The sequence below is a fragment of the Haematobia irritans genome, chromosome 3 (genome assembly GCF_050003625.1).
Source record: "Haematobia irritans isolate KBUSLIRL chromosome 3, ASM5000362v1, whole genome shotgun sequence".
NCBI classification, from domain to species: domain Eukaryota; kingdom Metazoa; phylum Arthropoda; class Insecta; order Diptera; family Muscidae; genus Haematobia; species Haematobia irritans.
Window position 1 is genome coordinate 53,106,511 of NC_134399.1, and position 144,179 is coordinate 53,250,689.

The 144,179-nt window shown below is 32.4% G+C and overlaps 2 protein-coding genes and 1 long non-coding RNA gene across 7 annotated transcripts; 2 read left to right on the forward strand and 1 right to left on the reverse strand.

Annotated features, from left to right (window-relative positions):
* Window positions 1–8,782: 8,782 nt before the first annotated feature.
* On the reverse strand, window positions 8,783–108,319 carry Tob (Transducer of ERBB2). Of its 5 annotated transcripts, XM_075302689.1 has the most exons (6): window positions 108,301–108,319; window positions 107,618–107,844; window positions 20,541–21,209; window positions 17,764–17,940; window positions 17,349–17,704; window positions 8,783–12,514 (listed from the first exon to the last, which is right to left on the reverse strand). In XM_075302689.1, exons 3-6 carry the CDS (start codon window positions 20,691–20,693, stop codon window positions 11,569–11,571), a joined length of 1,632 nt encoding a protein of 543 aa, XP_075158804.1. In that variant the 5' UTR covers window positions 20,694–21,209; window positions 107,618–107,844; window positions 108,301–108,319; the 3' UTR covers window positions 8,783–11,568. The 5 variants fall into 5 exon arrangements, with proteins under 5 accessions (XP_075158804.1, XP_075158803.1, XP_075158802.1 ...); XM_075302688.1 differs by lacking the exons at window positions 107,618–107,844; window positions 108,301–108,319 and adding an exon at window positions 29,761–29,912; XM_075302687.1 differs by lacking the exons at window positions 107,618–107,844; window positions 108,301–108,319 and adding an exon at window positions 24,432–24,571.
* Window positions 74,465–75,012, forward strand: LOC142230531 (uncharacterized). Its single transcript, XR_012720727.1, has 2 exons — window positions 74,465–74,717; window positions 74,781–75,012. It is a non-coding gene; the product is annotated as an uncharacterized LOC142230531 (long non-coding RNA).
* Window positions 108,320–119,300: 10,981 nt separating the features above from the next.
* Window positions 119,301–129,416, forward strand: LOC142230928 (uncharacterized). Its single transcript, XM_075301545.1, has 3 exons — window positions 119,301–119,426; window positions 127,625–127,930; window positions 127,995–129,416. The coding sequence occupies exons 1-3, from the start codon at window positions 119,301–119,303 to the stop codon at window positions 129,414–129,416; spliced, it is 1,854 nt and encodes a 617-aa protein (XP_075157660.1).
* The last annotated feature ends 14,763 nt before the right edge of the window (window positions 129,417–144,179 follow it).

Genomic DNA, 144,179 nt, shown 5'->3' on the forward strand with positions numbered 1-144,179 from the left:
ACGATACGTGTGGTAGCCATTCACGCACATTCACGAAATGAAAACCAGTACACACGCACGAACTACTTTTAAAGACTCACGCACGATTCACGACAATTCACGTGACTCACGACAAATTCACGAGACTCTCGACATTTTCCAACCGGAAATGAGAAAAGGTAACAAAATTCATGGATAGAATATAGTTCGACAGCTAAATTAATTTCAGTTAACATACGAGTAAGAATTTAATCTTGATTTTTTCGTGAGCGTGATTTTGCAGAAATTTTATTCACGCACATTCGCGAACCGATTTTATTTCTCACGCGCACATTCACAATAGTTGCTTTAGATTTTGTTCACGACTCACGTGATTCACGCGTGTCACGACAATTTCGTGCCACGCGCACACCTCTAGTCACTATTGAGATCAATGATAACTTCATTGAACGAATATAGAATTTATAGACAAATAATACCTGCGGGTATTAGAAGTTTTACCTGCTATGATATCGTTTCGTTATCTTTTTTCCTTTGAAAATTTGTCAAAAAAATGGAGTTGGTGAATTTTGCTATTGAGAGTTCACTAAACTCATTTGAAAATAAAACGGTGGCGTGAATTGGGCTTGAACATGTAGCCAATTCCTTTGGATACATCTGCTTAATGTTTTCCATTAGACAATGAAGTTTTGGTTTGTCATGTATATATTCAACGGATCATCTTAAATAATATCTGCAATAGAAAAAAATTCATGATATAACACCTTTCTTTCAAACGTAGAACACAATAATGTATTCATACGAAACTATCTTAAGTTACTATCATATATTTACATGTATTACAGTTTATCTCATTCATAGTTTAGGCTAATTTACTATGTCGGTATAAGAATATGCTTTGCAATGCCTCTGTTTATTTGCTGTATCCTATCAATCCTTTAGCGTAATGCTTTTGTTTGCTTCTTTAGGTTATGCTACAGCTGATACTTAAAATCAAATCATAATTTTGTGATGGTTGATTTAAATTTTCTTCTTCTAAATAATTTACATTGAGATTGTTTATATATTTTTTTTTGTAAAAAAAGTGTTAATGCTTTGCTTTGTTCTCGTGTTATGTTTGACCACAATGTTATATAAATGTTAAAAAATGTTCAAGCCAATTTTTTTGTTTGTTATAAAAATAATTTGATTAATTTAATTTAGGTTTAACATTATTTGCTTTTTGGTATTTTTCTGTAGTTTTTTTTTGTTTTTGAATAAGTAGAAAAACATTTATCATAAGTATGAAAAATTCGTTATTAAAAATTTATTAAAATAAATACGGTTTTTCCTTCTACATCTTCATTCGATTTTTTGTTGTTGATGTTGAATATTTATATAGAGGGTTTTAAGCATTATATAAGGTATATAAATGTATAATGATGTATCAATGTCTACATAAGTTCTCTATAATGTTTTACACTTTTCGGTTTTACTTTACTTTTAAAGTTTAGTTTTTGTTTCTATAAAAATATTCCGTTTTTTTTTAATATTTTAATTTCGAAGTAACACCGATTATATGATTCAAAATCACATATAGATGAGACAAATAACAAAGTAAAGAAAATATCGAAAATATAATTTACATAAATGCACAATTCATTGTTATGTGTCAACCTCGAATACCCAGCAAAATAGGAATGAAAATGTTTTGGATCCGGAAGTACTACAAATCGGTTCAGAAATAATTAACTTTACCGCTGCAGCGATTTCTCATTAATTCTTCACAACTATAAAAGCACTACCAAAAATGTCCTCCAAAGATGTTCTTTTTTTAACTACACAGGAAGTTCTCTTAATTCAATTTTTTATAACTCGAATTTTTGTAATATTTTTAATGATTTATTTTGACTTTTTTTTTAATATGGGTTAAAAATAGATTAAAAATTATTAAAATGGTACAAATTTTTAAAATTTTGTTGAAAACAAAAATGGCGAATTTTTGAAAATATTTGAGGTCAAACGTTTCTGATAAGCGTAAGAATGCATTAAAAATCATAAAATATTTTAAAAAATATTTATTTAGCAAAATATTACAAATCTGGGATATTAAAACGATCAATGAATATTTTTCAACGCATATTGGCTAGTTAGAAACAAGCAGTTAAAAACGTTTACACATACAAATACATTTTGAAAAAAGTCGTACATTTGTGATCTAATCGGTTAGGAAACGGTTGTCAAGCAATAAAGGCCGTTAGTATGTGTCACATATGAATATAAAACAATTTTCCTATTTTTTTTAATTTTAAAAATTTCCTTCTGCTACGAATTATTTGAAACCTATTAAAATTGTCTCGAGAAACAATTTAAATTAAATGAATTCAACCTAAGTTTAAATTAAACTTCACAGAACCAGAATTTAAATTTTAAATAATATATTTAATAAAATTCCAATCTGCTAAAATTCATATAGCGTTGGTTGTGTTTCTTTATCTACTACGAGTTACTACTTTTACACTGAAAAACTATTTACATGATATTAAAACCAAAACATTAGGATGCGCAAAAATATTAAGGACACATTTCCTTAAAATAACGAAATTTTATTTAAAAAAGTTTATAATAATAAATTTAGGATATAAATTGTGGAAATTTGCTTCCCTCCGTTAAAGTCGTATGTCTTTGAGCTAAGGCAAATTTTCCTTAAAGTAGAGAAACACATTTTTGATTTAAAGAAATCGTCCCTAAATTCGCTAAAATATGGAATCTTTAGATTTAAGATAAAAACACTTCAAATATAGGCTAAGACTATTTGAGTATCTTTGATTTAAACTTTTTTTGAAATTAACTCTTTGACGACGAAGAACTAACCACTCGATAAAAGTAAGTTTTTTCTTACGAATTCATATTCAAAATACACCTATTTACTAATAAAGTGTCGTCAAAATTAAAAAACAATATTTCCGTCTACGAGAAATTTTATGCGCAATATAGTCATAACAATTGTTTAAAATACTTTATATAATTCACTGTAAAATACAAGATACGCACAAATACTCCAATTTAAATTTACTACTTCATAGTTATGTGTGTTCTGCGTCGATAGAATCTATTTTTTTTAATTGGTTGATGAATGCATATTTGTTAACGATAACATACATTTCCAAAATCAGACCTTAGGTTAGGTTAGGTGGCAGCCCGATGTAACAGGCTCACTTAGACTATTCAGTCCATCGTGATACCACATTGGTGAGCTTCTCTCTTATCACTGAGTGCTGCCCGATTCCATGTTAAGCTCAATGACAATGGACCTCCTTTATATAGCCGAGTCCGAACGGCGTAAACAAAATGTGTTTCGGCCACAATTTTAAAACACAATATATTTAAGTGCAAACATGTAATGTTCCTAAACTAACACTAAATGTTTGGGACATCTATGTTAATATGTTAGAATATATTATGTTTGGGGCATGAATGTTTCATAAAAATCATACGTGTGGATGCAAACATATATAAATTTACAAATTTCGACTAAACATACATATGTTGTGATATTTTATTCAAAGCGACAGAGAGAGTATAGAGAAAGAAATAGAGATGGAAACCGGGAGAGTTGACAAAAGATATCAACATAACACAGCGAAAGAATCAAAAGAGAACAATTTCTGTGAAACCGCTTGTTTGTTGTTTCGGAAATCTGTTTTATGATAAGGCCAAAAATTTGATATGCTTAAGTCTAAATATTATTTAATTTGAATAAAGAGAATAGACATTCGGAACCAAGAGAATAGACATTTGAAAAACAAACAGCATATGTTTTCGCCTTGAGAGCAGCATTTTATGTATGTGTGGACATGTGTTTTGTTTATCATTTTGGCATTATGGGCAGAGAGAAGTTCACCAATGTGGTATCACAATGAATAGTCTAAGTGAGCCTGCTACACCGGGCTGCCACCTAACCTAACCTAACCATTATGGGCACAATTTTGTTCTTGGTTCGTTAAAAGAAATCAGGGTCTTCATAAAAATAACGAAAGGGCACTATACTCTTTTTAGAGTTAGGTTAGGTTAGGTTAGGTTATGTGGCAGCCCGATGTATCAGGCTCACTTAGACTATTCAGTCCATTGTGATACCACAGTGGTGAACTTCTCTCTTATCACTGAGTGCAGCCCGATTCCATGTTAAGCTCAATGACAAGGGACCTCCTTTTTATAGCCGAGTCCGAACGGCGTTCCACATTGGAGTGAAACCACTTAGAGAAGCTTTGAAACCCTCAGAAATGTCACCAGCATTACTGAGGTGGGATAATCCACCGCTGAAAAACTTTTTGGTGTTCGGTCGTAGCAGGAATCGAACCCACGACCTTGTGTATGCAAGGCGGGCATGCTAACCATTGCACCACGGTGGCTCCCGTGGTGCAATGGTTAGTGGCTTTTTAGAGTTGGGACAGTAAAATGAAATAAGGAGGAAATAGTGAAAAATTACACAGTAAAATGTATAAAAACAAAGTTTAATTCCTCTTTATTAACAAGTAGTCCACGAGGAGTTGACGGACACCTTTAAATATTAAAGCGGGCATTAAGTTCGAGTTTTGCAGCTAAAACAATTTAAAAAGTTTATTTTCTTTAAAATGAATTATTAAAGAAAAATAAAAGGCATTTTAGAGCGATGGAGTTAAATGCTAGTAAAAAACTGTTCACGCATGCAAGGCAGACATACTAACCACTGTTACACGTGGCAAACAAATGTATGTTTCTGTTAAATAATGTTATGTTTGCATGTGCTCGTGGGCGCTGCAAACTATGCTATATAAATGTAACTTATAACGATAATTATGTACTGGTGACTATAACAGCTACGCAGCCCAGTGGATAGTGTGTTGTCCTACAAACTGTATGGTCCTCGGTTCGATTCTCCCTGCAGGCGAAAGGTAAAATTTAAAAAATTTATAAAAGTGAATAATTTCTTCAACATTATTTGTATTACAGAAAAAGGTGCCAAGAACTAAAAAATTTCGTGGAAGTGAAAATTACGAGTATGTTAGGGAATGAGCACAATCGTCTTTGGGAAAAATTCTTCCAAGCATATAATATTTTTGGGCTCAAAATGCTTCCAAACATATAATATGTTCACATAAAACAAACATAATAATGTTTCAGCAGTATCCAATAATATATGTGCTTCCTGCAAAATATGTTTGGAACATTTGTTAAAGAAGCGATTTTTTTTGAGGGTGTGAGGTGGGATAATCCACCGCTGAAAAACTTTTTGGTGTTCGGTGGAAGCAGGAAATCAGACCTTTATCTAATAAAAATTTCTTTTATCTAAAGATACCCAACTTTAAGTCAAGTAACTTAACTATAAGGACAAAATGACTTCATTGGAAAGATTATCGAGTTTCGGAAAAATGAAACTTTATATCATGCTTTCGTTGTTAGATTGACATCGTTTGTTCTCATATATCGCTACATTCATGAACTGGTGATCTATGGGTGTAAGACTAATTGCCAAGTCCTTAATATAAGACAAGTGTCTTGAAAGAGATTTTAAACCTTTGAATTAAAGATTAAATTAAAGTTTAAAAAAGCTGAAATATTCTTCTACTTTTTCCAATACATTTAGAAAATACATTATGATAAATCAATTAAAATATATAGAAAAACTTAACTTTGGTTTCCTAATGTATGAATATCAAATTCCCAAAGTCTAATTTTGATTGAGTGCAGTAAGACATAAATTGCATACTTACTGCTGCCTGTAACAAAAACATAAATAATGAACTCAGTTGTATAGTTTCTTTTAAATTGTCCCAAACCAAGAAAATGATTCATGTCTCAGATATATTTTCAAGAAACGGGTTTCTGCAATCAAATTCATTTTCTTCATACTGATCAATCCAATCTGATAATCTTTAAAATACTATTTTTGATGTTTTCATACATGGAACACTTAGTAAACGACGAAAACAAAAAATGAATAAAGGAAATGGAAGTGAATGAATGTCTTCTTGAACTGGAAGTTCTTGGACTGTGTTCGATTGATTATTTTCATTTGAAATTAATGGTCAAATAAAAAAGTGAGTTGTTTTGTATATATTTTTGGTTTATTTTAGAACAATGAACTTTTTATTTACTATTTTTTGCTTCTTTCGATTACACAGAGACATACATAGAAAATGTATAAAAGTAGATACCAAGTGGTTTCTCAGTTGCTTTTTACGATTTCATAGGTGTGGTTTAGTTTAATAAAACAATTGAATTTTGCACAGTTTTAAGGGAATGAAGTTTCCTCATTTATATTTTCGAAATTTCCTTTGCTTTGATTTAAGGTTTTTTTTTCTAATAATAGTGTATATAACTTTGTTTGTTTTTTCGAATAAGTATAGTAAATGTTAAGTATAAATATTATTGTATCCATTGATATGCAAATATGTCTTTTATTTAATTTTCTTTTCGCTTTTCTTCGGGTTCTTTTTGCCTTTGTTTTGGAGTTTTCTAAACAAAGATGTGTTTTTGTGTACAAAAAATGTGTTTGGGTATAAAAAATTATAATAATGAATAATCAGACTACGTTTTGTTGTATTGTTAGTTAGTTTTTTTTGTCAAATATATTTACATTAAACTGATAAATACCAAGGGCGCACTTGATTATTCTTGTTTTTGATTTTCTATAAGGAAATTAAAAAATTTAAAACCCCAATACGTCTAGTTTTGTGTTTGTTTATGTTTTGTTGTTATAAAAATATAAATTCTAATATATTTTATAATTAAAATATACTTTTCAAATTGCTTATCAGGTTTTTGTTGTTGTTTATTGGAAGTTTTAATGTAAAAAATATTCTTGTTTTCGACATTTTTTCATGGACTATTTTCAATTAATTATTCATTTTATCAGATCCTTCCATTTTCAATTATGCTTTACAAAATATTAGTGTGTTGTTTTGTATAACTTTACTTTGTATTTTAATTCCAACCGTTATTTTGAATAGAATTTTATCTCATTTATCCGCTTTTTTTTTGTAACAGAATAACGTTATTGTTTTTTTTTTAATATATATATTTTTTTTTTCAAAACTACAAATGAATGAAGTATAAAAGTACAAAATTTGTTTTTTTGTTTATAATATTTTCTACATGAATTGTTGACTTGTCTGTATTTGGTTTCATTATAGATATATAAATATATATAAATGTTTGTTTATCTTGTTAAAAGGTACATAAATGTTTTTTTGTCATTACATAAAAAATTAAATATATTTTCATTGGAATAAAAAATGTTGTTTTTGCATGCAATAATTAAAGTTTTCTTTTTATTGTTTTTTTTTTTTTTAAGAATATTTGGTTTCTTTTTTCAAGTTTTAATGTTTTAACAATAGCACATTTGATTCATTATTTAGATGTTTAGTTTTGTCTAATTTTTAATCTCTAAACTAATGTCAAGAATTTCACTTATATATATATATATATATATATATATATATATATATATATATATATATATATATATATATATATATATATATATATATATATATATATATATATATATATATATATATATATATATATATATATATATATATATATATATATATATATATATATATATATATATATATATATACAAAGTATCTTAGCGTTTAGAAAATTTATGGGAATTTTTGGGAAATCTGAAAATAAAGGCGATTCTAACTATATTTTAAAAATTGATGGTGGGTATTTCACTGTAATAAGTTGAGGCTGTTGCAAGAGGTTTTTTCATTTGTATAAACAAAGATAACAAGCATAAAATTAACTACAATTTAAAGAGTGTGAAAGGTGAAAAACGTATACGTGTGGAACAATAATTGAGGATATTGGAGGAAATGGTGTGGTGACCAAGAAACGTCCAAAGGCAAATTTATAACAAGCGTTCTCAAACATAGACATACTTAGTAAAGTAGAATAAATAATTATATATTGCCCTGTCCCACGGAGTGGTGTAGTTTTTAATGAGGTACCTGCTCTGAAATAATATATTTGGGCTTGAATTTAAAGACTGATAAATAAATGTTTATTGATATGCCATACACATGCATTCGCAAAATTGTTCGTATTTTGATACTTTTTCATTGCTGACAGATTTTTGATACCTACGCATTATTTTCTTTTTCCCCATTATTCCTTCTATTTTTGACTTCTCAAATATTCTTCCGTTTCTCAAATCTGCTAACGATTAGCTCAAAACATTGGTTATGCATTAACAAGAATTTTAACATATTAGAATTTTACTAGGCATATTTTATGGGAGAAACCGTAGTGGTACAGTGCAATTTTCATAATTAATCTATGAATACACATAATAAGAGCAAAGCTTCTGAAAGGTTGTATTTCACTCTTATATTTCATAATTTTGACCGATGTCCTAATGTCACTAAATTTGACAATGTGATCAATTTGAATTTTAAATGCGTAAATTTCCTTAAATTATCGGATAATTCACAATAATTTCGTATTTAGGAGAACTCACAAAGTGAGCCCACATGCTGAATAACGTCAGGTTCTAAAAACCAAAAAGGATCGATTTCATTCTCGGGTACCACAACTACACTTTTATCATGTTACAATAACAGCCAATGCATGAAAGAGATCCACAGTTTTGCCGCAGTAGCAGCGGATTTTTCGAATGAGGAAGAGTTAGTCATCTAGTGAGCTTAAATCTTTTAAATTTTCCTCAAAATCCAAACCTGTCTTCGTTCCATATCTAAGATAATGATCTGCGACATGCATTTTGGAACAAAAGTGAACATAAAAAGCATTTAAAAAGAAATAAAGACATTCATTCATTGTCTATATTTTATTTATTAAAAAAAAATAATAATAAAAACACATTTGCTTTATGCAGTTATTATCGATAAAAATGTATAAAAAGTATAAAAATTTTTCTACATAAAAATGATTTTTAATACAAAATATAAATGTATGTAACAAATAATGAAATTAAAATAATTTTATATTAAAAAAATATTTGTATGTCTGTATGTGTACTACGATTAGCATAATAAACAATTAACAATGTTTCAACCTAATTAAATACAATGTTGCAAATTCGTATGCACACAATAGGCTTATGTAAAAAATGGTAAGTTTAGTTTACAAACAAGATTTGACTATCAAAATGAGAAATAAACAATTGCAACTACTTAGTAATTTATTAAAAAAAAAAAACTATTTATAAACAAAAAAAAATTAAAATAAAAAACTTAATACTTAGCTAATAAGGCTATTAAGGGGTTTAGTAAGGGAGGCAGAGCCAAATAGTCTATTTGTAGGAGTTGGTTAAGGAGGAGCTACTTTATAATAACACACATTACAAAATGTAACAAGGTAAATAATATTATTTAACAATAAACAAATTTATGGATAATATTTGTTGTTGTTTTTTGTTATTTTTGATATTAGATTGTACATTTAATAAAAACTGTTTTTATAACTATAATTTATTCATAGTTTTATATTAAAGACTAAGTAAAAAAATTTTAAGAAGGACAAGGATTTTGGGTTAGAATTTGGATTGTGGGACCGGGGCAATTGTACAATTCTATAATTTAGGACGAACATTAACATTTGCTGTAGGTGGAAATATTACTATAGTGAAACTTAACAAACAATTTTTGGTATTGTTCAATAAATTAGTTTTGAGGTTGAAACATTATGCAAGATGTGTTCTAAAAATCCTTCTGTGTATAAATGACCAAATCAGGTGAAGAATATTGCACCAAAAAGACACTTCAATGCTTCCTAACCAGAGTTGCCAACAGCTACATGTAAATTCAAATGAAGTCTAAATAGAGGTTTAAATTGAACAGAAATTTTAGTTCAATTCACAAAAACCTATATAGTATTATTGGCTCAATTATTTTTAATCAAGGGGCATTAATTAATTGTGAAATGAATTAAATGTGGTTTTATTTAAACTTTTGATATAAGGGCTACCACCGAAAGATAGGTGTTTTTCGTATTTATTGATATTTCGAAAATAAAAGAATCCAAATTGATTCGCATTCTAGCGATTGCGTACGAAAGTACGATTTACAGGAACAGGACATTAGTCGCTTTTCTGATATGAATTTTTTTATTCCTACAACACAATGTTATTTAACGTCCTATCCAGTTAAAACTTGCGAGAGAGTTAAAGTGAGGAGTAAGGCATCTAAAAATGTAACGTTGTCGCAACGCACCGGCAACGTATGTTTTTTTTTGGCGATTAGCCTAATTGAAAAAACGTACTCCATTATCGTTGAACTTGTAAAACACTATCAAGAAGAGTAGGAATTAGGTTGATTTTTTAAAGTTAATATGAGTTGGTGTGATATAGCACCTATTTCTTCTTCATTCATTCGATGATAATTGTTTTTTGATCAGCGAAATGAGGCGTATTGTTTTTTTGTTCTGAATCTTTCAATACATTTACGTTTTGTATATCAAAAACAAAAATCTGAAGCACAATGGGTACGCTTAGCAGCCGTTGTTTGATGCATAACTGCTTCTCTAGCAGCCAACTTTCAAAATTGTTTTTCTTCGGCTCTCTTTTGTTGGATCGACTTTAATTAAATTTTGTGAAATGTTGTTATCAGATATAGAGAATACGAAGCCTACAGACTGTTGTATTCAAGATCTTACATTGCGGTTTTGTTGGACTATTGGTTAAACCGCTACAATTTATAATTTATTTGAAGTTTGTAAGGCATTACCTTCTGCTACTATTCTTCAAACCGAAAAATATATCTGAGTTACGAACAGAGTTTTATCTAAAAAAATTACTTCTCATGAATTTAAAAATTGGAAAAGTTGCTTCATTTGGTATAAAAATCGAATGGCCATTTTTACAGATACTTTTAAGGATTACAAACACAGGGTTGCATTTTGTATAAACATTTCGTTTCGTGTCTCACAATATCTTCTTTTGCGTCTTTGTCTTCAATTTAGGGTTGGGGATTTTTAGTTTAGGGATCTTTAGTTTAGATAGTTTTTATATTTGTTTTTAATATTAAATAGTATTTCTTAAAATGTGTATAAAAAATTAACAGTGAAAAAATATATATGTGTACATTTTATAACTTTTTTCTCTAGCATTCTTCTTCTTGGATTTCTCTTATTATTGTATGCTACTATATTGTTATCTCTAATAAAAATTACAGCTAATTAAAAAAAATAATAAAATTGGAAAACAAATAAAAAAGTTTTATATAGATGTCGTTTTTCATTTTCTTTCAGTTTTACATAAATTTTGTTTATATTAATTTTTGTTTGCTGAATTAAGTCCTTGATGAAACTAGTGTATCGTTTTCTTTTGTTTTTAAGTTTAAGCAGTTAAAAAAATATATATGTATATGTATATAGTTGTATGCTGCTGTTTTTTGTGTTTCTCTCTATCAATTACAAAATAATTATACATAGAAATATTAAATTATACTCGCACGACAATTGTCATCAGTAGGTTTGTTTTGTTTATTTTGAGGGTACAGATAGAGATTGCAGATGACGATGAAAGGTCATAGGTTTAGGACTACGGGTTGTCTATAATTAAAGGACTCTTTGTTTTTGTGAGTTTTGTAGTGTTGAACTCTAATTGGCAACTAAAAGTTGTTGATATGACCCTGTGGCATTGGAATAGAATGAATTAAGACCATCGATTATTTTCGAATTAGCTGCAGCATTGGAAGTTGAAGCTGCTGTTGATGACTCTTGAGGAGTGCTGTTGTTGCTGCTGCTACTGTTGCTATTGTTAGCAGCAGCAGAAGCTGTTACAGCAGCTACAGCTACAGCAGCGACTGCATTAGCGGTATTTTGACGATCAGTGTTTGGTGATGTTGTCACGGCAGCATCACGGGGTACTGGGCTAACAGCAGTACTGTCATTAGTAGTGCCATTGGTAACGGTTACGGTGATGTTGGCAGCATTGTTGTTGTTCGAGTTGGAGTTGACTGTGACGCTAACATTACCAGAGCCAGCGGAATCCTTGCCAGAGGTTGTAATATTTTCATTTGAATTCTTCACATTGCCAATTACATGATGGCCAGGACCACCAATCACTCCTCCACCACCTCCGTTTATGGCAATGGGTGACTGGGGTTGTTGATGTTGCTGGGCCATATGAAGGTTACCGCTCATATTATAGAAGCTGTGTGGTTCCAGATAGTTGTTAAATTTACCATGTCCTACACCATTGTTAGTTGGAGCAAAGAGACCATTGCTTTCAGTCCCATGAAAATGTGTGGCATCGAATAGATTTCGATGATGATTGTTGAATTGTGGATACATGCCTATGGTCATGTTGGGGAAATAGAATGGATCGCCACCACCATTCTGTCCCAAGCCCAATGATAGCGGATTCGGTGAAAGAGATCTTGCTGGCGATACAGGACCAATAGGCCCAAAATGGCTGCCTGGTTGAACCGGACCCCCAGCACCATTAGGTGAATGGCCATGACCATGGTGTATTTGTTGTTGTTGCATGGCACGTTGTTTTATATAATTGGAGAATTCTGTGGGCGACATACGGTATGAAGTGCTGCAAAGGTAAGGGGATGAGATAATTTGTAATTAAAATAATGCACAGAAAAAATTTAACGAACATTTTTCCAAATAAAGTCTTAATTGAGTTTTAAAAAATATTCAATTAAAAATTAATAGTACCATTTAATTTTTTAATTGGATCAATTTATTTTTTAATTGATACTACCATTTCTGTGATTGAGGACATTTCAATTAATTTTGTGATTGAATTAGAAAAAAATGTGTGTACGTTAATGTACTATTTTAAAATGGAAACATTTTACAGTCTAATGCTAATTACTTAACATAAAAGTATCGTTTTCTCGCCATAGTAGCGATATATAGAACTTTAATTATATCTTCCCACTGACGCATAGTGGCAAAAGAAAAACCGATGGCAGTCAATGATATACACATATCATTGACTGCCATCGGTTTTTTAAAGGTCCGAGGGTCGATTCTATTTAGTTTTAATCTAAATAAAACCCAAAAAATATGTTTTATGCGCATGTAAAAATTTACATGCACCTTTATTAGCTATGAGTATATAATTAAATACATTCGTATTTTAATTAGAAACTCAGAGAAAAAATATGATCAATGATCAAGTGGGTAAATCAGAATTCATTAGAAAAATGGAAACAACAATGGCAAAACAGAAGCAATGAACCATCATTGGATTCAAGAGGAAGAAAGTTAATTTATTGATTTTTGTATGATATATACTTAAATTAAATTAAACTGTCAAGGAGTCTCCATCGTTACTTCCGGTATGCTCTGATGGTTCCGTTTGTGTCGTATTTCAGATCACTCTCCCATCAGTTGTCTCCGTTACCTCGTTGCATTGATTTGTTTCCTATTCAGTATCGCGTTCCTGTATACGAGATGGGGATCAGAGAACTGTGCAAAACTTCACAACTTCAATATTCATTACTTTTATATCGAATATGAAAGCAATGAATATAGACTCTCATCCTATTCATATAAAACTCTAGCCAATTCTTCCCATATTAGATAACGGATAGATAAGCTGTCACTTGTACTCACTATGAGTTGCTAACAACAGAGAGAGAGAGAGAGAGAGAGAGAGAGAGAGAGAGAGAGTAAAGGTAAATCTACATTAAGTAGCAGAGCAAATTCATGTGCAAATCAAAAATACTCCACTGTATTTTCTAAATACTCTTCCCTGCACATCAATAATATATACCCAGTGTTGCCAACTCCCCAAGGCCAAAAAGCACCAAAAAAAATATTATAAATTCCAACATACCACCTTCCACCACAAAATCGAAAATTAAATGCTCTACTAAAAAAAAAAAAAACAAGTATATACGGCCGTAAGTTCGGCCAGGCCGAAGCTTATGTACCCTCCACCATGGATTGCGTAGAAACTCTACTGAAAACTGTCATCCACAATCGAATTACTTGGGTTGCGGTAACTTTTGCCGATGACAAGGTATCTTAAAACTTCCTAATACCGTAATATATACCAAGTAGTCCATATGTGGTATATATTACACTTAAAATGGCCCATTAAATACGTATATAATTAAGTTAAAAATAAAAATTTTGACAAAATAAAACTTTGAAACATTTTCTATAGAAGTAAAATTTGGACAAAATTTTCAATAGAAATACGATTTTAACAAAATTTTCTATAGAAATAACACTTTGACAAAATTTTCCATAGAAATAAAATTTTTACAAAATTTTCAAAAGATTTAAAATTTTGACAACATTTTCTATAGAAATAAAATTTTGCCAAAATTTTCTATAGAAATAAAATTTGACAAAATTTTCTATAGGAATAAAATTTCGACAAAATTTTCTATAGAAATAAATTTTTGACAAAATTTTCTATAGAAATAAAATTTTGCTAGATTATTTTTGCTCGAGTGGCAAGCATGATTATGAACCGATATGGACCAATTTTTGTGTGATTGGGGATCGGCTATATATAACTATAGACCGATATGGACCAATTTTGGCATGGTTATTAGCGGCCATATATTATCACCACGTTGCAAATTTCAACCGGATAGGATGAATTTTGCTCGTCCAAGTTGCTCCGGAGTTCAAATCTGGGGATCGGTTTATATAGGGGCTATATATAATTATGGACTGATATGGACCAATTTTTGAAAGGTTCTTAGAGACTATATACTAATACCATGTACCAAATTTCAGCCGGATCGGATAAAATTTGCTTCTCTTAGAGGATTCGCAAACCAAATCTGGGAATCGGTTTATATGGGGGCTATATATAATTATGGACCGATATGGACCATTTTTGAAAGGTTCTTAGAGACTATATACTAATACCATGTACCAAATTTCAGCCGAATCGGATGAAATTTGCTTCTCTTAGAGGATCCGCAAACCAAATCTGGGAATCGGTTTATATGGGGGCTATATATAATTATGGACCGATATGGACCATTTTTGCATGGTTGTTAGAGAGCATATACTACCCACGTACCAAATTTCAACCGGATCGAATGAATTTTGATCCTATAAGAGGCTCCGGAGTTCAAATCTGGGGATCGGTTTATATGGGGGCTATATATAATTATGGACCGATATGGACCAATTTTTGCATGGTTGTTAGAGACCATATACTAACACCATGTACCAAATTTCAGCCGGATCGGATGAAATTTCCTTCTCGTAGAGCAATCGGAAGCCAAATTTGGGGGTCCGTTTATATGGGGGCTATACGTAAAAGTGGACCGATATGGACCAATTTTTGCATGGTAGTTAGAGACCATATACTTACACCATGTACCAAATTTCAGCCTGATCGGATGAAATTTGTTTCTTTTAGAGCAATCGCAAGCCAAATTTGGGGGTCCGTTTATATGGGGGCTATACGTAAAAGTGGACCGATATGGCCCATTTGCAATACCATCCGACCTACATCAATAACAACTACTTGTGCCAAGTTTCACGTCGATACCTTGTTTAGTTCGGAAGTTAGCGTGATTTCAACAGACGGACGGACGGACGGACATGCTCAGATCGACTCAGAATTTAACCACGACCCAGAATATATATACTTTATGGGGTCTTAGAGCAATATTTCGATGTGTTACAAACGGAATGACAAAGTTAATATACCCCCATCCTATGGTGGAGGGTATAAAAAAAAAATTCCGAAGATGGATTATAGAACTTTTGTGAATTGAATTTCAATGAATGAATTTTGAGTTTAGCCGCTAAAATAGTCATTTTTTTCACAATTACTTTTCATTAATTAATCATTTTAAGGAATACAAACTTTGTGAAAATTAGCTTTTGGCTATTCCCCATCAAGTTATAATTTTTACTGATATAGTTTTCACTTTAGCGGCAAAACTCTAACTTAGTACTCACCATTATGAACCGCTATTCAAGTATACACCTTGATCAGTTTTAATGCTTTCGTCCAATTCATTTTGATCAGTGATATTGTTCATCTTTCAAAATATTAATATATGGAAGGAGTCTATTGCTTATTTCAGTTGTGCGTGCTTTTGTGGATTTAATACAAACGTTTTTAATGACATCTTTACCAAATTAAAGATGTCATTAAACTTTCCTACAGAATACCCTAAATAACAATATTAATTAAAAAATACTCAATACCAACTTCATAACAATCAAATTCTATATATGGCAATAAATTTGAGTTTCTTCGGCTCTTGAAAGTCTAATCAAAATTTTTGTATCAATTAAACTTAATACTGTTCAAAATAAAAAAAGCACCAAAAGCACCAAAAGCACTAAATGAAAATGCCAGAAAGCACCAAGTTGGTGCTTTTTTTGAAAAGGCACCAAAAAGGCAATTTGGTGCTTTTTAGAAATCAAAAAGCACTAAATTTGGTGCTAAAAGCACCAAATTGGCAACACTGTATATACCACTCAGTAATATATACCACTTAATAATATATACCACTCAGTAACGTATAGACTTTGAACAACTAACAGAATGTAGGAGAGAGAGTATGTAATGAGGTATGGTGGTGGAATATGTTAGGTTTTGTGTAAGCGGATGGATAGGGACACAAAAGCTGAAAAGCTATTTTATGTCCAAAATATCGACGTAGACTTTGTGTCTCTCCTAATTCGACTAAACGACTTTTAATTTTTATAAATTTAAGTCAAATTGATAATCGACTTTTAATGATTGAATTTTTTTAAAATATACTGTTATTTCTATTTATTTAAGAGAATTGCCTCAAACGAATCGATGAAAATTGAATTTGAATTGAAAGAGAAATGCTATGTAGATCATTATAGGCTGATAATTCAAGTTAAAAGTTAAATGTCGACTTTTCAAAAGTTGACATTTTCATAATTTTGAAAAGTCGACTTTTCCAACTTCCACTTTTCCGACTTTTTGACCCAAAGAAGATCAAAGTAAAATTACAACTTCCATCTTGTGAACATCAAATAGGCGGAAGATAAATCGATTTTGAATCGATCACTATACTAGTGATCTGCACGATATTATCGTGCAGACAAAATTCGTTAAATCCTGAGATCCATATTGGTACATAATATAAAACTATACCTGAAGAAGAGTAAGTTAAGCTAGGTTCGGTAGATTAACTGTTAAAGACACACCTAGTCTACCAAATCCATAGTGATGGTACAGGTTCTACACGTATTGCATATGTGTGATACCTCTTGGAGTTAAGAGAAAAAACAATAAAAACATATTTGTTTTTCGGGCAAAACTAGGATCAAATCCCTGACTCTATGTGTTCAAGGAGGATAAGCTAACCATTGCATAAGGATACTTTTCGTACGAGAGTAGTTACACTTCTAGCTAGAAAATCAGTAATATTTGTGTATATATTTTTACTTACTTATTCGATCTTTTCGAGTTGGTTTTCAATTTAGTTGAACCAAATTTCGTTTGAGCAAAGGTAGCAGTAGTGAATGTCAACGGTGCTTGAGAGCGCTGTAGAAATGGAACGTTATTAACACCGGCAGCGGTCATAGGATTCGGACTCCCCTTGTAGGTCGGTGAATTAGATGTGGCCGAGAGAGGTGACGAACCAGCCATGGGTGATGTCTTGGGACTCAAGCTCAAATTATTCATGCTTGTATTGACGGCATCGATGGGTCGGAAGCATTGGGCTTCGGGATTGAATGTTTTATTAACTTCACCATCAGCAGATGAATTATCTTCTTGATTGTCACTGTTCTCTGAATAAAGAATCTTAAGGAAAAACGTCCATGCATAAGTTTAATTTTAGACCTACAAAATAACTAACTCACCTTTACGGCACCCTTTTCACCAATACGATAGGATACCTCACCTGGATCGACCCAAACTGATAGTTCATGTGGAAGATTTTCTAAAATATCGCTTATAGGAACACCACTTTCACGGGCAGCACGTTCCAATACAGCATCAATTGGATCGCCCGTTTTCAGACAACGAAATGCAGAACCCTGAAATAACAAAAGAAAAGCAGCCATTAAAAGGATTATTTAACGAAATCTAAAATACGTGAATAATAAAATGTTGTAGTGTTAGAAATAGACCCAGGTATAAGAACAGATATATATAAATATATAAATATGTACAATTAATATTAAAGGGAGACAGCAATTTTTGTTCTGAAATAAACAAGAAAGGGCTACTGAAATAGGGTTTTACTAAAAAGAAGGCTCCATAGCGTGATTACAGCAGACAGACAGATGAACATGGTAAATCGTCTTAGAGTTTATCCCTGATCAGGAATAAATATATTTTATATAGTTGGAAATTGATATTTCGATGTGTTACAAACGGAATAGCAAACTTATCATCACCATTCTATGATGGTAAAAGAACAACACTAGACAGACGAGCTTACCAATACCCAGATACAGATCAATTCTGGAGCAGAATTTAGAACCCAAAATATACATTTTTTATCTCTCACACATAGATTATATCTCTTGATGCGACAAAATCTTTGATAATGCGAGTTCTCAGATCAGAGTTAATAGCAGAATTCTCATGAAATATCGATCGTACGACGGGATGACAAAATTCCTTTTGGTAGAATAATGCTCAATTGCGTTGTTGGAATTGTTGGACGGGAAACCTGAGGAAACTTTTCTCAACTTTAAATGAGATGACCGATATTAAATTTAACTCACTTGTTATAGGCGAGTAAGAAAGAAGTGAAATTGTTTGAAATATTTGAAATTGTATTACATAGTTGCGTTAACGAAAAATTAATATGGAATTTTGAAGTTTTCGTCCACAGACGTTCATGATTGTTTGGTAATGAAAAGTATTGAAATTGTTATTATGGCAACTTCGTCAATGGTGCGATGTGTACAAAACCAGGTTCGAAAGCGGCAATAATTTTAGTTATATAAAAAGCGAGCCGTTTGTAAGGTAAATTAAATGTAAAAATGAGCTGGGTAAATTAACATTCAGAACTACGAGGGCAGTTCGGAAACTTCTTAGCCTAGCACAAAAAGCGCGGTATAAACAGTTAGGTGTTTTGGAAACTTCCATCTCTGTATGAGCATATGTTAAATTTTGTTTCGATCTAGCAACTCCTTCATATAGAAACAGGTGTTCAAAAAAGACGCATCCGCAATTTTTTTACAATGGAAAAATTAGAAATGCGTGCTGTCATTAAATATTTACATAAAAAAGGTTTATCGGGACAAGAAATTCATAATGATGTGGTGAATGTGTTAGGTGAAAGTGCTCCTTCATATGCAACAGTAAAAAATGGGGTTGCTGAATTTAAACATAGCCGTACAAGCATTGAAGATGAACCACGTAGTGGACGTCCAAAAACAGCAACAACAACAGAAATTGTAGCCAAAGTGCATGATATGGTATTAAATGATCGACGAATAAAAGTGCGTAAAATTGATAATATCATGGGCATCTCAAATGATCGAGTCCATTTAATTTGGCATGAAGAACTACAGATGAAAAAGCTTTCTGCAAGATGGGTGCCGCATTTGTTAACAGTCGATCAAAAACGCATAAAAATGAACATTTCTCAAGCTTGTTTGGATCATTTTAAGCGAAATAAAATGGATTTTAAGCGTCGTTTCATAACTGTTGATGAGACAGGGATCCACCACTACACTCCAGAGACAAAAGAACAATCCAAACAATGGACTGAAGCTGCAGGAAGTGCCCCAAAGAAGGCAAAAACAACTCAATCGGCTGGTAAGGTTATGGCATCGGTTTTTTTGGGACTTCAAACGTATTTTATTGATTGACTATCTGCAAAATGGTAAAACAATAAATTCAGAGTACTTTTGCAACCTTTTGGATCAATTAAATGTACAAATTCGAGAAAAACGTCCTGGCTTACAACAAAAAAAAAAAAAAATATTTTTCATCAAGACAACGCACCAGCGCACAAGAGTGTTTTAACAATGGCTAAAATCAACGAATTAAAGTACGAGTTGCTTGACCACCTTATTCTCCTTATTTAGCTCCCACACACACAAAAAAAAAAAATTCTGATTCAATCACGAAATTAATTGATCCAATTAATTTTTAATTGAAATGTCTTCAATCACAGAAATGATAGTATCAATAAAAAAAATTAATTGAAGGTCAATTAAAAAGTTAATTGATCCAATTAAAAAATTAATTGATACTATTATTTTTATGATTGATTTTTGTTTCAATTAAAAAATTTGTTGAATCAATTAAATTTTTAATTGAATATTTTTTAAAACTCAATTAAAATTTTAATTGGAAATTTTTTCGTGAAATTTTTTTGTGTGCAGTGACTTTTACTTTTTCCCAAATCTAAAAAAATTCTTTGCTGGCAAGCGTTTTACCTCAAATGAAGATGCAATTACGGTTGTAAACCACTATTTTGAAGACCTTGAGGAAAACGATTTTAATCAATGGATAGAATTGCTAGAAAAGCGTTGGACTAAGTGTATTGAAGTTTCAGGAGATTATATTGAAAAATAAAAATATTTTTGAAAAACTAACTATTCTCTTTCATTGATAGGCGAAGAAGTTTCCGAACCGCCCTCGTAATGAAAGAAGTGTCACTGTCAAAACATACCTTAAATGGTTTCTCAGGATACCAGTGCCCTTGAAATTTATCCTTCAACGCCTTTTCCAACTCCTCACCAAATATATTCACTCGCCGTCGGGGCAATTTGTTGTACAAATATGAGATAACAAAATTTAATGCCACTTGTATTTCAATATGCATTTTTGTTCTTTCGTTGTTTCGTTTTGTTTTGCTTCTGAAGTTGGTTGCTTTGTAGAGCTGTTGAAAATCTTCGTTTCTGGGCTTTAAGGTCTAAAATATCTGGTGGCTATTTGAATGTGACTTTAGCTTCATAGGTCCATTCGTTTGTTCAATGATGACACTGCTTCTGTTGTTGTAAGCGTATTATTTTAGCAGTTGGTGCAATTGTTGAGGGTTTTAAGTTTGAGGAGGTTGTGTTTACTTCTAGTTGTTTTTTATGCAGTTTCTGGTGTTATAATTTTATGGATTTTCTTTGGCAACGTTTCTGTTTAAGTATTATCTAACAACTTTGAAGCGTGGCTGTCTATTTGTATTTGTTTCTATATCTTTTGTTTTTGTTCTTGGGAATCATGAGTCTATTGTTATCATTAGGGGTCGAATATACAATTTTGCTTTCAGTTTGCTTTGTTAGATAAATTCCTTGACGTTGGCCTTTGTTTCGTTGAATTTCCACTGCTATTGTTCAAAACTAACGATCTGTAAGAAGAGCAAGAAAATTTGCAAAAAAAGGACCATTAGTAAAATGTCATAAAACATTGATGCTGAATAAATAACGCAGCACAGATTCTTAAAAGGTTTAAGGTTCATGCTGTTTATAATCTAGTACCACAATTAGAATATTCTCATATTTCAATTTTACGCCCATTTTCATGAAGCTCCGTTAGTGCTACGTTAGCTAACGGACTTTTAAACCGTACTTGGGCATATCTGCCATCTTGCCTATATATTCCATAAGCAAGTTAGGAATTTAATTGCTGAAAAATTTTCAGTTAAAGTTAACCGGAGAGAAGATATTTGCAATTTATTTTCTGTTAACTGGCAGTTAAAGCCTAACGGAGCTACATGAGAATGGCCGTTAGTAAGATAGAAATACAGAAAATTATCAATGGGGTATCTAGTACTAAAAAATAGAACCTGTTTATGATTGTTTAATTCGAATATTGAGTCATTCTAGGTTAGGTTAGGTTATGTGGCAGCCCGATGTATCAGACTCACTTAGACTATTCAGTCCATTGTGATACCACATTGGTGAACTTCTCTCTTATCACTGAGTGCTGCCCGATTCCATGTTAAGCTCAATGACAAGGGACTTACTTTTTAATGCCGAGTCCGAACGGCGTTCCACATTGTAGTCATTCTAATATTAACCCCCATTATTATGAAGCTCCGTTATTGCAACGTTAACTAACGAACTTTTAAATCGTACTAAGTACATATGCCAGTTAATAAATTAACTGCTGAATATTGTTCAGTTAAAGTTAACTGGGAGAAGATATATCCACTTTTCTTTCTGTTTAGTGGCAATTAGAACCTAATGGAGCTATATGAAAATGGCCGTAAGATAAATTTTGAAACGGTCATCGGTGCGTATGATTATTTTAATCAAGTAAACGCGGAGGTGACCATGTAAGTGCTAGCCTAGTACAAAGATAGCGTTTTTGCATGAAAACCTGTTATATTCCATACAAAAACCGTTTGAAAGAATAACTGCGATTTTTTTGATCACATTTTGTTAAGGGGTGATACGGTCAAAATTTGGTCAAGGGAAAACGCGTGTAAATCGGTGAAATCGCTTATTTAAAAAATCAAATTAAATTTCTTTTTCAAGTTCAATTAGTATAAAATTCAGGAAAAATATTCAGTTAGGCTTTCGCTTTTCCAAATCCGAATTGCCGGGCCTCACGCTTGACACCTGCCATCAGATTTTGTACAGACACCTTGTCCACCATCTTCGCCGCAGAAAGCCAGTTTGCCTTGAACTGCTGCTCGTCCTTAGCAGTTTTTTTGGTCTTCTTTAGGTTCCGCTTGACAATAGCCCAGTATTTCTCAATTGGGCGGAGCTCTGGCGGGTTGGGAGGGTTCTTGTCCTTGGGAACCTCCTGCACGTTGTTGGCGGCGTACCACTCCATGGCCTTTTTACCGTAATGGCAAGATGCCAAATCCGACCAAAACAGTACGGAACAACCGTGTTTCTTCAGGAAAGGCAGCAGACGTTTATTCAAACACTCTTTCACGTAAATTTCTTGGTTGACAGTCCCGGAAGCTATGAAAATGCTGCTTTTCAAGCCACATGTACAGATGGCTTGCCAAACCAGATATTTCTTTGCGAACTTTGACAGTTTTATGTGCTTGAAAATATCTGCTACCTTTCCCCTTCCTTTTGCCGTATAAAACTCCTGTCCCGGAAGCTGCTTGTAGTCGGCTTTGACGTAGGTTTCGTCGTCCATTACCACGCAGTCAAACTTCGTCAGCATCGTCGTGTACAACCTCCGGGATCGCGCTTTGGCCGTCGTATATTGTTTATCATCGCGATTTGGAGTCACTACCTTCTTGTAAGTCGATAGTCCGGCTCGTTTTTTGGCTTGATGCACGGTTGTAGACGATACACCCAGCTTATTTGCGGCATCTCGGAGAGAGAGGTTAGGGTTTCGCTTGAAACTACCGGCAACTCTCTTTGTCGTCTCAGCGGCTTCCGGTTTTCGATTTCCCCCCGATCCAGACTTCCTGGCTGTCGACAAACGTTCCCCAAACACTTTAATTACATTTGTAACGGTTGATTTGGCAACTTTTAGCGATTTTGCCAGCTTTTCGTGCGAGTAGCTCGGATTTTCGCGATGCGCGAGCAAAGATTTGATACGCTGCTCTTCTTGCTTGGACGGCATTTTGACAACTGAAGACTGAATTCCAAAATCAAAATAAGAGCAACATTCTACACACACACACACCTTCAAAATGAGGGGTGTTCAGGTTTTTTAAATGCAAAATTGAAAGAAATGCGTCAAGTTTATATTGACCAAATTTTGACCGTATCACCCTTTACACGGTGATAGCATTAGACACATTAGAGCCCAACCGAAGGCCAAATTTTCGGCCGAAGCAGAGTTAATACTGGTCCAAAATGTTCGGACGATGTCGAAGCCGAATCTGAAAATTTTAATGTGACTCTCATAAACCCATCAATACAATCAGATAAGGAATGTGATCACCTCCTAGAGCAAAATATTATTTTTGAATGGGGAACATTTTTGCCGCGAAAATTTTGTTTTCTCACCAAATATATAATGATTATCGAAATCATAACATGGTTGCGACATACGTGTCACAGAAAATATAATATAATTTTTCTCTAGACGATGATCATATTCCTTCTCTGCGTGTATTGATGGGTTCTTGACAGACTCTGTGTCCAACATTTAGGTTAAGATATGCACATTAGTGGCCAGGAATTAAACCGCTTTTGCCCGTTTAAAAAAGGCTGGCTACAAAAAGGTCTTCAATGTTTGGCTAGCATCCTCTTTAACTGCATCAGGCCCATCAACGTTGGTGACTCAGCAAAAATTTGGCTGGAACGTTTTGATGCAATGTCTGAGCTTGTGTCATCGACCAAGATCATTGTTTGAAAACACTATAAATTCCTTAAAAATACAAATAAATAAATTAATTCATTAACTTTAGATAATTTTATCGAGCATTTTATCGGTTAGGGAAGGAAAAATTGCGATAGATACACTCATATGTATATGATTTTATATGAGGAAAATTTAGCTAAACGGGGTTTTTTTATTATGAGGAAATGAGTTATCAATTCACAAATCGTTTTTCTAATTAATTTCTTTTACTGAACCCAATTGGAATATAGGTGACGATGTTTATAACCTCGGGACACTTTATTAACTATGGATACAGAATTGACAGTACCACTCAAAACGAAATTCGAAAATCAATTTTGTTGAACTTCCGCACGATTGAACGAACTAACTTTGGATGAATATTCAAATCCGAGAGTGTGCTTTATCCTGCTAATTGAAAATTTGCTTGAAATTCTCTTTTCACATTTGTTTATAACAAAGTTTGCATAGAATTTATTGTATGTGTCATTACAAACATATATGTGTGTGTGCTTGTATATGTATTTCAATAGACATTTTCGCTTAAACGATTTTCACTTTTCATGATTTGATTTTGAATTCAATTTTGTTAAATTGTCACAAGTTAAGAGCAGTGTTGATGCAACTGCCAACAAACAAATCCATTACAGTTGGCAAATCGTTATATATAATGAATGGCAAAGCGGATGCCGCCATGGCACCATAGACTCAAAAGTAGCATCACCAATTCAAACATTATAATGATGTAATTGGCGGCGATTACAATGAGCCCCAACCCAATAAATAAAGCATCAGCAATGCAGACTAAAAATATCGCAATAAATAAAAAATTCACTTTCTTCGGTGGATGTTTGTCGCTATTCGCCTATGCCATTATGTTTTAGTTAGCAAATGACGTTTGCTAGTACCAAAACCAAAGATTCAAGCCAATAAGCAAAAACTGATCTATAGAAGGCGCATGCATGGGGACAATAGTATCTGTTTTTTTTTTTCATTTTCACATTTATGAGGAAATTTTTGGCATTGAATTTTACTTTCGAATGATTTAGGTGTAACAGAGACATAAATACATGAAATATGTAAGCAAAGAATATTAATTAGAACATCTGTTTGTAGTATGTATTTGATGTCAGCTGTTTTAGACATGTGAGACAGCAAGACCTGGCGGCCAACAAGTCGACTTTCAAAATTAATGAAACTAAAAAAATCAACAAGGTTCTGGTAACAATGTCCGTTTTGATGATCGAAATTGTTCATACAAGGTTTGGACACAGTTAACTACCATATTATTTTATTGTAGGTATTTTTGGTTAATATGGTATTAATAGTCCAAGGAAAAATGTAGTCCAAAAAAAAAAAATATAAGGCCTCCAGTTTGTTTAGTACTGAATAGGTAAGCAGTGACAACTAAACGAGCTAAACTGGTTCGAGCAAACGTCATTTTATCCAAATTTGATGTGTCCATACCGGAGACAGATCTAGGGTTGAGAAAAATAGATTTTCGTCAAGGTCAGCAGTAAATTGGTTATTATTTAATTTCAAGTTCGCATATTTTAGAGTATGACAATTTCATGCGCTATAGTATTTGTTTAAAATTTATTACGATTGACGGTGTGTTTGTTAATTTTGAGTTTTTGTTGACACCTATTTTGTAAATCGTGTGTCAAATGCATTTGCTGCATTTCCTTCACACATTTCATTTACACTGGAATAAAAGTGAAGAACGAAATAATTAAAGCATTTACAATGCATTGCATATTAGTGCTATAAATCACATGGTTATATTTGTTTTTATACTTTTCATCTATTTAGTTATTACAAGTCGCTTTAGTTCATTTTTACAGTTTGTTATTTTTATTAGTGCGAAAACATGGAATGATTTGTACACAGCGAATAAATACAAAATAAAACAAGAGTAATATCTTAAAAATGGGGTGTATTTATTTTTTGCACTGGATGACAAATTTTCGAAGGTATCCAGGGCAGTTCGCCTAGCGAAAGTTATTGTGTTTTTGAAAAGAGTGCTAGAAACGTTAGTAATATGACAACGGTCCAAAAACTCCAAATTTTCCAATTGTCAGTGTTGTCAACATATGATAGTATCCGAATCGCAAAACTCAATGCATGACAACACAAAATATTTCAGAAGCTTACGACGTTGTTGTCATAAGATAGAGGTGATTGTCATTGCTTGTTTCTTTCCCTGTCAAAGGTTAAATTGAAATGCATTTCAGCTGTTCTAGTTTTTAATAATCTGACTTGTATTTCCTTTTTCTTGCGAGTGGTTGGCACGTTTCTTCTGACGTCGTTTAGGTTGATATGTTGAAATACGACATTTTATATACTAAAGCAATATAATAACGTATGTACATGCAGACATATAGTACGTTTGACTTAGGATTATAAGTATGGTAGATGTGGCATAAGACATTTTCGGAGAAGAGGAAATATATTGTCTTAAAGGGCGGTACTCTTGTAAAAGCAAAATGAAACGCTTAAAATTAGAAAGAATTGATAAGAAAAAGTTTTATTGTAATTCAAATAATATTTTTTCAAAGACTGACAAATAAAAGCTTTGAATTAGCTATTTTAATAAAGTAACCGCCAAAATTTCAATGCGAAAAGGGAACATAGTACCGGCCTTAATGTGGCTATTCTTATTAATTTTATTATTCTTTTAATCATTTCAGTTTCCATTAATTCAATTACATTGTATTAATTCAATTTATCTATATGTAGTAATTTTATTCAATTTAAAAGTTATTTTGCACAGTAAAAAATAACTACTTCGTGCGAAAATTAAACTAAAATGTACTCCACATTTTGAGGTTTACACAATGCGTTGTTAAAACAGGCAAATGCAATGACGTAGTATACTTTTTAGCGTAGTATTAGAAAGAATTGATAAGAAAAAGTTTTATTGTAATTCAAATAATATTTTTTCAAAGACTGACAAATAAAAGCTTTGAATTAGCTATTTTAATAAAGTAACCGCCAAAATTTCAATGCGAAAAGGGAACATAGTACCGGCCTTAATGTGGCTATTCTTATTAATTTTATTATTCTTTTAATCATTTCAGTTTCCATTAATTCAATTACATTGTATTAATTCAATTTATCTATATGTAGTAATTTTGTTGAATTTAAAAGTTATTTTGCACAGTAAAAAATAACTACTTCGTGCGCAAAATTAAACTAAAATGTACTCCACATTTTGAGGTTTACACAATGCATTGTTAAAACAGGCAAATGCAATGACGTAGTATACTTTTTAGCTGTCATTTACAAAATTACAACATCATAATAGAAAAATGAAACAAATGTAAAAAAAACTATCATTGGCACCATATATTTATTTATATATATATATATATATATATATATATATATATATATATATATATATATATATATATATATATATATATATATATATATATATATATATATATATATATATATATATATATATATATATATATATATATATATATATATATATATATATATATATATATATATATATATATATATATATATATATATATATATATATATATATATATATATATATATATATATATATATATATATATATATATATATATATATTAAAATATTTAATATTTCAATTATTTCTAGAATTTGAAATAGTTGGCAATGTCAAAAGACTTTCTTGACATACTGTATATATATATATATATATATATATATATATATATATATATATATATATATATATATATATATATATATATATATATATATATATATATATATATATATATATATATATATATATATATATATATATATATATATATATATATATATATATATATATATATATATATATATATATATATATATATATATATATATATATATATATATATATATATATATATATATATATATATATATATATATATATATATATATATATATATATATATATATATATATATATATATATATATATATATATAGATATATATATATATATATATATATATATATATATATATATATATATATATATATATATATATATATATATATATATATATAATACAAATAATACAAATTCATCCATCTTCTTGTCAATCAGCTTACAAAAAATATTATTTTAATAATGTTTAGACAAAAAACAAAAACAGCTTTGATATCAGGCCAACTTAAAAAATAAGTATAATTATGCATCAGTTTTTCTATGTATTTGAATTCAAACGAGTTTACTTTAAATTAAATTTAAATTAAATTATTTTTAATTTAATTTGTTTTGAAAGTCGAGAAACCAATATTGTTCAAACATTCTCGTGGTCTTCGAAATGACCTGGGTTTTACAGCAGTTTTAATTATAAGAACAATTGTTTAGGGTAAATATACCCACACAATTTAATTATTTCTATTGTCGACCTCTGCCAATTTTACCCCACTCATTATTCGATGAATTTTGAAATGCCCTACCGCCTGTACAAAGGCGTTTCCGAGTTGGTAATATTGAAGCTTTAGTTGATTGTTATAGTTTGGCCTGAAAACACTGTCGTTCCATCTGTCTGGTCATCTATTTATTTTCAATCTTTATAGAATTTGGTATGGCAGTAAAAATCAGATCCAAATATGTCACCCAAATAATAAGCCGTAGCGATTGAGATATATTTCACATGGCTACAATGAGGTATTATGGCACTCAGTAAGAGACATCATTATTACCCAGTTTGTTAATGCATATAAAAGTTATTAACAATTTACTAAAATAATCAATGTCTGTTTTTTTCTTGCCTTCCTTTAGTTTTGCATATCCATGTCGTTTTCTCTAAAAGGTTACCTCTTTTCAATTTGGTAGCCTTGAACGTGATGATCCAATTTGTGATGATATAAATGTGGTTGTTTTAAGTCATAGAATTCACAAGAAGACCCCTTTCAGAGGTACATTGATACACATATTAGCCAACAAAGGCATTCAAGTTGCCGCCAGTACCATCCCCATCATTGGAATGACCACATTAGGTAAAAGAAAGCCATATAAAATAAATTCAAAGAAACGGTGTCTATACGTCAGAGATACCACCTTACTGCCACTAATGGTATACAAAGAGGAATATGGCAAACAAAAAAATCGATATTTTAAAGGGGAAATTAAAGTCATGTCTGCCATTGTCAGGCACTGATATGTTGCAAACAAAGACTGCTGGCACGTTGGGGAAACGTCGATAAAGAATACGATGTAAATTTGTATGCGGCAAATCTCTCAACAAGACGGCAGAGCAGTTCAATATGGGTGAAGAGCCTGGAACTACTTGCGTTTAGCACGTGGGATTGCATTTCTAACAGGGGAAATATAATAGAGTGCAAATCAAATTGAATGCGGGCTTACCCACTCCATATTTTATGTAAATATAACCTCACCGTGTTGTGAAACATTGTGAAAATTTTCTGATGTCTATATTCAAATCAATAGTATCGAGATGTATTCCAATGTTTCGCCTCAATAATAAAGTTAAGTTTAACAGCCATGTAGAGTAATTAGGATACATCGGTAGTATAATTTAGAGATGTTAAATCAGTCGAAAATTAATTTTGATGATTTGTCAGAGAATTGTTTTGGACTTAGAATATAAAATTTAATGCTTTACCCTTGATCCGTGGAAGATTAATTTGCGAATTTGAATTTGTTCACAAGCATTCCTTTTTTAAGAGCATCCCGGGATCCTCCATCAATTTTTTCCATTTCCGATGGACTTCTTTCGGACCAGTAAATACGCTATTTGGCCATTGAAAGTCAAAATACAAAAAGAACAGAAAATCTATAAAAAGTAAAAAAAGAAACAATAAAAATGAAACTAAAAATTTTATTTTTTTGAATCTATGCCAATTGATTTTTTCACTTCTTTGGAAGTTCTTTGAGAGAGCTTTGAGCATTTGTTTTATTGACTTTTAATAGGAAAATATGTTTATACAAAAATATACGCCGAAAATAACAAAACAAAATCGACGTACAACATAAAAACAATCTTTTGAAAAATTATGTGATCTGGTAAGATTTGAACCTGTGTTCTTTAATTTTTGACTCATACTACTAAAGAACATCTCGAGAAGTAGTTAGAATGCTATGACTATGATCATATCATAAACATTTGAATTGAAAACATTTGTTTTTTATTTTTTAAAATGTCTTCATTCAAATGAACTTCCAAGGTACAACTTCTAAAGCAATGTAAAGGATCCAAAAAGTAGTACTTCTGTCCTATGATAAGCCCATGTACTGACATATACTGACTGACTGAATACCAGACTTATCAATATGTTGTTATCTTCTTTACCACCGATATTTGGTCACAATGACAAATGTTTGTAGATAAGGCAACGAAGATATGGGCATGAAATGACAGTATACTAATTATATTAAACAATTCAAGTCTCCATGTTTTATAATAGATTTTTAATGATTTAATATTTTCATTGATTACTATTTAATTAACTGCTACAAATGCTACACAAAAAAATCTATGTACCAGAAGTTTGTAGTAGGTCATGCATCGAAGCAAATCGTAAGGGAAATAAGTCCTGTGAATATTTTCACATCACGTTTCCACTGTCTATAATATTTTAATTTATTTTAATGGAATAAACAAAAAACACGAAGCCAAATAGTGGATGTGGTGTATGTACCTAACAATATAGACATTATACCCCATATTCATCACACCAGTCCCTTAGTTTGAGATACCCTTGACCTAATTCAGTTCTCATTTTGAAGATATTGGCCATGGTGATGGTAATGCTGATGAGAATGATGAAAATGGCTGTGATGAAACCACTTACAATTTTTTGGTTTATTGGGTTCAGCGCAATTTATTTTTAGTACAGCTTCCAAAGAGGGGAGGAAAACGCAACAACAACAAAAAGCATTAAAGTCCTTATCAAATTATCATGGTACCCTTAGGACTCATACACTATTTTGTGGCAGTAACAGCCCCTTCCCATGATCTTAGATTCCCTTCACACAGCCTTTGGCAAATCAAATACTCCTTCATGCAATCTAATTCATAGAATATTCCAAATAAGCCCCAAAGTAACGTGGTGATTACTGGTGAAAAGCTAAAGTCTACAAAGTTGATAAACTCCACCAAAGAGTGTCTATGTGTTTCAGGGTTCTTTGTAAAGCAGCAATATTCCAAAGAAAGTCTTGAAAATGTATCGCTTTGTATGTCTCCCTCATTTTGCCATTGGCATTAGCTCCATAAAAAAACGTTGCCACCCTCGGTCTTATTAAAATGTTTTACTCTGGATAAAATACCATAAATTCCAATTGGTCCATTTCATCTGAAGCCACAACGAGGAGAGACGGCGGGCGAATGTAAAAGAAAGGAATTGTGTCAAGATGGATGGTCGGAAGGGTGACATTGACCAAAAAGGTTGATATACGGTGAATGGCATCCATGAATGAAATGTAGTATCCGGAAATGTTGGGTTTGGCAGAGACTCGAAAAGGTTGTTAGGAGTGATGTGTTGATTACATTTTGCAGAATTGTGTAATAAGTTTGAAACAAAAGGAGGTTTAATAAGTGAGGTCTAATGAAATTGGTAACCAATTGGGGACACATTTGTAAAAAATATATATATGTAATTAAATTTTATGGAATAAAAAAAAATAAATTATGTATAATTAAAACGATTTCATAGTAATTCTACTGTATGTTTCTGTTGCAAACTATTGGAAAACTTTAGAATGATATATATGATTATTTTTAATTATATAAATTTTCCAAAGAAACGCATCATTTCTAGAACTTATTGATGATCCCTTTATTTTCATAGTCTTAAGTTTCAAATGCGATTATGTTATATTCCAAAAATCCTTATACATAGGAAATATAACTTTAATATGCCTGAAATCTACAACATAGAGTCAGTCATGTCTGGACATAAATCAAATGGAACTCCCGTGGATTCGATTGTTTTAAGAAATATTTCTGAATATACCATTCGCAAAATTGGTATCAAAAATCACCAAAGTGGGGACATATATTGGAAAAATTTTATGTGGTCAAAATTTGATATTTTTTGAAATTCAAATTTGTGGACATTACAACTTTTAATCTAAAGCACATATGTGCTACACTGTTAGAAAAATATGTTTTTCATATGTTTCAATATAAACAAAATGTGTTTCGGGCACAATTTTTAAACACAATATATTTAAGTGCAAACATGTAATGTTCCTAAACTAACACTAAATGTTTGGGACATCTATGTTAATATGTTAGAATGTATTATGTTTGGGAATGTAAACATATATAAATTTACAAATTTCGAGTAAACATATATATGTTGTGATATTTTATTCAGAGAGCGACAGAGAGAGTATAGAGAAAGAAATATCAACTTAACACAGCGAGACAATCAAAAGAGAGCAATTTCTGTGAATCCGCTTGTGTGTTGTTTCGGAAAACAGTTTTATGATAAGGCCAAAAATTTGATATGCTTAAGTCTAAATATTATTTAATTTGGATATTAGAATGAGTATTCGGAGTAGAGAGAATAGACATTCGGAAACACGGTGGAAAATATACAAAAATTACAAAGGGATCTTAATAAAATAACGAAAGGGCACTATACTCTTTTTAGAGTTGGGACAGTAAAATGAAAAAAGGAGGAAATAGTGAAAAATTAAACAGTAAAATGTATAAAAACAAAGTTTAGTTCCTCTTTATTAATAAGTAGTCCAAGAGGAGTTGACGGATACCTTCAAATATAAAAGCGGGCATTAAGTTCGAGTTTTGCAGCCAATTGAAAAAGGTTATTTTCTTTAAAATGAATTATTAAAGAAAAGTAAAAGGCAAACCCAAGGCCAAAATTAAGTACAAAACACGATAAGTTTGAAATGTATTTAAAATGGTGTTAAATGCTAGTAAAAAACTGTTCACGCCTAAATAAATGTATGTGTATATTATAAAATTATTTATGTATGTTTATACTCGACTCCGCGTTCTTTTTCTGTTACACCCAAAAAAAAGTGCCTTCCAAACTAAAGGGAAACATGTTTATCAATTTAGTTCAGCCATTTTATTTTTGTGTGAAATAACAAAATTTACTTGTTTCAGTAAAAAAATCCTAAACTGAAAGCAGTTAGGAATAGTTCATTAACTAGAATAAGGCATGGAATTTTGCTAATACTGTTTTCTTTGCTGGGTATAAGAATTTTCTACTGAACAAGAAAATTTTATTCACAAAGCATTCGTAAAAATAAACAAAAAACGAACTAAAACCAAGTTTCTTCAAATTTAGTAAAATTTCTTACAAAACGATAACACTTAATTCCTTTATTATAGAAAGCTTATCATACATACGAATAACACTTGGCATAGAAAAATATTTAGTTCATTCGTACTAAGAAGTGTTCAATCCTTTCAAAACTTAAGGAAACACACTTGTTAGAATATAGGAAATTTTCCTATATTTCTTTTATCTACCTGTAATCGATACCTGTCATCGATGTAATCGATATGTTTGAGCGTAGGTTGTTTTTTAGTTGGAATCGCGTTGTTATGTTATACGGAGAGATTGTTAAAAAATAGTATAGTAAAATAATATAATAAATAACAAATAAAATATTTGTTATTTTAAATTTTCGTTTTTTTTTTTTTATCAAAATTATTGAACATAAATAACAAACAATAACTCTATCAATGTTCGTGATGGTGTACAAAGAAAGAAAACAGGAACAGAATAACAACCCATCCATTGGTCTTCATTTTGGAATCTTCAATTATCAGGTAACATTCATACAGTGACGCTAACGTTTTGTGAAAAAATTGCCCAGAAAAAAAAATTTGGAAGTTCTTCCAAAGGCACAACTTTAAAAGCACTTCCAGAAGATGCACGCCCAATGATGTTGTTTATTTTAACTACACAGGAAGTTCTTTTAATTCAATTTTTTAGAATTTGTTTTTTTCATACTTTTAATGGATAATTTTAACTTTTTTTCAAATGGGTTAAAAACAGAGAAAGAATTCATAAAATGGTACAAATCATTTAAATTTTGTCGACAAAAATGCTAAATCCAATCTGCAAAAAATTGTGCATTTTTTATAATATTTGAGGTCACACGTTTCCGACAAGCGTTAGAATCCATTAAAAATTATAAAAAAGTATACACATTATTTATTTGAGAAAATATCACAGAATTTTTTAATTTACATCCAAAACATTGAATTCGGATCACACCTAAAGAAGTGATGCAAATTCTGTGCAACGGCTGTTGAAATGGAGGACTTCGGTCCTATGACAAGCCCATGTTAAATTCATCGCTTCTGCGTCAATTTTGCACCACTTCCGGATCCAAAAAGAACATTTTCATTACTTTTTTGGCGACGCTTTTTTTCTGGTTGGTTTATGATTTTTTATATTTGTAGGTATTGAAATTGCAAAAGAAGGACAAAATCGTTACCCAGCATCTTATTACAAGTGAAAGGAACAAGAAGAAGAAAATCATTACGTTTTACAGTTGGTAACTTTACACGCAGAGAAGAAACATGATTGTCACAATCATATTCGAAGAGCAAAATAATATGATAGGAGCTATTTTTGCGGCGACCATGTAACATTTTAACCTGCAACCATGTTGGCTCAGTGAACATGGTTCTAAGAAAAATGTAATTGTCCTCATCTAAAATGTTATTATATTGATAAAAAGAATTTTGTTTGAATGAAAAAACAATGGTCACGATTTAAAATGTTATGGTATTCATTAAAAATGTTTTTCTCCTAGTTAAAAGAACATGGTCACAACCTAAAATGTTTTGATCTTTATGAAAAAACTTTTTTCATCGTCGAAAAAAGGACGCCACTTGAGAAAAGAAAACACAAAATTAACTTTATTTGTTTGTTTTTATTTATTTATAAACTAATTCATTGTTTATTTGTATTTATAATGTCGTTCAAGCAAACATCATATATTTTTACACACTCTATTTTATTTCAATTTCAACAATAAGTAATTATTCCATATTTACTTCGTGCCCATCAAATGTACAAACGCAGACATCATGTAACTGAAAATAAAAATAAATGATACCATATAGCAAAATGCAGAACAAAAAACAGGTACATTTTTTCATTTACACTTTCCTTTTTTGTCTTCACATAAAACCACGTGCCACTTCTGAATAAATAAATTAACACAAAACACAGTAAATCCGTATTCTCCATCCATTCCAAGAAACAATCAACACACGACTGACGCGCAAAATGAAAATCGTGTGTACCTACTCAATGTTTTTATAAAATTATTTTCGCTGCAAACAAGTTAAAAAATTGAATGGTCACGAAAAAAATGTAAATGGTCTTTATGGCCATGTAATGGTTCTAGACATGTCTACACTTAACCTATAAAAATACTTTTTTCCCTGTAAAAAAGTAAAAAAATTGAATGGTCAGGTACATGATTTTCCCGACCATTTAATGGTCTCAAATTTTATCATTTAAATGATAGAACATGTTTGCGGTATTTGAGAACCATTCAAATGCTTATTGCCACCATACATTTTTCTCCGCTCGAAAACTATTTTTACAAAGACAAAATACATGGTTTTCGCGGCAATTACATGCTCTAGATAAGCATTAAATGGATGCGGCAACCATGTTCAAACATGATTTTTCTGTGCGTGTAAATGGAACTTGGAAATAGTGGAATAATAAATTAATGTTTCAAGGCCAGTCGATGCTGCTAATTCTTAATAAATATATTAAACATGTCTTTTATTGAAGAAAAAATGCCTATATAAATAAATAAAACTGTATTTAAAAACGAAGGTAAGCAGTTCTAATTTTGAAGTAAAAGGTTTACCACAAATATGTAAGATTTGTCCAAATGAATGGAAAAAATTCAATAAAATCTTTCCATATATGAATTCAATTCAGTTAAATTTTTTCATTCTGTAGTATAGGAAAATGTTAATGTTATGGAATGCATTCTACCTAATTTCTACGAAAATTACATCGTTCAAACAAATAAAAATGTCTTTGGCGCTATACGAAGTTCAACATTCTTCACAATGAGTTCATTTTAATTTAAAGAAGGGGTCACTTTTTTCTGGGTGTAGAGTTTTTGAATTCCTTCCAAAATTTCAAACTTTTATACTAAAACAGTTTTTTGTTACAAAAATTTTGCAATAAAAAAACAAGTAAGTAAAGTAGAAAGTCGGGCGGGGCCGACTATATCATACCCTAAACCACCATTACAGAATTAGTAATCATAAGCATTTGTGGGATAACATGTAGGTCTGGGAGATAAACCGCAGTTGCATATTTAAGAAAATTAAGGGGTACATGTCTATGGGTGCTTTGTGTCAATCTGACTATAGCTCATAGTCAATGTTGCCGGGGAAAATGTTCGGTTTACCCTACAAGGACAAAGAAAGTTCCCTACTTTCCTATACATTCCCAAACAATTTTCCCTACTATATTTTTCGTTAAATTTAAAAAAATTTACAAAACGAAAATGGTTCTAAGTACTTTATTATCTTACAACATGAATATGCAACGTATATAACTTAGAATATAAATTTGTATTACGACCACGGTTGCCACAGTTGGTAGAATTCTACCCAAATTTGTAATCTTTTTTGTTAAATCTTTATAAAAATAAAATTTTGGAAAAAGTTTCTATAAACAAATTTTTGTGAGAAATTTTTCTATAGAAATAAAATTTTGAGACAAAATTCCACAGAAATAAAATTTTGAGAAAATTTTTTATAGAAATAATATTTTGAAAAAAATTTCTATAGAAATACAATTTTGACAAAATGTTCTATAGAAATAAAATGTTGACAAAATTTTCTACAGGAATAAAGTTTACCACACATTGTTAAAGATCAAGCCTTGCCGGCTTCTAATTTCCTCCTCTAGAGCCACCAAAATGTAAAAATTATTACAAATTGTGTTGAGTGAAAATGTCCTACATTGTGGCCCTACGTCCATACAAGACGCTAAATATTAGAAAACCCCTACATATAGGGAATTTGCCCTACTTCTAGCAACACTGGCTGTGTTGATATTGCGCCTACGGAGCTAGTATGCCACTAATATTGAGCCCATTATTAAAAAAGAGAAAATCGTTAAATTAGTGTGGGTAATAAATACAAATTTGTAAAAATCTAGCAATATTCTTATGTAAGAGCTACAAGTACGTATAAGTACGATCGGCTAGTATATCAAAATTTGAAATTTGAGTAACATTGGTTAATAAATAAGAATACTATGGCCAAATTTGGGAAAATCGAGCGATGCATATATATGGAAGCTATATCTAAATCTGAACCAATTTGCATAATATTTTGCGGGTTTGATTAATACCACAAAAAGTTACCTTGTGCAAGATTTGAGTAAGATCAGTTACGAAATGAGGCCTGTATGGTCAAACATAAGGTTATAAGGGCGAATTTTTCAAAATCGGGCGATACATATATGGGAGCTATATCTAAATTTGAACCGATTTCGATGAAATTTTACACATATAGTTAGTACTATAGAGGACTGGATCTAGCCAACTTTTAGTAAGATCGGTTGATAAATAAAGGTTTTGTGGCCAAATTTGGGAAAATCGGGCGATACATATATATGAGAGCTATATCTAACTCTGAACCGATTTGGATGAAATTTTGCAGACTTGAAGGGCGATGGAAAAGATTACCTTTTGCCAAATTTGGTGACGATACGTTTGAAAAAAGGCGCAACGTGACCCCATTTGTCGAAATCGGGCGATACATATATATGGGAGCTATATCTAAATTTGATCCGATTTCTTCCAAATTCAATAGCGTTCGTCCTTGTGCCCAAAAAACTCCCTGTACCAAATTTCATCAAAATCGGTTAGTAATTGCGACCGGAATCCTGTGAACAACAAATACATGGACATACAGACGGACGGACGGACGGACGGACACCAAGCGCTAGATCGACTCAGGAGGTGATTCTGAGTCGATCGGTATATATTTTATGGGGTCTAAAATCAATATTTCTGGTAGGCACATTTTTTGACCGATCAAACTTATTATACCCTGACCACTATGTGGTTTAGGGTATAATAACGGATTGACTGTTTCCGTTGCTTGTACATTGATGGCTACACGGAGGAAAAAGTGTGTTTTTTATATGTTTGGATACAAAAATAAGATATTTGGGAAATTTGGGATATTGGGGAAATTTAACACAATATGTGTGGGTACAAGAATATTGTGTTTGAAAACTAGTATATTATGTTTGCAACCGATATGTTAATATGTTACAACATAATATGTTTACGTGAATACATTTTTGAATACAAAAAATGTTTGCACAGAAGCATATAATTCTTACAACGAACGTCCAAACACGATGTTTTTGGGAAAGTTACACTAACAATAGAAATAATACTTACCGCGTTAAAATATAATTTTACGACATTTAAAATATACATTTTATGTTTTCAGTAAAACTAAACTTAATACCCTACTCGAATTATAAATTATTATTTCCAATTTAGTGGTTAGTGGCACAGAAAATTATTATTTTTCATTTCGAAGATAATAAGCTACAATATGCATTTTTCCCCTATTTTTATTATTAACATCGTCTTTGCATCTTCAAGACTTGGCCAAAAATTTGATATGCTTAAGTGAAAATATTATTTAGTTTGAATATTAAAATGAGTATTCGGAGAGAATACTCATTCGGAACCAAGAGAAAAGACATTTAAAACAAGAGCACGGGTTTTGTTTATCATTTTCGCATTATGGGCACAATTTTTTTGTGTTTCGTCAAAACAGATCGGAACGTAGGACGAGTAAGTCAAAATGTTTAAACAAAGTAAATTAAAAAAAAAAAAAAAAAAAAACAGTGGAAAATATAAAAATTACAAAGGGATCTTCATAAAACTAACGAAAGGACACTATACACTGAAAAAAGCATGCCCTGTTCCAAAGATTTTGTCTCTACTTTAACAATTTTGGTGTTGATTCCGAGCCAAAGAAGCGGAGAATTCAAGTAAGGATACTTTTAAGACACAATTCTCTTTTATATTTGTTTTTTTTGTACTTGAATCTACGAAGCAAATTTTAATTTTTCGCTTTTTCAGCTTTTAAAGTCCGTTAAAAACAAGACTTCCAGTATAAATTACGCTTTGTTTCAAGTAAAAGATGTCTTTAAAATAAAGTGTTGAAAAACATGTCTTATTTTTGAACGATTTTTTGCTTTGTAGTCAAGATGCAAAAATGCAACAAATGTCAGACAATTTCATTAATTTAAAAATTTTTTTCTGAATTATTAAAGTCAAAAATTTTTTCTTTCATGTTATGATACTCATTTTTAAGTCAAATCACATAATTATAAGGACAACACGACTTCATTGATAAGTTTATCGACTTTTGAACAAGGAAAAAACTTTATATTAGAGAAATGCGTCTTCTAAGCTAAGCAAAATTTGTATTCTTATTTTAAGGACATGAAATCTTTGGCCTCACGACAATATTTTTTTCAGTGTTCTCTTTTTAGAGTTGTGACAGTAAAATGAAAACAGGGGGAAACAGTGAAAAATTAAACAGTAAGATCTATAAGTTTAAAGTTTAGTTCCTCTTTATTAATAAGTAGTCCAAGAGGACTAGACGGATACTTTCGAAAATAAAAGCGGGCATTGAGTTCGAGTATTGCCGTTAAATTATTTCTCATTTTGGCTCGACTTCACGTTCTTCTTTTGTAACAGTTTTTGATTGTCTTCGTATTTTAAATTTCAAACTTGGTACAAAAATTTTATTTTTGAATAAAAAAATAATATTTGATTTGATTATTGATATGTTACAGAAGCGATTTTTTTGAGGGTGTATAGCGATAATTGTCTGCTGATGACAATAACAGACGTAGTCCAGTGGATAGTGTGTTGGCTTACAAACTGTATGGTCCGCGGTTCGATTTCCGTTCAGGCGAAAGGTAACATTTAAAAAAAATATATAAAATCGAGTAATTTCTTCTACATTGTTTGTATTACAGAAAAAGGTGCTAAGAGGAAGTGGGAAGATCTGAGGGAGATGCAATTAACAAGAAAAGATTTTTTTGCGTCTTTTTGAAATTGTTTTTACACCTTGTAAAATAATAAACGTTTATCATAAAAAGTATATACTTTTCTTCCAAATAAACTGCCTTACAGCGAAAATCAAATAGGAAACGATATTTCTTTGTCTAAAATTTCGTTTGGGAGGAAATAATTATTTTTTGCGTGTGTGTAATGTACCTATTTGAAAAAGGTTGCTCAACACTTGGACTTTGTGTCTGTGTCCAAATATACTTTAACTTTTTTCTTTTGAGTTTTCTTTACTATTATATTACTTTTATATACATAATTGATGTCTTAACTTTGAAGCACTTGGCACAATTAAATGATAGGTATGCTTGTAAGGAACAATTGATTTGACATTTTCAGAACTAAAATTAATGATTTCATAGACAATAAAAACTTTGAGCATTCAAACAAGACATAAAGAAATGTAAGTGCAAACTTTTTAAAAGCAATCCCTATTATAATTGGGCAAGATATCGATAATGGAAATTGGCGCCTGAATGCCTTTATGTATGTACATTTGCAACTTTATATTCTCTATATCTCCAAAAATCCATTATAAACTTTTTCCATTAATATGTGTATGTGTTCATGAGAATTCCAACGATTTTGTTGTCTTTTGAAAATTTAAATGTTTCTATGTAGCCATTTAAAATTTAATTTGGTTTAGAGATGATATTTAGTTTAGGGTGATTTTTTAGCTATTATGTTTTTGGCAACACTGGAACATAGCTTCTCAGATCATCGCTACATCAGTTTCAGATTGGCTGTTCGTACTTCAAAGACCATATTTCCGCCAAATGTTAGGAAAGCTGATTGGAATAGGTATAGGGAATCGTTCAATTTGATGATACCGGAAGTGCCGGAGACAAATATGAGCACTGTGCAAGATATCGAACACGCAGTGGAGCGGATTACTAAGGCCTTCAACATTTCACTGAAAGCTGCATGCCCTAGAGGAAAGCCAAGTGGAAAAAATCGGCCGCCATGGTGGACTACGAAGTTAAGTAATATGAGGAAATCCTGCAGGAAGCTCTTTAACAAAGCAAAGTCCACAAGAGCTCCGGAGGATTGGGACACTTACAAGATGAATCTGAGAGAATATAAACGAGAACTGAGAAGGTCTCAACAAAACTCTTGGGATGATTACTGTAGCAGTATTGAGAATACGTCAGAGGCTTCCAGACTACGGAAGGTACTAGCATCCACTAACACCGCTCCAGGTTTCATTAAAACATCGGAGGGAAATTGGACAACGTCCAGTGAGGAGACGTTGGAGGTACTTTTGGACACACACTTCCCTGGAAATCAGACGGTTGAACCATGTTCCGGCGGTGTAACAGAGGCTTAGCGATCATTTCCTATCGAGGAAATTGTGTCGGAATCTAGAATAAAATGGGCTTTAAATAGCTTTGGACCATTCAAATCCTCCGGACCTGATGGAATTACTCCGGCGGAGTTACAGGCAGTGGCTGAAAGAATTATCCCCTGGTTGACGGTGATATATAAAAAATGTGTAAACTTAGCATATATTCCAGAAAAGTGGAGGGAAACAAAAGTCGTCTTCATACCTAAAGCAGGAAAAACCTCTCACTCGAGTGCGAAGGATTTCCGACCAATCAGCTTATCCTCATTCCTACTTAAGACCCTGGAGAGGATGATAGACATGTATCTTAGAACTAGCGTGGATTCAGGTTTGCTCTCGAAACGACAGCATGCATACTCGAAGGGCAGGTCTACTGAGACCGCATTGCATGAACTGGTCAGCTTTATTGAAAGCTCACTACACACAATCATGGCGTTTCTAGACATCGAAGGGGCGTTCAATAATTTCCATCTGAGCTCGATATTAAATGGACTGACAACTCTGAATGTTGATCCAGGTATACTTAGGCTGTTAGACGAACTTCTAATGAAGAGACGTATTTCAGCCACACTAGGGCAAGCAAACATACAATTGTATGTGAACAGAGGCACTCCCCAAGGAGGAGTTCTATCACCTCTTCTTTGGAATGTTGCTATAAACAACCTTCTGGTTTCTCTAGAAAAAGAAAGGATAAAAGTGGTGGCATACGCAGATGATGTGGCGCTAGCAGTCAGGGGAAAATTCCCATCCACAATCAGAGATATTATACAGATAGCTCTCCGGATGACTGAGAAATGGGCGAAAGATAATGGTCTTGGTGTAAATCCAGCAAAGACAGAAATAGTCATGTACTGCAAAGATCGCAAAACTCCCACGGTTAGGCCCATTTCCTTAGGGGGTACTGAAATTCCCTTTGGTGAGTGTGCAAAATACCTTGGCGTTATTTTGGACAGGAAGCTGAATTTTAGGCTTAATATTGAAGAGAGGGCGAGAAAAGCCACGGTAGCTTTGTACTCGTGCAAAAAGGCAATAGGGAAAAAGTGGGGACTAAGACCAAAAATTGTGCATTGGCTATACACGGCAGTGGTTAGACCTATAATGCTATATGGTGTTGTAGTCTGGTGGCCGGCACTTCAGAAACCGACTTGTTTAGATAAAGTTCAGCGTATGGCGAGCTTATGTATCTCAGGCGCATTTAGTAAGACAGGAACAGACTCCCTTAATGTCATGCTACATCTATTGCCTTTAGACATTTTGGCCAAACAGTCAGCTGCAACAACGGCTGTGCGGTTGCGCGAGCTATCGCTGTGGTCGGAAAAAATGTACGGTCATAGTTCGGTCCTCAAAGTAATGCCAGATGTGCCTAACGTAGTGGATTACACCCTGGCAAAACCACTTTTCGACAAAAAGTTTGAAACTCTAATTCCCAACAGTGAGGCGTGGTGTACACAGACCCCGGGGAATAAAAGATATATAGATTTCTATACTGATGGCTCCAAATTGAATGGACAAGTGGGATTCGGAGTATATTCTAAAGATCTGGAAATTCGAATAGCGAAAAGATTACCTAATCACTGTAGTGTTTTTCAAGCTGAAATATTGGCAATAAGAGAGGTGGTGAATTGGCTGAGAAGTAATGTTCCAACAAATATTGGCATTAATATATACTCAGACAGTCAACCTGCAATAAAATCCTTGGACTCTGTGTTCCTTAACTCAAAAACGGCCATAGACTGCCGCAAATCTCTCAACGAGATGGCTGAGCAGTACAATATTCACCTAATATGGGTGCCTGGTCATAGGAACATACCGGGGAACTGTGAAGCAGATGTGTTAGCAAGGCTAGGAACTACCTTACATATTCCAGGGGAACTAGAATCTGTTGGTATGCCTCTGGCCACCTGCAAGCTCTTACTGCGTGAGAAGGCTGTTATGATGGCCAATATTCGATGGGAAAATTGCAAGGGTTGTAACGAAACCAAACAAATATGGCCCCATTTAAACTTAAACCGCACACTAGATATGCTAGTGTTCTCAAGGCGTCAGATAGCACTCCTAATATCTGCTATAACGGGTCGCTGCCTGATAGGCGAATTTGCAAAAACGATAGGTGGAAGTGTAATGACTATTGTATAAGCTGTCATGACGTGGAGGAAAAGGAATCAATTAAACACCTCTTGTGTGAGTGTCCTGCTTTTTGTGTAAGGCGTAAGCGAATTTTAGGAGCATATAGCTTTAGATTACTGGCTGACCTGGAAAACGTTAACTTAAGCAGTTTGTTAATGTTTTTGGAGCAATCTGGTTGGTTCCACAAAAGTAAATAATAGAGAAGGTTCAGTGGTTAAGACTAGAAGTGCCCATATGTAATAGGTACTTTTAGTTAAATGTGGTATCACAATGGACTGAATAGTCTAAGTGAGCCTGAAATTTAATCGGGCTGCCACTTAAACCTAACCTAACCTAACCTAACACTGGTTTAAACGTGTTTTGTTTCACTGTGAAACATCTTCAGTTTGGTCTGTAATTTAACCATGAATCGTTCTTTCTTAACTTCATTTAATTTGGTATAATGTAATTGAAATGTAGAATATTATATTTCATTTATATTTTTAATTTTATTATTTACTTTTTTAACGTTGAATTTTATTTATCTATATAAGGTCTGCTGTCCTCATTTCCATTTTAGTCAACTCAATTGAAAATATTTGGTTATAAGATGAAGAAGGTATACTAACTTAATATGCATTGAAATATCGAAAAATAGACAAATATTTGAAAACCTTTAGCCAAAACATTTTTAGTATTACTCTCATAAATATTTCCAGATTGCATTTACATGCCAGTTAGTGTGGGAATTAAGCTATATCAATGACCCAGCTACATTGTAATCCATTACATAGCCTTGATTGGACAACGTAAATGGCATTTTTTTCTTCTAAATAGTCCTCTTCACTGCTTACAAAAAAAAAATAATTTTGATTTCTTTGATCTCATCACAACCGCCATTTACGAGCTAACCTAAAAAATCAGTTCTTCATATTTAATTAGAATTTCAAAATAAATAAAATCTCAGGGCTGTATAAATAAATGTCTGCTGGTTCCGTAAACATTTCTGTGCATGTGAGCATCTTGTTTTGCCATAATGACACCATCGCAGCTCTGTTACACCGATACTTGCACAATTCGAATAAACGATTGCAACGGGAAATGGATTTTGATGCTTTCGCCTTCCCCTTTTATTTTTCAAATAAATATTACAATTGACATTTACGACCATTGTAATTGTATACAAAGAGATAAATGCATATAAATGATAGTTGTATGTGGGGGGATGAGAGGAAATAACATTTAAGTGGTCTAGATCAAAATGTAAATGGGGACAAATTTTACGTCTTTATTGGAGCTTATAATATGAAAACATTGCCAATGATGAAAATATCAACATTCAGTCGCGTTTTTAAAAAATAGAAAAAACGAAAATTCAAGCAGATGGTACCCTCCACTCAAAAGCGTCAGATTAAACGAACCACCAGTTCGAAACGAAATACGTTATGAAGTTCTCAATCTATCAAGTGCGGAAAAATCAATTTTCAGATCCAGTTAAACATATCAGGAAACAGTAAAGCGGATGGGTTGAAAACTACCCCATAGATTTCGGGAAATCTAGAAACTTTAGGTTGACATACAGATCAGATGGGTACTGAAACGGCTTCGAATGGAACAAATATACATGATTATTCCATATGTCCATACACTGAAAAAAGCGTGTCCGGAACCATTTAACTTATCACATATCCGATTCGATTATTCGTCATCTTGATACCTTTCATTTAAGTACCAATAACGATACAATCGGATATTTCTAACTCGAGATATAATTTGTTTAGTGAAAAAAAGAGGGAAAAACTAAAAATAACGGGATATCTCAAATACTGTTCCATAAAAAATTTTTTTAAATTTTTTTCGAAGTCAGTTGCCTCTCATCAAGTGTACATGAAAAAATGTAAACTAGTGTTTTTGGTCGTAAATTAAAGCTTTTTATTTTTATATTATTTTGATTTTTTTTTTGAGTTTCATGTAAACTGTGATCTAAACAAGTTGTAATTTTTCGGAACAACGTAATACACACATTTGATTGGGTAAAAACATCTGCCTGCTATTGACTGTTATTGGTACATCTTTACTTGTTTGGAGATCTCCGTGTTCTGAGTCTGGAAATTTAAGTGGAAAATAAATGCCAATTGCACGTACATTCGAGTACTAAATATTTGTTTAACTAAATTAAAACAATTTCATTTTAGACTTATTTACATGCCAAACAAAATCAGCTGATGAAATCAACGTTTATGGAAATGTTTTCAAAAACTGATGGTGGAAGAGTGATAGCAAAAAATCTTGTGTGAGTTTGTTACACAGTGTCTCGAAAACGATAATATTGTATTTTATTAATTGCTAGTCATTATGTCAGGTCTGTCCATGAATGAATTTAAAATGTACAGATTTTTTTCCCGCTATAGTCGAACATAGAGACAACGAACATCCAGTGGTCGTTATTACCATAGTAAAGATCAGTGATAGTCGTCAGAAATAACACGGACGGATTATGTAATCCGTGAATGAGTGAATCGGAAAATATCCATTACTATAAGGGAAGATGGCCAATGTAGAAAAGTTTAAGAGTGTATTTTTTTTTTGGTACGCAGTCCCTCACGAAAATATGAGGTGAGGTGAGATATAACATATTAAGTGTCTCGAATATAAATTCACTATATAATTATAACGAAGACATGGAATATTTTTGTCGTAAAATCTCCTTGCTGATTTTTGCTCAAGTAAAACATCTTTGTATCGGAGAAATGTGTCTCCTATGCTACGCAAAATGGCATTCGTATTTTAAGGACATCAAACTTTTAGGCTCACGACAATATTTTTTCAATGAAAATTTTGTGTTGCTATGGGCGTTTGTTATAAAAATATTTGTGTGTATTTACTATTTGGTCCCCTTGAAAAGTTCTACAACCATTGCGAATGTAAAAAAAAATGTATAAAGGGTTGAAATTCCATAGTATCATTGGCCTTCTCTAAAGAGCCCGTGGACAATATCCTTGAAAGAATATTATTTTATTTGGCTTTCTATACGCTGCGATGCAGGTTGCTAAATAATTGTGGCAATTGTTCTGCCCTTTGTTTTCGCAAAATCTTTACAAAGAGTATTGTGGTAAATGCCACCACCCACTGTGCTCATCATCATAGTGAAATGAACAACAGTTTGTGAAAATAAAAAAAAAAAAAAAAACGAAAACCACAAATAGAAAAATTGAATTGAATGTAACGAATTGAAGAGTAACTGCTTCTACTCATACCCCAAGACAATGAAATGGCTTTGGAAGATGACTGCGACCGACTGTGAGGTTGTCTGGTTTGGGGGGACGAAATCAGTTTTATATAATGCCAGACACACTGGCGGTCGTTTGAAATTCTATTTAACCTTCACATTTTCTTCTAAAATGCTCGACGGTTGTTTTGTGTCTTCAACATACAAATTTTTCTATGACTGTGAGTTGTTGTCTCTTATTTTTAGAGCAGTAAAATAAACAAAAAAAAAAAAAAAAAAAAAAAACAAGAATAAAATCAAATGTATTTATGTCAAAAGTTGTTTGACTCATGCAGCAACTGTAGCCAAGAAATGCGAAATGCCTTTGAACACCAGATTAATTGGCTAAATAGAGGATATATTTTTTGTAACAATTTGCAGGGCTTGTAGGTTAAACTAATTAGATTAGGGAAATAATTGCTAATCCCCTCTCGCCAAAATAGGTTCTGTTCTCAATGAGCCTAGTTTTGTTTTGCTGGCATTTAAACAACAACATATTTTAAAATTCATTTTTTGAATTGGATGAAACAACAACATACTTTTAATGAATGCTATTATATAGAAGACCATTCAGAATCTACAGACTTCTTTGTCCCTGTACAATTGGGCCGCCAGATCCCACCACTGCTATAATATCGTACTTTTTTGCAAGTTCGGCTTTAACATAAAGATCCAAACCGATAACAGATAATTATAATGGACAGTGATAATTATGGCATTATTGCGCACATCAATATTTATTGCCAATGGTTGAAATCCCTTAGTTCTAAGCGTACAATATATTATGGATCGCTCTGGGCCATTTCAATTAAGACATTAAAGTCAACATGTTTTTTCAATTTTGAAAAATTACAATGTATTTCAGTGTTAAAGATTTCATGGATTTATATTACAGCGAAACAGAGGACATAGATTAGTGTATTTAATATATTGTTGGTAGAGTATAAAATAAAATGCGATGGGGACGAAACCAATTCATGTCCAATGGGTTACGAGGGCGGTTCGGAAGCTTCTTAGCCTATCAATGAAAGGGAATAGTTAGCTTTTAAAAAATATTTTTATTTTACAATATAATCTCCTGAAACTTCAATACACTTAGTCCAACGCTGTTTTAGCAATTCTATCCCTCGATTAAAATAGTTTTCCTCAAGGTCTTCAAAATAGTGGTTTACAACTGTAATTGCGTCTTCATTTGAGGTAAAACGCTTGCCAGCAAGGATTTTTGTTTAGATTTGGGAACAAGTAAAAGTCACTGGGAGCTAAATCAGGAGAATAAGGTGGGTGGTCAAGCAACTCGTATTTTAATTCGTTGATTTTAGCCATTGTTAAAACACTCTTGTGCGCTGGTGCGTTGTCTTGATGAAAAATTATTTTTTTTTGTGTTGTAAGCCAGGACGTTTTTCTCGAATTTGTACATTTAATTGATCTAAAAGGTTGCAATAGTAATCTGAATTTATTGTTTCACCCTTTTGCAGATAGTCAATCAATAAAATACCTTTGAAGTCCCAAAAAACCGTTGCCATAACCTTACCAGCCGATTGAATTGTTTTTGCCTTCTTTGGGGCACTTCCTCCAGTTTCAGTCCATTTTTTGGATTGTTCTTTTGTCTCTGGAGTATAGTGGTGGATCCATGTCTCATCAACAGTTATGAAACGACGTTTAAAATCCATTTTATTTCACTTAAAACGATTCAAACAAGCTTGAGAAATGTTCTTTTTATGTTAACAAATGCAGCACCCATCTTGCAGAAAGCTTTTTCATCTGTAGTTCTTCATGCAAAATTAAATGGACTCGATCATTTGAGATGCCCATGATATTCGCAATTTTACGCACTTTTATTCGTCGATCATTTAATACCATATCATGAACTTTGGCCACAATTTCTGTTGTTGTTGCTGTTTTCGGACGTCCACTACGTGGTTCATCTTCAATGCTTGTACGACTACGTTTAAATTCAGCAACCCAATTTTTTAACTAACTATCAACTAATTATCAGAATTAATTCGGGTAATTCACTAAACCCAAAGTGAATTACACTTGAGCCTCCCGAAAAAAGGTTTTTGATAGTCGGCTTTGCCTAAACAAATTTAAGCTGATATCAAAACAACAATAATGATTGAAGACTAAACCAACAATAACAAACAAAACGAATGAAAATTCTTTCTGATAGGAATATATTTTGCAAAGATCTCTTTGAATAAGAAGTAACAAAATGTTTTAAAATGCGTTTATTAGAAAATGTTAAAATTAAAAATTTAAGAACTTCAATCTGAACAATTAGAATATAATAGACAAAACTTAAAAAATTCAGTCAGTATGTACTTTTTAAATGTGCTTAATTTTATAGCATTTTGTGATACTACTAGTTCGCTATTTGCTTAGCTATGATTTAAAGTAATCTTAAAATAAAAAAGTAAAGTAAACTAAATAACTTCATTATAAAAAATAATAAAACTAACAAATTCCACATATAAAAAGTTTCTTATAGGAAACTTTTCCTATAAATAAGAAACTTTTTATAATGGGATTTTGATCCTGTGTTCCAGATTGTTCTTATGTCAGCTTTTTCTTATATTAAACATTTTCGCACCAAAGCACAGCAAAAAGACATGGTGTTTTTGTTACATTTTTTATATGCCTTTTTTTCTTATATGAGATGTGCCTATATCCGTTACCTATTTACCAAGTTTCAAAAACGTTGAAATACTGACGATAGAAGAGAATACTACGAGGAGATATACATTGGAGATGCTGCATATAATAAATACTCCCACTGACGAACGCATGAACTACGTTAGATTAGGTTAGGTGTAGTGGCAGCCCGATATTTCAGGCTCAGTTAGACTACTCAGTCCATTGTGATACCACAGTGATGAACTTCTCCCTTATCGTTGAGTGCTGCCCGATTCTATGTTAAGCTCAATGACAAGGGAACTCCTTTTTGTAGCCGATTCCGAACGACGTTCCACATTGCAATTAAACCATTTAGAGAAGCCTTGAAACACTCAGAAATGTCACTAGCATTACTGAGGTGGCATAAACCCCCGCTGAAAAACTTTTTGGTTCGAAACTGGGTTTGAACCCACGACCATATGTATGCAAGGCGGGCATGCTAACCATTGCACCACTGTGGCTTCCAACGCATGAACTAACATACAAAACCGACACAGATCAGTTTGCACAGATTTATAGAAATCCAATACAAAATCCCAAACACAATTAAGAGAATCAATTAGTCAATGTCAAACATTGTGAAAGTTAATACTGTTAAATGTTTAAATGATCACCATCTATAGATGATAAAAACTCCTTGAAGATGATCACCGAAGGTGCATCGAAATATCCGAGAATATCAATATTTGAAGAATGAAATAATGAAAAACAATTACACCAGCATTTTTCATTACTTCATGACCTCAAGCCAAAATAAGAATTCCAAAATTGTAGTTTTTTAATTATCTTAAAGAGAAATTAGAAAACCCATTTTATTTAATAGTTAAGTCAACAAATAAACATAAAAGTCAACAATAAAAGGAATTAAAATTCAATGAAAAATACAAAATTACTTTTGAATAAAAATTTCAAAATATTATAAAAATTCTAAAATTCTTCAATATTAAAATAGTTTGAAATCAGATAAAAGTAAGTAATTTTGACATTTATTGGGGTTTTTACTTTTTATATAGGTATATGACGTTTTCGACGTTTACAACATTTTGACTGTAGAAAACCCAAAAAATTGTTATTCGGATCATCTCTGTGTATGTTACACATCCCTTGTCGAATAAATAAAATTTACAAAATATTTCTCAAAAAAAATTATTTGGTTTTTATTGTATGAATACATTCGCAAAGTTTACTATCCCCTGTACTGTTTTTCACAATCGAATTAAAATAATTGACATTTATCTGAGATATAGGTACTCAAAATGCATTATTCTTTCATTATATATAGAGATATTTGTGGTTTGTGGCGAATCGTAATGAGATATTGAAAAAAATAACAAAAAAAAAAACTAAAAAACAATATATCGTATTTAAACAAAGGAAAATAATTATCTCACTCGCTGCGAAAAAAGAAAATTAACAAACTAGAACATTTATATTAGAGGTGTGTAAGTGCGTAATATTTTAGTCATGCTCACGCACACTCACGAATAATTTTATGAGTAATCAAGAGCGTTATTAAACCTTTAACATCTTAGGTGTCACTAAACTTGTAAGTGAATTCAACTCATAAGCGTTATTATGTTCGTGAGCGTATCTTTTCGAAAATCGTTACTCACGTACACTCACGGAGAGATTATTGTCGTGACTCAAGATCTCGCACGACATTTGGTTGGTTAAACACGCTCACGATGTTGCCATCAGCGTGACTTACAACTGTCACGTGCACATCACTAATTTATATATTGGGGACGCCTATTAAATATCAAATTTAAAACAGATGCATAAATGTATCCACGGGACACATATATTAGCCATAATCGACTTAGTATTGCTTACTATAAATGCATATTTGCTATCGAACCCACGTTTCTGCTATTAGTACTGATGTGTGGTATTTACAGTGTATCGAAAATAATCGAACCATATGTTTTTTTATCTATCGAATAAGAATTTGTATACAATGTTACGTAAGCACCTAATCACTTGAAATATGCTACAAATTGTCTCTTATAATTTCTGATGTAATATAATTGAAACACATATTCTACACTACAAAAAAAAAATTTGTTTGAATTTTTGTTTAATGATTGAAACAATTATAAGGGTCCAGAGGCACTACTTCTTTGTATAGAGGTAGTTTAGGTTAGGTTAGGTTATGTGGCAGCCCGATTTATCAGGCTCACTTAGACTATTCAGTCCATTGTGATACCACAGTGGTGAACTTCTCTCTTATCACTGAGTGCTGCCCGATTCCATGTTAAGCTCAATGACAAGGGACCTCCTTTTTATAGCCGAGTCCGAACGGCGTTCCACATTCCAGTGAAACCACTTAGAGAAGCTTTGAAACCCTCAGAAATGTCACCAGCATTACTGAGGTGGGATAATCCACCGCTGAAAAACTTTTTGGTGTTCGGTCGTAGCAGGAATCGAACCCACGACCTTGTGTATGCAAGGCGGGCATGCTAACCATTGCACCACGGTGGCTCCAATAAATTGTATAGAGGTAACAAAGAAATTACCTGTGGATTATAGTTGAATTGGAAACAGAAAAAGGCAAAACTGATCCGAAAAGATGCGAGAGGTATTTTAGCCGACAGTTTATTGAGCATCCCGAGAGTGACAGGGCGAAAGGAGCGCATTCCAGCGACATGCCATAATTAACCTTAGCCGAAGTAACCGCACAACAAAACCATCCGAGGCACTGAGCCCCGACTGAATTTTAATGCTATTGCTAAAGAATCTGGGAATACTTGGAATTTAGAGATAACAAGTATATACGGCCGTAAGTTCGGCCAGGCCGAAGCTTATGTACCCTCCACCATGGATTGCGTAAAAACTTCTACTGAAGACTGTCATCCACAATCGAATTACTTGGGTTGCGGTAACATTTGCCGATGGCAAGGTATCTTAAAACTTCCTAATACTGTAATATATCCACGTAGTCCATACGTGGTATATATTAAACTTAAAATGGCCGATTAAATAAGTATATAATTAAGTTTGACAAAATTTTCTATAGAAATAAAATTTTGACAAAAGAGTCTATAGAAATAAAATTTTTACAATATTTTTAAAAGATTTACAATTTTGACAACATTCTCTATAGAATTAAAATTTTGACAACATTTTCTATAGAAATAAAAGTTTGCAAAAATTTTCTATAGAAATAAAATTTGACAAATTTTCTATAGGAATAAAATTTTGACAAAATTTTCTATAGAAATAAAATTTTGACAAAATTTTCTATAGGAATAAAATTTTGACAAAATTTTCTATAGAAATAAAATTTTGACAAAATTTTCTATAGAAATAAAATATTGCTAGATTATTTTTGGCTCGAGTGGCAACCATGATTATGAACCTATATGGACCAGTTTTTTTTGTGTGATTGGGGATCGGCTATATATAACTATAGACCGATATGGACAAATTTTTGCATGGTTGTTAGGTATCATATACTAACACCACGTACCAAATTTCAACCGGATCGGATGAATTTTGCTCCTCCAAGAGGCTCCGGAGTTCAAATCTGGGGATCGGTTTATATGGGGGCTATATACAATTATGAACCGATATGGAACAATTTTTGCACGGTTGTTAGAGACCATATACTAATACCATATACCAAATTTCAGCCGTATAGGATGAAATTTGCTTCTCTTTGAGGCTCCGCAAGCCAAATCTGGGGATCGGTTTATATGGGGGCTATATATAATTATGGACCGATGTGGACCAATTTTTGCAAGGTTGTTAAGGACCATATACCAACACCATGTGCCAAATTTCATCCGTTAAAAGAACTACTTGTGCCAAGTTTCAAGTCGATAGCTTGTTTCGTTCGGAAGATAGCGTGATTTCAACAGACGGACATGCTCAGATCGACTCAGAATTTCACCACGACCCACACTGGTAGAAAAATGTTTCGTACTATTAACGAAGGGGCTTCGTTGATTATTTTTCGGTAATATTACGAAACTTTTCGTTAAAAGAACGAAAGTGATCGTTAATACAACGAAATCAATCGTTAAAAGACAATTTTGTGTTTTGGTTTTTCGTTATATTAATGAAACCTGTTTCGTTAATATTACGAATATTAACTTTGTAATTTTTTCAAAAATTAGAATAAAATTTATTTCCAAGATGAAATTATTATAATCATTGGCACATAGAGAGTAACTTTTGGAAACTTTTAGCCCTTAAAACAGTCGTTTTATATACTTCGAAACTGGAATTGAAAATTTCACTTATAAAACGAAAGCGATCGTTAATATAATGATATGAATCGTTAAAAAATAAATTTTAAATTGTTATATTTCGTCATATTAATGAAATATATTCATTATTAATATGAATGGGAGTTTGAGTATTTCTGCCTCTCCGTACTCTCTCTCTAAAACGTCTCTCCATACTCTCTCTAATACGTCTGTAGCGTCTATGTAATTTGTACATACACATCTAAGCATGGCAATAAGGATGTTTGCGTGTGCGTCTTGAAAAACAAACGGTAAACAGTTCAACAGAAAACTAGTCTGATGGGCAAACCTTAACAACATTTACGTTCTTTTCGCTGAAGAGTGCACAGGCTTATTACAGTTTCGTTGTGAATAATAAACATAGTTAAATTGGTGTTTTTTGTATATTCGCAAGAAATTTAGTTTAAATTTTAAATCTTTAGTGAAAATGCCAGGGGGAAGTGAACTTTCAGATGAAGAAGGCGGAACAATTGCCGTAATGAACCTTGATTGCAAAAATAAATTGGATATATGGACACGGCGATACGATTATCATTTTTTGGTCTTAGAAATTAGAGGCTTTTTTTCTTAAGTGAAAGTCACACTATATGATTATCAAATTACTTAATTTATCAATAAATATTATTTCCTACTGTACGAGTATATAAATCCTATTTCAAAGATCTTAACAAAAAATAATACACAACCAATGACTACACTCAAATGCAATAATTGGTTGGGTTTCATTAATACAATGAATGATTTTCGTTCATACAACGTATAAGCTGCATCCATACAATGAATAAATTTCATTCATACAACGAATAATATTCGTTAATGCAACGAAAAGGCTATTCCATAAAGGGTTTCGTAAATATAACGTAAAATTACGTTGTTATAACGAAATGCTACGTTGGCTGACTTTTAATTAAGAATTTCGTTAATACAACGTAGAAATTCATCGTATTAACGAAACTTTTTCCACCAGTGCAGAATATATATACCTTATGGGGTCTTAGAGCAATATTTCGATGTGTTACAAACAGAATGACAAAGTTAATATACCCCCCATCCTATGGTGGAGGGTATAAAAATTTGAATCCTCGTAGAGTGAAACAGAGGGTTCTGCAAGGTGGGATGATATCTGCGGCACAGTTCAACCTCTACTTATCGTCTATTTCGTTGAGATTTCATAGTGTCATTCATGTACCTTTTTGGTGACATCCCTAGATCATCTTTAGTGGAGACCATAATTATGCGTAGACATAATTACAGGTTACGCAACCTAAATTTTATGACATAATAATAATATTTGCTTTAACTACTTTTTTCATTAAATTTAGGACACAAATCATTGAAATTTGAGTCCATTATTGAGTAGTATCTCTATGAAGAGTTAAATGTTTTAATGAAGATATGAAAACCATTTTTACTTTGGAGTATCTGTTATAAATAGGATTTTTAAACTGGCATTTATTTATTTGTGTGAATAGCTTTCTAAATTTATCACAAAAAGAGAATGAAAATTCGACAAAAATTCTGTATACTAATTTTAATTTGATAAAGCCTGGATTTAATGCTACATATCAACTTAAAATATATCAATTTTTAAAGAAGCCGCATGTTTGATTCGAAATCAACACCAAAATCCATAAAAAATCTTTGGATCCAAGTAAACTTATTTTAATTGTAACATACATATTGTCAAAGCAGTAACTCCTAGGATGTTATCGCAGTAACCAACTAATTCGCAATTTTGTGGATAGACAACCACCACACAGGAATGTAAGGGTTGATATTCACTTTCTGGAGATCTAGTGTTACAAAAGAGAACCTGTTTTTAGGCACCATAACAGGCAGTTTTGGCCAGTATTCATGATACTGTAACTGAGGCGGTGAGAAGCTACCTGTTATTGTAGTGCGAACACCTCCCATAGCACCAGAAGAGAGATACCTTCCATGGCAAACCAGGATAATAGTCTCAATTCCTACTTTTCAGAGATTTACAGTAGCATATCTGACCTATCTGTATTTAAGGGTCAAACATCCCAGATCACTCTGGATGCATCCCATTTCTATCTCGATTTGGACATATATGATAAAACAACACAATGTTACAATAACAACTACTACGGTTCCCAGCAAAAAAATTTGCAAGTTCTTCTCAAGGCACAACTTTAAAAGAACTTCCCAAATATGTTCTTTATTTTAACTGTACAGGAAGTTCATTCGAGTCAATTTTTTATAGCTCGCTTTTTTCATATTTTTAATGGGAAACTTATTTTTCTGTTTCGAATAGGTTAAAAACAGATTAAGAATTAACAAAATGGTACAAATTATTTAAATTTTGCCGAAAAAAAATGCTAAATCCTTTCAAGAAAAATTGCGAATTTTTTTAAATATTTGATGACAAACGTTCCAAGCAAGCATTATAATGCATTCCAAGCAAGCGTTATAATGCAAATCATAAAAATTTTTAAAAATTATTTATTTGTCAAAATATTACAACATTTCTTAATTATCTTCCAAAACACTGAATTCGCCTCACACCTTAAGAAGTGATGCAAATTCAGTGCAGCGGCTGTTGAAATGGTTGACATCCGTCATATGACAAGCCCATCCCAGCAAAAAAAGCGTTGCCAAAAAAGTAATGAAAATGTTCTTTTTGGATCCGGAAGTGGTGCAAAATTGACGCAGAAGCGATGAATTTAACATAAGCTTGTCATAGGACGGAAGTCCTACATTTCAACAGCCGTTGCACTGAATTTGCATCACTTCTTTAGGTGTGATCCGAATTCAATGTTTTGGATGTAAATTAAAAAATTCTGTGATATTTTCTCAAATAAATAATTTGTATACTTTTTTATAATTTTTAATGGATTCTAACGCTTGTCGGAAACGTTTGACCTCAAATATTTTCAAAAATTCACAATTTTTTCAGATTGGATTTAGCATTTTTTTTCGACAAAATTTAAATGGTTTGTACCATTTTATGAATTCTTAACCTATTTGAAATAAAAAAAGTTAAAATTACCCATTAAAAGTATGAAAACCCCAAGTTATAAATAATTGAATTAAAAGAACTTCCTGGGTAGTTAAAATAAAGAACATCATTGGGAGTGCATCTTCTGGAAGTGCTTTTAAAGTTGTGCCTTTGGAAGAGCTTCCAAATTTTTATGCTGGGCAGAGATGGTCTGGTATCAAACATTTTTAGGTTTGCGACTGTCGCAAAGTTGTAAACGTCGTAAACGTCACATACGCGTCGTAAATGTAGAAAAAGTAACAAAAGTCGCAAACTCAAAGTACTTTAGTCGCGTCAGCTAGGCAGCGAATTCGATGATAGCCAAGACGATGGTATGTGCGAAGAAGTTGCAGTTCTTAGGAATGTTAACAATTTTCGGTTTTAGTCCTCACATTTTCCCTATTGCCTTTTGCACGAGTACAGGGTAACCGTGGATTTTCTCGTCCTTTCTTAGCTTTAAGTTCAGTCTCCAGTCCAATATAACCCCAAGGTATTTTGCACACTCACCAACGGGAATTTCGATACCACCTAAGAAAATAGGCTTGACCATGGGAAAACTTTCACAAATTTCTGCAGAAACTCACAGCGAATGCTGTTAATCTAAATTAAAAAATTTCAGGATTTCTTCTATTCAAAATTTGGTTTTCTACAGTAGGTTTACGACTTTTGCGACATACGTATTATACCGTCGCAAATGTATGTCGCAAAAGTCACAGTTTGTGACAGGCCAACCCTGATGCTGGGATGTTAAATTAATCGCTTCTACATCAATTTGGCACCACCTCCGGATCCAAAACTAACATTTTCACTACTTTTGTGGCGTCAAATAAACCATTCTATTTATTTTCCTAACAAATCATTTATAGCCTAATTAAATTATTTGGTACAAAACAATCCGCTTTTTTCTCTGTGTATATATTCCCATAATATATTTCGAAAAGTTAAGCAATATGAAAAAAATTTATTTATTTTTATTTAAAAAATGGCAAAAATATACATATGCACATTTTCACATCTATATGTATTTACACATTGTCGAAGAGATTTATGTGGCTAGCTATTAGTATAAAGATATTTTTAAATATTTATAAAAAACATATATATTTGTTGGGGGTTTAAAGAACTTAAATGTACATAATTTTAAAAATATGTAAGATGAAAAAATAGACGTATGCGAAGTATACACGGTAGAAAGATCTGTAGAGATGAATCTTAACTATCATCAGTGAGGACTACAGATCCATTATTGTTATCTGCGATATGATTATTTACTCTCATTAAAAATATATAGTTAATTATAGGTTCGGATATCGATCGATGTGGATCAAACACAATGGTAAAGTGGCACAATTAGCTTACCCTTTTGTTTCAATTATCTTATAATGAACGGTATAGATATGAATGGGATTCTTAAAATTTTATAACTTGCCATAGCAGAGTGGATTCGAAAATTTCATGTTGTCAGTCTTACCGTAATATCTGCAATGGGGGAAAAAATGTCATATTAATAAATGTTTAAATAGTGCTAAGAATTATTGTATAAACAAATAACTAAGTAAGATGATACATGATTTGACACATCAATGCCACTACTTCAACTGAATAAATACGATTTGTAGTTGAAAGTCATGAGGAGTTTGCATTGCGTAATGTGTGAGACTTTTTACGCGTGTTGACAATATATTGCTTTTTGAAGAAGGATTTTTGATAAAATGGATATCACAGACAGCGTTTTGTTTTTGAAGGAAATATTTTGTAACACATTATATACCTGCAACTCTGTGATTTAGGACAAGCTATTGGTTTTCGGCGTTATGGGGAGTATGGGAGTCTTCATCGCTTCGAATTTTCAAAGCCTCATCACATTTTTTATTTATAAGAAATATTTGTTAAGTCAAGTTCTAATATTTGTATCGAACTTCAACAATTCACACAGTCTTATATAAGGATAATCTAACCTGACGGTCGCTACAGTAGCTGACTGGCCAAAGAGCAACCTTTGCAATATTTCCTCATTTGTAAAATACATATAATTTCTGGTATGCAAATTGAAGGGAACAAGGATATTTATATCCATGTACTCATTGTGAAAATATTCAACATTTAAACAAATAGGGTCGATGTTTAAAAACACAAATAGTGTATGTTTCACCAATAGTCAATATAGTTAAAAATAACTAATACCAAAACAATAAATTTATTTAAAATGTTTGTTTTTGGGATGGAAAATGTCGAAACTTAAATCGTATGGAAGCTAAATGACTAAATTAATTTGTGAGTATTTGTTTGTAATGATTCTGGGCCCTGTCCTAAATGTACAATGTGTGTGGCTACGTTTATGGTGGAGGTATGGACAATGGTTGGGCTATCTGTCAATAAATAAGAATATGATGGATATTTGTTTTTTTTTGTTTTTGTTTTAATAGACTCAATAACCTAAGTGGGAAGTAAAATTTAGCGTTGGCTAATAGGGTGGCCCATATTCCACATTAGTAGTGTGAGAAGGACGGCATGCCTCTTCAGTTAATTTATAACATATTGTGTGGTTGTATAGCCAAGACGGCCATAGATTATTTTGCATTTAAAGAATTTATGAGCCAAGAACCCTAGAACGAACTGTACTCTTCACATTTATTATTGATATGGTTTATTGATTTTTTCCTGGGCGGCATTCTTTATATAGATACTCGTAGATACAGTGGCGAACACATGTGCATACATAATTATCAATTTCAACTTTAAAAGACTGTAAGATCTATAAAAATAGCCAAAATGCAAACTTTTCTACTTTTAGGATTATAAACTTTCATTTAATTAAAATGTAATTATTTTAAAGAATTTTGTCTTTAACTTTGGGTAAATTTCGATTCCTAAAATTTAAGTTGCATAATCTTCCATATTAGGTCAATATTTTTTTTTTTTTTGTGTAGAAGTGCATTAGAAAATATGAATATATTTCGTTTTAAGTGGTTTAAAACTGCTGAATTAACGATAAATTCGTGAACGTGTACACTTCTTCTAATTTTACCCAAGAGAATAAAACCCCATTCTTACTGTCTTGCAAGTTTATACTGAATAACTTTTATTGGAAAATTACCCAAACAAACCTATTGTTGTCCAATTTTCGTAAATGTAAATCCATTCCATTAATAAATAACAGATTTGTTTTTATCGCACGTTTAAACATGTTTTGATTCTATCAATACGATTTTATTTATTGTATTTTTTATGTTAAAAAAATAATACCACATTCAAAACTTTATTTCCTTTATTATTTCTTATATACACTGAAAAAAGCATGTCCGGTTCCAAAGATATTGTACACTAATGATTTTGGTATTGATTCCGAGTCATTCGTTTTTTTCTTCATGAATGAAATGTAATAAAGTGTTGAAAAACATCTTCTATTTTTGAACGCTTTTTTGGTTTTTGGTCAAGATACAAAAAATCCACAAATTTAAAGACTATTTCATTAATTTTAAGAATTTTTTAGAATTGACCCTAGGCTTCTTTCTTATAAAGATAACCATTTTTAAGTTGAATCACTTAACTATAAGGACAAAACGACTTTATCGGCTTTTGGACAAGGAAAACAGTTTATATAAGAGAAATTCACAACCAAAATTGGCGTTCGTATTTTTTTTTTTATTATATTTCAATTTATTACAACTGAGTAAAAAACCCATCTAGTAATTTTAGATTATCATTACATATAGCTTATCACTAAAATTTAACATTAGCAAGCACATGGTTGAGGAATAATTCAATAATTACACTCTACTTTTACAATTTTCTGAATTAGTTGGCTAGGTCCATGGGGACAGTCCTTAAAAGTCTTCTTGACGTTACATAGCCGTTGAAAATATCCTTCAGGTCAGAGTTCACATGCGTGTGTAGATTAGCTGCATGCTTCTGGGCGGTGAGGCATATTTCTTCAATAATTGTTTTTATATTGAGATCTCTGTGCAGATCACTATTTCTAACGTACCACGGTGCATTCACTATAGTGCGAAGAATTTGATTCTGCGTCTTTTGTATTTTTTCAATGTCGTTTTGTGCAGCGCAGCCCCAAAGCTGTATACCATAAGTCCATATTGGCTTTATAGTTTGGTTGTAGAGCAATATTTTATTTTCAGTAGATACTCTATTGTCGGTGAGAATCCAAAATATTTGGCCAAATTTTATTTTCATATCTTTATTTTTTTTCTTCACGTGCTCTTTCCATCTAAGTTTTGTATCCAGAGTCATTCCTAGATACTTCGCGTTGTTTGCAAATGGGACAATTGTTTTATTGATGTACAGCGGAGTATGACTTGTGTTTTTGTTTGTAAATATCATATGAATTGATTTGCTTTCGTTTAATTTCATTCGCCATTTTTTATCCAGTTTTCTATAGCAGAAAGTACGAATTGCAACTTGCTTGTGGCCTCAGTTTCTGTTTTTGCTGTTGTTAAAATGGCAGTGTCATCTGCAAACGTAGCTATTTTGGCAATTTGTGGATTTGGTATATCTTTCGTGTATAAAAGATACAACACTGGCCCAAGGACACTACCTTGTGGAACTCCTGCTTCAATTGGATTTAGATCTGAATATTGATTCTCTATTTTGACTCGAAAGTGTCTATTCTCAAGATATGATTTCAAAATTTCATAATATTCTTTTGGAAAATCATTGTAGAGTTTGAATAGCAGGCCTTTGTGCCATACTTTATCAAAAGCTTGACCTATGTCTAGAAAGACAGCCGAACAAACGTTTTTGCTTTCAATTGCCTTTTCTGCAACATCAATTATACGATGGACTTGTAGAATGTTTATTCCTGAATCCAAATTGATGGCTTGGAATCAGTTCTCTTCTTGAGATTATTGGTTGAAGTCTTTTCAGCAAGAGTTTTTCAAATATTTTGGACAAGATTGGTAGAATTGATATAGGCCTGTACGACGTTGTTTCGTTTGGAGGTTTTCCAGGTTTGGGAATTACTATTATTTCAGCAATTTTCCATTCCAGGGGAACGTATCTCAAACGAAAACACGCATTTATTATGAATAAAAATTTTCGTAATGCTTTTGGAGTTAATTTCTTAATGATTTTCGTAGTGATCAAATCATATCCAGGTGCTTTTTTGGAGCTCAAGTCCTTATTAATAATATATTTTAACTCTCCAAAGGAAGCCGGTTTAATGATTGCATTATCATTTTTTTCGACTTTCAAGAGATCCTCAGATTCTTTGTATCCTTCTAGGGAACGGAATGTACTTCGAAAATGTGATGCAAATACATCTGCTTTTTCTCTAGAGCTTCGAGCCCAAGTACCATCTTTCCTCTTGATGGGGGGCATTTGATTTGATTGGTGGTTAAAATTTTTTGTTGCTTTCCACAAGCTGTAGTTTGTGTCCTTCCGAGCTGATAAGTTGTGAAGACGGTCAGTCATAGTTTTATTCTTATTTTCATTCGTTACTTGCTTCAATTCATTACATAGTCTGTTAAGAGTCGCCTTGTTTTCTTGAGTTCTTTCCCTCTGCCATTTTTTGCGTGCTTTACGTTTTTTAGACAACAAATCACGGATAATTTTTGGATATGTAACTTCTACAGTGTTTTGATTCAATTCGGGTGAACTCTCCCAAGCTGATGTTTGAATGGATTGGATAAAAACAGTAAGATCGTTATCAACTTCCCTTTCAGATTTTAAGGGGGTTTTTAGATTTATCTTCTGATCGATAAGATATTGGAATAATCGCCAGTTCGTCCGCTTATTATATAGATGGCATTCAGTTTCTTTCTTTATTATAGAATCACTGATAGTCATAATGACAGCAGAATGATCTGATGAAGATAAAGATGTGGTATTTTCAACAAATATATAGGATCTTGCTAAATTTTTAACTAGAAAAAAGTCAATAAGGTCTGGAATTCTCTCAGGGTTGGATGGCCAATAAGTAGGTTCATCCCCCGATACTATTTGGCATTTCAATTTTCTACATGCCTTATATAGCTCACTGCCTTTTGTAGATGTAAGTCTCGATCCCCAATTTTTATTTTTGGCATTGAAGTCACCGCCTATTATGAAATGATCTCCAATAGACCTTAACAGCGATTCGTATTGGTCTGATTTAATGTTATGCTTTGGTGGTGAATATATTGAACAAATTTTAAATGACTTGTTTTGTTTAAGACAAACAGATACGCATGCAACTTGAAATACCTCATTTTCGATTTTAAGCTCTTCGTGATGATTTATGTTAGATTTGATAATGACTGTTGAGCCACCTCGTGGTTTTTGAGAAGGATGGATAGAATGGTACAATTTGTAGCCGTCAATAGAAGCGTACGATTGCTTAGTCAAGTGACTTTCAGATATCAGGAGAATGTCAACCTTTTGATCCTTTAAGAAATATTCTATTTCACTAATACGCTTTAGTAAACCATTACAGTTCCAGATTGCAATACGTAATACTGACATTATTGAAGATTTGAGAAACTGATAACCAATGAGTTGAGTTTTTCTATGAGTTCGTATTTTAAGGACATGAAATCTTTGGCCTCACGAAAATATTTTTTTAGTGTACAAAGCAATTCATATCTACTATTTTAATTTAGTAATATTATAAGAGAATAAAAAGGATAAACGAGTCAAATGCTAATATTCTTAATAATTTAGTGACAGTTTATTTAAGATACATAATCTGTATCTACCATTAGATTTAAAGTTTACGATAACTTTTATGAATATGAGGAAAAAACTTTACAACAAGGTGTATTTGATGCAAAAATGCCGGCATAATGCCTGGAATCATTATTAATGTTTCAATTCAGCTTTGAAATATGTGGGAAAACCTTATTCTGACTGCAAGGCTTAGATAAAAACGCCATTTTATCCACATTTCAATAGAAACATGTCGAAAATAAAAAAAAAGCCAAAAATAGCTAAAAGGGTCATGAAAAAAGCCAGAAAAAAGCTAAAAGCTAAATGCAATTTTTTCCCGCTAAAGGACTTCATAAAAACCCACATCTAGCGGGAAAATAGCTAAATTGGCAACGCTGTTTAGTATCTTAATTAGGACAAAACATAAACTCGAAACAAATTTCTTCAATACAACAACATCAGTTTGAAGAATAATGAAAAAGTAAATGTATCCAGTTTTGCACGTTTTAATTTTTCTACTCTGGTAACACTGGAAAATGAGTCAAAATGAGCATATGGGTTATTTACCGCTATTTGAGTTGTTGTGCGATCAACAAAACAGATAAGTTTTTGTCAAAGTCTGACAGTTTTAGTGCACACTTGTTGAGTTTTTCCCCAAAAATATACAAATAGTGAAGACATTCCCTTATTATAACCCCACATCGATTCGTGCCTTTAGACGGGCCTTCAATTGCAAGATCTCTTAAAATTTCTCCACTGGATTCTTGATGTGAGTGCGTGCCAGTTTTTCTTTTCGAACTCATCTATTTTTAATTGATATCTATTGCTGTTTTCTTTTGTTTTGCTTTTCAACAACTCTTGCGACTTTTCTTTTTTATAGTTGAAGTTCAAGGTTTTGTTTTATTTATTGGACGCAATAGCATTCCATATTTGTGGGATTTCATTTGCGTATAATTCTGGGCAATTTAAATTATTTACAAGCGAGAAGACATCACATGAACATCTCTAATGGACATGGACATTGTTACCGGTGGATTTTCATCCTAATGTAAATATTTCTTAGTTTTAGATATTTTTTCATATAACTAAATTTATTATTCAGTCATTAAATATTTATATATTTCATTTTCAGTAGGCGTTGTCATAATCGTTACGAGTAACGACATGCGGACAAATGGGAAAGAGAAAGAACGACTGTTGGAAAACCAAGTAGTTGCAACAAAGAAAACAATTGAAATCGAAATGGAAGAAATGTTCAGGTACACTTAAAAATGTTTATACCCTTCCACCACGGGAGCCACCGTGGTGCAATATTTAGCATGCCCGCTTTGCATACACAAGGTCGTGGGTTCGATTCCTGCTTCGACCGAACACCAAAACGTTTTTCAGCGGTGGATTATCCCACCTCAGTAATGCTGGTGACATTTCTCAGTATTTCAAAGCTTCTGTAAGTGGTTTCACTGCAATGTGGTACGCAGTTCGGACTCGGCTATAAAAAGGATGTCCCTTGTCATTTAGCTTAACATGGAATCGGGCAGCACTCAGAGGTAATACAGAAGTTCACCACTGTGGTATCACAACGGGCTGAATAGTCAAATTGAGCCTGATACATCGGGCTGCCACCAAACCTAACCAAACCTTCCCTTTAGTATTTTGGTATTGATTTTTAATGGTTCTATATATCTTTAAATCTAATTAAAATTAGGTTACATTAAAGTTAGATCTCAAAGCATCTTAAACCAAAAATGCAAAATCTTGAAATAAACGTCTTAAGCCATACTTGAAGCTTTTTTTCTTTCATCCAAACATTCGTGTCCTTAAGTTAAATTTTCTTTACTTTATGTATATCTATATATATCGAATAAAATCACCATAAATATTTGTATATATATACACTGTTAGAAAAATATGTTTTTCATATGTTCCGATATAAACAAAATGTGTTTCGGGCACGATTTTAAACCACAATATATTTAAGTGCGAACATGTAATGTTCCTAAACTAACACTAAATGTTTGGGACATCTATGTTAATATGTTAGAATATATTATGTTTGGGGCATCAATGTTTCATAAAAATCATATGTGTGAATACAAACATATATAAATTTACAAATTTCGACTAAACATACATATGTTGTGATATTTTATTCAAAGCGACAGAGAGAGTATAGAGAGAAATAGAGATGGAAACCGGGAGAGTTGACGAAAGATATCAATATAACACAGCAAAAGAGTCAAAAGAGAACAATTTCTGTGAAACCGCTTGTATGTTGTTTCGGAAAACTGTTTTATGATAAGTCCAAAAATGTGATACGTTTAAGTCTAAATATTATTTAATTTGAATAAAGAGAATATACATTCTGAACCAAGAGAATAGACATTTGAAAAACAAACAGCTTATGTTTTCGCCTTGAGAGAAGCATTTTATGTATGTGTGGACATGTGTTTTGTTTATCATTTTGGCATTATGGGCACAATTTTTTTCGTGGTTCGTTAAAAGAAATCAGGGGTCTTCATAAAAATAACGAAAGGGCGCTATACTCTTTTTAGAGTTGGGACAGTAAAATGAAATAAGGAGGAAATAGTGAAAAATTACACAGTAAAATGTAAAAAAACAAACTTTAGTTCCTCTTTATTAAAAAGTAGTCCACGAGGAGTTGACGGATACCATCAAATATAAAAGCGGGCATTAAGTTCGAGTTTTACAGCTAAAACAATTTAAAAAGTTTATTTTCTTTAAAATGAATTATTAAAGAAAAATAAAAGGAATTTTAGAGCGATGGTGTTAAATGCTAGTAAAAAACTGTTCACTCCTAAATAAATTTATGTTTATATTATAAAATTATGTATGTATGTTTATACTCGACTCCACGTTCTTCTTTTGTTAGTTTTTGAATTCCTTCCAAATTTTAAAGTTTTGTATAAAAACAGTTTTTATTACAAGATTGTTATTTTTGCAATAAAAAATAATATTTTATCCAAAAATCAGTCAATTTCGTTTATATCAAGCACTGTTACTGACTATAAATCTTTAATAACACACATTTCGAAGTTCCATTTAAAAAAAATTAATATAGTATAAATATAAATGTGTAAATTAAAAAAAAAAAAAAAAAACAAAAAAAAAATGTTCGGTCGGAGCAGGGATTGAACCCACGACCCTTTGCATGCAAGGCAGACATGCTAACCACTGCTCCACGTGGCAAACAAATGTATGTTTCTGTTAAATAATGTTATGTTTGCATGGGCTCGTGGGCGCTGCAAACTATGCTATATAAATGTAACTTAAAACGATAATTATCTACTGGTGACTATAACAGCTACGTAGCCCAGTGGATAGTGTGTTGGCTTACAAACTGTATGGTCCTCGGTTCGATTCTCCGTGCAGGCGAAAGGTAAAATTTAAAAAATTTATAAAAGTGAATAATTTCTTCAACATTATTTGTATTACAGAGAAAGGTTCCAATAACTAAAAAATTTCGTGGAAGTGAAAATTACGAGTATGTTAGGGAATGAGCACAATCGTGTTTGGGAAAAATTCTTCCAAGCATATAATATTTTTGGCTCAAAATGCTTCCAAACATATAATATGTTCACATAAAACAAACATATTAATGTTTCGGCAGTATGCAATAATATATGTGCTTCCTGCAAAATATGTTTGGAACATATGTTAAAGAAGCGATTTTTTTTGAGGGTGTGTATATATATATATATATATATATATATATATATATATATATATATATATATATATATATATATATATATATATATATATATATATATATATATATATATATATATATATATATATATATATATATATATATATATATATATATATATATATATATATATATATATATATATATATATATATATGCTCTCCAATATAGAAAATATTTATAGGTTATTTAGATTACAGACTCTTCTTTACAATAAAATCGAGAAATAAATCGAAACTAAGTGGGGAGTTAGAGTTTGGTGTCGATTTCCAATGTCCCCTATAGTGGGCATCGGTTTAAGAACACATGAAGCAATTTGAAACAATTGTTACTTGTGTTCTTTGGCTCGGAATCAATACCAAAATCATTAGTGTAAGAGCAAGATCTTTGGCACCGGGCATTCTTTTTTCAGTTTAAGTCCAATCGACTTGAAATTTGTCACGAGTATATATTTTGGATCAGTATTGATCCCTATTGATATTGCCTGGGGACAGAGTTTCCCTTGCAAATTTGAAAATTTGGGTAAAATCGCGCAAGATTTAGGAATAGCTTCCATACATATCTACACAAAAAGAAAAATCATTAAAAGTCAACCAACGAAAAATTTTCATTGATATAACGAAACTTTTTCATTACTACAATGAAAATATTCGTTAATAGTAAGAAACGTTACGTTGATTAACAGAAAATTCGTTATAATAACGAAAAATTTCGTAGTATTAACGAATTTGTTTCGTTGGCTGACTTTTAGCGACACATTTCGTTAATATAACGAAACTTTTTCTATTAGTGTATCGACCGATTTACACTCATATGACTACAGAGACCAAAGTTTTACTCCTATTAAGTTGAAATTATTATATATACCAGGAGGTTTGATGTTTTCTGTCAGAGTTTACTGTAAGCTTGTGTTTAACATTTATTTGATTGAATACAAATTAATTTTGGTGTCGGCAAATTTCCTACCTAATCGATTATTTTTGTAAAATGTGTTATATATAAGAAGAATTTTAGACTCTAATATTTGTACACCCTCCACCATAGGATAGGTGGTACACTAACTAACCGTTTCTAAAACATCGAGATATAGGTCTAAGAACCCATAAAGTATATATATTCTAGGTCGTGGTGAAATTCTGAGTCGATTTAGCAATGTTCACTCGTCTGTTGAAATCACGCTATCTTCCGAACGAAACAAGCTATATAGTATTGCAAATGGTCAATATCGGACCACTTTTAGGTTGAAATTTGGTACGCAATATTAGTATAAGCTCACTAATAAAACTTAATCATATCGGTCCATAATTATATATAGCTCCCATATAAACCGACCACCAAATCTGACTTCTGGAGCCTCATGGAGGAACAAATTTCATCCGATCCGGTTGAAATTTGGATCTCTAATGACCACATGAAAATTGGTTCATATAAGCTCATAATTTTTTTGGGCTCCTCTATATAAACCAATCAAGAACTGTTTGTTTAAGATAGACTCCATATGGACTAACTTGTAATTTAGAATATAACGTTAAGGAACAAATGGCAACTTTTGCCATAACCCAAGTAATTCGATTTGTGAATGACACTGTCTTTTGTAGAACTTTCCACGCAATCGAGAGTGGAGAGCACATAATATTCGGCATTGCCGAACTTGTTTTATATACAGTGAAACCTCTTAGAAGTGGACACCCACGTCTCACAAGAGTTGTTCACTTTTGAGATGTATCCACTTTTCATAGAATCCAAGTTTTAGAGGCTTTAATGTATACTACCCAGCAAAAACTCCTATTACCAGGTATGAGTACAAGTATGCCTGCGCCAAATTGGTAACAACTTCCTCGTACATATATCAGCATACCAGCAGTCGAAAAATAAGTACTTCTTCGCAAGCCTGGTATGCACCAAAAATGATAGCTTTACCATAAAGATACTCAAAAAGTGCGAACTCATCCCTGTTGTTTTGTAATCCAACACACTATACCACGCTCCACGGCATGGATCTATTCAATGATGTTATTTTGTAATATAAATTATGTAATATATAACTTTAGGAAACAAGGGTATATTTTAATGGCATTTTCAGTTAATATTTTTTTCTGAAATGTAATTTAGCATTACTTTTCGCTACTATATATATATATATATATATATATATATATATATATATATATATATATATATATATATATATATATATATATATATATATATATATATATATATATATATATATATATATATATATATATATATATATGTGATTCTTTCAGTAATACCGGTAATCAAAATCCTATATATATATATATATATATATATACTCATGTTTTCGATTTCTAATATAGTTTTTTCGAGTTTGCTTTGTTTGACATATCATAATGTTCTTCAATTTTAATTGTCATAATTCATAAATTTAATTTAAATAAATCACATTCCAAACTATTGGCGTTGATTATTTGGATACTCTTACACCATATCCTACATTTGGGGGCTCAACAATTGACAATTACAATTTAAGAATGTAATGGATTTGAATCGTGCTACGGATCAAGATTTGAGGGATGCATGTCGCGATTTACAAATATCATCAGAAGGAGACCGTAGCACATTAATAAGGCGAATCAAGCTGTTGGAGAAGGAAAAATCCGAAAAGAAAAGACTCGAAATAGAAAACGAATTTTTTGAAGATGAAAAAAGACGTCTTGAGGAAGAAGGAAGAATAAGAATGAAATTATGTGCTGGTTAAGTACACAAGAATTATATTAACATATATAGTTTGTGTACTACATTACAAATCTGTTTCAGTTCGCATGCAACCAATTATTTGTATGGCCTTGTATGTCCTTACTTGTAGTTGATGTTATACACAATTTTCTATTGTATGTGTATGCATATGTGTTGTGGCCATATATATATCGCATTTTACAATGACCTATTTAATTGAGGAAGTACATAACATCTTCTAAGTATATACGAAAGTGTTTGTAATTGCATTTGGCTTCGGGCAACACCTAAAACTTTGTATGTAAGCGAGTCGTAGGATTTCCAGTATGTAAATGAAAAAACCTGCACATTTTATGTATTATTTAAAAGTATATGCAAATTTACATAATGAATAGAAACAATTAAGCACGAATTAATCGGCTACTGGATATCGTTAATACAATTATTTTAAATTAAATTAAATTTATTTGAACTTAAATGGAATTAAAAACTACAGAAAACGCCTAGCGATGTGTCGATTTGACGACTTGTATGTTTTTTTTTTTTTTTTTTTTTTGAAGAGGAATACAAATGTCACTGCGGAATTTTAAATAGGTTGGACGAAAACTATTCTTGAATAATTCATTGGCTACAATACAATATGCATTACATGCAAGATCCGCTGATCTATTGTTACAAGTGTACCCGAAAAATTATGGAAAATCTACCTACGAATGGTTGACGAAAACAGATCACAAAAATAAAGAAACAACAAAAATAAATACAAAGAGCAACAACAATAATTCTGGCAATGATATTCATATATTAACATCATTAGCAAATACATATACAAGGTGTTTTGAATGCAAGCATGTGTGAGCGTGACGATAAATACTCACATACTGGGGCTACTAAGTAAATAATGGCAAATTATTTGGTTGTTTATTTGTGTGTTTTGTGTTTGAATGTTGCTGTTGTTATTGTTCTTAGTATAGTTGCTACTCTGCATCATATGAGAATTGATGAGTGTCATCGTTGTTGTTTTATGAATCCGTTTATCTAAAACAAATGGCAACTCTCTCAAGGCAATTTAATAACGACTACGTTCGTTTTCGTTTCTTCTGTTGCTCCCCGAAATTAAAGTCACACGCAATGTCAGCTGTTTTCGTATCTTAATTTTTATACCCACCCCCATAGGATGCGGTATAATATGTTTGGCATTTCGTTTGTAACACATCGAAATATCAATTTTCGTCTGAAATTTTAAACGTAGTGTTGCCTTGATAGATGTGCCAAGTATTTCATATTTTGAAATAGCCCCTAAACAGCCCGATATATAAATTTGAAATCTAAAATTATGTTTAATCCATAGAGACAATTGGGGCAAACATTTACAGGAATTAGACCTTGAATCATCGAAAAGCGTTATTTCTTCCGATTTTGTTGCACGCTTTGATGAGAAATTTATTATTCCTCGAGAATTCAAACATAAATGTTTTCTTAGATCCAAAATCTCCATATGTGCGTATTTTAAAATTAACTTCGGGAACGGTAACACTTAAACCTATGTTCTTGGACAAGTATATTTCATCACACCCACCTTATAACTTAATTCGTATCCACACCGGAAAAATTCGTAGTTAAACTGACGCTAAATTTAATTAATTTTTATTGCAAAAAATTATTTGTTTGTAGTTAAATTTTATTATTATTTTCGAAATTTTGCACAGTCCAATGAAATTTTCCGTTTTTAAGTATGTTTCAACTAAACGTGGGTATAAAGCTCAAAGACCGCACGCAGAGAAGAAATATGATTGTCACAATCATATTCGAAGAGCAAAATAATATGATAGGAGCTATTTTTCCGGCGACCATGTAACATTTTAACCTGCAACCATGTTGGATCACTGAACATGGTTCTAAGAAAAATATAATTGTGCTCATCTAAAATGTTATTATATTGATAAAAAGAATTTTGTTTGAATGAAAAGACAATGGTCACGATTTAAAATGTTATGGTATTCATCCAAAATGTTTTTCTTCTAGTTAAAAGAACATGGTCACAACCTAAAATGTTTTGATCTTTATGAAAAAACTTTTTCATCGTCGAAAAAAGGACGCCACTTGAGAAAAGAAAACACAAAATTAACTTTATTTATTTGTTTTTATTTATTTATAAACTAATTCATTGTTTGTTTGTATTTATAATGTCGTGCAAGCAAACATCACATATTTTTACACACACTATTTTATTTCAATTTCAACAATAAGTAATCATTCCATATTTACATCGTGTGCCCATCAAATGTACAAACGCAGACATCATGTAACTGCAAATAAAAATAAATGATCCATATAGCAAAATGCAGAACAAAAAACAGGTATATTTTTCAATTACACTTTCCTGTTTTGTGTTCACATAAAACCACGTGCCACTTATGAATAAATAAATTAACACAAAACACAGTAAATCCGTATTCTCCGTCCATTCCAAGAAACAATCAACACACGACTGACGCGCAAAAAGAAAATTGTGTACCTGCTCAATGTTTTTATAAAATTCTTTTCGCTGCAAAAAAGTTAACAAATTAAATGGTCACGAAAAAAATGTAAATGGTCTTTATGGCCATGTAATGGTTCTAGACATATCTATACTTAACCTATAAAAATACTTTTTTCCCTGTAAAAAAGTAAAAAAAATTGAATGGTCAGGTACACGATTTTCCCGACCATTTAATGGTCTCAAATTCTATCATTTAAATGATAGAACATGTTTGCGGTATTTGATAACCATTCAAATGCTTATTGCCACCATACATTTTTCTCCGCTCGAAAACTATTTTTACAAAGACAAAATACATGGTTTTCGCGGCAATTACATTCTCTAGATAAGCATTAAATGGATGCGGCAACCATGTCCAAACATGGTTTTTCTGTGCGTGCGTACACTTAATTTTAATATGAACTAAAGCAAAAGAAATTTTCGTACGATTCCCAAAAATAGTAAGAATGAACTGCAGTTCATTTTCGCACGAGGTAGTTTATTTTTGCTATAAACCAGTTTACTTTTTTCTGTGCATGGTGTTGGGTATTTAACATTCGGCCCTGCTGAACTTACTGTCGTACATACTTGTTTCATATTAATAAACCATAAAAAAGAAAAATTTTTTTGTATTTTATTAAATGCTGAAAATCCGAGTAGACTGTCGTGCCTGATTTTGTGAATGTGAGTTGGTTGAAATCACAAAAAAATACGAAGAAGAGCACGAGTGTGACTTTAAGTGAAGTAGACACCTTACGTCGAATGGAGGGGTAAGGTGTTGTTCAGTATTTTATATTGTTATTATTGTTGTTTTTGGAATAAACACGAGATGTTTGGTCGGGTCGGTGAAAGATATCTCCCTTTTACAACAGCAAAACAACTTCAAATTTGTTTCTGGTTTAAATGGGGGAATATTATTGTTGTCGTCGTAGTTGTCATTGTTATTTTCATTGTCTCTGACATGAATTTATATGGAAACTGGCCCACATGACTTGAATCGAATGTGCGTAGATATGAGTTTATATGTGTGTGGGTAGACAGACGGTAATATCTGTGTGAATGTCTAAGTATGTACCATATTTACATTGGAATCAGCACGTAAATACCATAAAAGGGAACAAAATAAAAGACCAGAAGAAGAGCAATAACAGGAATAATCAACAGATACTTGTAAATTAGGTTACATTGCGAATGCACTGTGAAATGGGAAATGTTTCCAAGAGCGACAAGAACAGCTCAAGCTATGCACATTCTACGCAATTGGACTTGGCAATAAAATTATTTCTCGATTTAAAGGATATTTGCAGAGTGTTTGCAACTAACAAAAAAAAACTTTTCAAAAGTTGATTTCATGTGCATGTGAAGTGTTGGATGTTCTTACATGGTTAGCCAAATACCTGTGGTACAAAAATTATACCGTGTTGTATTGCATACAATTTTTTCATAAGAAAATAAATATCTGATTTCAAGAGTTTCCTAGATACTTAATATTTATTAATTTCGCTAGAAACTCGGTGCGTGAAGTTTATTTATGTGCTTAAATTTTTACAATAAAATTGGGGGTTATAAATCTGTATACAGATTTTAAATCAGATCATAAAGAATATTTTACTTAAAAGAGACTCAAAAATATTTTTTATTGGATCTCAAGTAAATATGAAGTTGAAATTTATCTGTGAATTTTTATTTATTAAGCAAACACAAATAATTAATATATTTAATATTCGCCAAGAAAAAATATAATGTTCGTGATTAAGATCGGAGAGTTTGTAGTTTTAAATTTCCTTAGTAGAATTTGAAATGCATAATCGAGACAACGCTAAATGAACCACTGTAAAAGAAACCTCATACAAATACACACTATCTATTTTTATTGTGCCCTGCCATTTATTTTTATCATTGAATTGCATTTGGGTAGTATACAAAAAATTCCTTTACAGTAGTCGAGTATTTCGAGGAGACCCACCCGACCAAAGTGCCGAGAAATGGCGAAGGTTCGCTAAAGCGAACATTTTTCGAAATAAATTAACGCGCACATTATTCGAGAAAAGTTCGATAATAGAAAAATTTCGAACGTTCGTTTTGTCGAAGTAATAACGAATATTTTTCGGCTTATTTGTTGGTGTTCCGCCATGTTTGTTTTTGACAAAGACAGAGATTAAAAAGTCATTTCAGTTTAAGAAATTGTTAAGTGCGGGTGAAGTGTGTTAGCGAATATAAAAGAGGTAAGTAATTTATTTATATATCTTTTAAAAAACTACCAATTTTCTGTCTTGTTTAATTTGCAGATGTATCCAGGAAAATGTTACTCATTGGTTAATATCCTTTTCAATGGCATAGCCACGACCGGTTTAATAAGAAATTCCGGCAATGAAGTCAATGCAGTGCCTTAAATCACTTTAAATATATATTCCTAAATATAAATATTTTAAGTATTTTGTTCGCAACACTAATATCTATATTATTTTGTATTATAATTATCTATATTGTGTTGTAATAAAATAAAAACAAACTTGAAAATTTTCTTTTACTACACAACTTATAATGGGAACAAAATGGGAATAAAACAGTATAGAAAACCTTCGAAAGCGGAATGATATCGAATACGAAAACGAATTCGAGATAGATTCGTTAACGATCAATTATAGATATCGCGAAACCTTCTTTAACGAATCACTAGCAAGCCTTCGAAAACGAAGAGTTTGCTGGCAGTAACAGCACGACAGATGAACGTTTTTCGAAATTTTTTCGAACCATTCTCGATATCGTTTTCGATAGTTTTCTTCGAGAAAAAACCGAGAATATTTCTATATCGAATACGATAACGAACGTTGTGGTCAGGTGGGGAATGAGAAAAACCAAAAATAAAAACAAACAGAGTAATACTATGTCGAGTATGTGGGGTGTTCTTGCTGGCTGCGTCAAAGAATGATGGCTGACCGTGTGGGTTAGTATGTTAGTGGAGTAAGAATGTGGAGTAACACAAACAATCGACATCATCATCGTGGATAAATGCACAAGAACCATGTTGTTCTTGTTGTTGTAGCTTTTCATTGTGACATAACATACTCAATGTATTCGGAGGCTCTTGTGGCGTATGCGCAATGCGAAATCTCACAACACTCATTCTCTCTACAGTACTACTCTTTTGGCATTACTGTAGTAATAACTCTTCTCTATAAAACCACACTTAAAAGCGAGTGCATACATATTATAAACATTTCTATATACACTCTCACTCTCTCTCTCTTAATAAGTTGTATAGAGTTTTCACTTTCTTTGTGATGTTACCTATATGTCAATAACATCATATACATATCCAATAACAGAGAAGGCACCATACATACAGACACAACCCCTGGTACAGAACACCTGCTGCTGTTAAGGTTGAAGTTGAACAACAGTATTACTTGATGTTAATGTAACATGCTAGTAATATTGCCTGTTGGCATTTGACTGATTTTCTTTTATGCGTTCATATGTGTGTGTTTGTCCTTAAAGGTTTTAACATTTCTTCCATAGAGATGTCCCAGATTTTATTGATTTTTTGTCGCTGCCAGAGTGTGTTCGTGTATGTGTGCTGTGGATGTTGTGTACATTACTTTGCATGCAAACAATAAATTATGTGAACGTAATAAATTCGACTGGTATACCAATTCTTTTTAATACGTATTCGATTTGTGACGAATGGTTTCTATTTATACTTGTTCTGCTGATTATATTAATTTTACAGAATTTAGGTAATGTGAGGTTGGTTTGAGACTACGGAATCTCTCCTTTCCATTATTTAAGCAGGTGATTTTCTGACTGTATATGTCCAATTTTTTTTTTCATGGGTAAGATGAAATACAATTCGTTATTTTTTGGAGGTCTTTTGTATATATCCATTTCCTATTTATAATGCTATGTGTTTTTTGCTTTTTACGTGTCGCTGTCTTTTTCTGGTTTATTCTTAAGTTCTAGTGATGTTTTTGATAGAAAATGTCGACGTCTTCAAGCCGTTATAATCGTGTTGTTTTGTTTTTACTTCAGTATATTTCATTGACGTAAGAGTGCTCTAATAATAATGGAATTTTAGCTTTACATTAGAAATATTTGGTTTTGTTTCTACTTGATATCGATATCGATATCTGTGTCGTTGTTCATCTTCTCTTGTTTCTTATTTCTCAGCTCATTTATTACAGTCATTAATGATGTGTTAGTTGCTGTATTGTGGTCAATATAAGTTCGATCCTAAACAATGGTTTACGTGAAATATTTTAATTTAGATTGGGGTTTTCATAGATGTAAAGAAATATTAGGGAATGCACCTCATCTATGGTTTTATGTATGCGAATTTTGATTAAATTGTTTTTTTTATACCCTCCATCATAGGATGGGGGTATATTAACTTTGTCATTCCGTTTGTAACACATCGAAATATTGCTCTAAGACCCCATAAAGTATATATGTTCTGGGTCGTGGTGAAATTCTGAGTCGATCTAAGCATGTCCGTCCGTCCGTCCGTCCGTCTGTTGAAATCACGCTAACTTCCGAACGAAACAAGCTATCGACTTGAAACTTGGCACAAGTAGTTGTTATCGATGCAGGTCGGATGGTATTGAAAATGGGCCATATCGGTCCACTTTTACGTATAGCCCCCATATAAAGGGACCCTCAGATTTGGCTTGTGGAGCCTCTGACAGAAGCATATTTCATCCGATCCGGCTGAAATTTGGTACATGGTGTTGGTATATGGTCTCTAATAACCATGCGAAAATTGGTCCATATCGGTCCATAATTATATATAGCCCCCATATAAACCGATCCCCAGATTTGGCTTGTGGAGCCTCTAAGAGAAGCATATTTCATCCGATCCGGCTGAAATTTGGTACATGATGCTGGTATATGGTCTCTAACAATCACGCAAAAATTGGTCCACATCGGTCCATGATTATATATATTTATTTATTTATTTATTTATTTTATTTAGGGAATTACACATACAACAAAATTTTAACAATTTTTTCAATTAAAGTATGTGTCTATCATTGCAAGGTATGAAGTTAATTCTTATCATAATTACATATTAAAATATTATAGAAAAAATGTAAGAAAACGAAAGCAATTAAACTAAATACATATAAAATTGGTATTAGCATTGAAATATTTTAAGTAGGTTAATGAACATATAAAAATAAGATTTCATATAACTAAAATTACTTTACTAAAATAAAATATAGAATATAACAAAATATAAAAAAGTTAAAAGTATTGAAATAGAACAAAGTTAAGAAAAGAAAATTATTGCAAATTCTTAAAATGATTGAAAAGTGATTTCTTAAATTTGTTTGCGTTGCCAAGTGATTGAAGGTTTGTTGGTAACGAGTTCCAAAGAAAGACAGAATGTAGCATAAATTGTCTCTCGCTCACTTGAAGTCGATGTCGATCTGGTATAAGCAGTACACCTCTGTTAGACCGCCCGAAACGTATCTTGTCATATAAGTATTCAGGTTGTTTCAAGTATATTATCTTGTGAAGGAAAAGAAGGGATCGTACCTTTAACAAGTCCAATAACGGGAAGCCATATAAGGAGTTAATGAAAGAAGAAGAGCTGTCGTATCTTTTTATATAGCCCCCATATAAACCGATCCCCAGATTTGGCTTACGGAGCCTCAAAGAGAAGCAAATTTCATCCGATCTGGCTGAAAGTTGGCACATGATGTTGATATATGGTCTCTAACAACCATGCAAAAATTGGTCCACATCGGTCCATAATTATATATAGCCCCCATATAAACCGATCCCCAGATTTGGCTTGTGGAGCCTCTAAGAGAAGCAAATTTCATCCGATCCGGCTGAAGTTTGGTACATGGTGTTGGTATATGTTCTCTAATGACCATGCAAAAATTGGTCCACATCGACCCATAATTATATATAGCCCCCATATAAACCGATCTCCAGATTTGGCTTGCGAAGCCTCAAAGAGAAGCAAATTGCATCCGATCCGGCTGAAATTTGGTACATGGTATTGGTATATGGTCTCTAGCAACCGTGCAAAAATTGGTCCATAATTATATATAGTCCCCATATAAAACGTTCTCCAGATTTGACCTCCGGAGCCTCTTGGAGGAGCAAAATTCATCCGATCCGGTTCAAATTAGGAACGTGGTGTTAGTATATGGTCGCTAACAACCATACCGAAATTGGTCCAATCACACAAAACTTGAAACTAGAGCCAAAAATAATCTACCAAAATTTTATTTCTATAGAAAATTTTGTCAAAATTTTATTTCTATAGAAAATTTTGTCAAAATTTTATTTCTAGAGAAAATTTTGTTAAAATTTTATTCGGTTCATAATAAAATTTTCATCATTGTCAAAATTTTATTTCTATAGAAAATTTTGTTCAAATTTTATTCGGTTCATAATCATGGTTGCCACTCGAGCCAAAAATAATCTACCAAGATTTTATTTCTATAGAAAATTTTTTCAAAAGTTTATTTCTATAGAAAATTTTGTTAAAATTTTATTTCTGTAGACATTTTTGTCACAATTTTCTTTCTATAGAAAATTTTGTGAGAATTTTTATTTCTATAGAAAATTTTGTGAAAATTTTATTTCTATAGAAAATTTTGTTAAAATTTTATTTCTGTAGAAAATTTTGTCAAAATTTTATGTCTACTTTGTCAAACTGAATTATATACGTATTGGATCGATCTTTTTCGATTTAATATATACCACGTATGGACTTACATACAATTTCGAAGATGGTGTTAGGAGGTTTTAAGATACCTTGCCATCGGCAAGCGGTACCGCAACTTAACTGCCACTTGTGGGTGGCAGTGTTTAGAAGAAGTTTCTACGCAATCCATGATGGAGGGTACATAAGCTTCGGCCTGGCCGAACTTACGGCCGTATATACTTGTTTTATCTTAGCGTAGACCTTTTTGTTCAAAATTGAACTCCCTCAGGGATATGCGTTATCGATTTACCATTTTTGCATTGAAAACCTTCGACAACGATATTTTTATGTCAAGTTGATTATATTCCGGGATTTATCAGCAATTAACTTTGACACTGCAGAAAATTGGAAAACCCATTTTGTGGTAAATATGTGTGGTTTGTATGAAAACACTGAAAAAAACAGTGAACCCACCAGGAAGAAAACTTTTGATTAATTTTAGAAAATTTTGAATAGTTTTAGAAATTTTTCACTAAACAGCAATATAAGCGCTGGCATCACGCCGATATCACAAAAATAAGTAAATATTTTTCGACAAATTCAAGAAAATTTATTAGACACAAATAATTTTTTTCACCTTTTAAAGAAAATTTTGTAGTTTGAAGGAAAAAATTGGAGTTCAAAATTGCAAGAATGTCTTTAGTGACATACGAAGTTCATGATGGACGCTGTTGTAGTAAAATTTACAAATTTAAAGAAATAATGAACTAATTTGTGAGAAGTACGAATTTAGTAAAACTTTTTACTTCATTTGTGTATAATTTTTTCCCCGTCTTTTAGTTCATTTAACTAACGTACGCAAAAAATTATTAGAGTAAATGAAACTTTCTCCAAATATAATAATTTCATGAACTAAAATATAGTTAAATTGGCTTTAGTGAAATAGTGAGTTCACTTTTTTTTGAGTGAAGTAATAAACTACTAAATGCCCGTCGTAAAATTGGAAACTACACTACTACAGTAATCCCTCGATTTACGTCGTGATTGGTTCCGGAATTTGACGACGTTAGTCGAAACGACGTAAACCGAATTAACAATTGCTCATACTTACTCCTAAGTCCATTTATGTATGTATGTGCGTGTACATAATAAAAAACTTCAAAAATAAAGGTAATTCAGTAATTTCGGTAAGAATTTCAGAAAAAAATGTATCGATATCATCATCGTTGATACTTATTTTACGTATGGAAGGCTTTCTGATAAAGTGGGCAAAAAAAAATCGACGACGTAAATCGAATTGCGACGTAAACCGAAGCTTGATGGAACAAAAAATTCGACGACGTAAATCGAAACAACGTAAACCGAGACGACGTAAATCGAGGGATTACTGTATTGTATTCCTTAGAATTGTTGTTATCTCTCTATAATCGTTTTCAATCAGTTATCATAGTAAATTGTTGTTAACTAAAGAAACAAGGTATTGTTCTATTCTTCACCAATGAGGTCACTTCAGCAATAGTTTCTAAAAATTGTTTCGAATTATTTTTGCATTAGGGCAGTAACTAAATAAAATAAAAATAAGATTTGTAGTTACATTTGTAGTTGTTGTAAAGATGATTCGACTTGCATACTTTCTTCATTGGAAGTTAGCATATAAAGGGTGATTCTTTTGAGGTTAGGATTTTCATGCATTAGTATTTGACAGATCACGTGGGATTTCAGACATGGTGTCAAAGAGAAAGATGCTCAGTATGCTTTGACATTTCATCATGAATAGACTTACGATCTGCCACAACGTCGAATTTTCAGTGAATGGGCCCTAGAAAAGTTGGCAGAAAATCCGCTTTTTTATCGACAAATTTTGTTCAGCGATGAGGCTCATTTCTGGTTGAATGGCTACGTAAATAAGCAAAATTGCCGCATTTGGAGTGAAGAGCAACCAGAAGCCGTTCAAGAACTGCCCATGCATCCCGAAAAATGCACTGTTTGGTGTGGTTTGTACGCTGGTGGAATCATTGGACCGTATTTTTTCAAAGATGCTGTTGGACGCAACGTTACGGTGAATGGCGATCGCTATCGTTCGATGCTAACAAACTTTTTGTTGCCAAAAATGGAAGAACTGAACTTGGTTGACATGTGGTTTCAACAAGATGGCGCTACATGCCACACAGCTCGCGATTCTATGGCAATTTTGAGGGAAAACTTCGGAGAACAATTCATCTCAAGAAATGGACCGGTAAGTTGGCCACCAAGATCATGCGATTTGACGCCTTTAGACTATTTTTTGTGGGGCTACGTCAAGTCTAAAGTCTACAGAAATAAGCCAGCAACTATTCCAGCTTTGGAAGACAACATTTCCGAAGAAATTCGGGCTATTCCGGCCGAAATGCTCGAAAAAGTTGCCCAAAATTGGACTTTCCGAATGGACCACCTAAGACGCAGCCGCGGTCAACATTTAAATGAAATTATCTTCAAAAAGTAAATGTCATGGACCAATCTAACGTTTCAAATAAAGAACCGATGAGATTTTGCAAATTTTATGCGTTTTTTTTAAAAAAAAAGTTATCAAGCTCTTAACAAATCACCCTTTACAACGGGTCGCTGCCTGATAGGCGATTTTGCAAAAACTATTGGTGCGAAGTATAATGACTATTGTATGAGCTGTCATGATGCGGAGGAAAAGGAATCAATAAAACACCTCTTGTGTGAGTGCATTTTGTGTAAGGCGTAAGCAAATTTTAGGGGCATATAGCTTCAAATTACTGGCGGATCTGGAAAACGTTAACTTAAGCAGTCTGCTAATGTTTTTGGAACAATCTGGTTGGTTCAACAGAAGAAAATAATCGAGAAGGTTCGGCGGTTAAAACTAGAAATGCCCATATGTAATAGGTACTTTTAGTTAATGTGGTATCACATTGGCTGAATAGTCTAAGTGAGCTTGAATCTTAATCGGGCTGCCACTTTAACCTAACTTTAACCTAACCTAGCATAAATTCAGTTGTCTAATTTTAACTTCCGGTTTGCACAGGAGGTGATCATAATTTCATATATGTGTGTTGATGGACGTTTGGAGAATAATTTCATCAAAAAGTTGTAGTATTTACTCAGAACTGATTCAGCCCAACCTTAGAGTGCAGAGCCTACAAGCATATAAGATGTCACTTTATTGCTATTTGCTAAAATGTCACTACTTTCCTGGTACTCACCAACAATAAGGACCACTATCGTATGAGGTGTTTCGTTCCGAAACAAAATAAACTCTAACTGCAAAAAAATATAATATATATAAATATAAATTCCTTAAATTAGCATAGCTAATTAACCCAGAACATCTCATTGAAAGTATATGTGCGTAAAGAGCCATTATTGTGTGGGTGGCACAGAGCGGGAATTTCTGACTTAAGAACGAAAGTTCCGAGTTCAATTTTTATTTTTTAAAACTATCGATTTTTTTTAACTTCTTTTAGTCACTGGTTCGTTTTCCGATAAGAAGATCATATGAAACTGTGAGTTTGTGGTTGGGTGTATCCAGCAAGTACAACTAAAATGCATCATTCCAAACCTGATTCTCTGTGCCGTTCCCCCTCGCATCGCACTTTTTAACTTTAATAAAGAAACTATTTTTGGCTATTTGCTATAAAAAAATTAATTCACGCGAGCTTACTTGTCGCAACCAAGTGAATGCATATGTGTGTAAGTGAAAGAAATTGAGCGACCATTTACATTGTTTGTTGTTGTTGAACATTGTTTGTACCCCCACTAGATTCATTATTATAATTTTCTTTGGATTGTCTTTGTTATACATCTAATACGTTTACGCACATATATTTACTTATATCAACATATCTTGATATAGCTGTGTACCTACATACATACATACCAACATTTATCCATGTGATTTTGTTTGCATGTATGCGTGTAGTGTACCTCTAATGCAGATATCATTCATAATTTCGTTTTGTCAACATTTGAAGGCTAAAATATGGCAAGAATTCCACGCTGTTTGCGCTCAATGTTTTTTGGAAGGTTGGTCTTTCCTTGTGGCGGGCCAACAGATTCAATGCCTGGTTTATTTATTTCTTTTGGTGATGTGTTTACACATTTATTTATGACAAATTACCTACTGGCCAAAATTCCATTATCTACATAGACGATGAACAGAGCGGAAAATTTGCTAGAATTATTCACTAAGTCGACTTGAGCTTCAGGGTCACTATTGTGGGGCATCAATCCTTGTTGGGTTTTACGCATTGCTGATCGCGTAACAAATCAGTGATGAGTGGCGAGGTTGCGGTTTCGTTAACACTATGTTATAATGTTTTAAAATTAAATGTTTTAATTCAATTTTATTTCATTTTTTTTTCGAAATTTTCCACTGCCCTACATTATTTCTTTATCCAAGTATGTCTCTAAAAAGATAGTATGAATTAAGTAATGCATGGTTAGAATGGTCATGATTTGGTCAATGATTTTTCCTTTACTTTTGCATAAACGATAGCTAAAACCAGGTCATTACATTGTACCAGGTTAATACAAAAACCCATTGTGGAACTCTCAAAAAATGGAATTAAATTTAGATGTATGTTCGCACAGTTTTTTTCTGTGTATGCTAACAACCATGTTTGTCCTTACAATCCATTGTATGTGCACACTTGTCCACATGACTTTCTGTTTGAACAATTTAATTGCAAATGTTTTTGAACTTTTTATGACACTTGACACAATCCCTAAAGAATATTTTAAAGCAAAACTTTCTTAAGGTTAAAAGGTCAAACAAATAAATGTTATATTGAAATATTAATTCAATTTCCTGCCAAAATTGTATGCTAAGCGAAATGGAAACAACGGTGAAAAAACTGACTGGAAGATTTATTGTATAAACCGAATTGATATTAATTGTAATTATTTTTGTATTTTGAAGATGTTTATTACACATCTTCAACACAACTTCAAAATAAATTGTCTTAATTTTTTAATATAGCAATATGTAAATCATCATTGACATTAATTAACCCTTTCACTACCGATGTCCACTACAGAGGACATTCGAAAACGACTCCAAACTCTAACTCCCCACTTAGTTTCGATTTATTTCTCGATGATATTTTAAATATTTTTCCATATTGCTGGGCACTAAAATGTATTTTCATAACATTTCTGGACAATAAACGAAAAATACACAATTTTGAGACAATTTTTCTACTGGACGTCTCTAGTAAATGGATATTCATATAAAAACTATAGCCTATGTTATTTCAGATTCTTTTTTGATTTTTCCCAACACTTCAACAGATATTACAGGCCAAATAGCGTTTAGTTTCCTATGACCATCTTATCACAATTCAAGAATTAAGTTTTCAGAACAAACACATGTAGTTTTATAAATAACATAATTGAGGTAGGCCTTACAAATTGCAATATTTTTTCCATATGCTGTTAGTACAAGTAGAAACAGAGGAAAAATTAAAGTTTTTAACATTAGGTTTATTTCGGTAGTGAAAGGGTTAAACATTTTCGTAAATAATATGAATATTGGTCCAATAGAGTTCATAAGTTATGGCATCACCTCGGTATGGTTATATCTCAATCACACTTTTTGAGATGCACTTCAGACACATACATTTTGTACGAATAAAAGTACCGTGTCAATGGCGTACAATATGGATTTATTTATCGAGTATAAGGAAATACTACACTGAAAAAATATTGTCGTATTGCTAAAGGTTGCATACGTTAAACTCAAATTTAAAAGGCAATTGTGTCTTAAAGGCATCCTTACTTCAATTCTCCGCTTCTTTGGATCGGAATCAATACCTAAATCATTAGCATAAAGACAAAATCTGTTGAACCGGAGACGTTTTTTCAGTTTACCGTAATACCAGAGAAGGAAAAAAGAAAGATATTCCTAATGTTTGGCACTAGCAGATAAAACAATGAAGACGACCTTTTTAGAAATAAGCATAGCGAAATTTTATGTTATATGGCCGGGTAGACAGAAAGAGGGGAAAACAAACATATAGGCAGACAGCTAAAGCTAAATCGGGCCAGGATGGGTTTTCTGTTTCAATCAGTCAGGTATCCCGACGGGTCTTTGTACGTTTAGTACTTCACTTCACGCTAGTAGTGATGTAGTGTCATGAATATTAACTAAATATGGCTTATACAAAGCAAACAACAAATGCAAATATATAAGGGGATAACTCTAAGACGACTATTAATTAGTTGGGCTATGCGAACAATATTTCTGATATCCCAGTTGTCATATATTTTACGTATACTAGAGTTGGGTATAGAAGCGGACCCATAAACTTTCTCATAAACTTTCTTTAAATAGTTAAATGTAAAAAATTTATGAATTATTTTTTTTATGTCAATTTCTTGTTTATATCCTTTTGGCGATGCTTTCTGAACATCCTTAATTGATAGATCGTTGATTGATTGGAAGTTCCAACATGCTTCCCCCAAAACCATTATTAATGAATAAATATTATTATCCTTTAATTCCATAAATTATTATAACTTATTTTATTTATTTACCATTCGCACTTAGTATTTAGTAGTAATAACAATGAGAATTAAGCCTATTTACACAAGTAGATAACAAAGCTATGAAATAAAATTTCATTTCACTAACTTAAATGCAGCTTCTTTGGCTTTTGCTTATGTATCCGTAGATATATCCTTTGTGTCCTTAGTAAAACTAATAAATTAAAGGTACTGGTAGTTTCAGGCCGACATTCGTTTTTCCAATTTCGGAATATCATTGATAACTTTCACTTCGACAATTAGGAATTGCTTGAATACTTTTCGCACCGAGGATAAGGCCAAACCGTATTTATTCGAAAGCGTACCGATATTATATTGGCCATTTCGAAAATCCTCCAGGAGTTGTTCCTTCTCTTTGACCAAAATCTTTTTTCGTTTCACCATTGTCCTGTCACAGAGCTAGGCGATTGTTCTTCTGTACAGCCGGACGAAATGCACGTTAATGAATTCACAACTCTTTGGATATCGTCTAATATACCAATAGAATGGAAATCGATGCATTGCTAGAGATTGCTGGCAGACGTGCATAGCAGATAGCCCACCCATTGCCAACACTTTAATTTGTTCGGATCGCTTCGTCCATTCAATTTGTGATATCGCAAAGGTATACCCGATGACTCATTTCATTTGCCAAAATAAAAAATTACATTGGGAATTCACGACTCATGTGAAAATTGGAAATTTAAAAAAATATGTAGTGAATAAAATTCCTCTGCGATATGAAAATGAATGAAATATGCATTTCAGTCATACACTGTGGGAAAAGAAGTGAGAAATATATTACATATTTGAAATATTTATAAAAGTTCCATTCAGATTGCTACTCTTAAAATTGTATATATGGATTGATTTTATTTGGCTGCAAGTAGTTCTAGTTTCCTTTATGTTCTACGAACTTAAAAATAATCCATCAATGTGGCTGAATTCGATTTTCAATGTTTGTATCTCTACTAGAGGTGTGCGCGTGACATGCGTGAATCATGTAAGTCGTGAATAAAATCTGAAACAACTCTCGTGAATGTGCGTGAATGGGACTAAAACAAATATGTCGTGCGTGAACGTGCATGAATAATCAAATCGGTTCGTGAATGTGAGTGAATAAAATTTCTGCAAAATCACGCTCACGAAAAAAATCAAGATTTAATTCTTACTCGTATGTTAACTGAAATTGATTTTATATTTTATTTTTGAATTTTGTTACCTTTGCTCATTCCCGGTTGGAAAATGTCGCGAGTCTCGTGAATTTGTCGTGAGTCACGTGAATTGTCGTTAATCGTGCGTGAACGTGAGTCTTTAAAAGTAGTTTGTGCGTGAGCGTGCGTGAGTACTGGTTTTCATTTCGTGAATGTGCGTAAGAGGGATTGACTAACACACGTATCGTGCGTGAATAAATATTTGATTTCGTGAATGTGCGTGAGTGAAGTTTCACTCACGCGCACACCTCTAATCTCTACGTCCTAGATTGAAATCTTCGATGGATCCCATATGCGTGATACATTTCTCAGTGTACTCAGTGGCTTTCTGTCTACAGAGGTAATGTGAAAATATTGTGTCTGTTGTAGACCCAAAATTCTTGGTGCATGATAGATGAACTAGATAAGTGATCATTGTCACCAGCATTGGTAGTTCAATGAGTGGGCGCAATGTGTGAATAGAATTTGCATGAGTCGACCCGTACAAGAATTTCAGAATTATTAAAATGAAATTAACCAGAATTCATAGTTACTCAGCAATTTGTTATTCAACTAACTCATCATTTGAATTTTGGGTAATAAAATCTGTTTCTATCATTTATTTTAGACTTTAAGACTTTCCATGTTTATTTACTAAAAAATTCTGGACATCATTATTAAGATTTTCTTTTTTTCTGTCTGTCAACGCTTATCTGTGTCATATTAGAATTTCCGTCATGATCCCGGGAATAAGATTGCGGGATTTTGCCATATGCCATATCCCGGGGATAGTGTTTGGGAATTATTTGGTATTTTAGTATTTTACATACAAAAAAATTTTTAGCACCATTCTTTTATGTTGGTTTTGATAAAGGAACCTATGAAGTAAAATAATTTAAGAAAAAAAAAAAAGAAATTGTATCCTACCATGTGAATTTGAATATTGTACAATCCTACGATTTGAATATGGTACATTTTAGTTTCTAGTCTAGAAGCAAGCTATCGGATGGTACTGCAAATGGGCCATATGGGATCTCTTTAAGGTATAGCCCCCATATAAATCGATCCCCAAATTTTACTTCTTGATCCTCCTGGAAAGCAAATTTTATCCGATCCGATTACAGTTTGGTATGAGATGTCAGTATATGATTTCTACTAAACATGCAACAATTGGTCCATTTCTGATTCATTCGATCCAGAAATTGGGCCCTTAATTAACGTGCAAAAATTGGTTCATATCGGTTAATAAGTATTTATAGACTCCTCTATACACAGAAAAAATATCACCAAAATATTTTCAATTAAAAAGTTAATTGAAGTTGAATTTGATTAATTAATAAATTAATTGATACAATTAACTTTTTAATCAAGATAGAAACATTAAGTCAATGATTGAACATTTTTTAATTTTTAATTAAAAATGTGATGGATTTTTTAATTTAAAATTAAAAATTTATTTCAAACCCACAAACTAAAAATCAGTTAAGAATGTAATTGAAAATAGTAACGTTTGTAATTAAAATATTAATTGAGTCTTGCAATCAACATCAATTAAATTTTTAATTGAATCAATTAAAAAATTAATTGAAATTTGCCAATGAAATCAATTATTTTTTAATCAAGAATTGTTTTATGCCCAATTAAAAATTTCAATTAAAAAATTAATTGGATCAATTAATTTCGTGATTGAATCAAGAATTGAATTTGCTTATATGGGTATTTAATCAGCCTTTTTAGTCTAACATAGACTCCATATGCACGCAGAGAAGGAATATGATCACCTCAAACATGTTTCAAGAGCAAAATGTTATTTTTGTATGGTGACCATGTAACATGTTTGTTACTAAAATGTTATTTTCTCGTCAAATATAACCTGCTTGCCGAAATCAGATACCTGATTTCCGAGAAAATAACATGGTTGCGAAAACCATGTTACATGGTCACCACCCAAAAATAACATTTTGCTCTTAAAACATGTTTGAGGTGATCATATTCCTTCTCTGGGTGTGGACTAACTTTCAATTAAGAAGACAATGTTAAGAAGTTTTAAGGTAACTTGCCATCGGCAAGTGTAACCACAATCAAATGATTCGATTGTGGATGACAATTTTTAGAAAAACTTTCTGCTAAATCCATGCTGGAGGATAGATAAGATTCGGCTTGACCTAAATTGATTGAAAAATATGAAGGTCACTGTCATAGCTTTTGGATTATGTATCTGTCACAATATTATGAATTGACAATAACTTTGGATTGACCATATCATTTGGGCGAAAATACGATGAGGGAAAAAGTAGTGTTTATGCTAAAAATCATAAACGAAAATTGCCATCATTTCATTTTGTTTTATGATTTAAACATCCTATGAAATCCTAGAATTCCCAAATAAAGTGTAAATAATTCCCAACTACTAATTAAAATTTAAATCTGTGCTCTAAAAAATGATAGCCACCTTTTCTCAACGAAAGCTTTTGAATATAATCCTTCTTGTTCGATTTCAGCGCTCGTACTGGTAAGATCAAGAAAGAATAAATCCACTAGTAAGCCTTCTATCCTAATAAATTTGTGTTTTCTTTCCATTTCTTTATCCTCTTATAATTTTGGGTTTATGATTAAAAAAACTCTTTTGGAGAAACAAAGTCAAACGTTTCTTTGTTGTTGGCTCACAGAGGAATTTCATTTCGACTCCAATCCTACGCTCTCGTTTCATCTAATCAAGTAGTGTAACACTAATGCAACCTATTTTTTGCGAAACGAAAACGGCCTTAAAGTTCCAAGTGTAACCTCTTGAGTTGTAATCGTGATATTTTTATGAACCGATTCTCAGTTTCAGTAATGGGTGATTTTACCTTATCATAATTTTTCATTTTACATAAACCAAGTTTGCAATTGTATAACTTTTAATATTTTAATAATCAATGCAAGGAAGTTTTTTAATGAAAAACTCTCATCCTTCACAGAAAAAATATTACCAAATTTTTCCAATTAAAATTTTAATTGAGTTTTAAAAAATATTCAATTAAAAATTTAATTGGTTCAACAAATTTTTTAATTGGAACAAAAATCAATCACAAAAATTAATAGGATCAATTAATTTTGTAATTGGAACAATTAAGTTTTTAATTTACTTTGGCGATTGATACTATCATGTTTGTGATTGAAGACATTTCAATTAAAAATTATTTGGATCAATCAATTTCAACAACTTCTCTTCTCTTATTTAATTTAATTTTAATTTTTTTTTTATGATTACGCAGTCCTTTAAGTAATATTGACCAAATACACATAGTTCCATAAAAATAATTGTCAATTTCACTATATGACTGCGTTTTACGAGAGTGGAACCGAATCTTTTGGAAACAAATAAAAATCCCATATTGACACAGCGTTATTTTTAAATATGTAAAAATTCCATCAATAAAACACATTGTTAGGTTTCCACATACCGCCTTAGAACCAAGACCAGAGGGCATTTTTCATTTGTTCAAATGTCTAATATTAATACCACATCAAAGAAAGTTTTCGTTTGAGCGGAATCCTGGGATCCTTAGATATTTAAAAAATTACCCTAAATGGAAAAAGTCCGCGAAATCCTAACAATGACTGTTTTCAAAGTGATTGGTTGAGTGTAAATAAAGTGCTCATTGTTTTTAGGAATTTGAATTTGGTAAATTTTTGTATGTAGAAAGTTGAAGGCGAACTAACGAAGTGACATTAGCAGCTGATTTCTGATGTGCCAATGACAAAGGATTGTTGTTGTTTTTTTATTCTTAAGTAGTTTGAATTGTGTCGTGGTTATTGTTTCCGTTTGCATGAAAGTGTTTTATTTATAGTTTAGGTCGTGTTTTGTTTTTTTATTCATGAGAAAATATTAATGTCCATTGGTATTTTCGAATATGATTTTCCGCAACATGACATGTGAACAATTGTATCCGTTTTCGCTTTGATGATCATGCTCGTTTCGAATATTCCCCATTGATTTATGTGATTTGCGAAGAGTGTCGAGAGAAATACATTTCTAGAAATGCACATTTTTAAAATTTTTTATATTCGTTATAAATATTGTTGATATTTTGGGAATTGTTTATAGAGATATCGTGTGGTTTTTGAATCTGAAGAAGATAAATATTATTTATTTATTTATTATAATTACAAATTATAATAAACTTATTTATAATGATACAGGCAACTAGAGCAGAGCTTCCAAAACCAATTTGCTTCGCGCCCCCAAAAAAATGTATCAATTTCGTTGCGCCCCCCAACCTCAAACAAATTTTGTTTACCCAAACAAACAGAAATAAATACTAAGAAAAGCTAAATATATGTTTAACAATAATTAATTAAATAATTAAAAATAACAATGTTAATGAATATTAATTTAAAGAGTTTGTCAATTAGTGTTCTTTTCATTAACTAGATTTTTAATATTTGGTACTCTTACTGATAAAATACGCATCAAATCAGTTTCAACATGAAGGCACGACAGATATTTTGACTTCATGTCTAAAAGTGACGAAAATGGTTGCAATATTTTAAAAATGTGTGAATACAAAAGTGGGTACTGGTTGTGATATTTTAGCAAGAAATTTTGCCGTTGCACCCTCATAAAAAACAAAAATCTCTTCTCTAACATACGTTCCAAACATATTTAGCAGGAAGCACATATATTATTGGATTCTGCCGAAACATTAATATGTTAGTTTTATGTGAACATATTATACGTTTGGAAGCATTTTGGGCCCAAAAATATTATATGCTTGGAAGAATTTTCCCCAAAGAAGATTGTGCTCATTCCCTCACATAATTTTCACTTCCACGAAATGTGTATAGCCTTCACCATAGGATGGGGCGTATATTAACTTTGTCATTCCGTTTGTAACACATTGAAATATTGCTCTAAGACCCCATAAAGTATATATATTCTGGGTCGTTGTGAAATTCTGAGTCGATCTAAGCATGTCCGTCCGTCCGTCTGTTGAAATCACGCTAACTTCCGATCCGGTTGAAACTTGGTACGCGGTATTAGTATATGGTCTTTAACAACTATGGCAAACTATGTCCATATTGGTCTATAGTTATATATAGCCCTCAGATAAATCGATGTCCAATCACACAAAAATTGGTCCATATCGGTTCATAATTGTATATAGCCCCCATGTAAAGCGACCCCCATATAAGTATTACCACAACCCAAGTAATTCGATTGTGGATAGGTTAGGTTAGGTTAGGTAGGTGGCAGCCCGATGTATCAGGCTCACTTAGACTATTCAGTCCATTGTGATACCACATTGGTGAACTTCTCTCTTATCACTGAGTGCTGCCCGATTCTATGTTAAGCTCAATGACAAGGGACCTCCTTTTTATAGCCGAGTCCGAACGGCGTTCCACATTGCAGTGAAACCACTTAGAGAAGCTTTGTAACCCTCGGAAATGTCACCACCATTACTGAGATAGGATAATCCACCGCTGAAAACCTTTTGGTGTTCGGTCGAAGCAGGAATCGAACCCACGACATTGTGTATGCAAGGCGGGCATGCTAACCATTGCACCACGGTGGCTCCCTTCGATTGTGGATGACAGTCTTTCGTAGAAGTTTCTACGCAACCCATGGTGGAGGGTACATAAGATTCGGCCTGGCCGAACTTACGGCCGTATATACTTGCTTAGTTCTTGGCACCGTTTTCTGTAATACAAATAATGTTGAAGAAATTATTCAATTTTATAAATTTTTTTAAATTTTACCTTTCGCCTGGACGGAGAATACAGTTTGTAAGCATTTAACACAATTTTAAATGCATAGTCGACTCCTCTTGGACTACTTATTAATAAAGAGGAACTAAACTTTATTTTTATACATTTTACTGTTTAATTTTTCACTAATTCCTCCTTTTTTCATTTTACTATCCCAACTCTAAAAAGAGTACAGTTCTCTTTCGTTAGTTTTATGAAGATCCCTTTGTAATTTTTGTATATTTTTCACCGTTTTTTTTTTAATTTCCTTAACCTGAATATTTTGACTTACTCCTCGTACCTTCCGATTTCTTTTAACGAACCAAGATAAATGCTGCTCTCAAGGCATGCTGTTTTTTCAAATGTTACTCGAAATTTGTAAATTTATATATGTTTACATTCACACTTATTATTTTTATGAAACATTCATGCCCCAAACATAATACATTCTAACATATTAACATATGTGTCCCAAACATTTAATGATAGTTTAGGAAGATTACATTTTTGCACTTAAATATATTGTGTTTAAAAATTGTGACCGAAACAGATTTGGTTTATATCGGAACATATGACAAAATATATTTTTCTAACAGTGTGCAAACAAAGTGAACGACTAATAATGGAAAACCTACAACAAATTATAGAATTGCATGTAACTTCTATTCTTTTCTCGCTGTGGTTATAAATTAACATTTCGATATGTACGAATGGTATGCTCTTTTGTAGTATATTATTGATGTTTTGTTGAACTTAACAATTTGTGTTGTTTTAACAAATTTAATGATACAAAACCTGCTCAGCCAAAATGACACTGCTCCCCCCATTTGGGAAGCGCTGAACTAGAGGCTATCGGCGTAGAAGATACATATTGGGTTGGTATAGTGGCAGTTATTTTGGGCTCACTTAGACCATTCAGTCTATTGTGGTACCGCAAGAGGTTAACTTCTCTCCTATTAATGAGTGTTGCTTGATTGTATGTTTAGCATAGCAAGATCAATATTATAATGACCTTATTTGTATAAATTTCGCATGATATTAAAACAAAATTAAGGATACTCGTCTTCGAAAGCAATTACCTTTCTTTCTATCGATATAACGCTATGAGGTTATAATTTTTAATAAAGAAATATAATTTAATGTGCTATTAAAACTCATAACAAATATCAGAAATACTTGATGCTAGCAAACAAATTTTAATTTATTCGTTTTTTCTACTTTTGTCTTCATATGCTATCAAAGTTTTTTGAAAAGTGTTTACGACAACTTAATTTTCCAAATTCATGCTCGGCTTCAACTAGAAAGTATTTTTTTTCAATTTTTTAATTCGTCTTTATTAGTCTTCATTTCTTATTATAATTACAATGTTTGGATGAGATTTTATCTTTTGGATATTGCTACAAATAAGATTTATTTTATTTTATCAGAGATATTAACAATATGCTTAGGTTAACCTAACCTAACAATATGCTTTAATATATATTTATCTATATATTATCAAAAGGAAAAATTATGATAAAACCTTTATCTAAATTTTCATAAAAAATTCAAATATTTTGGAATAAGTATGAGTATACAGTGATATTACAGGAATAGCCACGATAAACATACGACTTCCAATTTGAGAACTCTAGTGATTAGGGTATTAATAAAAGTCTTATTCGCTGCAAGACCTTATCAGCGGATAAGGAGAATATTTTGCTTTGTTCAGGTAATTGGAATTAAGCATAACAAGAAATTTTTCCAATTTCATGTATCCTGTTTCGTTGTGGAGTAGAGATGTAGAGTATCTCCAATGCTTATTATTTATCATCTTTAGGCATTTGTTTTGAAGAACTTGCAACTTTTTCAAGTGCGACTTTGCTGCCCTGCACCAAATTAGACACGCGTATGTGATGGTAGGTCTAATTACACTTTTGAATACCAGATTTTTATTTTCGTGATTGAGATACGAGTTTCTGTGGAGTAGTGGCCATAAAACAGTGATAGTTTTGATCACCTTTTGGCGGATATCATCAATGTGATTACCAAATGTGAGTTTTTTTATCAAGTGTGACGCCTAGATATTTCACACTACCAGATATAGTAATTCTCTCATTACCAAAGTTTAGCAACGACTGGGTAGACGTTTTGGAGTTTTATTAAAAGGGAATATAATTGCCTGGGTTTATTTTTATTTTCCATTAAAAATCATAAAAAATTACAAAAATTATTTATTTGGCTAAATATCACAACATTTTTTAATTCACATTCAAAACACTAAATTCGGATCACAGCTTAAGAAGTGATGCAAATTCAGTGCAACGGCTGTTGAAATGGTGGACATCCGTGCTGTGACAAGCCCATGTACAATTCATCGCTTCTGTGCCAATTTTGCATCACTTCCGGATCCAAAAAGGACATTTTCATTACTTTCTTGGCGACGTTTTTTTGATAGGTTCTTTTTGCCTTTTTGAAAAAATCTAAAATTACCCATAAGAAAAAGGGGAGTTTTAAAAAATGAATGAAAACAACTTCCTGTGTAGTTAAAATAAAGAACATCGTTGGGAGTACATCTTTTGGAAGTGCTTTTAATTTTTTTTTTGCTGGGTCGGTAGCCCATCTTAGAAATAGTGAAATTTAATTTAACTTACACTGTTAGAAAAATATGTTTTTCATATGTTCCGATATAAATAAAATGTGTTTCGGACACAATTTTTAAACACATTATATTTAAGTGCAAACATGTAATATTCCTAAACTAACAGTAAATGTTTGGGACACATATGTTAATATGTTAGAATATATTATGTTTGGGACATGAATAAAAATAATATGTGTGAATGTAAACATATATAAATTTACACATTTCGAGTAAACATATATATGTTGTGATATTTTATTCAGAGAGAGAGAGAGAGAGTATAAAGAAAGAAATAGAGATGGAAACCGGGAGGGTCGGCGAAAGATATCAACATAACACAGCGAGAGAATCAAAAGAGAGCATTTTCTGTGAAACCGCTTGATAAGACCAAAAATTTGATATGCTTAAGTCTAAATATTATTTAATTTGAATATTAGAATGAGTAAATATTCGGAGTAAAGACATTCGGAACCAAGAGAATAGACATTTTTAAAAAATAGCAAGTGTTTTCGCCTTGAGAGCAGCATTTTATGTATGTGTGGACATGTGTTTTGGCATTATGGGCACAATTTTTTCTTGGTTCGTTAAAAGAAATCGGAACGTACGAGGAGTAAGTCCAAATATTCATGCAATGTAAATTAAAAAAAAAAACGGTGGAAAATATACAAAAATTACAAAGGGATCTTCATAAAATAACGAAAGGGCACTATACTCTTTTTAGAGTTGGGACAGTAAAATGAAAAACAGGAGGGACAGTAAAATGTATAAAAACAAAGTTTAGTTCCTCTTTATTAATAAGTAGTCCAAGAGGAGTTGACGGACACCTTCAAATATAAAAGCGGGCATTAAGTTCGAGTTACGCAGCAAAAACAATTGAAAAAGTTTATTTTCTTTCAAATGAATTATTAAAGAAAAGTAAAAGGGTCATTTTAGAGCGATAATACCAACTTAATACCGGCCTTAAAGGTAACAAGTATATACGGCCGTACGTTCGGCCAGGTCGAATCTTATGTACCCTCCACCATGGATTGCGTAGAAACTTCTACGAAAGACTGTCATCCACAATCGAATTAATTGGGTTTTCTAAATTGTGAGTTAGTCCATATGTGGTATATATTAAACAAAAAAGGTATGTATAGGTAAGTCTACAAATAATTACCAATCGATATGGACTTTTACACGTTACGTAGAGAGCCAGAATTGAAATATGGGGGTCGCTTTTATGTGGGCTATATACAATTATGAACTTGATATGGACCAATTTTTGTGTGATTAGGGATCTATTTATCTGAGGGCTATATATAACTATAGACCGATGTGGACCTAGTTGGACATGGTTGTTAACGGTCATATACTAGCACAATGTACCAAATTTCAACTGACTCGGATGAAATTTGCTCCTCCAAGTGGCTCCAAAACCAAATCTCGGGATCGGTTTATATGGGGGCTGTATATGATTATGGACTGATATGGACCACTTTTGGCATGGTTGTTAAATATCATATATTAACATCACGTACCAAATTTCAACCGCATCTGTTGAATTTTGCTCTTCCACGAGGCTCCGAAGGTCAAATCTGGGGATCGGTTCATATGGGGGCTATATATACTTATGGACCGATGTGGACCAATTTTTGCATGGTTGTTAGAGACCATATACAAAATTTCAGCCGGATCGGATGAAATTTGCTTCTCAAAGAGGATCGGCAAGCCAAATTTGGGGGTCCGTTTATATGGGGGCTATACGTAAAAGTGGCCCGATATGGCCCATTTGCAATACCATCCGACCTACATCAATAACAACTACTTGTGCCAAGTTTCAAGTCGATAGCTTGGTTCGTTCGGAAGTTGGCGTGATTTCAACAGACAGACGGACGGACATGCTCAGATCGACTCAGAATTTCACCACGACCCAGAATATATATATACTTTATGGGGTCTTAGAGCAATATTTCGATCTGTTACAAACGGAATGACAAAGTTAATATACCCCATCCTATGGTGGAGGGTATGAAAATGAAATTAAGTACAAAACACGATAAGTTTTAAATGCACTTAAAATGGTGTTAAATGCTAGTAAAAAACTGTTCACGCCTAAATAAATTTATGTGTATATTATAAAATTGTTTATGTATGTTTATACTCGACTACACGTTCTTCTTTTGTTAGAGTTTTTGAATTCCTTCCAAAATTTCAAACTTTTATACCAAAAACATTTTTTTGTTACAAAATTGTTTTTTTTTGCAATAAAAAATAATATTTTATCCGAAAGCTCAGTCAATTTCGATTATATCAAGCACTGTTTCTGACTGTAAATCTTTAATAACCCACATTTCGAAGTTTCATTATAAAAATTTAATATAGTATAAATATAAATGTGTAAATAATAAAAACTTGGTTCGGTCGGAGCAGGGATTGAACCCATGACCCTTTGCATGCAAGGCAGACATGCTAACCACTGCTCAACGTGGCCAACAAATGTATGTTTCTGTTAAATAATGTTATGTTTGCATGGGCTCGTGGGTGCTGCAAACTATGCTATATGTTATAACGATATGCTGTAAGTTATAACGATAATTGTCTACTGGTGACTATAACAGCTACGTAGCCCAGTGGATAGTGTGTTGGCTTGCAAACTGTATGGTCCTCGGTTCGATTCTCCCTCCGTTCAGGTAAAATTTAAAAAAAAATCTAAAATTGAATAATTTCTTCAACATTTTTTGTATTACAGAAAAGGTGCCAAGAACTAAAAAATTTCGTGGAAGTGAAAATTATGTGAGGGAATGATAAAATCATATAAATGCTGTTATTGACCAAACTTATCAGAAACTGCGTACGTTATGGGCTACACAATCATATACCCCTCAGGTTATTCGGTCGCTTCTGGTCAAGTCATATATTATGCCGGGACTGCTTTATGGATGTGAACTGTTCTCGAATTGTGATGCTAATAGTAAGTCTAATTTGAATAGGCTTTATAATAATATCATACGATATGTTTATGGTTTGCGACGCTATGACTCGGTTTCAGAATACAGGGATGCATTGTTTCGGGTATCGCTTGAGGAATTAATATTTATTAGAACTATGATGTTTTTGCACAAGATCATATATACGGGACGTCCCTCATACTTGTATCAAAGGTTGGTTTTTGCTAGGTCGAACAGGGGAAGGAGAATTATACCTTTTAGACGTACGAGCTTAGTCTCGGTATGGCATTTTTTTTTAAATAATGCCCGTCTCTGGAATTCACTACCAAACAGTTTACAACTAACCAGCAGCGCTGTAAATTTCAAGTTTTCGTTATTCAAAATTTTTAGTGTTTCTCGTTAGTGAATAGCCAAAGATATTTATTTATTTTTTTTTCGGAGAAAATTACGATCAATTTGTTTTTATATTTTTATTTTCCCAATTGTCTTTATTGTTTTTCATGTTACATTGTTTTGCATTCAATTTTCCTATCACATTGTTAGTTCTAATTTAGTACTTTTGTGTAATTTAATTTTTTTATGTTAAACCCCTATAATAATATCAATTTGTTATAGTTTTACGTTTTCTTACTTTAAAATACCTTACTTATTTTAAAATACCTCATCATGGATACGTTTCCTGCACTTTAATTATAAGATATTGTTCTTGTTGTGCAGGACATAATAAATAAATAAATAATAATAATAATAAAACAAACATATTAATGTTTCGGCAGTATCCAATAATATATGTGCTTCCTACAAAATATGTTTAGAACATATATTAGAGAAGCGATATTTTTTGAGGGTGTAGTTTTATTGCAAAAAAGTTATTCTGTTTTAGTTATAAACTATAAACTAGTTTTAGTTTATAGTTTATATGTTATTAATCCTTTCATTCTCTTCTTATGGTATCCAAAATGGAAAGATACGAAACACATTTTGTCAAGTTTTAATTTTTTTTTAAATTTTAACAAATACTCCATTTCCATCCCCAAGTAAAAAGAATAAAATGACTGTTATAAAATACGGGATATCCTATCGCCGATGATATTAAACGACCAACAGGATATTAAACTGTTCAATATTGAATATACAGTCGGAATTGCCTACCCCAGACTACAAAATGAGGCCCGCCTATTATTTGAATTTGGCTAAAGGAAACATGAAAACCAGTCACTGAACATTTGCCAAAGATTTTTCCATGTGATTGGTATCAATTGAAATTTTAGATTGATGAATCCGGAAGGAATTCTGATTGACAGTTCGTTATTGAGTTTCGGTACTTTTCTCTTTTAGTCTTGGCTTACTGTGATGGATATCATAAAGTTTGAAATATTGAATTGTTGTGTCCTTTTTTGTTTGGAAATGCTTAGCAAAGTCAGAGGAAGATGGTATTGGGAATTACAATGAATATATAAGTCCTTCGATATGTAACTGTGGTATGGTGGCTCTTTGTTAATCAACTCACATTGCGAGACAATATTGAAATCTTTAAAAACCTAAAGAGATTTTAATGGCATACAAATGTGATGCGTTTGCACACGCAAAAAAATAATTCTTTCCTCCCAAACGAAATTTTAGACAAACAAAGTTCGTTTCTCAATTGCTTTTCGTTGAAAGGAAGTGTATTTCGAAGAAAAGTATATACTTTTTGTGATAAACGTTTATTCTTTTCCAGGATGTAAAAACAATTTCATAAAGACTACCTCAAAATTTTTCTAGCTAATTGCATTTTCCCTCACATCTTTCTCACTTCCACGAAGTTTTTTAGTTATTAGCACCTGTTTCTTAATACAAACAATGTAGAAGAAATTATACGATTTTATAAATTTAAAATTTTTTTTACCTTTCGCCTGGACGGAAAATCGAACCGCGAACCATGCAATTTGTAAGTCAACACACTATCCACTGAGCTATGTAGCCGTTATTGCCATCAATAGACAATTACCCATATAAGTTATATTTATATATCATAGCTTGCGGAGCCCACGAGTCCATTAAACAAAGTTTATTTAACAGAAAAATACATTTAGTTGGGCACCGTGGAGCAGTGGTTGCTAACATACGTCCGACTTGCATGCCAAGGGTCGTGGGTTCGATATCTGCTTCGACCAAAGTTTTTTTTTTTACATATATTCCAGATATGGTCGGAAGATTCCGAAAAAATGTTCAACATTACATTCTACTATATTAAATTTTTACTATGAACTGTAAAATGTGTGTTATTAAAGACCTAAAGTCGGAAAAGAACAGTGTTTGATGTAAACGAAATGGACTGTGTTGTTGGTTCAAAAATAACTTTTTTTATGGAAAAAATAAAAATTTTGTAACAAACGATTTTTTTTGGTGTTCAAATTGTATACTTTTCGAAGCAATTCAAAAAACTCTAACAAAAGCAAAACGTTTTCGGTACACGTTTTCCAAACGTTTTTTTTTTCTTTGCGTGCAATGTGTGTGTTAGGTTAGTGGACCATAATTGGTGTGTTTGCATGTTCTTTTGTTTTACTTAGCGAATTTTTAGTATCTTAGCGAATTTTTCTAAATGAATAATGTTTGTATTTCTTCATATAAATCATAGTTGGTATGCCAGTTTATAAGACCATCAATAACACTAGTTTACAAAGTAATTTTTTTTTTCAAGTAAATCTGATGAGAGATGACTTTTCTTATGTATCTTGATCTGCTGAATTCGAAAATGAAGGTTAAACATTTTTTATGGAATATTTGACGGGATATCTCAAATATCAACAAACTTGTACAATTAGATTGACCTCAATTTTCATGAAGCTCCGTTACGTTAGCTAACGAACTTTTAAACCGTGATATCTACATATCTGTCATCTTGCGTATATATTCCATATGTCAGTTAGAAACTTAACTGCTGAAAATTTTTCAGTTAAAGTTAACCGGAGAAAAGATATTTCCATTTTTCTCTCTGTTAACTGGCAGTTAAAGCCTAACTGAGCTACATGAAAATGGCCGTGAATGTGATAAGTTAAGTGGTTCAAAACATATCGATAAAAATAGGGCGAATTTTCAAAAAAATCATGTTTTACAATGACTCTGTGCCGCCGGAAAAGTATAAACCATTGAAAAAAAGTCTGGTTTCTCTTCATGTTCGGCTAAAATTTAAACAAAAATTCTCTGGTGAAGCTACACCAAGGATCAAATTATTTACATCAACGGTTTTTGCTACTACAAACTACAAATCTGAATATGGCTATAATGAACTTTCTAAACCCTTTATAATTGTATTAAAAACCAGTTAAAATTTCAAGTCGATAAGAATATAAATGCTATAGTTCTAATAAAGAAAGAATTTAAACTTAATTTGTTACATACGTTTCTTATTTGTGAATGTTTTTCTGTATAGAAACCGGAAATTTCTTTGTTAATGTTACCATACTATATGAGGATGCGATGTTTAAAGCCTCATAGATTAAAAAAAATATATTTCTTTTTAATTTGGCGAGATGTTGTTTTATTAATTTTCTATGTTGGATGTTGAATTTCGTTTTATCAAAATATTTATCTTATAATATTGCAAATATTGTGAAAAGAGAATAAGTAGCATTATGGAAAAAATTTTTCCAATCTTCATGAAATTTAGTATAGCTAAATTTTTCGGACACAAGATCAAAATTAACCAAGTTATCCAAATTATCATTAAAAAATTAACCAAATTATCAGAAGTATTTGATTTTAGTAAAATGTGATAATTAAACGATCGTCTTCAAATTTGTTAAAATATTATGACCACACGCAAAAAAAAATAATTCTTTCCTCCCAAAGGGAATTTTAGACAAACAAAGTTCGTTTCTCATTTGCTTGAAGGAAGTTTATTTGGAAGTAAAGTATATACATACTTTTTGTGATAAACGTTTATTCGTTTCCAGGATGTAAAAAATTCATGAAGACTAACTCAAAAAACAATCTTTTCTGGCTAATTGCACTTTCCCTCACATATTTTTCACTCCCACAAGGCTTTTTTTTGTAATACAAACAATGAGAAGAAATTTTTTGATTTTATAATTTTTATACCCTGCGCCACACTGTGGAACAGGGTATTATAAGTTAGTGCATATGTTTGCAACACCCAGAAGGAGACGAGATAGACACACGGTGTCTTTGGCAAAAATGCTCAGGATGGGCTCCTGAGTCGATATAGCCATGTCCGTCTGTCCGTCTTAGCGTCTGTCCGTGAACACATTTTTGTAATCAACGTCTCGGTCGCAGTTTTAGTCCAATCGACTTCAAATTTGGCACAAGTATGTATTTTGGCTCAGAATAGAACCCTATTGATTTTGGAAGAAATCGGTTCAGATTTAGATATAGCTCCCATATATATATTTCGCCCGATATGGACTTATATGGCCCCAGAAGCCAGAGTTTTACCCTAATTTGCTTAAAATTTTGCACAAGAAGAACAATTAGTACTATAGTCAAGTGTGCCAAATTTTATTGAAATCGGTTCAGATTTAGATATAGCTCCGATATATATCTTTCGCCCGATATGGACTAATACGGTCTCAGAAGCCAGAGTTTTACCCCAATTTGGTTGAAATTTTGCACTAGGAGTACAATTGATAGTTTCGTAAAGATTTAGATATAGCTCCCATATATAGCTTTTGCCCGATTTACACTCATATGACCACAGAGGCCAATTTTTTGCTCCGATTTAGTTGAAATTTTGCACAGGGAGTAGAATTAGCATTGTACCTATGCGTGCCAAATTTGGTTGAAATCGGTTCAGATTTAGATATAACTCCCGTATATATGTTTTTCTGATTTCAACAAAAATGGTCAAAATACCAACATTTTCCTTGTAAAATCGCCACTGCTTAGTCGAAAAGTTGTAAAAATGACTCTAATTTTCCTAAACTTCTAAACCATATATATCGAGCGATAAATCATAAATAAACTTTTGCGAAGTTTCCTTAAAATTGCTTCAGATTTAAATGTTTGCCATAGTTTTTTACTTGTGTTCCACCCTAGTGCATTAGCCGACTTAAATTTTGAGTTTATAGATTTTGTAGAAGTCTATCAAATTCTGTCCAGATCGAGTGATATTTAAATGTATGTATTTGGGACAAACCATTATATAGCCCCCAACACATTTGACGTATGTGATATGGTATCGAAAATTTAGATCTACAAAGTGGTGCAGGGTATTATATAGTCGGCCCCGCCCGACTTTAGACTTTCCTTACTTGTTTTTTTTTTTAATTTTACCTTTCACCTTTCACAATTTGTAAGCCAACACACTATCGACTGAGCTATGTAGCTGTATTGTCATCAATAGAAAATTATCCACGAACCGATTAAACAAACTTTATTTAACAGAAACATACATTTAGTTGGGCACCGTGGAGCAGTGTCTGCTACGTCCGCCTTGCATATCAAGGGTCCTGGGTTCGATCCCGGCTTCGACCGAACACCAAAATTTTTTTTTTACATATATTCCACATATGTTCGGAAGATTCCGACAAGGTGTTCAACATTACATACTACTATAATAAATTTTTACTATGAAACTGTAAAATGTGTCTGATTAAAGACTGAAAGTCAGAAAAAAACAGTGCTTGATATAAACGAAATGGACTGTGTTGTTGTTTCAAAAATATTTTTTTTATTGAAAAAATCAAAATTTTGTGACAAACGAATTTTTTTGGTGATAAAAGTTCAAAATTTTCGAAGAAATTCAAAAAACTCTAACAAAAGAAAAACGTTTTCGGTACACGTTTAACAAACGTTTTGTTTTCTTTGCGTGCACATGGAAACTATTTAAGAACATATTTTATGCGAAATTAGAACACGATCAGTTACGACAGAAGATAATTGGGATATAGTTTCCAGACCGTGCGTGTCGAAAACGGTTATCGCGAAGATTGTTATTTTGATTAAATTTTTCGGGGTTCTGAGTAAACTAAATAAACAAAATGTTTTTGCAGCTATTTTTATGTTATTTTTGCTGCAAATACGAAATAACAGTGTTTATATCGCTTCAGCTAGATAGCGAATTCGATAATATCAAAAAATGATGATATGATGATCATGATGATACGAAGAAGTTTCAACTCTTAGGAATGTTCATAAAATTATGAACGAGTTAAAAAAAAATATTTCTTTGGGAGAGACAAAGTCAAAATTACTATGAATAACTTGATAGTGCAGTAAACGTAATGGTCGACACTCACACATAATTAACTTTTCACAAATTTCTGCAGAAACTGGAAGGAAGTAAAACTTCAAAGGTTTTACGTAGGTGAACTGCTGGCATATTAGAGCCAATTTGCATATTAATTAAAAATTTTTAAAATTGTATCTACACGGACGAAAAAGACTGTTTTTAACATGTTTATGTGTAAAAATTATATGTTTCGAACTCACATTTTTAGCATATTTTTTTTAGCGCAAGCATATAATGTTCATAAACTAGTATAACATGTTTGGGACATAGATGTTAATATATTAGAAGATATTATGTTTGGGACTTTAAATTTTCTTAAATATAATATTTCTGGATGCAAACATATAATAATTTAAAAAATTTCGTATAAACATATATTTGTTTAGAAACGTCAGAGAGAGTGAGAGAATAAAAATATATATTTATTTTCTATTTTTCGTAGATTAGTGAATGATTAAAAATGATGAAGTTTTAGAAAAACATTGTCAGTGATTACATTACAACATTTATAGAACATTTCTCACTTCCACTATTCAATAGCTAAATTCTAAACTTGAAGCAACCTTCATAATAAAAGTTGTGCAAGAATATGTAATGTTTAGATATTGTATTGGGGCACAATACAAACATTTTTTTGTTTGAACAAATTGTGAACATATATATACTTGAAGCAGAATATGTTTGGGAGTATATGTTACAGAGCCAATTTTTTTTGAGGGTGTAGTCATTCGCTGTGCAACTAAAGATTAATCCAAAAATATACACGCAAAGAAAAAAAAACGTTTGGAAAACGTGTACCGAAAACGTTTTTCTTTTGTTAGAGTTTTTTGAAATGCTTCGAAAATTTTAAACTTTTATCACCAAAAAAATTCGTTTGTTACAAAATTTTTATTTTTTCAATAAAAAAAGTTATTTTTGAAACAACAACACAGTCCACTTCGTTTATATCAAACACTATTCTTTTCTGACTTTAGGTCTTTAATAAGACACATTTTACAGTTCAAAATTTAACATACTACAATGTAATGTTGAAAATTTTTTTCGGAATCTTCCGAACATATCTGGAATATATGTAAAAAAAAAAACAAAAAAAAAACTTTGGTCGAAGCAGGGATCGAACCCACGACCCTTGGCATGAGAGTCGGACGTAGCTACCACTGCTCCACGGTGCCAAACTAAATGTTTGTTTCTGTTAAATAAACTTTGTTTATTCGGGTCGTGGGCACCGCAAGCTATGCTATATAAATATAACTTATATGGATATTTATCTATTGATGACCACAACAGGTACATAGTTCAGTGGTTAGTGTGTTGGCTTACAAAGTGCATGGTCCGCGGTTCGATTCTCCGTCCAGGCGAAAGGTAAACAAATTTTAAAAATTTATAAAATCGTATAATTTCTTCTACATTGTTGGTATTACAGGAAAATGTGTTAAGAACTAAAAAACTCGTGGATGTGAGAAAGATGTGAGGGAAAATGCAATTAGCAAGAAAACAATGTTTTTTTTTGGAGTTTTCTTTATGAAATTGTTTTTACATCCTGGAAAAGAATAAACGTTTATCACAAAAATTATATACTTTTCTTCCAAATACACTTCCTTACAGCGAAAAGCAAATGAGAAACGAACTTTGTTTGTCTAAAATTTCGTTTGGGAGGAAAGAATTATTTTTTTGCGTGTATAAACTTATAATTTGGCAATATAGTTCTCTTTAATGAGAACTGCAAATTTAAATTGGATTGAAGTCTATGAGTATCTCGATTTGTTCGTTTTATGACAAATAAATTATTGCGATTTACGATTCCGAATATCGGAACATGGGGGATTATAAATATTAAGTGTCTTCATTGAAAAGTTTACCGACTTTTGGACAAGGAAAAAAAAACTTTATATCTGAGAAATGCATTTCTATTTCTATTGAAGCCTCAGTGCATTTACAATTTTAGATTACTGCAATATTATCTTATTTTAAGGGAAAAACAAAAACATAACTGGAAAAGTCATTGCATGAGATGGCTATCCAATGATTTTGAAATAAAGAAATTTTCTTTAAAAATATAATATCCGAAAAGTGTTAAGATGTGCCGTAAGAAATAAAAGCGTGTTTGTTAAAAAAACCCTGTATGTGTATATTTGGTTAATTTGAAATTTCTATTTAAGAAAACACAAAAAAGAAAACAAATCCAAAAATGTAAAAAAATCAATTTGATTAAATTAAAATTTTAATTAAAAAATAGATAACATTGACATTTCAATGAAGAACTAGATATTGTGTAGATGTTGTGTAGAATTTCTATTTTCTATGCTTTTGGAACCATCAAATTATTTTCCATTTTATAAATCGACTATAGTTTTAATTTTACAACTGACTATGCACGCACATCCAAAAACCTTGACCCTCAAATATTTTGATAAACACACACACACACACATCTATATATTGATAAAAACGCATTTGTATGAACGTTTTGCCTCAAAGGTCACGTTACACTACTTTGACCCTCAATAATTTGCACTGACCTTTAAATCGTAGAGGAAAATCTCCAGAGGTTCACTTAAAGTTCACAAGCAATTAAATCGCATCTTTTGACATTTAATATAAGGAAAATTACACAACACTTAATTTAAAGAAAGAAAAAAAGCAACAAAAATAGCTTTTCTATTCAAGCCATGTAAAACACTAGTATTGAACAATTTTAAATACATATCACATTGTTGACAAAAAATTGCATTGTTTTCAAAACTTTTTGCTTTGCGATATTGTTCTGATTTTTTGTTTAAATTGTTTCTGTTCTTGTTTGCCTTTAAATAATTCCCTAGAAAAGAATGAAAAAACAAACACATATATCTATCGAGTAAGCACTTTTCAATAAATTATGTAATTACACAGAAGAATACAAAATTTTTTTGTTTCCCCGTATACTTGGCTTTCTTCGTTGTTGTTGAAAATTAATTGAAATATTTATTTTTTCATGTAAGCAGTTTTTGCACCGCAATACATCTGGCCGAGTAGTCAATTTGTTGTCGCCTCTCTGGCTTCTTTCACTAGAGACGAAAACAAACAAAAACCTACAAAAAATTTACGTAATATTTTTTGTTCGTAAAATATTTCCATTACTAAATGGGGCCAACAAATGAGACCATGTCAGTGGAAATACAAGAAAAAAAAAACTATTTCATAAGAAGGCAGGAGGGTTAAGAGGAAAGGTCAGAATTTTAAGACACGAACCTTTGTTGTTTCTCTGTATTGTTCTTCTCCAGAGCGCTTATCAGCAAACAGTATCCACAGGACCACCAAACGTATGAGTAATTTTATTTCCACTGTAGTTTCTATTTGTTGTTGTAATTATAAATTTTTGTTGTTGTTTGGTAAATATGGATATTTTCTTTACTTGTTGTAGGATGTTGTTGGGGATGTGTTTTAACACTTTAATATATTTTCAGGGGATGCACTTGCTAAGAAAATAATGAAATTCACTCTTTGGTAAAATAAAAGTTCTCCTTTCACTTTAAGTTACTTCAAGTACAAACACACATACATACACTCACAAATCATTTTGTGTTTTTCGTTTATTTAGAAGGAAACTCAGATTCGTTCAATATTATATCCTTTTTTTCTTGTTGTGTAAATTTCCTTTAATACAAAATGATTTATAACTAAATAACATTAATTTTTGGGCTATCCCAAGAAAACTCAAATATACAGATCTGTGAACATTTGAACAGCTGACTTTTGTATTCTTTTCGTGGGCGCTGTGAAGAGGATACTCTTATTTTTTGCCTGGCTTTCTTGTTTTCAATTTAATTTTAGATTTTTAATTTTCTTGTGTATGTTGGTTGCTTTTAAGTGTGTGCTTGTGTATGTTCAGAACCGTAGAAAAACAACACAAAACAAAACACTCTTCACCGTACCGACGATGATGAGCTGCACAACGTAGCACGACAACTGTTAACTACGACAGACGACAACAGAATATTGGGCCTGCCTATTTCAAACGATAAGTAGAGCAATAATTATGTGCTCTTCTCATCGTTAGTCTTCGTAGTAGACGACGACGTCGTTGCTGTCGGTTTGTTTGTAGTGAGTACGGTTTGGGGTTGTGGGGGTTTTGGGCCGACTGGCTGAGTGATGAGTGTGTTTGGCAAACTGAGATGGTGATGATTCCTACGTTGCATGAGAAAATGAAAATTGACGAAAACAATAACAAAACCAAGGGCCCATAACAGAAAAAATAACAGCGGAGAGAAAGAAAAAGAACAACAACACTACCAAAATGAAATTCTACAGTAATAACGATGGCGTTAGAAAAAAACCTACATATTCTGTTAAAAGCTTTTGTTGTTGTTGTTAACATTCATCCCACTAGTATAGAAGTACATATGTGCATATACTCTCGTATATTTTCTCTTCTCGCCCCCTCGCAACTGTGGACGAAAAAGGCCAGTCATAAAGTCTATGTGTTTGTTAGAGCTCATGACCAACTGACTGACTGATTTTTTGGCTAGCTGCTGAGCATGTGTTACGTAGATGAGTTGCATTGAGTATACGTCAAGCAGGGTTGCCAATAAGGTATATGTGTGTCTACCATAAGGGAATTTTTGTGAAAAATGAAAATTTGTCAATTGAAACCATAGGCATTCTCTGACGGTCGATAGTATATGTCCTACAATAACATAAATGGTCTATGCTACCGCATTAAAACAAAGATTGTAGTGTCTTTCATAAAAGCTGTTTGTACTTTATTATTTTAGTACTAATTTAAATAGTACTGTTACACTGTTAGAAAAATATGTTTTTCATATGTTCCGATATAAACAAAATGTGTTTCGGGCACAATTTTTAAACACAATATATTTAAGTGCAAACATGTAATGTTCCTAAACTAACTCTAAATGTTTGGGACACATATATTAGTATGTTAGAATATATTATGTTTGGGGCATGAATGTTTCATAAAAATAATATGTGTGAATGTAAACATATATACATTTACAAATTTCGAGTAAACATATATATGTTGTGATATTTTATTCAGAGAGCGACAGAGAGATAGTATAGAGAAAGAAATAGTGATGGAAACCAGGAGGGTTGACGCAAGATATCAACATAACACAGCGAGAGAATCAAAAGAGAACAACTTGTGTGCAACCGCTTGTATGTTGTTTCGGAAAACTGTTTTATGACAAGTCCAAAAATTTGATATGCTTAAGTCTAAATATTATTTAATTTGAATATTAGAATGAGTATTCGGAGTAAAGAGAATAGTCATTTGAAAAAAAAAAAAATAAAACAGCCTGTGCTTTCGCCTTGAGAGCATTCATTATAAAAATTTAATATAGTATATATATAAATGTGTAAATTAAAAAAAAAATTGGTGTACGGTCGGAGCAGGGATTGAACCCACGACCCTTTGCATGAAAGGCAGACGTGCTAACCATTGCTCCACGTGGCAAACAAATGTATGTTTCTGTTAAATAATGTTTTGTTTGCGTCGGCTCGTGGGCGCTGCAGACTATTCTACATAAATATAACTTATAACGATAATTGTCTATTGATGGTCATAACAGCTACGTAGCCCAGTGGATAGTGTGATGGCTTACAAACTGTATGGTCCTCGGTTGGATTCTCCGTCCAGGAGAATGGTAAAATTTAAAAAATTTATAAAATTGAATAATTCCTTCAACATTATTTGTATTATAGAAAAAGGTGCCAAGAACTAAAAAAATTCGTAGAAATGAAAGTTATGTGAGGGAATGAGCACAATCTTCTTTGGGGAGAATTCTTCCAAGCATATAATATTTTTGGGCTCAAAATGCTTCCAAACATACAATATGTTTACATAAAACAAACATATTAATGTTTCGGCAGTATCCAATAATATATATGCTTCCTGCAAAATATGTTTGGAACATATGTTAGAGAAGCGATTTTTTTTTGAGGGTGTACGAATGTAACTTAAGTTTCCAAACTTAACCTTTCGAATAAAGAATTATAATAAAACGCAAACGTTGTCCTCGATAACTTTTACCCTTTGACTTTTAATTCAGTTACAAAGTAAGTGTTGTAGTTTGACAAAGTTGTTTAACTATTATTATCTAAATTGAAAATATAAAATGAAGTAAATCGATATGATTATGTAATAAAAAGTACAAAGGTTGATCTTACTTTATTCTTTCTCTCTTGGCGGTTTCTCCTGGAATGACTTCATTAAGCATTCGTGAGAAGAAGCGAAACAATTTTTATCGATGAGATACAATGAAAATGATAACTGAACGTATCGTACTTCAATAAAATTGAATGAATAAAATGAAATATATGTTACAAATAAATGTACATTTAAAGAAAATAAAAAACGAACGTTAATAAATTCAAAATTTTAAATTAACGGAAAAGTCATATAGTCTTTGGAAATTAACGTATTGAGATAAAATACTGAGTTTTATTGAAGCTAACAATCGAAGTTTAAAATAGGAATGTTTCGATATTATAAACTATTCCGCAATAAATTTAGAAACGAAATTGCTTTCGAAAGACTCATCTTTACCCAGCAAAAACTAGGTAACCACATCTCATTACAATTGACATTACCAGGAGTAAAGCTGTCATTACGCGTTGTATTACATTGCGGCGAGTTATAATGACTAACTTGTAATGACAAAAATAAATACTTCTCGGTAATTTTCGAATTGTTATTCTCAAATTTTTAGGCAGTTGTAGTTAAAGAATTAATAAAATAGAATAAATGATGGTACCATTAGGTATAATTATTCACATAATCGAGCACTTACATAAAAAATCAATAAGAATATGTAATGTAACGGTAATTCTGAAAATTTTTCCGTTAAGAAATTTTTATCACAAATATTTCATAATAATTGTGTTTAATGACATTATCATATTATGTTTTAAATAAATGCTTTCTTATACCTCATTAACATTACACTTCCAAAATGCGCTTAAACTAAATTTCAAATACCATTTGCCTTATAAAAAAGAGACTTAAAATCCACTTTTAGTCGATTTCGAACCTTATGTGAATTGGCTATTGGATATATTATAACGTAATTCACGAATCCAACTCCCTTAAACAACCTACATTTATTTCTATTTTAAGTGTGAAATTAATTTGCGTGTAATTTAGATTATTTATTAGATTTTTTGTTTATTTATACATTCTTTTCTATTCAAGTAGTTCTCCTATTACAGCATCATTCGCCATATTTTGATCCATTGTAATCGGCGATAGAAATCAATATTTTTGAGATTTGGTTGCCTGAGACAATAAGTGGCTATTTTGCAAGCTTTGGTGTATCCACGAATAAGTCATTACATATTAGGTGATTATATGCTTTAAATCCACTACTTATTTTATGGCCGAAAGTATGCCTGGGGAGAAGTACTTTCCTTCTAGGACATGCGTATATAAATGTAATCCGAAGCGATGCCAATTAATAAGTGGTTATTAATTTTAAAATAGGCTTACCTACAGGATTACCGGGTAATGAGAGTTTTTGCTGGGTATGTAAAGGGCGAAGGTCTAGCAATTTTAATGTGGAGCACTCTTAAAGTTGCTTTGAAAATTTCACTAGTTTACACAGAATGTGTACTTTAGATAAGAGGTGACTTTTCTTATGTTTTTTCATCTGCTGAGTTCGAAAATGAAGGCTAAATTTTTTATGAATAATTTTTTACTACAAACGTATTACAAAAGTCAATATCACAAAAATAAGTAAATATTTTTCGACTAATTCTAGAAATTTTGTTGGACATAATTAATTTTTTTAACTTATTAAAGTAAACTTCATAGTTTGAAGGAAAGAAATGGATTTTAATTCCAAGAAGAAAATCAACTTTTTGAATTGGTACTGTGGATCATTCCCTGTTCAAGTCATAAGATTCTTATCCCCTTTCTATGCTCACCTAAATACAATCTAATTCACACATTATGCTAAAATTAGTTTCGTATAATTTTATTAATTAATTTCCTAGCTCCGCCAATAGTTCGCGTTCGATATGTGAAATTGATAATCCAATATTGGATTTTTATTAAGTGACTTGGTAACACTGAAATGCTGTAGGTATTAGAGAGATAGGTTGTGGGTGAAGCAGAACGGATGAAGCAGGTGGTACGTATGAGAGCACTTAGCAAACCCGTAAACACTTTGTACAATTGGGAACATTATATGGCACCGCATAAATAGATTTATTCCATTTGGAGTCTACTATGAATAGACATATCCATGTTGCGTTTTACTGTTCTCATACATATCTCTCGATGCTTCTTGTAGAGTACCAAGATATGTGCTTAGAGCATTTGCCGTAAACTTTTTTGGGCCAAATACACCTAAATGCTGCAAGTCCTCAAAATTAAACGGCAACACAACCAAACAAGTCATGACTATATGTTAGAAGCGACGACGACAGAAATTACTACAGTGACGACAAAAACAAATGCGTGTGTGATATAAACAACAACGCGAAAGAAAAAGAAAGCTTGATTCTTGTAACATGAACGAGTTACAAATCAGTGAGATTTTCATTTCGTTTATTTTCGTAAAAACCTTTGCTCATAACTGTGTGCGTTTGAGATATTTAAAGAGAGGCATTACTAATTATGTTGTTGCTGCTATCTACTATCTCTCGTTATTATCATTTACTTTAAAATATTAAAATGATAATTCATTGCAATAAAATGATAATTCAATGCTTATGTAGTTGTTATTTTTGTTTGTGTTTTTCATTCATTATTTTTGGGGGTGGATTTGTTATTAATGTTGTTGTCGTAAACATAATATCGTTTTGTAGTTTTACAAATAAGTATGTATTTATTTTAAATGATTTGCTGTTTTAGTGGTGATCATATTCCTTCTCTGCGTGTACTTGAAGGAAACAAAATTCTTTCCGCCGAAACTAAGTCATTCAAAGTTTGTGAAGGAAACAATTTTAATCGACGGGTCCAAAATTATGTCAGAAATCCTATATACAACAGGAACCAAAATATGCCCTCATATCCTTGATATAGAACATGACTCTAGGAAAGAGGGCACAACTGAAGCTGAAATAATTACTTATCATCCTTGCCCACATTTCCCTGAATGTCCAAAAGTATTGAGCCCCAAAGTAATTATTGCCTTTAATTTTTTGGAAAGGATCTCCTCCCAAATCTCCTATTCAATTATACCCTTCTTAAACAATTTTTATTAAATTGACCATTTTAATACTTCTTAGTTTTCATGTTTGTAATCTGCTTGTAGATATATGGAAAATTTATCCGGGTTTCTTCCAAGCCACTTTCATGCAATGCGAGAATTGTTTGGTGGCCTGCCCATTGATCATTGACATTGGAGCACAATATGTACATTATATTTTTTAATATATTCATTTCCTATTCCCAAAGCAGTAATTCATAAAATGTTTAGGTATTCCGTTCCAAAGCATCTGCGAATGAAGCAACACTCCATTTAGACTTGGAATGAGGGTTATAAATATCAAAACTTTTTCAATTCCTTTCACGATTGATGCCTGGGGTTTTGAAGCCGAATGACCATCTGTTGGTCCCTGTTGGCGCTTTAAGCATAAAAAGTCCCATTGTTTTCGGCTTGTGTGAAGGAGTGATAGCTGACAATGCCATGCAAATGAGGTATACATTTCGGAGGGAGTTATTCATAAAAAAAATTCATAAAACAAACAAACAATCCAACGCAAGGTGTTTTGAAGGTCACACTCATGATTGGCATCTGCCAAATCATTCTTTGACATAGCAAGTCATTGAGTCGCCTCTTTTAGGCAATGCAAGGATGAGCTTGCGAATATATGTTTGACTTCTCCCCCAATCACTCGACAGGTGTGCATATTTTATTTGGACATTAATTCTTCCAAGTTCAACTTCAAGGAAGGGGACTTGGATGAGATGTCATTAATCACATTGGGTCGTTTTTGCTTGATTTTGTGGATGTACGAGTTCGGTTTTGTTTGTTTTATAGACAGTGTGAGTGGTCGTTGGGTTCTTTAGCATGATATGAAGCACTTTTCGGGTTCTTACGGTGAGATGATGTAGAAGGCCAAATTACTTTGGAGTTCAATTGAGAACAGCATCCAATTTACCTCCTTTACTCATCAAACTGAATATGTTATTGAGAGGTGAAAATATTTCGAGTAGGGTTATGATAAATGATTCCGTGTGTGATTGACGAAGGTAAGTATTTGTTCGACAAGTCGATTACTTACTTTGATGGATTTTCCAAGAACATATGCTGGCATTAATTTAGATTTCATGTATTGTTAGCTGATATTACTTATTTTATGTAAGTAGTTGTCGAATTTCCAAGGTAAGATTTAAGCTATGGTCAAGCATAGGAATCAATATGTTCCGCATTTTTTTAAACAAAAAAATTCTGGTATTTTATAATTTTTATTTTGTATTTTATGTCAATCTAATAATTAGTGAACAACCTACAGAATGATGGACCGGCTTTGAACCATTCTACCATAATGACTCCCTGACCGACAACACATATACGAAATATCGAAATGTGTGTATGTTATGCTATACACATTTCGATAATAAAAATTGTGCTGCAAATATTTCTGATTAAAACGTCCTTGCAAAACTCCTCCATGAGGAGGATATGAATGTCTACAATCCATTTCTCGACTAAATGGACTAATGAGTTTTTTGTATACACAAACAAATATTATTAAAATTAGGTCAACGAATTTTTTTTAATATCCACCGATCGGTGGTCCTGTTGAAGTTTTTTATTATTTCATAATTCTGATCAGGTAAAATATCTCAAACATAATAGTTTTTGACTACTTGTACTAATTAGTACAGGAAGTGATACACCATCATATTTGAGACAATATCCCGAATCTCATGGTCCTCTCTTTTTTAAAGATTCTTTGTTACGACATTTCTTATTAATAGATCAGTACTCCCAGTATAGTGAATGCGTTGGCGGTATCACATTTTCTTAATGTTTAATCAAATCAAGGGTTCGTGTGGATATTCCATAAAGAAAATGGAATCCGTTCAGCCAAGGTGGATGAAGAGGTGTTTCAAACTTAACCTAGCTAATAGAAACCCGATAAAGCTTATATTTTCAACGTTCAAGTGGTGCCAGGGAAGATTACTTTGGGGATATATTTGTGTTAAATAAAAAAAAATAATTCTTTCCTCCCAAACGATATTTAAGACAAACGAACATCGCATTTTGCTGTAAAAATGTTTGTTTGTAAGAGAACGTACTTCGATTTTACAAATTTCGCCTTTTGTCCCGAGGGAGAATCGAACCATATACGTTTTGTAAACAAAAGCACTATCCATTGGACCACGTAGCTCTTATTGCCATCAACACACAAATACCACTATAGCTTTCAAAGCACAAGTAACGTATACAATGAGGAAATTCTATTTGTAGACTAGATTGTTGGGCATACAAAATATGATTCAAAGAAACTTCACGTAAAAAAACAAACTAATTTAGTTACAAATGTCAGATAACCTCTTTCTTACAAACGCCAAATATAACCTTTAGGTATGTAAGAACTAATTCTAAATTTTACTCACTTTTTGTTCAAATTCAGTAACGTATCATTGCGCCAATATAAATTTCCTAAACCAAACTCTGGAGGTTACCCGGAATTATACACAACATCATACATATTTCAAGTAAATTGGATTAAATTGCGGCTCAGTGAAATTCTATAAGTCAAACCATGGAATCTGTTTGTATGGAGACTTCACTACACACATAAAATTAGTTACTTCATCCGAAACAAAAGTTTGGACCAACGAAGTTTTCTTTTATTGTTAAAGTTGTCTCCTTATAACCGAATAAGTCTTTGTGTATGGCACCTAGTGCACTGAAAAAACAGTGAACCCACCAGGAAGAAAACTTTTGATTAATTTTAGAAAATTTTGAATATTTTTAACTAAACAGTATTACAAACGCTGGCATCACGCCGATATCACAAAAATAAGTAAATTTTTGTCGACAAGTTCAAGAACATTTATTAGACATAATTAATTTTTTTTCGGATTTTTAAGGAAAAATTTATAGTTTGAAGGAAAAAATTGCAAGAATGTCTTTAGTGACGTAACATACGAAGTTCATGATGGACGCATTTGTAGTAAAATTTACAAATTTAAGGAAATTATGAACTATATTGTGAGAAGTACGAATTTAGTAATTCTTTGTGCTTCATTTGTGTATAATTTCGTCCCGTTTTTTAGTTAATTTAACTAACGTACACAAACAATTATAAGAGTAAATTAAACTTTTTTGAGTGTGACAGCTTTTATAACAAAAGACAACTACCTTGGTCTAAAAATTCGTTTCCAATAAAAGAAATTAATTTTTGTATGCATATATGGAAATATATAGCCCATGAACTTGTCCTACTTACAGATGTAAAACAAATGGACGATTCCACCAATTTTGAATACTTAAGCATGATTTCAACGGACAGATATTCATATAGATTACCAATGTAATCAGTAATGTTGATTATGGCAGGATTCACTTGATATATCTACCCATTTAGTTAATATTCTGACTTTACTCCAAGTGGTTTCTTTAAATTAAAATTCTGTATTATACCGTTGCACTGTTACACTTTAATACGATGTGTTGATATTGAAGCATTTGGATGACATTGTTTGCTTTACAATATTGACAAAGTTTACGCAGAAAGATAAAAATTCCTTACTGTAGAGGATTTCCTAAAGATCTTAAAGAATAAATTTTAATTAATCGTTTAAATCCAAATAGGCATGAGGGGGATGGTGCAATGTATGTAAATCTTTTAAGTCATTTAAGCTTTCTTTTAATTATACACAAAACGTAAACCCCAGTGTTTACATAAGACATAAGCAGGGTGAAATACATTCGTGTGGGAGCGAATGTAGTTGGATAAAACCAGAGCCAGCTTAACATTTTTCTAGCATACTTGGTTTTTTGTTTATCTGCACAAATTTTTTGTAGCATTTTGAATATTTCCTTTTATTTCAATTGTGGGGAGTGGGATTGGTAGTTAAGTGTTCAGTGAAAGTGTTTGTGTTTCTTGTGCTCACTTATTATGCGAGAGACTACATCTTTGGTTATTTTCTTGTCACACATACGATTTAATTTCAATTTCCTTTAAGAACAATATAAACCATTCTCTCTTTTTCTGCTCATGGATATTGTTTTTATATTTTTTTGCCTGTATATTGTTTTTGTTTTTAACCTTTTTCTATATATATTTTTTTTAATTTCTTAAAATTTTATCAATAAAAATTTTACCCGTATGTTGTGAATGTTTCAAAGTCGTACAAGTAACTGAACGTGAACTGTCGTCGGAATACCCAGAACAGACCAAAACATCAGTAATGGCAAGTGTATGGAAAATTGTAACAAAAACAAAACGAATGACAACAACATCTATCGCCCAACAGCGACAGCAACCCCACCGATTACCAACAACAATTGTACCCCATTACCCAACTAGCTAAGGAGGAGCAATAGGCGAACATACATCTACATCATCGCCATACAACCTTACTTGGGGGTGGGCAAGACTAGAGGGGCATGTCATGAAGGTTTGGGGTAGGGTAAAATTGGAAGAAAGTATGTCGCTGCAATATTGTTCTAAATATTGCTACTGGTACGACAAGAGAACAAATTGAGTTGTATCCTTGTTTTCCCATGAAAGGGAAAAAGCTTTCACATACTCTCACACACAATATATGCATCGTAAAAGCTTCATAGCTCCCACATGCGAAGAGTGTGCCAACGAAAACGAATGCATTTTCGTTGTTGTCGATTTTTGTTTTCGTTTCCAAACGAAAATATAGAACACAAACTATTATTCAATAGACACTTGCTCGTACACACATATACACATGCATACAACTCACATTAACCTGTTATCCTTTATTTTGTTTTTGTGTTTCTCCTTGCTGACTGATATTCCCAGTTCTTTATTTGTGTCTGTGGTTCAATGTGTTAGTAGCACAAGTGGTTTTACGCTTTACACTTTTTTGTTTTCACACACTTTCTGACATCTTGGCCCACACATCTTTCCTACCCAATACAGAGAGAAAGATACTGAATTTGTTACTCTCAATATTTGCTCTCTTGTACTCTCAATAAATTCTGAGATTTACGTCAAATTTTTAAAAGCAAAGAGAGTATAGTTAAAGATGGCTATATATTTGGGCAATACAATGAGATCTGATTAAACGAAATGAGTTAAGGTAGTACTGACCATAATTCCCCTTTGACACCTTTCATGGGGTCTGCATTCTACTACCCTGTTATGTGTGTGGGATATTTTTGTTGTTTTGATTTTCCTTTTTGTATATTATTGGATTTTCTTTCATCTGTGCGCTTTAATGCCTATACAAACTTTGTATGTCATTTTTGGGGTTTGTAGATGTGTGTGCATTTGTATTCGGGACTTATTGTATTAGTATCCTGATGAAAGACACTTAAACGAATTAAAATGCAATGCAGACAGCGATTACCGTCTGTATGTATAGCATTTTCACTTCAAATGAAACCTTTTACATTTCAAATGAAACCTTTTTCATTTCAAATTAAACCTTTTTCAAATCAAATGAAACCTTTTTCAAATCCAATGAAACATTTTTCAACTCAAATGAAACCTTTTTTAAATAAAATGAAACATTTTATAAATCAAATGAAACCTTTTTCATTTCAAGTGAAACTTTTTCAAATCAAATGAATCTTTTGAATTTTTAATGATATTTTGATCCAAATTTTTATTCGAATTCATATATAGATCATTGATGGTTGGGGTATAAGTAATGTGTACATGAAGGACACAAATTACATGGCTAAACAATTTATACTTTAAGTCTGAAAACAAAAGACCAACAAAAAAAAAAGACGTAGTAAAAAACGCAATGATAATGTTGCTGATGATATTTCAGTATTTTAGATTTCATAACATAATTGTATCTTTACGTAAAGGAGTTTTAGATAACGCTGACAAATATTTGATCGCAAATTCCTCGTCTGCCGAGAAATGGGTCAGTACACTTTGTAAATATTTTTTATACCCTCCATCATAGGATGGGGGTATATTAACTTTGTCATTCCGTTTGTAACACATCGAAATATTGCTCTAAGACCCCATAATGTATATATATTCTGGGTCGTGGTGAAATTCTGAGTCGATCTAAGCATGTCTGTCCGTCCGTCCGTCCGTCTGTTGAAATCACGCTAACTTCCGAACGAAACAAGCTATCGACTTGAAACTTGGCACAAGTAGTTGTTATCGATGTAGGTCGGATGGTATTGAAAATGGGCCATATCGGTCCACTTTTACGTATAGCCCCCATATAAACGGCCTCTGGGGGGAGGGCTTTGCCCCCTCCAGAAAAAAATTAGCCACCCCTAGAATGTGAAAACCTATATATGATTTTCCATTATATATTGTTACTGTAGTATAGATAGGGGGGCTATAGCCCCCCTGGTTAAAAATGTCTAGATACGGCAATGGCCCCCATATAAAGGGACCCTCAGATTTGGCTTTTGGAGCCTCTAACAGAAGCATATTTCATCCGATCCGGCTGAAATTTGGTATATGGTGTTGGTATATGGTCTCTAACAACCATGCAAAAATTGGTCCACATCGGTCCATAATTATATATAGCGCCCATATAAACCGATCCCCAGATTTGGGTTGCGGAGCCTCAAAGAGAAGCAAATTTCGTCCGATCCGGCTGAAATTTGGTACATGATGTTGGTATATGGTCTCTAACAACCATGCAAAAATTGGTCCATATCGGTCCTTAATTATATATAGCCCCCTTATAAACCGATCCCCAGATTTGGCTTGCGGAGCCTCAAAGAGAAGCAAATTTCATCCGATCCGGCTGAAATTTGGTACATGGTGTTGGTATATGGTCTCTAACAATCATGCAAAAATTGGTTCACATCGGTCCATAATTATATATAGACCCTATATAAACCGATCTCCAGATTTGGCTTGCGAAGCCTCAAAGAGAAGCAAATTGCATCCGATCCGGCTGAAATTCAGTACATGGTATTGGTATATGGTCTCTAACAACCGTGCAAAAATTGGTCCACATCAGTCCATAATTATATATAGCGCCTATATAAACCGATCACCAGATTTGGGTTGCGGAGCCTCAAAGAGAAGAAAATTTCATCCGATCCGCCTGAAATTTGGTACATGATATTGGTATATGGTCTCTAACAACCATGCAAAAATTGGTCCACATCGGTTCATAATTATATATAGCCCCCATATAAACCGATCCCCAGATTTGGCTTGCGAAGTCTCCAAGAGAAGCAAATTTCATCCAATCCGGTTGTAATTTGCAACATGGTGTTAGTATATGATCTTTAACAACCGTGACAGAATTGGTCCATATCGGTCCATAATTATATATAGGCCCCATATAAAACGTTCTCCAGATTTGACCTCCGGAGCCTCTTGGAGGAGCAAAATTCATCCGATCCGGTTCAAATTAGGAACGTGGTGTTAGTATATGGTCGCTAACAACCATACCAAAATTGGTCCAATCACACAAATATTGGTCGATATCGGTTCATAATCATGGTTGCCACTAGAGCCAAAAATAATCTACCAAAATTTTATTTCTATAGAAAATTTTGTGAAAATTTTATTTCTATAGAAAATTTTGTCAAAATTTTATTACTATAGAAGATTTTGTTCAAATTTTATTCGGTTCATAATCATGGTTGCCACTCGAGCCAAAAATAATCTACCAAGATTTTATTTCTATAGAAAATTTTGTCAAAAGTTTATTTCTATAGAAAATGTTGTTAAAATTTTATTTCTGTAGAAATTTTTGTCAAAATTTTCTTTCTATAGAAAATTTTGTCAAAATTTTTATTTCTATAAAAAATTTTGTGAAAATTGTATTTCTGTAGAAAATTTTGTCAAAATTGTATGTCTAATTTGTCAAACTGAATTATATACGTATTGGATCGATCTTTATACCCTTCACCACTACTGTGGTACAGGGTATAATAAGTTTGTGCATTTGTATGTAACGCCAAGAAGGAGTAATCATAGACCAACCTTTTAGTATACGGATCGGCTTAGAATTAAATTCTGAGTCGATTTAGCGATGTCCGTCTGTCTGTCTGTCTGTCTGTCTGTCCGTCTGTCTGTCTGTCTGTTGATGTATTTTTGTGTGCAAAGTACAGCTCGCAGTTTTAGTCCGATTGTCCTAAAATTTGGTATAGGGTCCTGTTTCGGCTCAAAGACGATCCCTATTGATTTTGGAAAAAATCGGTTCAGATTTAGATATAGCTGCCATATATATTTTTCACCGATGTGGTCATAATTGGCGTATATATCAACCGATCTTCCTCAAATTCCGTACATCGGAATATTTTATGTGTCTCGAATAGCTTGCAAAATATCAGCCAAATCGGTTCAGATTTAGATATAGCTCCCATATATAGCTTTCGCCCGATTTGCACTCATTTGCCCACAGAGGCCAAATTTTTGCTCCGATTTAGTTGAAATTTTGCATAGGGAGTAGAATTAGCATTGTTACTATGCGTGCCAAATTTGGTTGAAATTGGTTTAGATTTGGATATATCTCCCATATATAGCTTTCGCCCGATTTAAACTCATATGACCACAGAGGCCAATTTTTGACTCCGATTTAGTTGAAATTTTGCACAGGGAGTAGAATTAGCATTGTAACTATGCGTGCCAAATTTGGTTGAAATCGGTTCAGATTTGGATATATCTCCCATATATAGCTTTCGCCCGATTTACTCTCATATGACCTCAGAGGCCAAGTTTTTGCTCCGATTTAGTTGAAATTTTGCACAGGGAGTAGAATTAGCATTGTAACTATGCGTGCCAAATTTGGTTGAAATCGGTTCAGATTTAGATATATCTCCCATATATAGCTTTCGCCCGATTTACACTCATATGACCACAGAGGCCAATTTTTGACTCCGATTTAGTTGAAGTTTTGCACAGGGTGTAGAATTAGCATTGTAACTATGCGTGCCAAATTTGGTTGAAATCGGTTCAGATTTGGATATATCTCATATATATAGCTTTCGCCCGATTTACACTCATATGACCACAGAGGCCAATTTTTAACTCCGATTTAGTTAAAATTTTTCACAGGGAGTAGAATTAGCATTGTTACTATGCGTGCCAAATTTGGTTGAAATCGGTTCAGATTTAGATATAGCTCCCATATATATGTTTTTCTGATTTCGACAAAAATGGTAAAAATACCAACATTTTCCTTGTAAAATCGCCACTGCTTAGTCCAAAAGTTGTAAAAATGACTCTAATTTTCCTAAACTTCTAATACATACATATTGAGCGATAAATCATAAATAAACTTTTGCGAAGTTTCCTTAAAATTGCTTCAGATTTAAATGTTTCCCATATTTTTGTACTAACATTGTGTTCCGCCCTAGTGCATTAGCCGACTTAAATTTTGAGTCTATAGATTTTGTAGAAGTCTATCAAATTCTGTCCAGATCGAGTGGTATTTAAATGTATGTATTTGGTACAAACCTTTATATATAGCCCCCAACACGTTTGACGAATGTGATATGGTATCGAAAATTTAGATCTACTAAGTGGTGCAGGGTATAATATAGTCGGCCCCGCCCGACTTTAGACTTTCCTTACTTGTTTTTGATTTAATATATACCACGTATGAACTTACATACAATTTAGAAGATGGTGTTAGGAGGTTTTAAGATACCTTGCCAACGGCAAGCGTTACCGCAACTTAAGTAATTCGATTCTGGATGGCAGTGTTTAGAAGAAGTTTCTACGCAATCCATGATGGAGGGTACATAAGCTTCGGCCTGGCCGAACTTACGGCCGTATATACTTGTTTTGTCCTTACTTGGTTTAATATCTGGTAAAATTCAGAACATTTTAATTTATTGCGAAAACATTGTAAAACAAAGAATTTTTATGTATCGTAATGTGAAAATTAGGTCCATCTCTATAAAAGCATTTTTGGATGTACATTACGGGTAATGACTTAGGAAGAACTTCCGAATTTTTTGCTGTGATATAAAAAATTTCCAAAAAAAAGTTCGGAACCTATATGCAAGTTCCGTACATAAAAAAAAAATATTTTGACTTATAATGTCACCAAATCCTTAGTTTACAACTGACTTCAAAGAATTTTTTGTTTTATTTTTTAAATTTCGTTTGAAAAATGTCAATAGTTACTATAACTCATTATGGATTTTCGATTGGATGAAATTTCCCATGAGAATATTAGACATCGATTAGTAATAGTGACTTTAATTTAATTAATAAATTCTTGAATAACATTTGAATAACATTTAATTTAATCCTAATAAATTCTTGAATAACATTTACCATACCTATATTCAATTAAAAACGAGCTTAAATTTAAGAGGGAGTGCAATCCTAAATCAATAATTTTGGATAATCAATAATTTTAGCATTAGTTGAGTGTACAAATAAGAAAGTAACACATAAATCTTCAACGAAATAATTCTTCAAAAAAGTGTATTTTTGCTTTTGGCGATATAACAATTCCTTTGAAAATAATTTTGCAGGCTAATTATAAATTCATTCATTAAAAAGAATTCCTTTGGTTTTAGAAAATCATTCGATTTGAAAAAAGTTTCATTTGAAATGGAAAAAGTTTCATTTTGTTTGAAAAAGGTTTCACTTGATTTGGAAAAGGTTTCATTTGATTTGAAAAAGGTTTCATTTGATTTGAAAAAGGTTTCATTTGATTTGAAAAAGGTTTCATTTGAAGTGAAAATGCTATATATTGGCATTAAAAATTTCGCGTATAGAATGGGCTCTATCTAACGCAAAAAAAATAATTATTTCCTCCCAACACTGAAAAAAACAGTGAACCCACCAGGAAGAAAACATTTAGTTAATTTTAGAAAATTTTTAATATTTTTAGAAAATTTTAACTAAACAGTATTACAAACGCTGACATCACGCCGATATCACAAAAATAAGTAAATATTTTTCGACATATTCAAGAAAATTTATTAGACATAATTATTTTTTTCCACTTGTAAAAGAAAATTTTGTAGTTTGAAAGAAAAAATTGGAGTTCACAATTGCAAGAATGTCTTTAGTGACATACGAAGTTCATGATGGACGAATTTGTTGTAAAATTTACAAATTTAAAGAAATAATGAACTATTTGGTGAGAAGTTCGAATTTAGTAAAACTTTTTACTTCATTTGTGTATAATTTTTTCCCCGTTTTTTAGTTCATTTAACTAACATACGCAAAAAATTATTAGAGTAAACGAAACTTTCTCCATATATAATAAATCCATGAACTAAAACAATGTTAAATTGGATTTAGTGAAATAGAGAGTTCACTTTTTTTGAGTGAAACGAAACTTTAGACAAACAAAGATCGTTTCTTATTTGCTTTTCGCTGTAAGGAAGTTTATTTGGAAGAAAAGTATATACTTTTTGTGATAAACGTTTATTCTTTTCGATGATGTAAAAACAATTTCAAAAAGACTAACTCAAAAAAAAAAAACAATCTTTTCTGGCTAATTTCATTGTCCCTCACATCTTTCTCACTTCCACGAGGTTTATTAGTTCTTAGCACTTTTTCTGTAATACAAACAATGTAGAAGACATTATTCGATTTTATAATTTTTTTAAATTTTACCTTTCGCCTGGACGGAGAATCGAACCGCGGACCATGCACTTTGTAAGCCAACACACTATCCACCAGGCAACGTACACCGAAAAAAAAGATTACTATTTTTTTATGAAAAATGAACTAACCCATGATAAGAATGACCATGATTTGGCGCCAAAGATTTTTTTCATCTAGATAAGTTCATGATTTTCTTATAAATTAGTTCATGTATTGCATCGTATTTTAGTTCATTATTACTACACGGTTGAAAAAGACTGTTTTTCATATGTTTGGCTATAAACATTATATGTTTGGAACACAAATTTTTAAACACAATATTTTTGAGTGCAACCATATAATGTTCATAAACTAGCATAACATGTTTGGGACATATATGTTAATATGTTAGAACATATTATGTTTGGGACATAAAATGTTTGTAAATATAATATGCTTGGATGCAAACATATAATAATTTAGAAATAGCCTATAAACATATATGTGTTTGGTAGCTTGGAGCGCTATTTAACAGGGAGCGATATTGAATTAAGTTGGTGGTTGTTGCTTGTTATTACAAAATTAACATTTTATTTTTCCTTGGGCAATTGATCAGCTACTTCTTTGATCCTTACAAACTGTGTGGTCCGCTGTTCGAATCCCCGTCCGGCAAAAGGTAAAATTAAAATAAAAAAATCATAAAATTGAATAATTTCTTCTACAATGTTTGTATTACAGAAAAAGGTGCTAAGAACTAAAAAATCTCGTGGAAGTGAGAAAGATGTGGGGGAATATACAATTAGGCAGAAACAAAATTTTGAGCATTCAGGTCGAAAACCTATGTTGTTAGCACCTATATTACCTGTTTATTTTCATAATTCATTATGATTGTAAATATATAAATAAATAAATAAAATTTTGAGCACAATATTGTTTGGGAGAATTTTTTTTACGCATATAATATTTTTGGGTGCAAAATGCTTCCAAACATTATATGTTCACATAATAACATATTGTGTTTTGGAAGACAACATTATTGAATTTGGATGCAAAAATACAAAATGTTTGGAACTTAGACTACCCAAACATATATTGTTTAGACCAATATGCTTTTAAACATATTATATATTGGAAGAGATCAAACATATAAATGTTTGGGCAATACCCAAAAATATATATGCTTGAAGCAAAATATGTTTGGGAGTATATGTTACAGAAGCGATTTTTTGTGAGCGTGTATGCTGTGGGAAGAATATAGTTAAACAAATTCAAAATATTCCTGCTATCCGGAAAAATTAACAATTTTTTGGGAAACCTGTATTAAGAAATTGGTTTGAAATAAACTGTTTGTCGGTATAATTTTCAAAAAAGTAGAGAAATTGAGGAATCAAAGGTACAACAAGCCTCTATACAACTAAGAAATTTTTCGTACAAAACAAGTCAATTTTCTTTACCACCAGTATTTTATTTCAAAAAATTATTATTATATTACACAAAACTATGGGTTATGATATACAATAAAGGAAATATTTTTATTAGAACGTTGGATGCAATTACGTGTCGGTAGTTAGTAATTCCTTCTTCAAAAGAGTAATATTCTATGTTATTAGGACTAAACTAATTAATTTAAATTTCCGTGTTTTCTATCCATATGAAAGATATATGTGGCATAAGTTGCTATATTCAATTGAATTGTCAAATTTCATCGATTTTGGCTATCTTTTGTTGGGCGGATTTGTCTTATAAGCATCTGAAATTGCAAAGTTAAAATATAAGAAAAATATTATCAAATTCTATCGTTCATATTGATTTTTAACTTACGGTTTTCAAGAGTATTTCCTAAATCCAATAAGGATATCAGCTTAATTAGCATTAAACAGTAAGAATATTCAACAAAATTACCATTACAAGATCTGTCTACCTGCAAGTGAAAATAATTATTTTTAATAAATTGAAATTTTGGTTTTATTAAAAACGGACAAAATACCGTTTATAGAAAAACTTACCACATTGAAAAATCCATCCAGTATTGGAATCATATCCATGGACTAATGGGACGTTTTTGAAATTATTCTCAGAATATATTTGAAATAAAAAATATTATAAAATTAGACATAATTTCCACTTGTCAGTATAGCATTTAGTATTTAAGGTGGATATTAAGTTCGAGTTTAGAGGCTAAAATCGCAATTTTCATGATAAGTTTTCTTTAATAATCCATTATAAAAAAATAATCTTTATAAAAACTTGCTTTGGGCTATTCTCCATCAAGTTATATTTAAATTTGTATCGAAGACGTATAATTTTATACTTTTCTTAGTGATTTATTTTTAATTTTAGCGGCTAAACTCGAACTTAGTACTCAACTGTAGTAATTAGTGTAACATAAAAAATATCGATTCAAGAAAATGGTTGCATCTCCAACCTGTGATCCAGATGTAGAATAAATATAGATCATCCTATTAAAAAACATATTAACATTGAAAATACATATTTACAACCGTATTACATATGTACATGCAAAAATAATAACAACAAAAAAGCGTTTGAAAATATAAAGACAATTAGTACGATAAGTAGTACTACCTTGTATTTACCGAAATTACCGAGCTTTCGAAAAATGGTGTATGGCAACATATTCGCACAGAAGAAAATCCTGCAGATTTAGGATCACGTGGTTGCATCCCACAAGAATTGATTCGTAAAAGGCTTTGGTGGCATGGCCCCACCTGGCTTCAGATACCCCAAAGAGACTGGCCGAAGCCATGTACGTTTGGTCCCACAAATTTAGAAGCAAAGAAGTCTGCGACTTTTCATTTGCTCATCACCGATGATATGATATCAAGATTTTCATCGTTAAATCGTGCCTTTAGAGTTATGTGTTGGGTATTTCGTTTTATAACTCGCTGTCAGAAAAAGAAAGTTGACTTTGCACCCGATATAACAGCAGATGAAATATCTGAGACAAAACGAAGACTTTGCACCCGATATAACAGCAGATGAAATATCTGAGACAAAACGAAGACTTTTTATAGCCGCTCAAATTCAGTTCTACCCAGCAGAATATGCGAGTTTAAGCCGCAAAGAACCAATAAGCGGAAAGAGTAATATTTTAACCCTAGCTCCTTTCAGAGGGAAGGATGGACTATTAAGTGTTGGAGGTCGTCTTGAAAACACAGTTTTTAGTTATGACGAAAGACATCCTATAATCGTTCCTGATAAGTCACATTTAGCTGATTTGCTTGTGAGATACACTCATCAGATATTGCTTCATGCTGAATATAACCTTATGCTTCGTGCGCTGAGACAAAGTTTTTATATACCCAGATTGAAAAATTTAATTCGCAAATGTATCAGGTCTTGTAAGGCATGCACTCTTTATAAACGTAAATTTCAAAATCAATTTATGGCTGCTCTTCCTCCTGAACGAGTCACTTTTTCCCTGCCGTTTACCTACGCAGGAGTTGATTTTGCTGGCCCGTTTAATTTGAAAACCTCAACATTAAGAAATGCCAAATTGACAAAAGGTTATGCTGCAGTTTTTGTCTGTTTTTCTACGCGTGCTGTACATCTGGAAGTTTGCTCTGATTTAACCACAGATGGTTTTCTTGCTGCGTTTATGCGCTTTGTCGGACGCCGTGGCCTTCCAAAAACTATGTTCTCAGATAATGGACGTAACTTCGTTGGAGCAAGTGCCAAGCTTTTGCAGGAACATAATCGTTTTCTCCAAGCTGCCGAAAAGTGTATTGCTGATAAATATAGCCTTCATGGTTTCTCGTGGTCTTTTATACCGCCTTATGCCCCCCACATGGGAGGATTATGGGAATCAGCGGTTAAAATTATGAAGTCCCATTTGAAAAAGATCGCAGGAAATTTGAATTTCACGTATGAAGAGTTTAGCACACTACTAATCAGAGTAGAGTCGGTTTTAAATTCTCGACCACTCTCTCCTATGTCACAAAATCCCTCCGAACTTTTGCCTCTAACGCCTGGACATTTTTTGCGAGGATCACCATTAACCGCTCCTCCTGAGTCTACTTCAAACATACAGAAAGAGAACTTGTCTTTTTTAAACCGTTGGAGACGACTAAAATCCATTCATCATATCTTCAGTCAGCGATGGAAATCAGAGTATGTAACAGAGCTTCAACGACGTTACAAATGGAAGACTACTTGTAACAATGTTAAGGAAAATGATTTTGTGGTCGTCAAAGATGACTCATTACCCCCAACTGAGTGGCGCCTCGGTCGTATTACGAAAGTTATAAGAGGAAATGATAATAATGTTCGTGTTGCCGAAGTGAAAACGCAAAATGGTATTATCGTTCGACCAATCGTAAAATTGTGCGTATTGCCTACATCGTCAAATTAAAATTCGAAAATTAAACGCGAACACAAATCGAAGAATTCATAACTAACCATTTGATCATATCATAAGAAATGCTAATTTATTGTCGTACCTCTCTTTCTTTGTTTTTCTTCCTTTTCTTCAACAGAATAAACATGGTTAACCAATGCGTTGTTTGCGGCCGAAACCATCCTCTGAAGTATTGCTTCAAGTTCCGTAGAATGTTTTTTAGAGAACGCTACGATGTTGTTTTATCCAGTGGACTCTGCCTGAATTGTTTTCATACTTCCCATAAGAGAGCTGATTGTCCATCTCCAAATAGATGTGAAGTTTGTGGGAACCGTCATCACTCAATGATTCATAATCGTGATGATATCTTTTTTGAGCCCGAAGCACCAACTAAGACCCTCCGGTTTGGTGAAGTGCGGGAAATCGCTGAGAAATGTGGGTTGCTAAGTCTTTGTGATATATCAAAATTCGATCCCGCGGACTTGGATGACTCTGATGACAATGACGCCCCCTTGGCCACAAAAGCAGATGATACGCCTGAACTGATTGAAAGCGCTCAAGATAGCGCCCCCCTGACAGCTCAATCGATTTCTGAATTTTTGAAAATTGAAAGCGCTCGAACTAGCGCCCACCTGGCAGAACCTCAACAAAATCGATGTTCTCTAGCAGCAAAGGTAGAAAATGAAGACCATATCGCACCCAAGCCGAAGGCAGCTCCTTCTGTCTCCACCAGAGTGAAGACTCCAGAGCGACCACCGTATCCTGATTCATATGCTCGTTGGGCCGTCACTGACCCAAAAATAAGACATCCGGAGCATTTTGGAGCATGTTATGTAGCTCCTGTGGTATTATGTGACTTGTGCGTCGGAAAAAAGATCAAGTCGGTTACCCTTTTGATCAATCCGAATGTTCCAAAATCGCACCTTCTTTACGATAAAGTCAGTTGTCTCCCATATGTGACAAAATTCCAAAAGAATACTGCCAACGGCCATTTCAAAGTTCGGACTCGTATTGGAGAAGTTTTGGATCATTGGTTTATAATTGTTGATAGACTACAGAAGTACCCACCGCCAGCTAGAGACGTTAATATCACTACTTGAATAAGCGATAAATCAACATTGGCCCATCCTACACCACATCTGTACAAGCCTATTGCTGGAGTAATTGGGAATGACTTGTGGGCTACCGTTCAACGAGGTCCACCGCGGTGCTTTTATAAATGTCCTTCCATGACAGCCCAAGAATCATCTTTTGGTATCACGCTTAAAGGCAACTTCTTTCGATACATTGGCCCTGGACCTGAACCTGTTTTTTTGTGAGCTATTCCCCCCATGCTGGCCCGGGAGGATGTTGAACGCATGGTTCAACCTGACGTGAATATACCTATTATTCTTTCTATTCATTTTTTGACATTTCATTTTTTATATATGATTTCATTTACTTTATATATTTTTCGTACTTTCACAATTTCATAACTTGAATTCATATACAGACATCCTTGTCTCACTATTGTACTAGTATTAGTTTTGAATTAATAGCCGCTTGAAGCGGGAATTTTTATGTATTTTTTAGTTAGTTACTACGTAACCGCCAATAAAGCAGGATCTTTTGGCCTTGAATTCCACGAATTCGATTTGTTTGTTTTTCTTTCGAAAGGCCAACCGAGGAGCTTCACGAGCTTGAGATTCTCTTTTAAAACCCTACATTTCCATATTCCACTTTCACGAAAAGGAATATTCAGTTGTATATTTTTTATGTAAATCAATTAAAAATCCGCACTAATTTTAAACTATTAATTATTACTCTAACATCACATCATTCACTTCTCAGTTTCTAAAACGTTCCGAATAAATGTATTTTCATTAATAAACACCAATACCGCACGTACAATTTCGCAAAATTAAATCCACGTGTGCACTTCATAAAAGCATCAACATAACTGAATGCAACAATAAAACTCACCAGTGTTGCCAATTTGGTGCTTTTAGCACCAAATTTAGTGCTTTTTGATTTCTAAAAAGCACCAAATTGCCTTTTTGGTGCCTTTTCAAAAAAAGCACCAACTTGGTGCTTTCTGGCATTTTCATTTAGTGCTTTTGGTGTTTTTTTTTTTTATTTTGAACAGTATTAAGAAATTGATACACAAATTTTGATTAGACTTTCAAGAGCTGAAGAAACTCAAATTTATTGCCAAATATAGAATTTGATTGTTATGAAGTTGGTATTGATTAATTTTTAATTAATATTGTTATTTAGGGTATTCTGTAGGAAAGTCGAACGATGAGTGCCGAATTTTTGAATTTGGTAAAGATTTCATTAAAAACGTTTGTATTAAATTCACAACTGAAATAAGCATATATCCATATATTAATATTTTGAAAGTTGAAAAACATCACTGATCAAAATGAATTGGACGAAAGCATTAAAACTGATCAAGGTGTATACTAGAATAGCGTTTCATAATGGTGAGTACTAAGTTTGAGTTTTGCCGCAAAAGTGAAAACTATATCAGTAAAAAGGCATAAAATTATGCATATTTGCTGCAAATTTTATTATAACTTGATGGGGTATAGCCAAAAGCAAATTTTCACAAAGTTTGTATTCCTTAAAATGAATTATTAAAGAAAAGTAATTGTGAAAAATGACTATTTGAGCAGCTAAACTCGACCTTAATACCCACCTTAACTTCATAAAATTCAATTCACAAAAGTTCTATAATACATCTTCCGAAGTTTTTTTATTTTTGATTTTGTGGTGTAAGGTGGTATGTTAGAATTTTTAAAATATTTTTGGTGCTTTTTGGCCTTGGGGAGTTGGCAACACTGAAACTCACAGACACAAATAGTCATAAAGGATACATACCTGCCGTAAAGAAAAACAACTCCACACACACACACACAATTACTTTCTGATCTCGCTATTGCAAGAAAACAACTCTCACCACAAAAAATACCAACAACACACAAGGAACATTCCATTGTCTCTAGAATCAAAACAACCAACAACAGCATAAATGACGCAATAACAAACACAAACAATCATACGAGATATACACAAAATTTCTCTAAAAACTCCCTCACATGATGCACTCACATTTTGCAGTAGCACATTTATTGATTTGTTGAAATTCTATCTATATCACGCAGAGAAGAAACATGATTGCCACAATCATATTCGAAGAGCAAAATAATATGATAGCAGCTATTTTTGTGGCGACCATGTAACATTTTAACCTGCAACCATGTTGGCTCAGTGAACATGGTTCTAAGAAAAATACAATTGTCCTCATCTAAAATGTTATTATATTGATAAAAAGAATTTTGTTTCCATTAAAAGACAATGGTCACGATCTAAAATGTTATGGTATTCGTCAAAAATGTTTTTCTTCTAGTTAAAAGAACATGGTCACAACCTAAAATGTTTTGATTTTTATGAAAAAACTTTTTTCGTCGTCGAAAAAAGGACGTCACTTGAGAAAAGAAAACACAAAATCATTGTTTATATGTATTTATAATGTCGTGCAAGCAAACTTCACATATTTTTACACACTCTAGTGTGATTCAATTTCAACAATAAGTAATCATTCCATATTTACTTCGTGCCCATCAAATGTACAAACGCAGACATCATGTAACTGCAAATAAAAATAAATTATACCATATATTAAAATGCAGAACAAAAACCAGGTATATTTTTTTCAATTACACTTTCCTTTTTTGTATTCACATAAAACCACGTGCCATTTCTGAATAAATAAATTAACACAAAACACAATAATTCCGTATTCTCCGTCCATTCCAAGAAACAATCAACACACGACTGACGCGCAAAATGAAAATCGTGTGTACCTGCTCAATGTTTTTATAAAATTCTTGTCGCTGCAAAAAAATTAAAAAATTAAATGGTCACGAAAACAATGTACATGGTCTTATGGCCATGTAATGGTTGTAGACATGTCTATACGTAAACTATAAAAATACTTTTTTCTCTGCAAAAAAGTAAAAAAATTGAATGGTCAGGTACATGATTTTCCTGACCATGTAATGGTCTCAAATTCTATCATTTAAATAATAGAACATGTTTGCGGCATTTGAGAACCATTTAAATGCTTATTGCCAACATATATTTTTCTCCGCTCGAAAATTATTTTTACAAAGACAAAATACATGGTTTTCGCGACAATTACATACTCTAAATAAGCATTAAATGGATGCGGCAACCATGTACAAACATGTTTTTTCTGTGCGTGTAAGTTAAGGTAAAATATATACCAAATCTAAGAGGAATCTCTAAAAAATGATATACACCCGTCAAGGATTATATTAACTACTTCTTATTCTACTTTTTCTAAAATTTTCAATGTGAGTAAAAACACTGCAACATATAATAAAAAGGGAAATAATCTGTAGGTAGCCATCGTACGAATCGGTAATGTCGTTAAGTTAAATTTTACTAAAAAAATTATTTTCCATACAAAATTTTTTCTTAGTAAATTGTCCACATTTCGTAGTAAGATTTTTATATTGCCCATGTATTTTTATAATAGAATCAACGATGCATTAACTACTGTGTTGGGAATTTATTTAAGGAAAAATCCTTCCCATTTCGTAGTTAGTGAACTAAAGGGTGATTCTTTTGAGGTTAGGATTTTCATGCATTAGTATTTGTCAGATCACGTGGGATTTCAGACATGGTGTCAAAGAGAAAGATGCTCAGTATGCTTTGACATTTCATCATGAATAGACTTACTAACGAGCCACAACGTCGAATTTTCAGTGAATGGGCCCTAGAAAAGTTGGCAGAAAATCCGCTTTTTTATCGACAAATTTTGTTCAGCGATGAGGCTCATTTCTGGTTGAATGGCTACGTAAATAAGCAAAATTGCCGCATTTGGAGTGAAGAGCAACCAGAAGCCGTTCAAGAACTGCCCATGCATCCCGAAAATTGCACTGTTTGGTGTGGTTTGTACGCTGGTGGAATCATTGGACCGTATTTTTTCAAAGATGCTGTTGGACGCAACGTTACGGTGAATGGCGATCGCTATCGTTCGATGCTAACAAACTTTTTGTTGCCAAAAATGGAAGAACTGAACTTGGTTGACATGTGGTTTCATCAAGATGGCGCTACATGCCACACAGCTCGCGATTCTATGGCCATTTTGAGGGAAAACTTCGGAGAACAATTCATCTCAAGAAATGGACCGGTAAGTTGGCCACCAAGATCATGCGATTTGACGCCTTTAGACTATTTTTTGTGGGGCTACGTCAAGTCTAAAGTCTACAGAAATAAGCCAGCAACTATTCCAGCTTTGGAAGACAACATTTCCGAAGAAATTCGGGCTATTCCGGCCGAAATGCTCGAAAAAGTTGCCCAAAATTGGACTTTCCGAATGGACCACCTAAGACGCAGCCGCGGTCAACATTTAAATGAAATTATCTTCAAAAAGTAAATGTCATGGACCAATCTAACGTTTCAAATAAAGAACCGATGAGATTTTGCAAATTTTATGCGTTTTTTTTTTTTAAAAGTTATCAAGCTCTTAACAAATCACTCTTTAAAAAACATTTACTGAATTGTTATAAGTTTTCCTTTAGCTAAGTTAATTTTCGTTGTGGTTACGAAAAATGAACTATATTACAGTAAATTTGTTGAACTATGTAGAAGTTAAAATGATCCTTAAATTTACAAGACACTTTTTTTTCTGTGTAGCTGTTATTGCGGCGCCCACGAGCCGATTAAACAAACTTTTTTTTTAACAGAAACATACATTAGTTGGGCACCGTGGAGCAGTGGGTGCTACGTCCGCCTTGCATACCAGGGGTCCTGGGTTCGAGCCCTGCTTCGACGGAACACCAAAATTTTTTTTTTACATATATTAAAGATATGACTCCGAAAAGGTGTTCAACATTCTACTCTACAAACATTCTTCTCCTCTGTTGGTTAAGCTACACTTGTAGTTTAGTCAATGCATGGTTTTAGGCTGAAATCAAACACAACAAAACGATTGAAGAATAAACCAACAATAACAAAACAAAACGAAAGAAATAAAATGTTGGCAAAATTTTCTATAGAATTAAAATTTTGACAAAAATTTTCTATAGAAATAAAATTTTGACAATATATACTATCAAAGTCCATTGTGAGTAAGTTGTCCTTTTTGTAGAAGTAGTAACTTTTCCTTACTAAAGGGTGATTCTTTTGAGGTTAGGATTTTCATGCATTAGTATTTGACAGATCACGTGGGATTTCAGACATGGTGTCAAAGAGAAAGATGCTCAGTATGCTTTGACATTTCATCATGAATAGACTTACGATCTGCCACAACGTCGAATTTTCAGTGAATGGGCCCTAGAAAAGTTGGCAGAAAATCCGCTTTTTTATCGACAAATTTTGTTCAGCGATGAGGCTCATTTCTGGTTGAATGGCTACGTAAATAAGCAAAATTGCCGCATTTGGAGTGAAGAGCAACCAGAAGCCGTTCAAGAACTGCCCATGCATCCCGAAAAATGCACTGTTTGGTGTGGTTTGTACGCTGGTGGAATCATTGGACCGTATTTTTTCAAAGATGCTGTTGGACGCAACGTTACGGTGAATGGCGATCGCTATCGTTCGATGCTAACAAACTTTTTGTTGCCAAAAATGGAAGAACTGAACTTGGTTGACATGTGGTTTCAACAAGATGGCGCTACATGCCACACAGCTCGCGATTCTATGGCCATTTTGAGGGAAAACTTCGGAGAACAATTCATCTCAAGAAATGGACCGGTAAGTTGGCCACCAAGATCATGCGATTTGACGCCTTTAGACTATTTTTTGTGGGGCTACGTCAAGTCTAAAGTCTACAGAAATAAGCCAGCAACTATTCCAGCTTTGGAAGACAACATTTCCGAAGAAATTCGGGCTACTCCGGCCGAAATGCTCGAAAAAGTTGCCCAAAATTGGACTTTCCGAATGGACCACCTAAGACGCAGCCGCGGTCAACATTTAAATGAAATTATCTTCAAAAAGTAAATGTCATGGACCAATCTAACGTTTCAAATAAAGAACCGATGAGATTTTGCAAATTTTATGCGTTTTTTAAAAAAAAAAAAGTTATCAAGCTCTTAACAAATCACCCTTTAGTTCAAGCTAAAATCGTTAAAATATTTAAAATTCGACACATTTACAATTCAAGGGAAATTTATATATATACATATAAATTTCTTCAACAAGTGAAAAAATGAACTATGTCGAACAAATTTTCTTGAATTTGTCGAAAAACATTTACTTATTTGTGTGATATCTGTGCACCCAAAGCAAAACTATTTTCCTCAGAAACGATATTTTAGACAAAGTATTTTCTTTAGACTAAACAAACTCAAATTTACGAGTATGTTACGCGATTCAATGATTTTGTTATTTGCCTTTATATATTTAACTTCAAAAGAAAACTATGATTGTCGAAGACATTGTTTCTCAGAAACGAAAACTTTTCTTTAAATTTCATTATTTTGAAGAAATTTGTCATTAATATTGTGTAAATTGCATGTCCTAATATTTAGGCTGCATAATCTTTCATATTAGGTCAATATCAAAAATTAATGAAATTAAAATTTAATTATTTTAAAGAAAATTTTCCTTAATATTGTGTAAATTGCGTGTCCTAACATTTAGGCTGCATAATCTTTCATATTAGGTCAATATTTTTCAGTGTGTAAAGCCAAAATTCAAACTTTTCTTCGCATCCTTTGAAATCCTTGCAAACGTAAAACTGAAGAAAAAAATACAATTTCAATTGTTTACTTTTTAATAAGTCCAACAAAAAAAAACATAAATTCATTGCCTTGAGAACATTGTCGATTTAAGAAGAATCTGGAGCATGGCCACCATAATCAAGTGTCCCATCACACAAATACATTCATCGATTTATTAACTTTCGCTTTCCTCTCACTGCTTTTAAATCGCCTCATTGAGTTATTCATCCCCTAGCCGTAGTAAGAGATTTTCCCTTTCAAGATAAATTGTGTGACTCTCTTTTGGATTTAAAGAACAAAAATATCAATTTCATAATGGATTTTTATGGAGTGGACGCTTTTATTTGTTTGGAATTTGCTAGCAGAAGACACGGGCTCACATGTTATCTATCGTCACTTGTTTGAGTTGAATTTTGGGACGTGATGGGCAACAGGACGATATTCATTTTGGTGTAATATAAGAGTACATCAATCATTGGGGGACCCTTTGGTTGCCTCGGAAAACACATTAAATTTAATTTGTATGACTTTGATTATTCTAAAATCATTTCTACCCGAAAAATAAAATCACTGTGGCTTTCTATAGGATGTTATTGGTTTTTCTATGGTACGGTCAACCAGCAAAATCATGGGTAAATTCATTTCGAATTTAGTCCATTGTTTGCGGTTTAGATAATTTAGGCTGCTTTGATGCATGCGTTGGCATTTGGTTTCAATTTCATTAAAACTGATACCATCTGTTTTGTGTAAAACGCCCTATGTTGAAATCTAATTATTTCTGTGCACTCTCAATGTCACTGAAGGTTTTTGAGGGTTTCAGATTATATTTGGATTTCTTTGAATACTGAAGTCTTTGAATTTAACTGCAGAAAGGATATATTTTAAGCATCCAGAATTTAAACGTTAAAGTCAACCCTTAATAGTAAATATTGTCGTGAGACCAAAGATTTCATGTCCTTAAAATACGAATGCGAATGTTGCTTATCATAGAAGACCCATTTCTCTGATATATTTTTTTTGTCCTTGTCCCAAAGTTGAAAACTATTCAATGAAGTCGCTTTGTTCTTATAGTTAAGTGATTCGACATAAAAAGGGGTATCTTTACATGATAGAAAATTTTGTAAATTGTGGTAAACGATGGTTGTTTGTCTAAAATTTCGTTTGGGAGAAAAAAATTAATTTTTTGCTTATCACACTATATACAGTTAAAAATGTACCACAAATGATGTAGTGCTATGTAGAAATGATTTAAATTTAAAGTTCTAGTTTTCATTCGCCGTCTTTATTGTTTTCCACAACACAATTTTCAAGAAAATTTTATTACTTTTAAGGATGAATATCCAACTGTTTTGCTGATGCCTTTATAACAAATGTGAACAATTCTTGGTTTTCTAATTTATAAACAAAAATGTTTAGATACCCAACTGTTTTATGCACAGGAAGAATACCTGAAGCTCCATTGCTTAGCACCAATAAAGCCCAATTTTGACACATGGCAGGCGTTTGTGTGGAATGAGAGGAAAAAAGTTGTTCTTCAAGGCGAAGGAATATTTTTACAAGGAGTTGCAACGCATTGGGCGTGTATTTTGAAATCACATATATAGAACAGTGCATGGGAAGAGAAGACTTTGATATGGATATAGTGAAGTTCACTTGAATAAAGATTAGATAAGCCAAGGTTAGGGATCCTTGCGTATTTAAGGCGCATGTAGTAGGCACTTTTATATTCGAAATATTCACAAATGAGATTGAGACAATTTTAAAATTCAATATTGGCAAATATATAGATGTAATAAAATAACATTTGGAAATAACATCATGTTATTTTTTTGTGTGTTGCTTTGACAACTTCTTTTCATTTTTATCTAAAAAAATTGTTTCAACATTATTATTCCAAATGATAGGAAATTTCGTTTATATTAATTGATATGCTTTTTTAAATTGAATGGCTTAATGCCGCAAATACACAATGTGTTTGTGAATTCGAAATTGTGGGGAACATATGTAAAATTACATTACTTCCGCTACCCAAAAGTTGTACTAGGTACATTGTTTGAGATTGGGCGTTTGCACCCCAAAGTTTTTGTTTTCTTGAAATGAAGTTTCATTTCAATTTTGTCTATAAATATATGTGTATGGTTTATGGAAGAATAAACCAAGTGATATTTGTGTGGTAATTAGGGATGGCCTCTCGCAAACTGTTACTATTTGCACATACCTTTAAAACGTATGTCGCAAAAGTCGTAAACCTATAGAGAAAACCTAATTTTGAATTAAAGAAATTGTGAGTATTTTTGAATTTAATTTAGTTAGGCTCCCCGATAAAAGGGATGTTAAAAATGCTTTTTCTTTCTATTTATTCAAAATTCTACTAGTACTACATCTCTCATTCGCAACTTCAAACTATTCTTGGTTTGCGTAGTCCATAATGTCCGTCCAAGCATTAAACATCAAGACTTAAGTAGTTTTCCTTCCTTCCAGTTTCTGCAGAAATTTCTGAAAAATTAATTATGAGCGAGTACCGACCATCACGTTTACTGCACCATCGAGTAGTTCATAGTAATTTTGGCTTGGAGTCTCCAATTGAAATAACTCTATTCTCATTTAATTTCATAGCTGAAGTATTTTGAGCTTACGATTTTTGCTACTTTTTCTACATTTACGACGCTTACAACTTCACGACAGTCGCAAACCTAAAAACGTTTGATACAGACCATATCTGGTGGTAATGTCTATAAGAGCTACACGCAAAAAATAATTCTTTTCTCGCAAACCATACTTTACCAGTTTCTTTTCGCTGTAAGGAAGTTTGTTTGGAACAAATGTATAGCTTTCTCATCACCCATTTCTGTTATACACACAATTATTTTCAGAAGTAGTTCTTCTGAGATGATATATAAAATCTTGTGTTTTAACCCTCTTTTTTGCTTCATTTGTTGTCAGTGAAAAAATGTCAAGGTTTATAATACAAAAGCAAGAACATGAAACCAGAAAAATATATACAGTAAAATCCAGTATATTCTGCAAAGATTCTTTTAGAGTTTTAACTAAGTTTTATTTGTCTTTTACCAATTTTTGTTGTATATTGGTGTGTTTTACTAAAAGCTAAAGGTGTGTTTGGTCATTGGAGGGTTAAGTAGTTTTCGTATTGTATTTCAAATTTCCGAATTTTAGTGTATATAAAAGTTAGAACAAATAATATAGTGGATCTATTTCTCGGCAAAAGTAGAACTTGCGGAAATTACATCACATCTTAATAACTATTTCATTGCACTGTATCGGACCACACCAACTCTCTCCCTCACCCCATTACAATCTTTACGCCTATCGTTTCAACTGACATTTTTTCGTTCATTTATCCCCATATGTGCTGACTTAGACATATTTTTTGCCGAAAAATCTGATGAAAATCAAATCAAATCCAGAATGTGTTTCACACAATCCTGGAGTTGTAGCCAGGTTTGCAAGTATCTTCCACTATACTTACCGCACTTTTTGCCTTTCTATATGATAGCTCTTATTATTTCCACATTTTGGCTGTTATGTGGTGATTTAAATCTAACTGCCAAAAATTTGATGATGATAGCAAAGGTGTTCATGAACATTGTGACATAGACAGAAGCTTTGCTAATAGTTAGGATGTCGAAATCGAAATCTATAGTGAAAAATTGGTATTTTCGGTTAATAGCGAAATCCGTAAAGCGAATTTTCAATTCACAAAATAATTTCTGTATATAATAATGGAATACTCGTATCTATCTACTTTGTCATATGTTTCTTTTGAAAATTGAACTTTGGGCAGAGACGTATTCAGTCATTACACGCAAAGAAAAAAAAAACGTTTGGAAAACGTGTACCGAAAACGTTTTGTTAGAGTTTTTTGAATTGCTTCGAAAATGTTAAACTTTTATCACCAAAAAATTCGTTTGTTACAAAATTTTTATTTTTTCAATAAAAAAAGATATTTTTGAAACAACAACACAGTCCATTTCGTTTATATCAAACACTGTTCTTTTCTGACTTTAGGTCTTTAATAAGACACATTTTACAGTTCAAAATTTAATATACTACAATGTAATGTTGAACATTTTTTCGGAATCTTCCGAACATATCTGGAATATATGTAAAAAAAAAAACAAAAAAAAAACTATGGTCGAAGCAGGGATCGAACCCACGACCCTTGGCATGCAAGTCGGACGTAGCAACCACTGCTCCACGGTGCCAAACTAAATGTTTGTTTCTGTTGAATAAACTTTGTTTATTCGGTTCGTGGGCGCCGCAAGCTATGCTATATAAATATAACTTATATGGATATTTATCTATTGACGACCATAACAGGTACATAGCTCAGTGGTTAGTGTGTTGGCTTACAAAGTGCATGGTCCGCGGTTCGATTCTCCGTCCAGGCGAAAGGTAAAAAAAATTTTTAAATTTATAAAATCGTATAATTTCTTCTACATTGTTGGTATCACAGGAAAAGGTGTTAAGAACTAAAAAACATCGTGGATGTGAGAAAGATGTGAGGGAAAATACAATTAGCAAGAAAACAATGTTTTTTTTTTGAGTTTGTCCTAATGAAATTGTTTTTACATCCTGGAAAAGAATAAACGTTTATCACAAAAAGTATATACTTTTCTCCCAAATACACTTCCTTACAGCGAAAAGCAAATGAGAAACGAACTTTGTTTGTCTAAAATTTCGTTTGGGAGGAAAGAATTATTTTTTTGCGTGTACAACATGTTTCACTAATTATCACAAAAATGTTCTGTTTTTTTCCTACTCTTTACAGGTGAGTACTATGTAGTGGTGTGCGCGTGATTGAAATTTCACTCACGCACATTCACAAAGCAATGTGTTTAGTCACGCACACTCACGCACGATACGTGTGGTAGCCAATCCCACTCACGTACATTCGCGAAATGAAAACCAGTACTAACGCACGAACTCACGCTCACGCACGATTCACGACAATTCTCGTGATTCACGAGACTCATGACATTTTCCAAACGGAAATCAACAAAGGTAACAAAATCCAAAGATATAATATAATTCGAGAGCAAAATTAATTTCAGTTAACATACGAGTATGAATTAAATCTTGATTTTTTTTCGTGAGCGTGATTTTGCAGAAAATTTATTCATGCAAATCATGAACTGATTTTATTTCTCACGCACGACATATTTATTTTAGTCCCATTCATGAGAGTTGCTTTGGATTTTGTTCACGATTCACGTGATTCACGCGTGAATTTCGTATCACGTGCACACCTCTAGTACTATGCTCGATTTTCGTGATGAAAACCAGTTGTTTTGGCATTTACGTTTAGAAAGACGAAATGCTACGCTCTCAATGCCCTGTATTAAATTCAAGATGTAATAACTAAACATATAATTGTCACCATATATACTTTGGAAATCCGAATACAATTTCAGCCTTATACGATGCATTCAATAAAACTGAAAAGAAGATCGATAAATTGTGTACTTTATTCGCCGTTCGCACAACGATTGTATTGTTGTTGGTACACAAAAAAAAATTATCACCGATTTTTTTCAATTAAACACTTAATTGAATTTGGAAACGGATTCAATTAATATGTTAATTGATTCAATTAATTATTTAATCTAATCGGAATAAAAACCAATTAAAAAATGATTGATATTTGTTACGTTTCCAATTAAAATATTAATTGATCCAATCAATTTGTTAATCAATTCGGAAAAATTTTCAATTACAAACGTGATTGAAAATTTTTCCGTTTCCAATTACACATGTGATTGATCCAATCACCTTTGTGAATAATTTTGAGAGATGGAGAGAGCGAGAAGAGAACAAGAGAATGGGTATTTATTCAACAACGTATGATGGAGAGATCAGTCTGTGGAATTAACTCGTACTGAACGGTTGGGTTTTTGTTTTTCGCGTAAATTGTCTGTCTGCTGCGTTCGAAATGTGTGCATAAATATTTTGAACGCAACAACAAATCATACACAGAAAAAAATTTCCATCGTTAAACTAACTCTAAATTTAACTTATTTTTATTGGAATAAATTTATTTGCTAGTAGTTAAATTTTATTATTTTTATCGAAATTTTCCACAGCTTAATGAAATCTTACTTTTTTTAAGTGTCTCAAATGTCTCAAAACTTTTATGAACTAAACGTGAGTATAAAGTTCAATGACCGTACACATAAGTTCAATATGAACTAAAGCAAAAGAAGATTTTCGTACGATTCCCAAAAATAGTAAGAATGAACTACTGTATGATTAAAATGGTCATGATTTGGCTCCAATGATTTTCTTCTTTACTTTTAGTGAATATTTTCTTCTATTAGGGGGTGTAATTTCGTGAACTGCAGTTAAAAAGTACAACAGGGCATTAAAATGTTCTGGTTTTAATAACGCTTTGTGGAAATCTCAAAATGTGGAGCAAAATTTAGTTCAATTTTCGTGCGAGGTAGTTCATTCTTCCTATATAACAGTTCACTTTTTTTCGGTGTAGCAAAGGGTTGAAATAAATAAAGTGTGCAACAACAAATGGTCACGGTTTAAAAAATATATGGCAGAACTCATTTGAAATTACCTCTGTTTGTGTTTTGTGGTATTGTAAAAATGGAAAACAATCTACGTTTATTGAAGGTAAGCAATTGAGAAATGTGAATACCGTTTTCCATTTAAGCCTGTTTATAATAAACGGATTAAAATAATATATTTTTTATTCACTTCTTTTAGTGAGCAATTCTATTTCGTGAAATTGACCAATCAATCCCATCAACTCCATCATTTTATCAAATATATAAGAATATGTTTGTAATCTTTTAAAATTGTAATTTTTTCACTCCTAGTTTTCTTAAAACCAAGAGCGGTATGGGTTTGTTGGAAGATTCACCTTGAAGTTGCGAAGTAGCGTTGGCATTAAACTGTATTTTTGTTTTACCTACACCCTCACAAAAAATCGCTTCTGTAACATATACTCCCAAACATATTTTGTTTCAAGCATATACATTTTTGGGTATTGCCCAAACATTTATATGTTTGATCTCTA

Excerpts from the sequence above, each read along its gene's own strand:
- Tob (XM_075302689.1), bottom strand. The coding sequence starts at position 20,693 with ATGCATATTGAAATACAAGTGGCATTAAATTTTGTTATCTCATATTTG. Across the intron at positions 17,705-17,763 it reads GTGAAAAGGGTGCCGTAAAG|ATTCTTTATTCAGAGAACAG; the intron begins GTGAGTTAGTTA and ends TTTTTCCTTAAG. Across the intron at positions 12,515-17,348 it reads AACTCGAAAAGATCGAATAA|CACTTCATACCGTATGTCGC; the intron begins GTAAGTAAAAAT and ends TTACCTTTGCAG.
- LOC142230928 (XM_075301545.1), top strand. The coding sequence starts at position 119,301 with ATGATAATGTTGCTGATGATATTTCAGTATTTTAGATTTCATAACATA. Across the intron at positions 119,427-127,624 it reads CCTCGTCTGCCGAGAAATGG|TACTACCTTGTATTTACCGA; the intron begins GTCAGTACACTT and ends TACGATAAGTAG. Across the intron at positions 127,931-127,994 it reads CCTTTAGAGTTATGTGTTGG|ATGAAATATCTGAGACAAAA; the intron begins GTATTTCGTTTT and ends ATATAACAGCAG.